This window comes from Ixodes scapularis, unplaced genomic scaffold (genome assembly GCF_016920785.2).
Source record: "Ixodes scapularis isolate PalLabHiFi unplaced genomic scaffold, ASM1692078v2 PGA_scaffold5__190_contigs__length_132052651, whole genome shotgun sequence".
In the NCBI taxonomy this organism is placed as follows: domain Eukaryota; kingdom Metazoa; phylum Arthropoda; class Arachnida; order Ixodida; family Ixodidae; genus Ixodes; species Ixodes scapularis.
This window is the reverse complement of record NW_024609880.1, coordinates 100,056,803-100,200,981: the sequence shown is the minus strand read 5'-3', so window position 1 is coordinate 100,200,981 and position 144,179 is coordinate 100,056,803. Positions and strand designations below refer to the sequence as shown.

The 144,179-nt window shown below is 46.5% G+C and overlaps 2 protein-coding genes across 2 annotated transcripts; both read right to left on the bottom strand.

Moving 5' to 3' along the window:
• Positions 1-19,470: 19,470 nt before the first annotated feature.
• Positions 19,471-22,552, bottom strand: LOC8036614 (mitochondrial sodium/calcium exchanger protein). Its single transcript, XM_002402986.5, has one exon. It carries the CDS (start codon positions 22,388-22,390, stop codon positions 20,486-20,488), a length of 1,905 nt encoding a protein of 634 aa, XP_002403030.4. The 5' UTR covers positions 22,391-22,552; the 3' UTR covers positions 19,471-20,485.
• A 20,787-nt stretch (positions 22,553-43,339) lies between these two features.
• On the bottom strand, positions 43,340-142,150 carry LOC121048457. The gene is made up of 9 exons (XM_042294286.1): positions 141,869-142,150; positions 122,058-122,193; positions 91,068-91,201; positions 84,547-84,754; positions 83,161-83,300; positions 79,960-80,197; positions 44,139-44,335; positions 43,552-44,003; positions 43,340-43,400 (listed from the first exon to the last, which is right to left on the bottom strand). The coding sequence occupies exons 1-9, from the start codon at positions 142,148-142,150 to the stop codon at positions 43,340-43,342; spliced, it is 1,848 nt and encodes a 615-aa protein (XP_042150220.1).
• Positions 142,151-144,179: the final 2,029 nt, after the last annotated feature.

Below are 144,179 nucleotides of genomic sequence, written 5' to 3'. Positions count from 1 at the left end.
ACCGTTCTTGACTGATCACGGCTAGGTTGTCGGTCATGAGAGCGGCTATGGTGAAGGCATTGGCCTGCAGCTGCTGATCGATGTCACTAAAATAAAGACTTTTGACTTTGACTTTGACTTTGACTCGAAATTCTTGCCTGTGCGTCGGCATCCAGGTCCAGCTGCCTCTCATCTGAAAGGCGTTGGTCTTTCACGGAGAAAAGTGCCCCAACCACGCGCTTCCACTGTCCAACATCGCGGATATCGCCCTCCAGCTCGTCCTCCACACACCATGATGTTTCATTGTGGCGAGCGGCGAGTGGCCAAGTGGGCTCGCGCACACCAGCTCGGAGCGCGCGGAGCGAAAGCTCGCGCTGCAGAACCCAGGAATCCTGGGTTCAATCCCTACTTCTGCTCGTTTCGATCTATAGACAATTGCAAGCATGGCGCCACAAGTGGTGCCCCATGCGTGCAAGCGCGTGCGACGCGCGGGTGAACGTAGCATTGGCAAGCTCGTAATCGCACGGGCGTGCCTGCTCGAGCAGAGACATGGCGGCGGTCAGTCGCCCAGCTTGCAATCGTCTATACTCCGTTTCACCTCATGTTGCACGGCAGACAAGGCTAGAAGCGCGAGCGCATAGCGTTGGGAGCTACTCTAAACGCACGAGAGCTTGTGCCACCGAGATGTACCCTAGAGCAAGGAGCTCGCGCTTGTAGCATTTCCTGCGGCACATCATAAGGTGAAACAGAGTATAGGAAGTATTCACTGGCGGCCATAGCTGTGTGCGCGACTGCTGAGCGCGTGCTGATGGCGAGCTTCCAGGGTTCTTTTGCGACGTGCATTCCACACCGCCAAAATGGCCGGTCTTAGCAGCCTATTAATGGGGGGCTCGTTCTGAGCATGCGCTATAGACAGCACCCACAAATATGGCGCCCAGTGAATACTCCTTATAGACGATTGCAAGCCGGGCGACTGGCCGCCGGCATGTCTCTGCTCGAGCAGGCACGCCCGTGCGATTACGAGCTTGCCAAAGCTACGTTCACCCGCGCGTTGCACGCGCTTGCACGCATGGGGCACCACTTGTGGCGCCATGCTTGCAATTGTCTATAGATGAGCATCGAACCGGCGTGCGGACGTGTATCACTGGCTTGTAATGGCTGATCGTAATGACCAAATTGGACTTAAAGCTCGTGACTTAGTGCAACAATGTCTGGTAACGTGTTTCTAATAAGACGACGAAGTTATTTATAAAAAAAAATGCGTACGCACTGTAATATGTTGCGTGCCCATTACTTACCCATCGTTATCGCCATCATTTTGGAGTGACACTAAGTTTTCCCGTGTAGCACCAACACACTTGGAGTGTGTTTCGACGGGTTGAAGTGCACTCGCTTGTAGTGACACTAAACTAGCTCGACTGCTCGCCTGACAGGGGTATTAGACTCTGCCACCTATAGGCGAGGGAGCAAGTGAAAGAGAGCGAATCAAAAGGCCCAAGTCGAGGGTCCATTCTTCCTAATCCGACGTTTTTCTCGTCGAGCTTTTAGTAACGCGGTCGCGACGCATGTGCCCGAACGTTTTGTCATTGGGCGGGTTGGCGGCGGCGCGCCCGAGTCTCCTTTTAACGACTCTGGAGCTGTCCAAGTCCAAGAGCTCGGAGAACCAGGTGGAGGAGCGGGGAAGGAGCGCTGGGAGCGTTAGGGACTCAAAATAAATGTTCTTGATTGGCTCTGTTCGCCGTTGGGCGGGGTTCGCGTCCGCCCAAGGAGATTATCAATAAGCGCGCGCTCTCAATGATTCATACCGCCGGGAAGGGCCCCCGGTGACCCCCCTCTCCACGCGCTCCATCGAGGACTTTTTGAATCGTATGGGAGTTACCCGTGCCATTTTCTTTTCGAACAAAAACCGAAGGCGATCGAAAATGGAGGGCGCTTCGTCCAGCTTGCTTTCCGCAGAGCGCGGTGTTTACGCAACTCAAGTAAAGCCACCTTGAAGACAAGGCCTACGCATGACGTCATTGTTAGTGGATTCCCGACCCGCCCCGACCGGCAAAAGTGCTGAAGCTCGACGACAGACGGCGCCACTAAGCGGCAGATGCCCGGCAGACGCATCCGTCGCGGCGTCGCCGCGCTCCTTGTGCGAGACGCGCTGGCAGCGATGGTGACGCAAGCTAGGTAACGCTGTGTCAATCCACAAGTGATGACGTTTTGGGGGAAAGGTCGTCGTCCAGGTGGCTGTTAACACAAGCGCAACCGAGGTGTGGGCAAACGCGTATATAGTTCCCTCACGAAGTGTAGGAACTGCGCGTGAAGTGGAGCGTCTTCTGCGCATGCGCCCTGCCAATAGCAGTGCCATTGCAGCTGCGTGACGTCATGGTTGCGTGTTAGTGTTATCTGACCTCGCGTGGCACTGGGAAGCAAATGGCGGCGCATCACTCGCTTGTGGCGCTTGTCTCGCATTCGTACAACGATGGTTTTGGTCTACTTGCAAGAAACGCGAAGCGTGAATTTTATCGAGGGACTTTATAAACACGAGGCCTGTGACCTGCATTCTTAACGTATACCTCGACCGTGTGCGGAGTACAAAATGAGCACGAGTGCTGCGTCAGGGTTTTGCATCGGATCGTTCGTAAGCAACCCTATATGCGCCGCATCCCCATAGCGCACGCGCGCCACCAATAAACAGCCTTTTTGTTGATCCGGACATCGAGCTGTGCAGTCGCATCTTCAGCCCGATATATATGGTGTCAAGAAGTGAGCCTGTCCTCGTCGCAGGCACAAATATGACAAACCTTCCAAAGCCGGAGCCACTGCAGTCAGGAAACAGCGCAACCTCGCCCTAGCAGAAGTTTAAGCAACGAATCGAACTTTTTCTCCGTGCTACGTAACACACAGGGGCGGATGCAGGAATTTCCTGAGGGAGGGGTCATCTGTTAGTCAGCGTACCATACGCTTAGGAACCCCTCCCCCTCTCTTTCGGTTCACGCCCCAAATTTTACACATGCAGAAATCAAGAGGTGGGTCAGGACATCCGGACCCCCCCTCTAAATCCGCCCCTGGACTAACACAGGAAGCCACGCAGCAAGGAACAGAAGGCCGCCATCTTCTTGCACATCTCAGATCAGGAAGCCATCGACATGTTCAACGCGTTAAATTTGTCTACTGAGCAGCAGGACGAATATGCCGTTCTATCAAGATATTTGAAGACTACTGGCTGCTCAAGTATAACGAGACCTATGAGCGTTACGTATTTCGTACGCGTCGCCAAACCTCGGGTGAGCCGTTCAAGCAGTCTTTCCGGGACCTGCAACTTAAAGCCAGAAAGTGTAATTTTGCAGGACTAAAGGAATCTATGCTCCGTGATCACATTGTTTATGGAAGTTAGAGCATGTCGCTACGTCAGAAGCTGCTAAGAGAACCTGACTTTAGAAGTGGCCGTCGAGTACTGCGACTGCACGGTCGAGTAGCATCATGCCGAAGCGCAGAACAAAGTGTGGAACGAAGACTCCGCAAAGATTGAACATCAGTTCAAAAGGGTCAAGCCAAACAGCGTGAATGCAGCAAGTGCCGTTCTTGCAGCTTGTCTCACGAGCCAAGGAAATGCCCCTCGTATAAGGAAACGTGCTTCAAGTGCAAGAAGCCGAATCATTTCGCAGGCCGTTGTAAAACCAAAGCAACCGGCCGAAGGCAATGAGAGCGACACCGACTTTGATATTCTCGAAATCTTGACCCCCGAGAGCAGCCGCGGAGCAGCCGCGACTGGGTCGTCACAAAGCTCGCCGAAGGGGCCGAAGGACCGAAGTGCAACTGAAAGTCGACACAGTCGATCGACTCCATTGGCCCATAGGGCCAATGGAGTCGACTTTTGTACAGCAGCGCAAAATTCCTCTTCCGTGCACGTGGGGCTCTCTCATTACTTGAACCAGTTGCCAATTTATTTTCAATTTAATAGATCAGGAATTCAAATTAACAACTAACCGCGTTATTAAATAAATACATTGATAACTCTGAAATAGGTTTCTTTTGACAAAAGTTGATTGGAGTAGCCTACTTCGAGGCCATTTCCAAGCGAAGCCATAAAAAATCCAACATGGCGTCTCTCAGTGGAGTATAGGGTTAACGGTAGGGTGGACACTTGCGTTTGAGTGCGTTTGACTGCGTTGCGTCGAGAACCGAAAGCGAGTCACCGGCACATCTGTGCTTAAAATGAAGCGTGGAATCCAATTCAAGAAATCATCTTGGCACGCGATATAAGAGCAGCATGGATGTCCTGGTTTCTCGCAGCCGCAACGGAGTCAAACGCAGTCGAACGCAACTGTCTGAACCAGGCTTTAGTCGTGCTGGAGCGAGGCTTCTTTACAGCACGCACGGCGCTGTGCGATTTCGTTTTCAGCGGTATAAGGTGCGATCATTAGAGAGTTTTAGTAGATGCCACGCTAATCGTAGCGGGAGCTCGCGCTGCCACTTCGATGCATGCATTGAAGTGCGCGCTCGTGGCGGTAGCGGGCCTTTGAAAACGATCTACTAAAACTCCCTATTTTAGGTACCTTTAGCGGCCCGTCACAGTGTTCTGCGTACCGCACTACCGGAGCCTTTGAAGCATGCTTTTAAGCGCGCGCCCCGCGGTCACGGCACCACCCGGGCGCGCTCTTGAAAGCATGCTTCGAAGGCACCGGTAGTGCGGTACGCGGAGCACGGCAGCGGTTTGCTAAAGGTCCCTAATAGAGAGTTTTAGTAGGTCGTTCCGATATCTCCGATAGCCCCGATAACGATACTAGGCATGCACAAGGGAGGCGGTGGCGGAGTATCGGGTATCGTTATCGGAGTCATGGGAACGATCTACTAAAACTCTCTAATATCATGCTTCAAATGCTCCGGTAGTGCGGTACGTGGAACACGATAACGGTTTGCTAAAAGTCCTTTTTATTTTATTTGGTGGTCGTGTTTCCTTGTTATTCTGTTTCGAGCGGTTTCGAGACGTCCAACCTATAGAGCTGCGTATGGTCATAGTCCAGCCGCCCCATAAGGAATCGAGTGGTGCGTCCGAAATTTGCGAGGCCCATTTATTTCACATTAACAGCTCACAAACAAGTCAAGTACAGCACTACATGCATACACGATAACACAGAACGCTGACACCCTTTATTCTCTGGAAGGCCTTTGGGGGTAATCTCAATAAATGAATAAATATTTCCAGTACGGATAAAACGTCAGAAATATTTACGTATTTTTAGAAATGCACGGACGAATATTTATCCAACTTTTACACAGTCAATGTACAAAGTCGGATCAGTTAGTTGTTTGTCCAGCTCACTAAAATGAAATAAGTTGTTCCCTCATTTAAGAACTAGGTCGGTTTAGGTAGCCCTCAACAATAGCTTTTTTTATACTTATTGAAAACTTAGCAAACAATCAAGATGGAAAGGTGGTTAAATGATCGATGCTGATCTTTATCCTGAATGGCTGTTATCATCTGCAAGTTTCGAAAATGTTGTCACTCAACGGGCTGTACACTGGTGGGAACCACGAAGTGTACGTCCTGAGCACCGTGGTCCGCGGGGACATGAAGAAACGTTCATGCTCGATGGCTTTATGTCCCCAGCATCTGTGATGGCAGTGTGGTCATGATATCTAGAATTTCAATCCTCAGGAGGCCGAACACAACAAAACTACCACACTCGTGGCCATGATTAAATGACATTTATATCAAACCAATATATAAAGCCGACATTTGCCTTTTTTATTTGTTTGTTTGAGAACCGCGCGAGAACGTCTCAAGATGAAACCTTATTTTAACCTTTTAAGTATGGAGTTGTGCATTAAGCGAAGTGGGGCTGTACCAGCTCTACAACTATTGGCCTCGAGATCGACCTAGAGGTGGCGCTGCGGTCGCGCTATTATCGTCATCAAAGCGGGGATAGGAGAACGGCCGCCCCACCATATACCACAGGCTTTCCACGTTCGCGCGCGAGACGGCATAGATTCTTGCGTTTATTTTGTCGCATACTATCGGTGGGAAAATAATTCTAGCGGAAAAGAATGCGGTACTGTTCGGTGCTGCAGTGAAGATCGAATTCTGTTGCCAGCGTGCGGCCTAAATTTATATAATCGCTTCTGTGTGTGCATCGTCTGCTCTAGGCAGACATTGGAAAGCGTGGATCACCGTGACTGACGCCTGTCTCCGGCTGAACTGAAATATTTATGTTAAATATTTGTTTCGTTTAAAATGGATGTATCAGTTCATCAACGTGGGAATTAAAAAAAAAACAATAAATTCCAACCCAGATAACATAATACTGCTACTGTGGGTTGTGAAATCGCAGCTTCTATGTTTTTTTTTTTTTGTTTTTTTTTTAACGTCTAGCTTTTGTGGTAATATAAATATTTAGAATGAAAATAAGTTGGCGCTGTATTGGAAATTACCATGCTATTGAGTTCCTCTGCCCTTTTACTGGGCCATAGTGTGGGTAAGATTTTTGGAGTCTACTGCGTTGCGATGAGGAGAGTGTGTCTTTCTAGTTAGGATCTGCAAACTGCACGGTTGGCAGCACAACTGAAACAAGTGAAACAAACTGTTCTAATATATCAGCCGTGACTGTAATAAACGAGTGTAACCGAGCAACGCAGCAATGTTCCTATTATTAAATGCTTTTCTCGGTAGTGTGGGTTCACCCGCTTCAATTTTCCTGATGAGGGCCGCGGATGTCAAGAGGCTCATACTACTATACATTTCTGGCTGAATGATCTTGTATTCAAACACGGTAGACTTTGCAACCCAAACAAATGACGCGCACTACGACACAGACAGCATCGGCCGCCGTGATACTCTTTTACTGATGAGGGCTAGCGACCTTCGCGAGACTTTCCGATCACCCTCCGCCCTCACCTAACGTATATCGGGACTGGGCAGTTCATCGATTAATTTTAAGATGATTAAAGTAATTATTTAATTGCAATTTGTTTGATGGTTAATTGGAGTCTTGTGATGGAGAAAGTCAACGAGTAAAAAATGCCTGCTTTAATATTTTTGACATCTTTATTTCTTTTGTGACACAGGCTTGCACGGTAAACCACTTCAGCGTGCTTGTCATTTCACCGAGGGTGATTATGCTGTTTAAATAATAACTTTAAAAATACTTCATTTTAAAAGGCTTCCCGTGTTGATATGTATGTAGGACTCTCAACGTGAGGTTTAGAATGGGAATGCAATATGCCATTTATGACATAGTAAAATTAGTAAAAAATGTATAGTTTTAACGTCTTTCACGCAATATGACCGGCAAAAAATCAGCGTACGGATTTATTGATTGATTAGTCTATTAAAGGATAACGGTCAGTCGGGTTAATTTTCTAATCAAACCACAGACCCACTCAACATTAATGCTTTATGAAAACCACGGTTTGTGCGAGATAACAAAAATACGTGGGATTTTTTTATGGAAGCTTCAGACTTAATAATAATCGCTTTGCTGAATTTCTACGCATGGGAAACGATACAACACAACCTTTAGTAAGAAGAAACGGCAACAAAAACATAAAACATTTAATAAGGAATGTCAAGCTCAGCCTGAAATGGGCTTACGTCGCCAAGATCCATGCTTCTGAGCGTGCGCCCGTAGCAGACGACGCACGGCGGTATCCCCGCTTTCGCGCGTTTCCAATTTCGACCGTATGGTGGCGACACAGTTCGATCTCGAGGCGAATACATCGCACATCATCAGAACTTCATTTCGTAAAGAAAAAAAAAGAAAAGAAAAGAAACTGTTACCAGGCATTAAAAAAAAATATATTACTGCGTTATTAAAAACAAGTTAGGTCAACCCGCAGACTAACAGACATGAACAACGAAAATTCAATGGCAACATTTCAGGGGAAACAAAACAGTAAATACAAGGGAGGCGCGAGCTCACCCGTCGTTTGTTGGGATGAAAAAAAAAAAAAAAATCTCGTAGGGCTTGTTTTTTGCTTTTGGGAATGGCCACTTTTCGGAATGGCCATGCGTTTGACCACGGAATGGTCAAACGCAATCCTCAACAAACTATAGTAAGTTACAGCTCAAGAAGGTAGGGCGAGGGGAAAGGAAGGCGGGGGAGGAAGAAGCAGACGGAACGCTGGAGAGGAGAGGGGGAATTCTCCTCTCCAGCGTTTTGTCTGCTTCCTTCTCCACTGCCTTCCTTTCCCTCGCCCTATCTTCTTGAGCTGTAACTTACTATAGTTTATACCAAAAACTTATCCAGCGAATTTGACAGGGACGCAGAATGCCAAAAAACCAAGACCACGCTCGCACGATTCTCGCGTAAACAAAACCACGCTGACCACGCGAAGAGATGCAACCGTTACAATAGTTACATGGTTACAGTATTAGGAGATGGAAGCAACGGCGCCAAGGCCCGGAGCGCCGGTGGGTCGGGCGACTTGACAGCTCATGCAACCGCTATCCGGTCGTTTGAATGTTTTGTGTTCAGACCAAAAGAGAAACAAACAGAAATGAGGATATAAAATAAATTGCATTTTATTTTCATGTCGCGCCGAACACGATTCTTAGAAATTAGTGTTACATGAAAAAGTTTTATATCTTGGTTTTTACTTTAATTAAAGCGCCTTACCACCTGCCAATAGCGTCGCCACCTGCTGCCGGTGGCGACGCTCTGACAGCGCTGCCGATGGTGGCGACGCTAATGTCAACGCCGCGAAACACGTGGACTGTGACCGGGGGTTGCCCGGGCGCTGTTGGCAAAACTGAACATTAAGCAGCAGCTTCGTGGCCTCGTCCCACGAAGAGCGTTCTTCGCCGCTACGGGGACGGCGAAGTTCCACATAGCCGGACAGTTCTTTTCTCTGTGCAGTTCGGCAAACAGCGTGCGCAGCTCGACTTCTTCGTGGTAAAAAAGAAGCGAGCCATCCTGGGCCTCAGAGCGACTGAGCAGATAAGACCCGTGAAGAGAGTGGACTCGCTGGACCCAGCCGATGCATCGAGCAGCAAATTTCCCAGTCTATTTGTCGGTATTGGCAAAACGCGACGCGAGTACAAATTGGTGCTCCGAGAGAATGCCGTAACGGTGGCACAGTCAGCCCTGCGAGTAATACCGCACGCGTTCACAGAGCTTCTCAAGGAGGAATTGGACCGCATGGAGGCAGCAGGCATCGTCGCTAAAACCGAAAAAAACCATCCGTTTGGGTGAATCCGTTGGCCATTGTTCGGGAAAAAGAATGGCAAGCTTGGCATATGCATGAACACTCCGAACGAGAACCAGGCGTTAAAGAGCGAACATTTTCAACCACACGCAGTTAACAAGAAGCAAAGGAATCGGATTTTGCGTCAACCAGTATATATTTTTTATAATACAGATGTTTTAGTTAAAGATATCCAGTTCCCTTCGCTTCATGGATAAAAAAAAAATATACCCGAGTTCGCTAGGAAATACAGTATCAGTGCGCTCGTTCAAGGAAGAGGTTCAAACTTCGGACGGCACGCACACTTACACGATACCTGTCTATCTGCTCGTAAAGTGACATGAATTTGAGCGCCAGCTTTTTGTAATCACTTCGCACAGATAGCGCCTTGTCTTAGCAGGCTGTGCAAAACCCAAAGTTCAAGTCCCGCTCTCCTATCTCACAGCGTGCACCCGGAAAACTTATGGATGAGAACGCGTAGGCGCCCATTTCGTACGAAAGGCATTGCAGTGGGACGCTTCCACCTCCAGCATGTATCTCAAAGGAGCCATGAAAGGATCTTTCTAGTTTCGCTAAATAGTATTTAAAGTCACTCTCCAACGTTAATAACTAATAAACTTGCCTTAGGTTTTCCTTCTAGGCAATGGCAGCCGCCCCAAAAAATGCGAAAAATATGAGCATCGTTCATCCCCTCATCTCGGAGCCATGAACAAGCGGCCACGTGGCCTGATGCCTATCCTATGCCGCTAACGTTAATCATAGCCGCGCGCTGAAGTCGGCAAAGGAAAAAAAACGCGTGCCGAGCTCCAGGCATTGTTAGAGTTTGATCATTCTCATAACCGCAGTGGTTGGACACGAGTCACTACCCGAGTGTCCGCCGAGGCATTGATTGTTACGAGCCGAAGTAGAGTGCTCACGCAGTTCTCGCGTCCAATTCATGAGCCGCGCTCGACTGTCGTCAGGCGGGTGGTTTCGATCCCACAATTAGGTCATCGAGCTTCGCGAAGGCAAGACTGAACGAAATGGTCCCCTTTTATCTTCGCAATTTCACCGCGACAAAGAAGCTTCTGAATCAGTGGCGGTACGTGCGAGATACTTGGGTTGCAGACTAGGACCAATGCGAAGAGCAAGTCGTCTGCTTCTTGCGGTGACGTCAGAACGACGCCGAGCTCTTATTGGCGGATTGAAAAAAATAGTGAGTTGACCTCAATGCACCTAGCATTGAGGTCTACCCACTAATTCCTCCAATCATAGCTCGGCGTTCTGACGCTCCCGCGCGATGTGGTTTGCTCCTTTTTCTCAGTTTCTCGGTGCCTAGCCCGCGGACTGTTAAAAAAGTTGATGTTGTCTACGGTGTGCGCGAACAGTCTAAAGGTTCGTACTGTACAGATCATTCCAATAACCACCTTGTGCTCGCTGCGACCTTTTTCTACTGGTTTGTGCAACGTGTTCTGAACATGCGCAGTAGCCCTCTTCAGCGGAATACCAGATGCATCACATGCGTCGTTACAGACCACCGACCCGGCATTTTTCGTCTGGCCGATAATTGCTGGACGGGTCTTTGCGATGACTCGTTTTTTTTTTTTTTCTTGTTTTTTTTCTTTCAAATTGTTCGTTATCGGTGAGCGGTTTTTGCCCGGGGCAATCGACGAGATAACGTTCTTTCACGCTAATCATTAGTGATCAAGAAATGCTGAGACCGTCAGTGTGTCGTTGCTTTCGCCCTCGATACCCTCGTGGGTGACGCGTAAGGCAGCTGCTGTCCCAGCGGACAATGCGGATCAAGCTGGATCTTGATGACGCAAACAGCCACTGCTCGTAATCGTGAAAAAAAACAAACAAAAAAAACATTTCTATTTTGTTTTGCTTTTAAGACCGATCTCCGCCGTCAATCTGATGGAGACATTGTCAGAGCCGGCGCTGATATCGTCCTCGTGCATTTGCATATCATCGACTAAACCAATCACGCGCAATGAATGCACCGCGACTCTGCCTCCCCCCCGCCCCCTTCATTTTTTTTTTCGGTGCGTGATTGGATTAGCCCCGCTAGTAGTAAACCCGACAAAGACAACGAGCGCCGTTGTCTTTAGTGATTTAGTGTCTTTAGGCTAGGTGGCGCAAGCTACCGCCCGTTACAAAGGGCCGCAAACATCCATCCGTCCATGCGTGACGATGCAATTTTTGGCGCTACTTGATTGGTTCCGTCCGGCCGTGGCGCCGGCTGCGATCGGAAATGAAGTGAAACGGAACATATACTGTATACACCAACAATGTCGTTTCCAAACAAGCCCGCGTTTGCCCCCCCCCCCCCCCTCCCCCCCCAACCCGTGTGTGGGCAGTGCGCGTGCGTAGAAACCAGATTCGCGTGATGTCATCATAGAGTCGAGTGCGTTTATTATTGCCCCTGACAACAGCTCAAGAATTTGGGGGCGGGTTGGAGGGACAGGGGGGGGGGGGGGGGGGGGGGGCTGAGCATTTCATTGTCGTTTCGCAGGCAATAATATTGCGGTGTCGGCGGATATGCACGCCGAAGAACCCAATCGCGAGACGCGAAGGGAAGAGGCCGTATACGTGGATATACGTATAGACCGACACGCGGAGCGGCTCTGTTTACCAACACGGAGAAAAGGCCGCGCTTGCGCGGTAGGTATGTGGGCAAAAGCGACCCGGCTCTCCGTGTTTTCGCCATCGCGTTGTGTGGCGTGCGCTCGTTGTTGACGTCGTATGGACGCTTCTAGCTTTATTTGTGAGCCGTATTTCCTGGCAACGCGTGTAGTATGCTATGCCCGACTATTTGAGCTCGCTACTCGAGCCTGAACGGCGGCAGTATCGAAACAAACTGTGCGTGGACGGCGTTGCCTACGAGGATACGTACGCCGTAAACAAGGCCTGCTGGACTTCCGACGTGAAGTTGCTGCCGCCGAAGTCGACGGCTCAGGTCGTCGTTTGTTTAGCTTTTTCGCCAAGCCAGTTCACGGCCGACACGGAGCAGGCGTACAAGTCTGCCGAGGCCTACGACTACTTCCAGTCGGTTTCCGCACTGCAGCCGGGATCAGCAGACTGTGAATCTGCCGAAGTGTATTTATTATTTAAATAAATACACACAACGTCTTGAAGTCAAGGTATGCTATTTTTCCTACTCTCATGACCACAAAGCATGACAAGCAGTAACGCTTTGTCCGTTCTGCAGTCTTGGCGGTAACACGTTACAAGTAATGGCGTTACCAGGAACGCGTTACTTTCTGCAGTAACGTAGTAACCTACTCATTACTTTTTCGACACACTTACGACGTACTTACGTTACTATCTCAAGTAACGTAGTTACGTTACTCGTTACTACAATTACACTTCAATTTTTTCCGTGTTTTTAGGCGTCAAGCCATGTTTTGTTCGCGTTTTTTCTCGTGAGTATTTAGGTGAAGCCGTAAAAAGAGATAAAGTAAATCAGTTTTTGCATGAACTTAATGTTTCTTGATATATGAGCTTATGCATACCTGTATCGTCAAAACCGTAAAAACTGTTAAATCATAATTTAAAAAGTAACGTAACGAGCGTTACTTTTTATCGGTAGTGGTAACGCGTTCTTTTTATTTTTAGGCAACGCAGCTCAATAATGCGTACCTTTGATTTGCAAGTAACGAGTAACGTATCTCGTTACTTTTTTTCGGTAACGCTTACAACACTGCCGTTCTGTCGCCGATCGCCTTCTGCTGGGTCGCACTGGCGTAGCGAGCCTCCGACGAGCGCTTGGCCGATGCTTTGTGCACGAACACCATGGGGACAAAATCCGGGTGGTCTCGATCAGACGACGGTTTCTCTGCACATACGCAAGCCTCGGGACGGAGATTGAAATGGAAGCCGCACCTGCCTCCAAGAAAGTGCTTGCCACAGAAACGGTCGTTCACGCGAGGTGACCATAATTTTTGATCCGTAGATATTATCCACCTTCTATGCCCTTCAGAGTCTGCCGGGAACTTGTAAAAGCTGACTCCGCTACTTTTCTTGTACATTTCGGTAAGATTAACGGCAATACAGCTTCGCGGAATGCTGAAATGCTATGACGCCCATGCGAAACGTGCGCCTTTTTGCCCACACCTCCCGGCTCCGGCGCGATCGCAGCGCCGCCGCAGCGCCGTGACGTCAAGCCCGCGTGTCGGTCTATACGTGACCGTGGAGTCTTTCGGGTACTATATATGGTTGCAATACATTTGAAACGAAACGAAAAAAAGGCGTTTAGGCTCAATTTTGTTCCCTTTAAGACAATGCGTGATATATAAAAAAAAGTCATTAGCTTACAAAAAAATAAAGACGAATGTGTTCTACTTGTCGGGTGTTTAGTAGTTTAACGGGACTGAGATATGGATGAAGTAACCACCAGGTGCGGACAGTGATGCGGGCTACCTAAGAAAAAAAACTTAGACGCTTTTTTTTTTTTAAGTTAAGATTTGCTTTTACACACTACACCCCAGGTACTGACTTTAGTTCAAGGAAATACGGTACTTTTCTTAGGAAGACGGTATATTGAGGGGACCCATTGCACGTTGTAGTGGTGAGAAACGAATTCTGCTCCCGTGCGCGTCACACAACCTGGTTCGCAGCCTTTCTTTCTTTTTTTGTACACTTGGTTGTTACAGGCTGACCTTGAAAGAGCATCTTTCTGAACCATTGCTGTATTGCGTATGATTGCCATGGTCGTCCGCGAGTTGCTTAGTTTCATCGGCAGATGAAATCATGCGTTTGTTGCGTTGCTTGCGGGATGAGGTTACCGAGAGAAATAACCGTGATAAATGATCGTGTTTAGAGAACCAAGCAGACAAGCGTATGAGCTAAATCATCGTTTTGGGAAGCACACATGGCACATCTCGAAGAGATGAACGTTGAAAAAATATCGCGCAACTTCTAAACTTTCGCACACTGCATGTACGTCACTATACACTGTGAAGAGAAAAGACACTTGTACACATTTTAACAAAACAAAAAGGGCTACTTTTTTTATGATGGTTTCTGCGGTGAAGGCGAGCGCAGTAGCCCAGTAAACGTTTTAACGCAGCTACCAGTGGGCATCCGTCCTTTTCCGTGTTGTGACAAACCCACGCTTGGGAGCGGACAAAAAGCTAACCGATACAACGCAACTAAATCGACAAGCGTTTGTCACGTCGTCGTTTTGTTCCGCTCTGGCTAAAGTACTGCTCCAGGAATGTATTCGCAATTCCAGAGGATCGGCAACGCCACCCAGCGGAAAAGACGCGAAGTAGAGAAGCGGGGAGCTATCTGCATGCTTAAGTGTTCGGCCAAAACTGGCGCGGCTTCGCGGCCGAAATGTGAAACGGAATAAAAGGTATCCAATGCACGCCATTGCAGTAGCGAATCGCACGACGAAAATGGGCCCTAAACGTTGCCAAAGTCGTTTCTTGAAAAACGTTGAGTCTAACCGCAAACTGCGATCGCACGTGCTCATAAGCAGGCTCGTACAACGCTTTCCTTGAGATTAGACAAAAAGACACGCATAGAGACAATGAGCGAGGCCAGGACCGAGATTGCAAACGAAGGAAAATAGGAAATATGATAAAAGCCACGTGATATAGACCCTGGAAGCGCCAAGAAGCATTTAGAACAATGCAAATCAGTCGGGCGGTCACGGATATTATCTTTCTTTTGGGGCTGTATAGATAATGACGAGACCATATACCGTCTGTTTCATGAAACGTCGAACAAATTTCTCCTGCGAAACTGCGCATCACACAGAAAAGAAAGTTAACATCTTGACCTCTACCAAAGGACCTGTACAGGAAAATTAATGGCGGTAGTGAAAACTTTCAGTATTTAATAATGCCACGCCCCTAGTCACATATTCTTTCAAAGGCCACCCCTCCCCTCCCTCTCCTCCCCCCTAGACAAATATTATTCCAAATTATAACATGCAGAGGGGAAAGAACATTCTCCTAACTCATTCCAGGTTTTTGCAAGTGGCAAATGAACTATTTTAACGGCTCCTCTTACATATTTATGACGTACGCTGAAAAACTAAAATTATTTTTAGAATCTTACAGACCCTGGTATGGTTCGCACAATTTGTTGTTGACGCTGAAACCTTGGAAATAATTTAGCAATTTCCGATAAGTTTTTTTTTTTCACTTCAGAAGTTCCTAGCTTGTACAAAGGATTCGAATCGAGTTTGCCTTTCCGCGCTATGCTCTGCCCTTCCTTATGTAACTCCTGAACCGGGAATGTAAGGCGGAAACGAATAAAATCAGACCGATAGCGCGATATTCGTAGTTATCAACGCGGTACTATTGACAAAACTAGAAAAATAGGTGAGAACGGCGTTCTCAGTTGTATCATTGTGCTAAAGGGAGATAAAATAGGTAGAAGTACAATCGAGCGAGATAAAAGGCAATCTATGCTTCCGCATAGCCGAGCGACGCAGTAGGCCTAATTGAACATATTCCATTTGTACTCTGATTTCCGATATTGTTTACATCGAACATCGGTCCCTCGCACATCTTATCCGAGGTGCTACAGGTTTTGCTTGTCATTATCGAAAGGGTGTAAAAAAGAAAAGAAAAAAAAAAAGAAAAGAACGAAGCCTGTTAAGCAGTTTTGTCCTTGTTTCAACAGTTTGCTTGAGACCGTTGTGGCAGTTGCGTTCAGAACGACCGTAACAACAGCAACGACAAAGTGACCGGGAGAAATGTTCGCCGTACATAACGGAGCGAGCAACGCAAGAAGTAGCTTAGTGTAGCAACCATTGCGTCAGTGTTGTACCGATGTTCCGGTCGTTGGTGTCCTTGTGCTTGCTGGAAATGCAGTCAATTAATACTAATGTGTAAATCAGCCTTTACCGCTACAGCGGGTACGGTATACGGTCCGTACCGCGCGCTTGAGGACATGCTTCGAAGTGGTAGCGCGAGCTTCCGGTAACAGTATTTAGGGAACCATTTTTGCCCATCCGATGCGGTACAATGGTACCTCCGGTCCGCACCGCGCATATGGGAGGATTCTCTGGTAGCGCAGTTTGTACCGGACGGCCCATCGTACCATATCGGACGTGCAAAAACGTTTCCCTAAAATTCCCTAATGCCGATTCGTACGGTAGCCTGTGGTAACGCTATGTTAAAACTGCCCATTGAAAAATCTAAGAAAAGCATCTCCTTCCACGGTTATGGTCAGGTTCTTGGCGTGACGATTGTCCTTTCGTTGTTCCTGGTTTGATAAAGCTTTGATCTCTTTAGCTGCTTGGCCATGATAAGTATTGGCTGCAGGGCTCCTTCATTTCTGGCTACAAGTGCAGACAATCACAACAGACCCGTTGGATTTGCGTCGAGTGTTTATAATTCACTGTTAGCAAATAGGACAAAACTAAAAAAAAAAGGAGGCACTCATGACGTGAAAAGCGCTACAAACATTTGTCAACAGTAACTTTCGTCTCGATAGGAAACATTTTTTGAGCGTTTTGTTGGCACGAAGACGTTATATTCGCATTTTATTCCAGTTAAATAAAAATTATAATAGAGCACGAACCCCAAATTTATAGCATATTACGCTCTAAGTGGTATACTCTCGCGTCCCAACGCAGAAAAAACAACCAAAATACTCGCTTCGAGAACCAGGATATGGGTCGTATAGAATGCGCTTGACTGCAGCGCAAGAAGAAGTAGAAACGAAATTATACGATCACCGTGTGGTTTCAGCTAGAGCCACCCAATAACGCTTAGAGTATCGACACTTCATTCCCCGACTTTCCTGTGGGTGCGGCCATTTTGGTGCTTAGAGCAGAGAGGATGCAATGTGGTGATCTTTACGACTCGAAAATGTGACTTCGCTAATTTTAAATAACTTGTCAGGAAGCTAAGGTAATATCGTTTTTCTTTGTCGCGGACCGTTTTAACACTTTTATAGAAGAAAAAAACCTTTTTTCGCGATTCAAAATGAAGCTTCAGATAACTGGAAACCATGATTCTAAGCACCTAGGTCGCTCAAGGGTCGCTACTCTCAAGTAGGGCTCGTTTTAGTGGCTCCATAGTTTCGAGCAAACACGTTGGCAACGCCTTACAAGTGACACACTTACTCGTAAATATTTCTTTCTTTCTATAGTGGAATCACAAAAAAGGCGAGCGAGAGTGTACAGCGATATGAATACGACAAAAACAAAAATTCTCCTTAAGCCGCAGTCAAACTGCTCGTACGCATCGCACAAAAGACACACGGTGTCCGCGCTGCAGGCACGATGACAAAAGAAACCCATCAAGTCATGTTCGAAGCATGTTTTCTTCATGAACAAGTCTGCAGACGGCTTTTGCACGAACCGTTTTTGCACATGCGATATGGTACGACGGGTCCTCCAGATACGCACTGCGCGTGAGCTACCGCACAAGACTCGCGCTTGCGCGGTGCGTACCGGAGGGCCTATCGTCAATTTCAAAGTCAATTATTGGAGCAGCAAAAAAGAACTTTTAAAGCGTATAGGCGCGCACTTCATTTCCGTTCCTTCCTCCGCGTGTATATTATGTTAAGATTCGTACGCTAGCCTGTCCATCACGAGGACACTGTCTTTACTTTGCCTTCCGATTTCTGTGCAAGTTTTTGTTGTTAGCACCCAATGCATGGCAGGTTGAATTCCCCTCGAGCAGAGAACTAAATTTTTGGCTGCGAATAGAAAAAACCGGGGACGGCGTCGAGATGTTGACCGATGGCTGACCATATGAACTGATGTGAATGATTGTTTTAAGTATGGAATCAAAGGTAAACCAAATATTAGATTCCAGGGAGATAATGAACTTGGATCAGAAAAATATTAAGCACCTAAATTAGTGTTTCATTGAAGTTCCAAAGGTGGTAATACAACTGCAATTTTTAATTAAGATAAAAACCAAGCTTTTTTTTTTTATTGAGTATGAACATCAATGACATTTTATATGTAGAAGTTTATGATAAAAAATTGGCATATGGCCGATAAATATGCCTCCTTAAATTATAGCCGAACTCATTAAAGCTGTTCGAAAGTTTTCACCCACTGCCCCAACTAGTTTAGTTCTATACTCTACTGATTGTGTCACCATGCGGATGGAACCTATATAAAGTGATAACTACACAAGGAAGTTGACGCACAAAGAAAACGTTGAAAATAGTCTACATAAATCTTGTCAGAATACCTAAGAATCCTTGCTAAATCTAAAAATTCAACACAAAATCGTTACAATATCGCTGCCTATCATATATACTAGTCGCTGTTTTATTCGGCATTCTTTTTTTTAATGAAAGGTAGAGCTATTACATCCACACTCACTGGCGTCATCTCTTTTTTTTTTTAAAATATATATATATATATATATATATATTTGACGCATAAGTGTGCAACATCGAAAAATCGCGATGCATACTTTGCAGTTCTCGCTTCACTGCTGTGCTCAATAATCACGATGAGAAGTTAACTAAACGAAACTAATAACCCGCCAGAAGTTGTGTGAAAGTTTTCTTTTTATGTGCTTGTTAACTGAGAGTATTATTCATGATTTACTGATTTTATAGTTGGAGATCATATATCATTCATACTGTACATTACTTGCAACTCATAAAAAAATAAGTACTGTCAGTACGCTTGACACAGATATCAAATCGAGAAGTAAGTTATTTGAGGCGATAATAAAATGTTATTAAAATTCGCACAAGCCTACTGTAACGATCCAGCCGTGTAGCGGTGCCTGGGCTATTATATTTTGAGTACGGGTAATAATAAAGTGAAACTACGCTTTGGCGCAGTGTTTGACACAAATTATATTTTGGTGAAATGTAGTAAGATGTAGCAGGATAAGCACCTTGGCGCAGTTTGGCACAAATGGTGCAGCAGCTGTATAAAAGTGATGCTCATAAACGGCCGGTGATAAAACATTATTTTTGGCGTCTATTTTATTTTCCTCCGAAATCAATAAGAAATTAATCGGCGTACATTAACCAGTAGTGATAGATAAATACCGAAAATCATAAATTCTGATTTTAGGGTATCTACACTCCAAAGCAGTCAGGAATGACACAACTCGAATGGTAGCGATGCCACCACTTGCGTCTTATAGTTATCAGTTTTTACTTAGTTTTTCACGTCCCTCTTGCACATTGATAAATAGCTCAATCAAGTAAATATTAAGATGAAAGAAGCGTTGTATATCGACCGCTTCATTGGGAACTTCCCTAGCTATACATGTACAATAAGAGTAGCGGCCCCTTGTTACAGGCTACTTAACCGCAAGTGTGAGTATATTAGCGCTCTCCTAATGAAAGCTACCATCTCAGAACACCCTGGTACCATGCCACTGTTACTTAGACTATTCGCTTCCATATGTAATTTATTTGATGAATGAATATCACAAGAATCCGTCGAACCACAGTGAAAAACTGTACAATGGAACTTTGTCTTTTGTTAAACACAACAATGGCTGCGACACGATGTGTAAAACGGGAGCATTGTGTTGAAACAAGACGAACAAGTACATACCAATATGTAATCGTCTGCATCGACGAGGATGCACAGCACTGGCTGTTAACTTTGAACTGACGTTCACTTTCCATTCAGGTCACACGAATGGCAAGAACTCACAGAGTCCACAAGAAACCAAGCAACCAAGCATACATGCTTGTCATTGGTGCACTGAAGTTTGGTACGTGCACACAACCCAGTGTTCAGGGCAGCTTTTTCGGTCCGCCTCCTTGTCGCTTTGAAATCTTGTGCACGTGTCCTTCTCTATGCAGGGACCCTACACTTTGGTGATGCTTGGCACTTACATTGTTCTCTATCAGTCCACTATTCTTTTTTGTTTTTGAAGAAAACTGCCTGCCACTTGTCGCAGATGCATGTTCTGCCGATGTTTCTTGAGACCCTACGAAGTTTGTCGTAGTTTCTAGGCTGTTTATTTATGTTTGTAAAACTAAGAAAACAGGCGTTGTTCATATGACATACGCGATATATTTTTTCCCGCGATGGCATCACTTGCGTGTTGTCAAGAGAATACCCAGGGCAATGTAGCCCTTAGCTTAAAATATTACTTCAGTACTTCTGGAGCTTATCACCTTTCGAAGCTGATAACCTTCAGTTAAGCGGCCAAAAGGAAAACTGGATAATACGGTATCACATAGCTTCGCGTTTCTGAAAGACGTGACAATATCAACGAACTCACATCATTCCAAAACAGGACGACTCTCATAGTAGCATTAACATTTCTTAGCATGTACATAGATGTCAAGCATCAGTCACCTCTTACTCATAAAATCCACAGTCCTCACAAGCAGTCCTGACATCTCAATGAAATTTCTATGGTAGTGTACAAATCAGTACAGGCCACTACGGAACCGGGGCAGGCAGTATCACGTTCGGAAACTTAAACTCAACGAATAAGGCGATACTCAAGAAGGTAGCATAGAGTAACAGCAAAGCGCCGCCGTGCCACTTGCTGGATTGAAATCGCGAGGCGACCGAAGACACCAACGACAGCGACAGGCTGGCGGCCAATCCGGCATACAGAGCGGTCAACACCGGCGTCAGGCGGAAGGGCAGCGGCTTTGCACCTGCCGCCAGCTGCAGAGTGTACGGGATGCCCAGCCCTAGCAGCAAGTTGAGCAGCGGTCCACCGAAACACGCCGCGATGGCCATTGTGGGGTATCCCTGGCGGGCCACCGCGACGTTGGTGACCAGGTCGCCGAGACTGTTACCCCAGGCGAGCACCGTAAGTCCAAGGACCGCGTCGCTGATGTCCGCCAATATACCGACGGCCCTGAGAAGGCCGAGAAGCTCTCGCGCCGTCGCGTAAATCCACAGCACCGCAAGAGCGAAACCAGCGTAACCGAAGAGGAAATGGTACTTGGGCTCGCGCTCGAAGCTCGACGCCATCCAGACGACTAGGGCTAGCGTCGCACCGATCGCCAGAGCCAAACCCCAGGCGGGTAGTTTGTCCGCGATGAGTACTTGGCTCTGACCGAAGATTAGAGTGAGCAGTAATGGCGCCAACAGGCAGTGGGATGTGTTCAGGGGGCGACACCAGTTGTTCTTAGGGTTCTCATAGTCTACCACCGGCACCGTCACCACCAGAACGAAGCGAAGTGGGAATGTGACTACGTCGTACACTTTTCCGAAAGCACTACGTTCGCTCCAGTCGGCGGGATCCCATGACACTAGCTGCGTCAGAAGCTCGGCCCACGGTCCCGTCGGTTGGGTCTCGGGCTCGTCCTGGCTCGTTGGCACCGCAGCTAAGAGCGGGGTAGTCTCGGAGACAATGTGTTCCTCGGGCGCCTCGGGCAAAGAGCTTCGAGAGACGCGTCGCTCAACGGGTCCCTCGTGGGACACTTGCAGGATGGAGGCTATGACATGTTCTTTGTGCCGATGCGCTGAGCTTCTCCGGCGTCGCCTGACCTGCGGAGCTTCGACTCCGTCTTCGCCGAAGACATCGCTCGCCATACTTCCCATCGAAGGGCTCCTCTCACCGGGCCACGTCGGCGAAGGCGGAGGTCGCAGAAGCCCATCCGCCGACTTGGCCGGAGGCAGATCGGAGGCCAGCGTCAGGAGTCTACTCACTGGCTCCGTCCGCTCTTCCTGCACCGGCTCTTCCTGCACCGGCTCCTCCACCGCGAACACTTGCACTTGTGGGCGCGTCTTCCAGAAATGAACGGCGACCACGATCAATATGTAGATGACGTACAGGGACAAGAATCCCACGGCGTGGCCCAAGGTCATGCTTCCCACGTACAAGAGGTCGAAGGCCCAGAACGAGGCTGCCAGGTAGAAGATCACGTCACGTAAGAAAGGGCCGGCGTCGAAGGGAAAGCGGCACAGAAGGAGCACGAGTCCAGCAACCACGCTGCTTACGAAGGTGCCAGCGCCCAGGAGCTCACCAAGCACCAGGGACGGACGTTCCTGCTGCACTCCGGCCAACGACGAGATGATGTCCGGCGCGCCGTTGCCGAACGCCAGGAGCGTCACTCCGGCCATGCTGTCCGAGAGCCGCAGCGTCCGCGACATCACCACGAGCGCGGGACAGAGGAAGTCGTCGGCGGTGATGCCGAGCACCAGAAAGAGGAGCACCACCCAGAAGACGGCGGCGACGAGGGGGAGCGCCGGCGCGCCGGGCCAGCAGTACGAGTACGTGGTGTACGCCAGCCACGCCTCGTCCACATGGCAGTCGACGGTACGCTTCACGAAGGCGCATTGCTCGGCGGTGTCGTTGAGCGAGTGCACGAACTCGCAGTCATCCATAGTTCGCGTCGAAGCGGGCAGAGCACCGCATCTCGGGGGCGTCTGCCGTCGACGTTGTTGTCGGTCGCTGCGCAGATACGAGTCTGATTGCCGCCGTTGTGCCGCCGCACTTCGGCGAAGCGAACGAGGCGACGAGGCGGCGAGAAGAATCTACGGAACCTACCGACCGACGACGCTTTGTCCGGAAGGCGAGGGTATGCGTTTCCGGGGCGTTGCACGACCTCCGGCAATGCTTTCGCGGCGGGGAAGGCCAGCTGTTATTTCTCGTCTGCCTCGCGGGTGCTCCCGGCGAGAACGTCGTGGGCACGTCCTAGAATAGCGGCGGATATGCCCCGTGAATGTGGCTAAATGACCAGCTTTAATCTGCGGCAGTAGCCCTAAATGCGTACCAAGTGTTGCACGTTTATCTCGCATACTGAAGAGGTCTATCATCTTCGACAACTTAGCCCAGCCGTTTGACGCAATGCCTGTATACTCGGCGTAAGTTGCGCGTGAACGTCACTATAGTCGTATAAGGTTAGCGCAACTTGCGCTTGAACGTCTGCTGCGATGTACAGTGTGTCCCTCCCCCCCCCCCCAAAAAAAAAAAAAATCTTTTTTTTTTACCGCAGAAATAAATTACTTATCGCCGAACGCTCATTTTCTGCCCAAACGTAACGCTAGCCATCAGAACGAGATGCCAATGTGCATAATTAACCATTATCTCTATCAAAAGGCACGAATGATTTTCTTAAAGAAAAGTTTAATTTGGAAAATGGGACCCATTTCGCCCGTTTCCGGTAACTGGCACCATTCAGGTACATATATTTCGAGAACTCCGTCGGCCGCCGGTTTCCCATTGAAAGTTTCAGAAAATCACTCAGAACTATTGATTAAGATAAGTGTTAGTTCTGAAACTTCGGCATTTGGTTTGAACCGTTAGCGCTACATTTAGACGCGGAAAATTAGTGTGCGGCAATAAACAAACAAAGCAATTTTTTTTTTATTGCGGGAGAGGGGGGGGGGGGGGGGGGCGCACCCTGTAGCAGCGCCATACGAGTAACCGAAGAAGTCACTCTCTATAGGGAGTATTCACTGGACGCCATATTTGTCGGTATCGTTAGAGCGCATGCTCTGAACGAGCTCACATCAATAAGGAGTATTTACTAGGCGCCATATCTGTGGGTGCTGTCTAGAGCGCATGCTCAGAACGAGCCCACATTAATAGGCTGCTAAGACCGGCAATCACATGCCGGTCTTAGCAGGGTGCGGAATGTGCATTCCGCAGGGTGCCGAATGCACGTTACAAAAGAACTGTGGAAGCTCGCCAGCAGAAAGCGCTCAGCAGTCGCGCACACAGCTATGGCCGCCAGTGAATACTCCCTATACACCGTTTCACCTTATGTTTTTACCGCAGGGAAGGCTAGAAGCCCGAGCTCATAGCGTTGGCAGCTGCACTTAATGCGCGAGAGCCTGTGCCGCCGAGATGTGCCCTAGAGCAAGGAGCTCGCGCTTGTAGCCTTTCTTGCGGTACATCACAAGGTGGAATACAGTATAGCTAGGGTGTGTATTTTCCGGTTTTAACCGAAAAACACCGATAAACATCCGTCGGTGACAACAATATAAAATCGGTTAAAATCGAAAAACACCGGTGGTTGGATATTTTCGCCCTGGTTAAAACCGAAAAACACCGGTCGTTGCATGTTTTCGTCCTAGCAAAACCCTTTCCCCGTAGAGGTTCGTCAAACGTGTTATCTCGTGGATCCTGCCACGGCCACTCGATTAAGACTCCCCTGGGGGGATGGAGTGGCCGTGATCCTGCATTCTTCCAGTGTTTATACATGGCTTGCACGTGGCGTCAGTCCGCCCTCCTTTCTGGCGGTCAAAAGCGTCTAGTGAACGCATTGGAAGCTAAGCTCTCACACGCCTTTCCCCTATTGTGTCTACCATGGCCCCCTTTTGTGGAAAAGTTAACCCAGTGGAGGGTAGGCTCTCACGTGCCCTTTCCCCATTGTGTCTGGTCAAGTGATGTCGGTGCAAGCCATGTATTCAGAGGTTGCCGTGGTTCCTGGAAGACACTGCCAACGTCCGTGTCGTACAGGAGCGTGCGTTTTCATAATTGCGGGTTGTGAACCGCAAGCAACGTGCTGCCATGACGGATGCAAGCCTCTCGAAGTAGGCTTGCATCTACTATACTATAATAACCAAGTGTGAAAATAGATGCTCCCTAGAGAAGTGTATGAAATATCTGAATAAAATTGGAACTCTCTGTCTGTGATCCATCGCATTTTTTTCCACCGATAATGACCGATTTTAGCCTAGTCGTGAGACGTTCCACCGAAATACACCGGTGCTTTGAAAATAAATAAACACCGGAAAACATCCGCCGATTTTCCTCAGAAATAAACACCGGAAAGTACACACCCTAAGTATAGCTCGGGGCGTGTCACGTGACCTTTTGATTGGGCGGAATGTCGCGCGGACCGTGAATTCGTGCGACGCCTTCGGAGCGCTGGATTGGTTTACAAGACACGCGCTGAGTTCCAGACAGTGATAGGGTTCGGCTATTGTCGTCATCGCAGCGATTGAGCACGAGACACTACCCCAATGCTTATCAAGCGCGCGAGATGAAAGGAAGTGTTATGAAACTTCTTATACCCTATACATACACGGGCAACCTTAACCGCAGTTAAATGTGACTGCCATCAGATTAAAGGGGCGATGCAACGATATTCAATTGGAAGTTTTTCACTTTACACGAGCTTACTAACACTAGGGGGGCCCAACTATACTCGCACGCAACGTCATTGACCAAGAAACCTCTCTGTTGCGGTGTAATTTCAAGAATAAAAGTGAGCGTTTTCTTTCAATTTCTCCTTCGCAGAACTTGATGACGTAGCGAGCTCGCGCTGAAGCCCTTGGAGCTCCTATTCTCTACTTAAAAGTAAAGAGTTCTTTTTTCTTTTATAGCAGCGTTTTGGGTCGTGTTTACACACTGCCCGTAGTTGTGTTATATAGGGTGGCATCAACTCTGAGGATGGTTCTATTATCGGCCGGAGAAATGTATTCCTTTACGTGGCGATGTCAAAATTTTGTCAAAGATGTATTTTAGCTGCGGATTTTACCCCGAGAAAACGGAAAGCGAGGCCTCCTTCCTGTGCGAAATAAGACGTAACAAACTTGCCAGGCTCAACGGCATACGTCGACGCAAACGACCAAGTTAGCGGCAGTTGTGCTTATGGCGCCATCTCCCGATAGGCGCGGCGAGCAGACGTCTGGGTCGTCTGCTTTCGACCGAGTGCATCTTCCGCTCGCTGCTCCTATCGGGAGAATGGCGCCACGAGCACAGCCGTCTTTAACTCGGTCGATTTGAAGACTGCGACCCTCAAACGAGAACTGAAAAAAAAAACAGAAAAAAAACGAGAACAGATCATGGACTCGCTCTTTGACTACGTTAGGTCAGCGAACCTGACAACACAGATCTAATCTCACCCCTCAACAACACCAGCTTCCAACTCCCATCCTCGTCAGATAAGATAACTCTAGTCAAACCATCTTAGCTTGTCTTTCCTCTTAATAAACCTATTTTACTTAATAAACGTATTCTACATAAAATACGCATTCTAATTTTGTTTCGCACTGTTCTTCTGTTAACTCGGTCGTCTGTGTAGACATCCTTCGTTGACTTGATAAAGTTTTGTTGGTCTCATATTTTTTTTTTTACAGGAAAAGAGCTACAGCTTGAACCTTCTCAAGGCGAAATCCTCCACTAATATTCACAGATTATTAACATTTGAGATTACGATGTACGAGCGCCGACTTTTCTGGTCGGTTTTAGACACAATCTTGGTATTTCAGCCATCCTTATATATCTGACGAAACCAAAATCGTTCAGGTTAAGATATACTTGTTTGATCACCAATAATTACAGAAATCAGATCCCCGTTTGGCCAAATGTCCGTTGATACAAACGGGGATTCTACCCCATTTGTACTGAAGAAATAACTAAAAAACGAAGAAAAGAAATGAACCTGAAAAATATGGAGCTGTTAATTCAGTTTCGAGTGTACGTAGATTTTTTTTTTTTTATCGGTAAGTTTAAATAAGAATTACCGAATAATCTGCGCTTAGTGTATCCTCGATTATCTCCTCGGCGCCGCCATTTTGTTACCTAGTGCAGAGTGGCTCCAATCGTACAAAGTTACGAATTAAAAAAATGCGACTGCATACGTTTTATTATGGTGCCTAAAAGGCGTCATCTCCAAATAAGGTAATTACGGCGTCAAAAAAAAAAAAAAAAGTATCTCAATTTTTGCCTGATGACGTCACAGAAGTGTCACGCTGTCGCCGGCCGCGATCCTGGCGGTGTCACAGCGGCAGTGGTGGATGTGGCAGACACCTGTTCCGCTGCAGGATCGCTCTTCCAGCTTGACAGTCCACGGAAGCTTCGGCAGCCAGGAGTTGGGAGGCTTAGACGACGGCGGCGCTAGCATTCACTCGTGCGTTTCTTAGTTTATTTATTTCTGCTGGGATTTGTAGCACTAACCGCCAGGATCGCGACATCCGACAGCACGACACTCCGACTTTTGTGACGTCATATTATGCGGAGCGCAAGTTCGTCTGCTTCTTTTGCGGGGGGGTCGCGGTGACGTCAGGACGCCAAGCTATGATGGGCTCTGATTGAGGGACAGCCGATAGACCTCGAAGAAGCTTGCATTGAGGTCTACCCGCTAGCCTTCCATCGGAGCCAATCAGAGCTCGGCGTCCTTGTGACGTCACCACAACCCCTGCAAAAGAAGCAGACGAACTTGCGCTGCGCGTATGCAGTGTCGGGAAGATCAGGCGCCGATGTTTTGCTTTGCTGCGGAGTGTTTTAGGCATTTCCGGGAAACGGAAAACAGTTTTCCGCGATTTCACATAAGGTTTCGGATAACTGACAACGATGATTTGGGGCACCAACATGGCGGAAGAAGCATAGCTTACTTATAGGAAGCGTGTGACAAGACAGTGGCGCCGCGGTGCGGCACCCAGCAGAGTCGTTTGGTGGGAACATTAGTTGGATCGGCGCAGCCCCTGCAGGTGTCGCACGCTCCCTATTATCACTCCGCAGCCAATCGGATTGCGACGTTACTAATTATGAAGTCCAAAGAAGGAATCGGGCAGCGCATGAATGCATAATATGCCCTGCCATTCTCACTGACAAAGAACGGCAGGTCTTATTTTGTTCATGGGCTGCCTGATTCCTTCTTCGGCCTTCAGAATGAGTAACGCAGCAATCTGATTGGCTGCGAAGTGATAATGCTACAATGCAGTGAGAATGTGACAGTCACAGTGGCTCCGCGGTGCGGCTGACAACAGAGTCGTTTGGCGGGAACATCAGTTAGATCGGCACGCCCCCTTTAGGTGTCGCACGCTGCCTATAGCGACTCTATCGGTGTCGTTCCAGGAAGCTACGTTGATTCCATGAGCGCTTTTGGCACGAGTCGGCTCTCTCCGTTCACAGCTGCGGGATGTTTTTGTTCCGCTACTGTGTAACATGCTAGCAGCACGTGCCGGGATACGGCATTTGCGCCGTCGTGTGTAGAACTCGAAACACTCTTTTTGTGCCGTGCGTTTGCGGATATGTCGCAGTGAAGGTAATTTTTTGTGCGCCTACTTCGTCCAACGTTTCGTGGAATTGTGCAAAGCATATTGGGCGTACATTTACAGGTGTTTTTCGCTAAATACCGAAACACAGAAACCGGGAGCCTCAGAGGGGCAACCGTTAAAGTTGAGGCCGTTAAAATTATTCCCATATTTGCATTGGCTGGTACGACGTTTCGCGTGAAACACGCAATAATAAGATCGAATTCTCGTTGGGGAGAGTTACTAGATCGGTACCATAACTCCGACTTCGATACCCGATGTTCCACAGGAGGCTTTGTGCAGGCGTCGTATTGTTTTCGGATATACTGAATCGGAGCGAAAGCAAGAGCTCTAAGAGCACATTGCGGAACACTCGAGCTCGTACAGAAAAAGCGCCGTTCAGGGTGACATGCCCGCGCTCGTGTCCTTGGCTTCACTCGCGCTATTGGCGACGAGCGCGACCGAAAGCGTCGCTGTGGTCGGCCTTCCACGATTGGCCGAACGCTGACTTATGACGTCGGAAAGGGTATATCATCGACAGAAATAAGAGGAATGAAAGAACTTTAATCTTGACGGTGTTGGAAGTGTTCCTTTGAGAGCTCAATGATTTTCATCGAACTTGTTGTTCGCAAGGTAATGACGTCACAAGGGGGAACCGTAGGAGGGCGCCACCATAACTTCTCGCCGCTAACACTTCACTCGCGCTACACTGCCCTTGTCAGATCCCAACTTGAGCATGCATCAGTCACCTGGCACCCTCATAAAACATATCTGGCAGATAATTTATTCAAAACAAAGCTGCTAGATTTATAGTTTGCGATTGCTCCCAATTCGCAAGTGTAAGCAGTTTAAAATTTCGACTTGTCATTTCTTCATAGAAGAAGGCACCTCGCACGCTTATCATTTACTCATATATTTTATTACAGTCATAACCTTTTTGGGACTCTTTCCTACTACCGGCTCACCATATATTGTCCCGCTTAGATCACCCTTTCAAAATTAAATACATATTTGCACGAACCAACATGTTTAAAAACTCTCCACTACTCGTTATATCGGACTAGAACATTCTCCCCAGAAAAATTGCCTCCATCAGTGACCATCAGTCCTTTGTCTCCGCTCTAAACATGTTAAACTTGAATAGTCTTGTATCCCTGCAATAGTTGTTGTTGTCAGTCTTGTTTCTGTTGTACATGTTTTTATTGTGTGCCATCTTTTTATATCTTATGTTTGAAGGCCAAAATTACGCCAAATGTTTTGTACCTCCGATTTGTGCTTTGCACCTTTATTTGTTTGATCTTAGTATCTTTCTGTTGCCACTTGGTTCAGTTCTACCAGTCTTTGTATCACGTTCCCCTTATGTAATGCCCGAAAGGGCCTCTAGTGTTAGAATAAAAAAAATAAAAAATAAAAATAAAAACGGAATATAACACTCTCTACTGACTTCCTTCCAACGCCGTCTTAATAGCGTAAACATTTACGGCATAATTACTTTGCTTTAGTTACGAAACCACCGAGAATAAGGGACCATCCACCTATTCTCGGAGGCCGTCTATCGAGCTTAGTACAAAACTACAGTGTCTCCTAGCGGACCTCGAAGAACCCGTCCGTACAAAGCAGTTCTCCTGTTCGGCTGCAAGAAAGACACACTCATCGCTGAGGTGTAACCGATTCTGAAGCAGTGATACCGTCCCCCGAATGTCTGTACTTCATTTCATGTTACGAAGACCCGCAGCGGATGCCACGAGCCATCCCAACCAATCCAACGCTGTGAACGCACCACGTGACTGCTCGTCTCGCGTTCCGCAGCGCCCCTCTAGAAGGTCGCGCGACACTTACCCGACCTCGCAATGGTTTCGATGGCTCGTAGGGTCCGTCGCGTCCCATCGTAACGGGGAACGGATTATAACCCTCTTAGCAATGCGACTCCGAAACGACCTTCTTTTGTCTCGCAATCGTTACACTGAAAGCCTCCAACGGGATTGCGAAGCGCCTATGGGGAGCTCGCCCTGAAGACATGCAGTGTCGATGGGACGCCGCGGACGACGCAATTGGAGCCGTTTGCCAGCCTCGGTTTACGTAAGCGACAATACCGCCCCAACTTGGGTCACCGGTGATCCGGGCCGCAAATTCTCCTTTGATGGCCGCTTGCGCAAGCGAGGCTCCGGGGCTGGGTGCTGCTGTGGGACCCCGAGGGCGACGACGAGATAAACTCATTCCACTTCAGTCTCTGTCGCTTGCTGCTGATAGCAAAAGGGCTAAGGCCACTGATGAGAAAGAAACGCATTATGCGCGAAAAGCTTATTTTCGCCGTCTGCACTTTGTGGGGACAAGGGTTCGCCACCGCGCCCAGGGGCCGCTACCGATCGCCCAAAGTCCGAAGCTCTCGACAGCGTATGAAGAATAAGCGCGAGAGACTATAAAAAGGGGGACACGCCCACGGAACCGGGAAGACGGACCGGGAGCACGTAGACGTGTATACGTGAACGCCATGGCTGCGTTGTACATTACTACTAACAAACCATTCCTGTTATACTAATAAATGTATTTTTTTTTTGTTTTGTTTTGGAAACCCCCAACTTCGCGTTGTTCCTCCGGGACGGGCATGCACCGAGGCAACCCTTCCATAACTTGACATTCTTCGGTATAGCTTTCTATGTAAGCTCGCTCTTGTGGCTGTGTGTGTGCTTGTGCACGCGCGAAAGCGTGTGCATATGCGCGTACGAGGGCGTGCGTGGGCCCGCGCGAGTGCACGTCTATGTGCGTGAGTATGTGTGCGCGCGCATAAGTGTGCGTGCGCATGTGCGTAGGAGTGTCCGTGTATGCGTGCGTATCCGTGCTTGTGAATGTGTGTAGTGCGTGTATGTGTGTACGTGCGGGGACATATATGTCCACGCACGTACACACACTCACGCACTACTCACACGCACAAACATGGATACGCACGCAATACTTTTATGCTAGTTACAAAGTTGTATGTAAGGCGTTACGAGCGACGCGTTACTTTTATCTAGTTACTTTTGTGCTAAAATTATTGCCCTGGTGCATGCAACCGTCTTTCGTCTGGACGGTCGTGGTTTAGATTGGACTGGCTTCGCGAGGCCGCGGTGCGGTTTATGCTGTGCTCTTTCGCTCCGTTCGTTCGCTCGTTACTTCCACTTTCCGTCTTACGAGAGGGAAAGAGTCTTCTATCGCGCTTCCAATGGCGCGCCGCGGGAGTGGGAGAGGAGGGGATCGAGCGGCCGTGTCGGTGGCACGAAGTACGCGACAATGCAAAACCTGGTGCAGCGACGACGCCGTTTGCACGAAATCTCCGACACCCGGGAGGAAAGATTAACTCTTCGAATGCGACAGTATCCGGACCGTAGGCGGCCATCGACGGAAGCGCTGGTGGCTGCATACGAAACCGCCGACGCCCGGAAGAACAGGCTGTCTCTCCGAACACTACAGCACGTGAACCGTTGCGAGGCTGGAATTCCCACCCTTCTCCGAGTCGAAACCCCTGCGCTAAATTCTAACGCATTTCGTCGACAATCAGAGTAGCGACAGCAGCGATTTCGGCATCATATTTCTTCGATAATGAAGTAACTACCAAGTTACTTCATAAACGAAGGAACATCTAACGTATGTTCGTTACTTTTTAGTGAAGAAACGTGTAACGGTATTTAGTTACTCTTGGAGGCAATGGAGGGGAACGTGTACAACAGAAGTACCAAGCCGACTTCTCACTTGGGCTTTTGCCTGTGATTTGCACGACTAGAAAACGCTATGGATAGCCCACACAAAGATGTGCATAAGGTAGGTCAGTACAGCCAAAGTTATTAATGCGAAAGAATTAACTGTCCCATGGAGCGAGCCGACGTCATCAGCTTTGAAGCCGCCTCCAAACGGCACCTAAACTCCTTTCTCCAAGTGAGGCCGGCTCCCAGCATTGAAACGACGCGAAAAGCCTCGCCAAACGGCACCAGCTTTCCTCGATCCCAAAGGAGCAGAGTGAGGCTGATGGATTTCGACTTCGTCCCCATTGTCTGGCGCGCGTCAAAGTTTCAAGAAACGAGGCTCCCATTGGCCGCTGCGCGTCAGTTTCAACAACCGCCACCTCATGGCGCTGCGTGTCCGCGAGGCAGCGGCTCCACCGCTCCACGCCCAAGATCACCGCGCCGAGGAGAGCTAGGGCGCGCGCTCGACCGTCGACGCCAGTACGCCGGAGACGGAATAAGGGGGCGGAAGAGCGGCATGCATGCCTTCGTATTCACAACTCATAAGAAGTGCTTAGGTGTACCTCGAGCCTTTTTTTCCTGAACGAATGCTTTAAAAAGCAAGGAACTATTAACGACAATTATTGGAAGGCGCCACTGCTTCATATAAACGACAGGTTCACAGTAACGGGAAATTAACGCGTCACTTTCAGTCTGAGGTAACGCGTTCCTTTTTAGTCGCAGTAACGTGTAACGTACTTAGTTTTTCATTGAGTAACGAATAACGGCATTTAGTTAGTCTACTTCAGTAACGTACGTACGTACATGCCCGGCCCGTTCGCACTGACTACAAGAGTGTCTGCACGCACTGGCACATGCGCATGCACATGCACGAGCATATTCCTGTTGGTGTAGTAAATTTCAGTACCTAGCTACATGCTATCAAGCTCCCCAACACTACTTTTTTTTTCTTCCAAGGGACGACTTCGATTCGACGAAGGTTCCTTTCGTATAGTCCCCCCCTGGGGTCACCGACTGGAGACAGGGTCGGTCGATTTACAGGAATAAAGCAAACAAGAATCGAGACAATCGGCAAACGAAAGAAATAATAACAATAAAAAAAAATGTTTTACGAGCAGCACCGCCTTATAGCGACCAGTCGTAAAAAAGTAGTCCGCGAAACAAAGGAAATCCTCCGCGCTGCAGGCCCAGAAACGCGAGTGAGAGCTCGCGCTGGTGTTCTCTAAGTCGACCCCCGCGTCGCCCCCCTCCGGGTCGTAAAGGTATAAAAGCCGACCTAAAGAAATAAGTAAATAATGTCGAACGCTCCTCCGGCCGCGTTTCTACACACTCAGTTTCCTCTTACAATGGACCGCAGAGGACGCTACTGGCCGCCCAAGTCTATCCAACGCCGCGCGAGTGTCCTGTCATGTGACTTTCGAGAGGGGCGCCGAAACGCTCGCGGCTGGTCGTCACGTGACAGGTTAGCAGCGGTGGATATGCTGGGATGGCTCGTAACTTCCGCTGCGATTCGTCGTAGGCTAAGACGGAGTATGGATCGCAGCCCGTTTTTTTCTTCTATATTTTTTGAGTATATATATATATATGAATATACCGTGTTGCCCGCGTTTTATCCGATATTTGGGGCACAATTTGATCATGTTTTGACGGACTATGGTTGACGAAGGCGAGCGGAGACCCTGGGAGAGATTAAGACTTCTATCTGGTGACGTCGTTTTAAGTCTTTACCTACGTTTCTTTTTTATTTCTTTCTTCAGTTTTTAGGCTCGTCCGGAATTTTTACGGTGACTCGCTGTCAGACCCTTTAGGCTCCCTACGCTCCGTTCCGCCTTAAGATGGACCGCACGGAACGCTATGAACCACGCTAACCTATCGTGCCCTCGCGAAAGTATCACGTGATCTTCCGGAGTGGCGCGGCGTCGTATGGGAGGTTGAGTCACGTGGTGCCCTCACAGCGCTCACTGGTTGAGATGACTGGTGGCAGCGTCTGCTGCGATCCAGGTGAAACGGAGTGGAGCGTTGATCTCCGAGGAAGAGAAAGAGGAAACCTCCGGTGTTTGCTTAGTGTGCTTACCTCTTTTTTAAATGTGCGATGAAATGTCACTTTTGTCGTTCGGTTGATTGTGTGCGGGGACGTCGGAGAAGGGAATTGCGTTTTACGGGTTCCGCTGGAAAGCCGTTAAAAAAGGAGCTTGGGACTCGCCGTCATAGCCGCTCCTGACAAGTGGCAGAGCCGGATACGACGCGATTTAGGCTTTTGGGCAGGGTCGTATATATGCCGGAGGTAAGAAGGCAGATCAAGGATAAGCAGGCCGTAAAGGAGGTGTAAGTTGGGTAACTCGGTCGTCTGCCGGCTCGTGGGTACCGGAGCCGTCCTTTTAGGAAGGCACCTATAAGAATGAAGAAAACGCATCGTTTTCGAGCAGGCAAATGCGCGAATGCGCGTACCGTGCAGTATACTGCCGAAAGAAAGGCTAATGTGTCGAATCGCGCTTTGTGAAATAAAAGTCCCTCGTTGAACTATCAAGTTCCTTCTTGACAGCGATTGTTGCGAAACTGTGTGGGAGCGTTTGGCCGGGTCGTTTTTAGAATACGAGCTCGCGACCTTGGAATCGGTGCTCAGAACCATCAACACAAAGTAGTCGCTCGCTTGGTGAAGACAATGTCGTCATGATTTTTGATTTAAGGGGGGAGCGTGTCAAGCTAAAGTATGTGTTTCTTTTGTGTAGCGCATGCGCAGTTCGTACCGGAGGGCCTATTGTACCGTATCGGATGTACGAAAGCGGTTCCAAAGCTCCCTGGAGACGCCATGCTGGAAGTCGTACGGCACGGGGCTAAATTTCCCACCTGGAGCGGAGCCACCGGACGCCACAGATTCTTTTGTCGATTTATTAGGGAGTTTTAGAATAGCGCACGCTAAAGCTTTGCGTGCGCAAAGAATAGCGTCGTCGCCACTGCGCATGCTCCGAACGCAAACCAGATTTTGCGCTTTGCGTGCGCAATTTTAGCGTGCGCTATTTCTCGGAAATAGCGTGCGTACGCAAAGATTCTTTGCGCTTCTCCAAGGAGGATTCGTGATGAGAAGTTGGCTAAAGCCAAGACGAGCAGAGTTGAAAGAAGATGGCGGCTTCCAGGATTATGTCAGCGGCTGCTTTGGCGACGTCGTGAGTGCGACGTCGGCGGCATCCTCGCGGCTGCGATTTTCAATACGGGACGGCATTGTACTCGGTTTGCCAACGATCACCGACAGCTTGATGCTTGTGACGCGCGAACATTTCTCGGCGAAGGTACGATATGCGAAGGTCAGTACTCGAGACCTCTCTTGCCGAGGCGACGCAAGCGGACACGACCGGTCAACCGCTCGCGTCGCATTCTCACGTTTAAGTAAATCTAAAATAATACTCTGGACCAGAAAACTTTTTTTTTTCTCTTAAGTTACAGCATTTCGTGTGTGAAATAAAAATTGTGACTGTGTCTTGGTGGCGTCGCAAGCGCGAGATGCTTGGGCTTTTGCGTCGCGACCGGATAAACGCTATTCTAAAACTTTCGCGTCGCGTGCGCTAATACAAGCGCTAAATTTAGCGCTAGCGTGCGCTAAAATTGCGTACGTTATTCTAAAACTCCCTATTATATCGGTACACCACCGGATTTAAATGATGACGTCGTATCGCTGTATTGACGAGCGCCGTCGTAGTACCGCTTAGTACCGCGGCTGTGGACAAAGTTTCGAAGCTGAGCATAACTCTCGTATCTTGTAGAACGCAGAAGACGCGAAAAGAGGTAATCCGACAAGTGCCCGAAGTTTGGTTACTTTTCCATTCTATGTATCTGCATCCTTTGAGGGGCGGCGCCTGAATGCCGTGCGACGCGAAACAATTCTTCCGCGTAACGTCTCAGCTACGGCACTCGGATCTCTTCATTTCCTCCGCGATCCAAAGACCCATACAGCCGCAATTCATTTAAACTTGTTTGCCTTTTTTGCGACGCCGCCGTTGGAGAAAGGAATCGCTAGATTCGCGCGGCAGAAGAAGGGGTGCCGCTCTCGTTGCGCGACTTCAACGCAAAGACAGCTTATCTGTTTCGCGCACTAGGAAAAAAAAAAAAAAGAAAGAGAAAAAGATGCGGGCTCGAATCTGTGGAATGAGCTCACATTCTTCCCTTTCCTTCTACTGTTCCTCTTGTCATTCTTTTCCTCGGACAAAGCGGGTCCGAATGGTCCGAGTTAAAAGAAACCCGACGCAGCCGGCGAGAAGAGGACGAGCGAGAGAAGAAAAAAGGAACGCTATAGGACGACGTACGACGGCGTCTCCGATAGCGATCGGCACTGCAGCCCGGGTCGCCTTCGCCGATCGCCAACCTTCCTCAGCCGGCTTCGAGCCTTCAGTCCGACAACTCAGGGACTGTACCTCGAGGAACGAGCATCAACGGGGCAGCTTTGCGGCACGGGCCACGAAGGGGGAAGAGGGCAAAGACACACGATGAGGGCGAGAAACAAGCGGCGGGGAAATGGAGTAAAGACGGGCCCAAGAACACGGGAGAGGAAGCGATGGACGGACAGGCTGAGGAAGGATGCGTCGGAGATTTGGACCCACTGATACATTAGTGCCCGTTTTCTTGCGAGAAAGAAAAGAGAAAGGGGGTGTGGGGGGGGGGGGGGGGGGGGGAATCTGGGTTTGTGTGTGTATGCCGGTGAATGAGCCGTGTGTCTATGTGTGTGTCTTCTCCCTCCCGTGGAGTGGCCGATATTGCCTGTGGCGTTTGAACTCTCTTTGGCTTCTCTTCTTCCCTGCGTCTGTCTGTCCTGTGTCTCTGTTTACCTTTTTTTATTTTCTCTAGTTAGGCTTTGTGGAACCTTTTTTTTATTGGATCTTTAGGAGAAGCTGCTTGAGCTTCTTGCGAGGACGGCGTTTCATCGGGGCAATCAATTATGGAGGGAGAGGGAAAAAGGGAGCCAAATAGTTTGGGCGGTTTTAGGAAGATCTCTCCTCGTTTATTTTCGACAGAGATTTCGTCAGAGTGCTCGAAGAAATGGAAGGATTTGGATGTGTCGTGCAAGCAGTGTTGTAGAGTGCTTTTTTTTTTATTAACTTAATTCTTTTAGTTCCTGTTTTTATACGCGAAACAGTTTGGGAGTCGGTTCGTACACGTTTGCGCAGGCGTTAATTTAGTGTAATTAAGTTTGCGCGAATAGTCACCCTTTTTTACCGCAGGACAAACCGCCCCCCCCCTCTCCCTTTCCAAACGTAATGACGTAATGACGCCGAGGAGAGTAGTCTCGCGCTGCTTCTATCCCGCCTTTACTTCGTAACAGGTTCAATTTAATTTAACTCGTTGGAACATCGCTGGTTCCTTCGAAAAGTCCTCGTTTGACGAACATGAGCTGAGTAGATTATATCAGCCGCCGCTGTGGAAATCGTCTTACATGTCCACACGGTGTAGTCACCGACATCTTAAGTAACGCAGAGCGTGGCGAGATCCCAGCCAACAAGATGGCGGCTGGCTATCTGATTGGCTGCCAATCCGATAGCGCAGCCGATCAGACATCGGCATTATCCCATAAGGTGGACAACGTGTTTCTTTCTTGCGATGACGTTCCGGTCACGTGTGAATTTCTCCGCTAATTTGGCGGGTAAACTGGAATTGTGCGTAGGTCACGTGATATCAAGCCACGAGACGTCATATTTTCCCCGCTAAATTTAGCCGGGGGAAGCTAAATTGGTATTCAGGCCACGTGAAGTCAATTTTCCCGCTGAATATAGCGGGGAAACTGAATTTGTGTGTAGGTCCTGCGCTTTCCTGTCATGGGACGTCATTTTCCACGCTATATTTAGAGAGGGAAAAAAAAACCGGCCAGACGCGTACCTCAAAGAGGCGCGAAGGCGCGAAGATCCAGAGAAAGACACTCGCTTTAGAATTGTGTGCAGCCATGTTCCAAGCTTATACATGTGTTTGCACTAAACATGCTCGAGTATACCTGTCCGCGCATAATTCTGTGCGAACACGGCGAACACAGTTTTCCTTTGTACGATGTACAAGCAATGCGCCTCGGTGACTATTGTGGAGGTCAGAGTGTTGCGACGCTTCGCTCCGCTGCGCTTAAAATACGCTCTATACGCGGCTTTCAACGTAATAGCACCCTCGTTGTCATTCTTAGGACGATATTGGCCCAACGTTCGCCCATAACGAATTAGTTTATTTATCGACCAACGGACTCGCCTCGCTGACCCGAAACATTTCAGATCCTCTGCGAAAATAGAGCGACGTCACACCGTACAAATACAACTCATCTCTCACGACCGCAGCGGCACCCACGCACGCGGCCGGGCAGAACTATATATTCGATAATCCGAGCCGCCAGACGCCGTATATATATTCCCCCACGCTAACGGACGCAGCATAAACGAGCGGCTGCTATCAACTGCATGCCTTAGGGCGTCGACGATCGGGCGTCATAAATAGGCCTGACCAATGTCGCAACGCATCTTCGGCTGCCTGGTGTGTGATCGAGCGGCCCATTTAGGCTCAACTTCACGCCTGCCGTCCAGGCTGCGGCCGTAAGCAATGGGGGAGGAAGGGCGGCCGAGCATCACACGGTGACAGCGATCTTATATAGTCTCATTATTTTGCCCGCACGGCTCTTTTCAACTCCCTCGTTGTCTGCCAGCCTACCTCGGTGATTAGCAAATTAGCCTCTGCGCCGAAGCTTGGCCAACTTACGGCCGGAAGTCTCTCACTAACAGCGGCGAGATTGTATACCTTTTGTGCTTTCTGTTTTAGGCGTGGGACGTCCTCGGTGTTAGGGTGTCGGGACTGGAACGCCCGCTTCGGGCGGTCATCAGGGTTCGTGTGAGCGAAAAACAGTAATCCAGCTGTGTTTTTTCTCTCTCCTTAATTTGGGTTTTAGGTTTTAAAGGGAGCGGGGAAAACAAACGTCGCCTTTGGCTTTAATGACGCCGTAATTTATATCAACCGAATAATTTTTGTTTTCTTCTCGGATGCTCGTTTAGCCTCTAATGCGATAGTCGCTGTCAGCTTGAGAAAGGCGGGGCGTGGCGAGTCCCAAGCGTCTCATTATCTCTTCCTCAGCCAATGAGATTGCGGCATTCGCCGATAAGAACGTCCAGGGACCAATCGCGAAGCAAGGAGCGCCAACCTGAAAGCGCCTCGCTCTGCTCTTCCTGACTTGCCAGTGACTATTAGACGTTTCCAGGGCTTATCCCCCCCCCCCCCCCCCCCCCCGGTGAAAAACGCTGCGTCACTGAGCTTTCGACCCACGAACGATATACCGCACAACAGACCTACAGCGCATGCTCAGAAGGCCTTCCAGAGTCAAAACAGACAAAGATGGCAGCTCGCAGAAAGCGAAATTTGGAAAGGTTTATATAGTAGAAGGCAAACCGTGTTCTGAACTACTCGTTTTTAACAACCGGGTGTTTACGGGCACTCACAACCACGAAAGAGTAACCCAATAGGGGGTAGTTGAAGTGGTAAAATTGAACGTTTGAAATGTTTATACAGCGAGAGGTTATTTTACCTATTTAATCGTACTGTTAGTTCTTTCGGCGCTGTTACAGGACTACACATAAATACATAAAGAAAAAACAAAACAAAGAAAAAACAAAAACAAGAAATACTGAACGACTATTGTTCAGAAGTTTCATAGTAAATTAAATAATATTGATTCTACTAAATTGAATATTTTACACTGCCTAAAACCCTTCTCACGGGTATTTGATAATTTTATCGACCGAAGGCTTCAAAGGGGTAAGGAAACGAAATGACGTAAGCGCAAACTCTAAACCCCTCGCTGCAATGTCGGCCTGCGAGAAGCGCAATGCACATCGCGTTCGCGACGTCAATATCTCCTGCATGGTCAAGGGTACTGTAGTTGCGAGCCTTGTCGCTTGGCGGCGGCAATGCGTGATAATCTCGCCTAGATATCCGAGGACTGCACGCCCTACGGCCTACACATAGCTTGCCCGTAACATCATTTGCAGCCATGCCGGTATTTTATGTACCACGAGCGTTCGCTTCATCATGTTAATTTCACACCGCAGAAGTAATGGCTTGGGGGAACCAGTAAGGAAAAAACACTCAGTACCCGGCAATGGCGTATGGTTGGCTTGACTTAGGTCCCCGCACCCTCAGATCAAGCTCCTACCTTACGTCTGCAAAGAACGGCGATCTTGATAGTGTGGAAAGGACGTTGCAGAAGCAATGTGTTGCTGGAGACTGTAGTCAATGCCACAACCATGAGAGCTCGAGGTCGCTGCTTTGAAGCGTTGTTCCGCAGAACGATCGAGCGCTCGCGCTAGAAATGCATGTCTCAAAGCCATGGAGCGCGAGCTAGCTGCGCTTGTAGCTTGGGCTGCAGTCTCAGCTTATGAGCGTTTTCAGCCAAGTCACATTCAGAACAAAGTCACTCCACGAGAGAGCCGTACTGTCGGGAACTGACGCTCCTTCTTAGGAACTCATAACGTGACGGCATTCCACCGGAGCTTCACAGACCGCCACCAGTTGAGTTGAGAAAACCTCTTTCTTCAATGCCACGCATGGCTGCTCTTGCTCTAAAACATCCGGAACAGAAAAAAAAACAAGTAAAAAACATTACATACACACAGTTGCGTTTGGAGCGGCCGACGAACGCTGCCAAACGTCGTCAAACGCTCCACACCGCAACCGTGCGATGAAGTTCGCACTCGCTGTCACCGATGGTCCTGTCGTCCGCCGTCAGCGTATAGAAGAAGCTGCAGAGCTGGTTCCACAGGAACAGTAATGTAGGCGGCGGCTTGTCCTGTGGGGTCGCCCAGTCCTCAAAGGTGCTAGGTTGGTCTGATAAACCGGAATGTCAGCCAAGGCGTCGACGCGAGCCGCAGTGTGCTCGGGACACTCCCAGATAACGTGCTGCGTCGTTGCAAGGGCGTTGCATGCTGTACAGTATCCCTGGTGTGGCTCATCTTGAAATATGTGGTCGCGCAGGGTTGGCAGCATGAGGGTCTTACACCGCCACCAGACTCGATATTGAAATCTGTTCATTCGTTTTAAAACTTAGTTTTCTTGGCTTCTCTGCCTGAAGACCAGAAACACCAGTCTAGGCTAGTGTTTCTGGGCTGCCGGCACAACATGGACCACATCTAAACAAAGAAATAGAAGTGGAAACATTTCGTTTCCGTACCAATTCAGCTCACAATTCTGACGCAGTGCGTGATTCATGTAGGATGTGCTGGGTCACTGATTTCACAAATACCCTCAATCTGAATGTCTTTGAAATTCCTGTAAAAAACAACGTAAAAAAAAAACTATTTTTGTAATCTTAGTGTTTCGAGCTGCCTTTGGGATTTTACAATACTAGTTTATCGATGTTGGGAGCAATTTTCACAGTGGAGCACGACTCGCTGGGTTGGGGTATACTATAGTGTATGTATACAGTTATGATTGCACTACGCCTTACGGATGCAGCACCTGTTGATGACGGATAAAGGCCGGTTCACACATGCAGCGAAGCGCTAATGTAGCGCTTCTCACGTGTCGTCTGCTACTTATTGTCTGCCATGAACAACAGTATTGATGGTGCGACACAAAGCTGGTGAACGCTCCCGTCAGCACGCGCTTAGCGCGAGGTCAGCGCTACGCTTGTAGCGCTCCGCTACATGTGTGAACAGGCCTTAAGAGTGGGTACCAGGCGCAGATTCTCCGGGTTCTGCAACTCGAGTTTGAGCTCTGCGTACTCTGAGCTGCTCTACGATTCTTCAATGGTCCCGGACATTGAGCTCAAGTGCCAGCTTATGACATTAGGCTCTCATCTGTTCCTATATCCAAAGCTTGCTGCCAGTCAGATGTCTTGTCTTGACTTACCTCAACTAAAAAAGAGAGCCTTTACATGCGTTAATTCATCTAGGTATTCCTGGAACTTTGTCCAAAATTCTGAAGGGAAATCTCCGTCTTTTCACCAACGAGGGTAACGAGAGATATAAATAATTGTTTTGGACCTTTTGTAAAAAGGGCGTTTTTCTAAGCTGGGCAGTGAAAGCCAAGTGATTTCATTAGAATTTGGTGACATCCTTTGATATTCTACAACCAGAACAGTGCGGTTAGAAATATTGTGTAATCAAACTTTGAATAGGGATCGAGGTTCTAGATATACATATTAGTTTGCGTGAGCGTCCGAAATTGGCCGAATGAGATTGTTTGAATTCAAAGCGTCGTATTCACGGGGTCTATTTTAGTACCGGCAATAAGTTTTACCATATTGAAATGTCCTAGGCTCTTTTGTCACCCCTACCTGTGTTATGTGTCTGAGGTTTAACTGTTAAAACCTCGCTCCGACAGTGAATCCGACAAACACGCATGCGCGAATGGACTCTGTATCTAGTATGCTTGCACGAACGTTTTACATTTTGAATTTCTCTAACATGTTCCAAAACACTGCTACGGGAAATGTTTGCAGAAGTAATGAAAGTGAGAAGACGCAAAGTATGCTTATGTCTGCTATTCTTCGTTTTAGCTTAAGTCCAGACGCAGCCGGCAATACGAGGTAATGGGACCAATCAAGGAGCGTCAAAAGCGCAAGTCACTAGGCCTTTTGTTGTTTATAATTGATTCAGCGATGATAGAACACGTACAGATTAACATGACGAACACCATGAGGGTGCGCCTTTGATGCTGTCTGATTGGTTCCATCAGCTCTTAACGTCTAGTGCGTCTGGACCTAAAGTGAAACGAGGCATAGGACAGAGGTGAATATGATATTCAAGTCGTAATTAAGGGAGGAGGATATTTACGACGTATCATTTTGATTGGCTGCATGTCCCTGTGACCGGTGTGTCTCTTGTATCCTAAAGAATATGTGTGTTCTGTGGAAAATAGGTAGAATAAAATAATGCGTACAATTCGATATAAGAAAGCAGTGGAAAATGTAAGGATAGAGGTGAAAAAATGAGCACGCACACGCAGTGCCAAAGATTTTCTTTACGAAAGTACACAACGATATAAAACTGAGAGGAAAAAGAAATGAAGCGTAGCAGCCTTACAAAACAAGCCATGACGACTTAAACAAAATGAGACCTTCACCCCCATTTCTCTCTTTGTCTCTCTCCGTGTAAACTCAACTCCTTCCTGTAAGATTGACGCTGCTCACGTCCCTAGATAAACCGAATGTCGTTATATTGTGAACCTTATACATATCCCTTTCGAATATCGTATACTGTGTTTAGTCAATACATCGATAACAATAAAGTGAAGTGCTTTCAAATTGATCACCATATACCCTACTAAAGGCATTATACTGAGCTCTTGGCCAAGCTAAACTTTAGGTCAATCGTGGAACACCGAGCAGTCAACACCGACCAAGGGACCTTATGGAGCCTATCACAAGGGGGAATGTTATGTTGCCCTTACATTACGCCGTTTATAATCGCCGTTTACAACCTTTCATTTAGTTCTAATTCATGCCTTGGTATATATTGCATGAACAATAAATTGAGTACCCTCTTAATCTCCCTAAAAAAAGCGCGTATTTCCGTATTTTTTGAATTCTGTACCCTGCCAAAGTTAGTCGGTAATAACTTCCCAGCATCGCGAAATTTCTTATCAAGCTCACCCCTAGCCGCGCCTGCTTTATTATAGTCTAGTGTTTGCTGGCTTTGTTTTTCTCGTTCATTTTCGTGTTGCTGAGAACTTGGGTTGTTCTTAAACATCGATTTCATAACAATGGCATAATCCCTGCGTTGAATGGGTGGAAGCGTGCTAGACAGGTTACGTGGCTCGGTATCATCCTCGTCAGAACGTGTGCCGACTGTCCCATTTGTCCTGTCCGTCACGGTCACTGGTGTCACAAACTCGTCGTCGACAGTAACAAGAGAGCTCTTCACAAAAGGAGCGCGGGTCCCATTCGAGTCCAGGCTGAGGTCCTCTACGTCCACGACAAGACTAGTCACGGTCGTGGTCGTGAATTCAGCGTTGACTTTGGTCGACGTCTTGAGGCTCAGGTTGTCTTCTTGGGCCCCACCATCTCCCACAACGACCAGCAGCTCGGGATCCGGTTCTTCGCGAATTCCAGTCGGCCCGGTGTCCACGTCGTGATCCCGGCTTTGCAAATCACGGATCAGGAGGGTAAGTGGGTTTTCGAGACTCAGCTTTTCCTCGTCTACCTTCGCTTCACTTTCCCCATCAACCAGCTCTTTGAAGGCCACGGTTTCATCGAGGGCTTCGACGAGGTGCCGGGACAGGTCTTCATCCGTTATTTCCGGTGCAGGCAGGAACTTTGTTCTAATAGGCCCTGTTGGCTTCGGCTTGAAGCCAATCCTTGGATGTAATGTTGACTCGGGGATTTTGTGTGGGTATACGAGGTTGGGGTCCGGGCGTATCCTTCGTGTTCTCGTCGTTGATGTTTTTTCAGTTTCTGTTCCTTCCTCTCTTTCCCGAACGTGTATGGTGAGTCGGTCTTCTGGGTTCGTATCAACAGGCTCCCCGAAAGGCGCACTTTGAGTCGTGAACTGTGCTTCGAGGTACGTGCCCATGTCGACGGGAGTGTGGTCCATCAGCGGAAGCGTGTCCGAAGAATCCCGCAGCGATCCGGCGTCAGACTGATGATCAGAAGTGGAGGTCAAAGGAGCCTTCTGAGCTACGTCGATCGGACTTGCTTCAAAAATGTGCGTCAGTGACGCGGCTTCATGAAAAAAAAAGTAAGAAGAAAATAAGATAAATTATTTAGAAAAGCGATAACGGTAACTTATCAATTAATGTGATTACTTGATTTACATACTGCCCACCCTTCGTAGCGCACGAGAGGAGTTGAAGACACGCAAAACACACTCTTCATTTGCAGGCAACATGAAGTTACTTTGGTAACAAAATAAAGCACGTTATTTCCATGTACTTTGAGTCACAGTTTCGTTGTCGCAAAACTAAAAGGTAACATCGTGCAAAAAAAAACAAAAAAACCTTGTACAAAAAAAAAAAAAAAATGTCACAACACACTTGTATGTTTGCGCGGTTTTTGACTTCGATCCTAGCTGGATGCGATCTTTTAATTTTTCTTATGGCATTTGCTACGACCACGCTTTATCGTTTTTTTTTTCTTCTAAGAATCTGTAAAGAAAGTTTGTTTATTTTTTCTTTTTAGCAAAATCGAGTCGACGCTCTGAAGGATCTGCAAACGGTAAAATTAAAGAAAAATTCAAGTACCATACTTGAATTATTAACTTTACAAAACATGCACTCGTTCTACTCACGGCGTCGAAGGCAGTTCTTAGTTTTTTTTCGCAAGTATTATTCCGAGTCCGACAAAGTGGCTTGAGTCGTAGTCTTGGAATGCTTAAAGGCCAGTGTGTAAGGTAAGTGAACGCAGTAACTCACCAAAAAAACACAAGAGGGGCGCACGAAGTATTGCCATAGTCGTTCGGGACCTGCATTTTGAACGAGCAAGAAAAGGCATTAAGTCCGCGGGATGTTTTACGCAGCGATTTACACCTCAGAAGGCACTGAGAATAAACGATTCGTTAAAATTGCTCCCAGGACAATGCACGATGCTTGCATGTGCGGGATGCCTTATAGGTGGTAGATATTTTGATTTTGCCATGAAAGAATAAAATTAGAGTGTTCTATATCTCGTTGGTCATTTGCTCATATGAGGTTTAGTACTGGATTGTTCAAAAACAGAATTAAGGTCAATCTTAATAGACTACTAAATGTGATGTTTGACTGTGTTGTAAGGTATTCCTGCTGGGTTTTACTTCGTAATATATGTCTGTCCGGACATTTTTTTGAAACGCAGAAAAAGGAAGAAATGTGTGTGAAAGCTGAATATATTACGCAAGGTGTATTTGCTTCTTGCGCGATCAACTTAGGAACTTGAACCATTGTCGTCTGCCACGAGGTAACCTGTGTAGCCATGTTTTTATTGTCGATTTTATTTTTTGTAATAATAATTTCATTCTAATTTTTATACGAGTTTCCTGTCAATATCAACACGATATGACCGCGCATGTAATCAAGAAGTTTCCAAAAGAAAATATGACAAGCGTTCCGTAATAACAAAAGTTCACAACAGGGCTAGCTTGTGAATAAAACTAGGAAGCTCCAAGTCGATCACTAGATGGGGCGAGATACCGACTGATACAGGCGATGCGAAAGTTATAGGGTTATCAAAAGCGAAGGTAATAAGTTTATCACTTACATGCTTTTGTCTGCGGTTTCAAGCCATGCAGCACGACGTCTTTGGCTTTTTGTTTGTTTTTAAAGCAGGTCTTGTTACCAATAAATTTAACTAAATGCTCGTATGAACGCAAAAGCAAACTGATGGTAAGAATTTTATTTTATCTCGGTTTGTTTTGGTGTCTTGTATTGCGGCTGACTTCATTCCATTGAACATTTTTATGATACTTATGATTTAATATTTGATGCTTATAATATATTTCTCCTGTCTCTCTCACTCTTTATTATTGTATCCATACAGCTATCTTATAATGTACGCTGCATGAAAAAAAAAAAAAAAAAAATTCGGGACTCCCAAGAAGGCGGGCGTAATAGGGAGAACTCGAAGCCTGGGGAAGGAGAAAAGAACTCGAGAGAGGGAAAAATAGGGAGGAAGGGGAAAGGGGGCCACGGGAAAATGGGGACGGGGGACACTGGGGAATCCGGTCGTCGCTGTTCGCACCCCTCAAGGAGTCGTAATTAGCTCGAAGAGTGGAAATTTCGAGCGCGACGACCGAACCGCACGTAACAAAAAACGAAATAATAAAAAGACGTTAAAGAAAAAATACAAACGGGAAAACGATGCGAATACAGTAAGGTTGCATCGTCGCATCGAGAGGCGAATGCCTAATTATTATTAACGCGTCCCCATGTACATCGAAGTGCGTTTGCCTGGTTGGAATGGGGAACAGGAAAGAAAGAAAGAATCTAAGTGAAGGTAAGGGAAGGCTGGGGAAAAAAGGAAGATGGATGAGAACCGATCGTTTTCGGGAGGTACGTGTTTCCTATTTTTTTGTCTTTACGGCATGTGAGTTTATTTTCTTTTTATTTTTCCTTGAAGGCAGTGTAGTGGGGAGGGGAAGGCTTTAAATTGTGGTCGGAGAAGGAAAATAATGTTTTTGCGGTTAGGGCTATAAAGAGAGCGAAGGAGCTGTTTGAGTGTGCGGCGCTAATGTGGTGTCGTTCGATGCGTTTCTTGAGAGAGACCGTGGTTTGGTGCCCCTCCAAGGGAGGGTTTGTGGAGGTCGATGCCGCGGTCGGTGAAGCAGTTTGAAAAACAATAATATCGAGTAAAAAAACAGGAGAAAAGGTAAGGGTCGGTAGGAGTAAGAGGAGAGGCGGAAGCGCGTTTAGGAAAACTAATGTATACGTACTACTTGTCTTCGTGATTTTGCCCAGGTTTTTATTGTGTTCTCTACAGCAGTTTTCGGAGCATTGTGGCGTGCAATGGTTCCGGGAATAATTTAGTTCTTTGTTTTGTTTTGTTAAAGAACGATATATAGAAAGCGACTTTTTTTTTTGTCCGGCGGATCTATGCCTCGCTGTACAATACAAAGTGAGGTTGATACGCAAACGAGTTGATAGTTATTTAATTGTCATCAAGTCGTAAAAATAACGATCAGAAAACGATGAAAAAGATGAGTACTTGTCTCCGATTTATGTTTCCATTGATTCCGTTTGAAAAAGGATGATTTTTACGATAATAAAGTTCTCATGCCTTTCTTGACTTATCAGTCATTTTGTGAACGTTTGTTGTGATGATTAAATTTTACACAATATGTTCATAATATGTTCCCGTTTATATCGACAGTGTGCATTAATTGTGCCAACTATGTTCACTGACGGCTGATTCGGAAGCGCGGGACATGGCTTGTTGTGTGCGCTTTTCTTTACTCGCGATTGGTTTATTGAACTTTTTTTATCCGCAGCAATATGATTGGCTGCGGATCGATAATGAGATTCACGAGCCTCTCCGCAACCCCTGCGTTCCTTAAGCTGTCAGGAACCGCGGTATCCTGGCCCGGTCTTCTGTACTCTCCAACGTACATTTCGCAGACGCCGGATCGGCGGTACCCGTTAAGACTAATCGCACCGTCCATTTTTTTCTTCTCTTTACCGTACGAGATTAATGCAACCGGATCGATAAACTCCGGAGAGGGCGTTTTTAGCGACGCCGGAGAACCCCAGTATTTTTTTACATCCGCACGCTTTACTAGCGAACATCACTCGCGAGGCCATTCATCAAGCGCGTACGAAAGCTACTCCAAACTTGCACGCACGCTCTTTCTCTCTCTCTCATTCACCAGCGCACGATCGTCTGATGCAGTAAACATGCACGCGCGGCGGCTCTTGCACGCGACGAAACCCCGAGCAATTCGCGGCCTTAAAACCGCGATCACGCGTTCTCCCTCGTCAAAGGAGACTCGGACGCGAGTCGTCGAGGCGGGAGGCGAGCGCTGGCCGTCAAACTACCAAACTACGTCCGTACGACAACTTTTTTTACGAGGAAACCATCTCTTCCAGGCGCCAGACTCTCGTGCGAACCTCCCCATTTCAGCTGAGAAGGTTTTTTTGGCAGTTAGACTTCCGATGTATTGCCTTCGCGGATTTATTAACGAACACCGTCGGCGGCTTGGCGCGAAAAACCCTGTTTATAACTGGTTCGCGCGCGGAAATCTCGCGGGCTTTTCTGGCTGCGCATGTACGAATGCTTCGCCTTACGATGGAGCGCGTAAAAATGCTACGAGTCAACGGAGCCAATTACATTGCCGCGTAAACGTCGCGTGACTATGGGAAGGGGTGTAGCGCGATGCACGCGCTCAGGTAGTCGCGCTCGCGAAACGTTTGCGGGGATGCATTGGCGGCTGTGCGATCTCGTAACGTTCGCCGAGGTCCAACATAAGGTGAAAAGGAGGAGAAGTAAAGGGTAGAGGAGGAATATTTTGGGGTGTCTGGCACGCTCGTAAAAAGTGGTCTACCTTAATCCCGCCAACGGTTTCACCGCTGCGGCGGCGTGTTGCGACGACGGCGCCGACGTGTTTTGTGTAGCGCCGTGGATTGAATTGGCCGGGGCCTGCAACGCGTCGACTGGGGCTGCGACTCGGCGGTGGGAAGAATCGTAGAATGCGTATTTAATGGGGGCTAGAGTTGTGTCTTGCTTGATTTGAATTTGTGGCAGAATGTGTGTGAGGTAGCCTGTCTTGGCGTCTTGCGACGTTTTTTGGATTGCATTATCGAGAAAATTGCACGCTTCTTTTCTGAATTTATTTATGGATGAATAAGATATATTCTTATCGTAGTTTACTCACTAGCACTTCGTTATCTTGTACGATTGACACGGTAAAGTAATTTTATGTTACATATGGTTACCTAAAGTGGAGTCTACAAATTTAAGACGCTGTATTATCTCTCCAAACTAAAGCATTTATTCACTGTAGGTGATATGGCCAACCTAATATAGCTGCTACCAAGCTGAAATATGTGACTACAAGTCCTCCAAGCCTATTGAGCTTTTCCGATGTGTCATACGACGTGTCGGTCTATTTTATACGCACGTGTGTCGTTAAACACGCCCGAGGTGCTTCTTACAATGCGGCTTCGGCACTCGGCTTGTTCGTGAGAGAGAGAGAGAAGGAAAGAGAGAAATCTGGAGTAAATTGGGTAAGCAGAGCCATTAAACACGCGCATCATTCTTTTTTCTCCCTCACTTGAGACATTTCCTCTTGCCGACCAGATTTACTGAAGTACACGACGCATATCGCGCATAAACACACTACAAAAACGGCTTATACAAAGCGCGGACCCAACAACACAAAACAGTCGAGTAAAAAAAAAAAAAAGGATAAGGAAGATATGGCTACATACGTATAAACAAATAAAACAAAATCATAGAAGAAACAAATCGGTTCCTTTCTCCTCGTCCTGCCTTCTTTCTGGGGTTCTTTTAAATCGAGCTGACGCATCCTCCCGCCTCGTCCCGTCGCCGCGGCGAACACGGGGTGGCGTAGCGGATGGAGTTCCCACACGGCGTCCTCGCAGGGGAGCCGTTTGTTTTGATCAACGCTGATTCGGCGATTCATAAATATGGGTTTTCGCTCGACGACGTTCCCGCCTCCCATCCCTTCTATATGCTTCCCTGCTTCTTCTCCCTCTTTTCTCCACCCGATCAGCTTTTACATTCTCACTCTTTTGTTTTAAGAGTAACCCTCTTCGAAGTCTTTACCGTTTTGCATTCCTCGTTTCTTCATCAGATGGACCGAAGATAACGCTACGAACAAGCTGAACCAATCATGTCGCACAAAAAATGACTCTCACCGAACAAAACAACCTGTTAGCCGTTCAGAATTCCACTGGTCCATACCCTTCTGCGGTGAAGTCTACCGAGATCGAGCAAAAACGTCACGAGCGTCGAGGGCCTGGGGCGATACCACCTTAGCCTGTCTCTCGCTACTATGGACTAGGGCCCGAAGGCTGGTGGGCGGAGCACCGCCTCAGAAAAGCTCGCATCCACATTGCAAAAGAGTGCCCGAGAGAAATTCCGACACGCAGAGTACGAAGAGCACTAATCACATGCATAGGGTTCTTTGTTGTGCAAGCGCGCTATTTTATATTGGTGGAGCAAAGGTGCATGGTATTTAGTTTCATGAACATTCGTGGCCATATTTTGTAAAAACGTCAATTCTTTGGAGAAGTTGGAGGGTGCGCAGGCAACACTGCCATAAAGTAGTTTCGCCTTAGCGATAACAATACAATCCAGTGTTCGTCTACGTACGCGGACCCGTATCTTTTTGCAAACGTGGTCCGTACATACGCTTTCGTGTCGAACACTCGATCCGACTCAACTTAATTTCTTAATGACCACTGGTCCTGATGCCAGGTTCTCTTCCCCACAGCGCTTTTAGACGGTATTAATTTCCTTTAGTAGTAGTAGCCAGCAGACGGAGTCGCTGCGAGGGCTCGATAAGCAGACGAAAAACTCGCCTCCACATGACGCTTATTGGCGCACTGATGCGCATACGACGAAGCAAATATACCACGTGGTTTCTAACCTACTCGTGATTGGACCTCGCGGCCTGTAGCATTGGACTTTAGTCCATCGTAGGGCATGAGGAGGAGTACAAAAGACTGCCTTTCTCCCCGCGAACGTACTATCGGGGAAAAATGAAATGCGAACAGAGGAGCGCGTGGCTCGCGCTACAGGCTGCGCCACCTGGAAGTAAGCCTAGGAGCGAGGGTGCGTGGCCTGCTCCGACGTGTTCACGCCCCTCCCCCTGCGCTTCCCAAGCTTCAGCAGTGCGCCTCTTAGTGCGCTGAAAGCTATCAGGCCTAGGGTGCCTACATGTTTCCGCTCCGAACATGTAGGCACCCTAATCAGGCCTATCTTTGCTGGCTCAGCGCGTGCGGTGCAAAGAAGCTCGCCGCACTCGCCGGGCAGGCAAAGATAGCGGTGACAGCTTTCAGCGCACTAAGAGGCGCACTGCGGAAGCTTGGGGAGCGCCAATCGAGGGGAGTGAACACATCGAAGTAGGCCACGCACCCTCTCCCCTAGGCTCACTTCCAGGCGGCGAAGCCTGTACCGCGAGCCACGCGCTCCTCTGTTCGCATTTCATTTTTCCCCGATAGTACTCTGGATCCGCGCAGTGCCGCCTGTACCTCGCATCAGCGCTGCCACCAGCGCTGACGTCTTGGAGCGTCTCACAGCGCGGACGCCGCAACGCTGCAGACGCTGCGACGCCAGAGGCACGCGCCTGCCGCCTTGCGGCGTACTCCAGTCGAGCTTCAGCGTTTCTGCCACTTGGGGCGGACCGGCGGTCCACTAACGATGACGTCTTGCACGGGCGCTGTCTTCCTGTAGGTGGTATGCGGAGCGCAGAGTTCGTCTGCTTCCTTTACAGGGATTGCGGTGACGTCAGAATGCAAAAGACGCATTATGACGTCACCACAATCGCATTATGACGTCACCACAATCGCATTATGACGTCACCACAATTGAAGGACAGTGGGTTGACCTCAAAGCAGCTAGCATTGAGGTCTACCCACTACCCTTCTTTCAGATCCAATCGGAGCTCGGCGTTCTGACGTCACCACAACCCCAAAAGAAGCAGACGAACTTGTCGCTCCGCATAGAGACCAACACGGCGTGTACAAGCAAGCTCACTTTTGCCCACCGGCAGCAGCGCTCACCGCAGAGGCCTGACGTCGAAGTCGCCTGTTGGCGTAGAAATGCACGCAAACTCGGCTTTGGTTCGTCCCAACACGAAGCGAATTGAGTCCCGCTCTGACGACACGCATAACACGGCGGTCGCGTTGAACGGAACCTATAAGATAAGGACACTGCCTTGCTTCTAAAAAATGCAAAAAAGAAAGGAAAATCACTGCTGCACCGTTGCTTCACGTCCACCGGTTCGTAACTGTTGCTTCTCTGCAGGCGAGGGCTTTGAGGGAAAAGGGGGGAGGGGGGCATTGATATTGATGCGGTGTCTGGCTGCCTTTTGTTCTGGGCGATTGGCGATTCCCACGGGGGACGGCGGTGGCGGCCCGGCGAGGTTCGAAGGACGGCGAGGAGAAGACGTGGCGCGCTCCGCGGCCATGTTTCCTCGTTAGTCGAGGCAGCCTTGACGCGGACGTCGGCGACGTCGCCGTTGTGCACCGTCGCCGCAACGCGCGCTGCGACGTCGGATGAGTCGACGGTCTCGGGTTGTACCGCGTCGGGGATGTCAAAGTTCGGAAGAAAAAGAAAAGTTTTTTTTATTGTCTTGTTTATTTTTATCTGTTAATTTTATTTTATTTTACTTGCATCGGTTTTGTCGTAGTCTCTATTGAGGGATTTTGATTTTTGTTACTTCGCTTTTCCGCTGCCTTCAGGTTTACTTTCGTTTTGTTCGTATCCATTTTGGTGGGCATTATATTATGGTTGATTTATGTAGTGTAGAAGTATTCCTTTTTGTTAGTATAAGTGTCAAAGCTGCTTCGTATCTTTTTTTCTATTATTAGCCTTGGCGTTAAATATTTATTTTTGTCTTCAGCGTACGAGGAACGTACAAAAGAAATGTCACAATATTTCTTGCTAAAGAAAATCGGTAATTTTGATTCAACCTAATGCAAATTTGTAAATATTTTGGTCAGTTTCAATTTTGTTATTGTGTATGACTTTTTGTGTTTGATTTTATTTTTATACTGGAGTTGCTCGACATAAGGTACAGCATAGAAGGATATACTCTAATAGAATAGATTGCGATGTCCTTCATAGAGTGCTGCTATCTATGAGGCTTGACCTCTATTTTATGGGCTATAGATTGAACGTTTCTTTATGTCCAGGTATATGTCACGCAAACTGATTTTAAACAATGGGTAAAAAAGATGCCCCTGTGAAAAGCTGCGTAGCATTGTCATAAACTAAAATAAAACAAAACAGTGCTCATTAACAAACGTTAAAAACTGTGTATAATGGTAATAAAACATCTCTCTTGATGTCAAAAATTACAAAAAGTGGAGAAACAAGGCAAGGGTTTGTTTGAGTCGAGAAGAGTTTTATGTGCATGACTAAATGCAGAGAACACTTAATCTTACTTCAGGACAAATTTCGGTGACAGTGTGCTAGAAATTGACATCACATTATTTTTTCTTTAGCTTTAGGACGAAATGAGGAGCAGAATCCCAACTTCTCAGTATTACATACCTATTGCCGTGAGCGCGGTTTTGTGAGCAGAAAGCTACTAGCCCAAAAAATTCTGTAAACTCTCACAAATTCAGATAACATATTTACCATGGAAAGTTTTGAAAATATGCCCTGAAATTTGCGACAGGCTTATCTGTCCCCAAGTGGCGTATTCACTTTTAACATTTACACCATGTGCAAATTCCCACCAAAGCAGAGTGTGTGTCGAGTGAAGAAACACTAACGTCAAAGATAAAAAAAATGAGATAATGAGTGTGTTGCGGTTGTAACATACTGATAACTTTATCATTCTTCCTTACCATTTCATGGCGATACTGTGATCTAAGGTATTTCACAAGAGTCACCGCACGCATTTTTATAGTTCTTATAGTTGACGCTGAATGGGATGTATATGTGCCTTCAGAGATAATTGTGTTTTGATTTTTGTGAGTGAAGATAAGGCATAAAACGTATGCTATGTTTAGTGGTTCGTTCTGTTCATGATGTATCTAAGGGTGGATTGCCAGCTTAGGCATTTCAGGCACACATTTGTTTACCCGTTGATTCATATCCCCTTCCCGACTGCTGCAATGTTGTCTCTGACCTTTATGACTATTTGCTAGATCGCGTTTGCCCGCTCCGCGAATGTGGCCACGGTCGGGCATCTTTTTGATAGAACTATATTATCTCTAGACACTCTATAGTAGTATGGTGACGCAATCTACCGCCCGTTAGATATGGTACAGCTGGTACAGTCACTATCATCCATCCATGGCAGACAGCGCTGTGGCAGTTGTTGTGGTCTTGGTGGCAGGCTTTCATAAAAATAGCCATGGGTGATATTTCGTGCTTGATTGAAGTTGTTTGACGAAACTGATTGTTGAAACCCAGCGTGTACGGTAGCCAGATCTTTGAGTACCCGGCAAAAGTTTCACGAAAGCGCAGCACCGGGGGAAAGCAGACGCCGTGCCGCGAATGAACAAAAAATTGGGTTATGGGGATATTTATACAGCGTGTAGTTGGTCAGCCATTAGTTGTCACGAGTCACACGCTGTAGATGAACAATTTAGCCAGTGCAGTACAACCGCTAGCCTGGGGTCTTTAACGTGCACCACGCAGTAGTGATACACGACCGCACGCCGGTACGATGCTCATCCAGATCGAAACGGGCAGGGGTGGGGCTCGAACCCAGGATCTTTGGGTTCTGCAGCGCGAGCTTTCGCTACATGGTCGTCGAGCTGGGTGTGCGCTTTAGCCCACTCGGCCACCGATCCTTTTTTTTTCTTTATTGCCGAATTTTTTTACATTGTCAAATAGGCAGGCATATCGCTCAAACCATAGGGAGCAGGGCAAGGCTAAACTAAACCAGTCCGAAGTGACTGGCGTCGGAGGCTAAAATTGTTTCATGGACAAAAGTGCCTCAATGCGCGGAAGCCACTCAGGCTCGCACTTCTGTGCTCTGTTGACTTCAACTAACAGTGATACACTTTCACGAAAATATTCCCGCGCCTCCCGTACATTATTGTCAGCGTTGTGTACAGCCATTCGGGACTTCCAAATACTGTGCAGACCCAGCAGCATAACCAGGTCAAAGGGAAAACCTTCCTCGTTTTTAACCGATAGATAACGGATTCCATGCGCATCCAGGGGGAGGTCCTTTTTCAGGGTACGTTGGAGGACGTCCCAGAAGAAGACCCCATCCCAGCACTCAAGAAACACGTGTTCGACCGTCTCTGGCTTCTTGCATAAAAAGCAGTGATCCCCCCACGGTACAAAAAGTCCCCTCCCGTTTAGCCATGTCTTGACCGGCAGTGTACCTGAATGTAATGTAAAGAAGAAAGTCTTGGTGCCTGCGGGCACCACCATACGCTTAACGCGCTTCAAGACATCTTGCCCTGGGCCTGCACAGTATAAGGCTCTGTATAGAGGTACAGGAAACACAGTATCGCACACAGCCTTATACAATCTTTTCCGAGTAACCTCACTCAAATACTCAACTGAAAAACGAGATAACAGAAATTTACATGAGGCAACGACTTCCTTTAAATATCCATGAATACCACCCGACATCGAAGACGTGGAAACAATCAACTCAGGCAACCTGCTTGCAATTCTCACTTGACAAACGGTGCGCAAAAAGGGGTCACTTATGTCCCAAAAATACATGAACCGATTAACAACCTGACGTAAAAACAAATGCGTCAGACTAAGGGCTCATTCAAACTGAAAGCGGATCCGCGTTCGCAAAGCGGTTGCGAACGCGGTTGTATAAGGATTCAGTACAATTGCACGCGCATTTGATGTCATCAAATGCGCGTGCAATTGTACTGAATCCTTACACAACCGCGTTCGCAACCGCTTCGCGAACGCGGATCCGCTTCCAGTGTGAATGGGGGTTAAGCCCCCCATTGCGTACGCGCCGGAAAACATTCGTCCTACTTGATCGCTCTCACGTGGAACCCCAAATAAACACTGCAAATACCCGGTGCAATTTCTGCACATTTACACGCGAACAATGCAAAACTTGTAGAACGTACCACAGTTTGCCGACAAAAAACAAATTGCAAACTGTGGCCCGTGCAAAAATAGACAGATCATACCTCCGACTTTTTTGTACTCTTCCGCGAAGCTCCACCACCTGCCGTCGCCAATAGGGTTCGCTATCGCGATAATTTTCTAGAGGCACTCCCAAATATTTTACCGGGGTGGTCACCCACTGCATGTTGGCAAACGACAAGGAGTAGAGCTCCACTCTCCATGCCGAAATCCCAGGCACTTGGCCCAGTGAACAGAGCTGCCACTGACTTCGCAGTAACGTTTAAGCGTGTGAACGACTTGAACAATACTCTCGCGGTTGGAACAAAACACTGCAATATCATCAGCATACGCTAACACTTTAACTTCTGTTGCATGAAGCTGAAAACCACTGATAGTACTGTTTTTAAAAATACTAATGCAAAGGGATTCTATGTAAATGCAAAATAAGTGGTGACAAAGGACACCCTTGGCGGACGGATCGATTCACTTTTATACGTTTTCCGACCGACTTGTTCACCATAAGTCTCGTCGAGCAACCGTTGTACGCCATGCTGACAGCTTCCCGGATAACAGCGCCGACGTTTACATGATCGAGAATGGTTAAAAACAGGTCGTGAGGCACGCGATCAAAAGCCTTTTCCAAATCTACCTGGAGCATCGCAACGCAAGTACGCATTGAGTCGCAACACTTCAGAACACTGCGTGCTTTATGGATGTTGGTGCAAATATTCCTTCCTTTAATGCCGCAAGTTTGATGGGGCCCCACTATTTCTGATATTACAGATTGCAATCTCCTTGCTAAGATCTTCATTAACATTTTGTAGTCGACATTAGTCACACTGATCGGCTGATACGCTGTGACGTGCTGCAACTTAACTGCGTCATCTGTTTTGGGAATTAACACTGTGTGCAACGACATAAAAGATGGAGGCAACATATTCAAATCATATGCTTCATTGAATACCTTGGCAAGGACTGCGGCAATTTCGTGCTTCTGAGTCTTATAAAAAACTGCACTTAGGCCGTCTGGGCCAGGGGACTTTCCCGTTTTTAGGGCTTCTATTGCAAAGACCACTTCCTCTACGCTGATGGTCGATTCTAGTAATTCTTTCGTTTCGTCATCTATGCGCGGCATAAAAACCAAAAATTCATCTTTAAAAAGCTGGACATCTACTGGACAGGACGCAAATAATCTACTGTAATATTAAAAAAATGCGAGTTCGATTTCTTCGTTATCGGTTGTAACTGATCCGTTCCTTTCTACCCCCGTTATCTCGTTACGCCGAGCATATCTTTTCTCAAGGCTCAGCGCACGCTTAGTTGGCGCTTCGCCTGTTGACCATCTTTCGGCTCTGGCTCTAACAATCGCCCCACAATATCGTTCCCGATCTAGAATCTCGAGTTTATTTTTCACACAAGAAATATCGTCTTTGTATGCCCCAGGCATTTTAGACTCTTCCTTGAGCAGTATCCGCAAATTAGTACGTAATAACATTTCGTTGCTTCTTTCAGTGCTTTTAAGTACGCCTGCTTGCTCTAACGCTTTCATTTTTATTTCCTGCTTAAAAAGCTCCCATCTCACATTATACCCTAATTTTTTCTGGCTCTCCAGTGTTTCAACCGCGGCCTGCACTTGGGCAGTGAAAATGTCATCCTCCAACAGTTTCGCGTTCAATTTCCATAATTCTCAGCTGAAGACTTTCCTGGCTTGGGATTTACTACGCATACAAAAGAAAACTAGACAGTGGTCACTAAAGGAAACAGGGTGCACGCGATATTCAAAACATAATGGTATCAAATCTAAAGAAACGTACGCTCGATCTAGACGGGCGTGACTCGACCCTTGGAAATGGGTGTACTGGATTTCGCGGCCATTCCTCAAACATTCCCCGACGTCATCAAAGCCGGACTCGTTGATTAACCTCAGAAGGCTCTCGGTGCTTAAATCGCGATAGGGCGTTGAGCTGGACTTGTTCCCAGCAGAGCAGACGCAATTGAAATCGCCAAGAAAAATAATAAGGCGATCACTTTTGCAATACTGATGCATGCAAAATCACATACAACAAAACGCCCTGAATCACACGCCGTCACCGCCTCGACTGTTGCACCCAAACTCTGGCGCACTAACAACAAACAGCCCGCCGACGACCCAACCGCGTGACTAACACACACTTCGTAACGCGCCGAAAAAGGTCTAACCATGAAGTTGGTCTGGTCCTCACTCTCGACCTTGGTCTCCTGCACAGCGATGATGTCGAGGTCCTGTTCGACTGCTAGACGGCAGAGTTGCCTCTGCCTCCTGCGATCTGAGAGGCCTCGGACATTAAGGGTCGCTATTCGGACAGGACTTGGTAAGGAGACCATGGGTTAATGAGGGCCAACCCGCCTACACTGCCGTTCACTGCGACAGTTTGTCGCGTGGTCCTCCGCGGTCTGCGCCGGACCGCTGGTGGCCATCCATTCCGCTCCCGCCCGACACCATTCTCCACCTGCGCTCGAGCTGACGCAGCCGAAGTTCCTGAACAGTCGTGTCCGTGACGTCTTCGAACCTACGCTTCGCAGTGCCCAGCTCGACGTCCATTTCTGGTGTGATGGAGACCTCGTCTGGCAATGGTGAAGCACCAGCTGCGCCGCCGGCGCTCCCTGTTGGAGGTACCGTCGAGCGCTCGACTGCAGGTGGATCTGCAGGAGCCGTAGTCGACGGCTTGTTCGGCAGCACGGGGTTGCTCACTTCAGAGGAAGTGCCGGAAGCGTCGTCGCTCTTGGCTTGTTCGGCCTGGGTTTTCACGGGCGCGGCCGCTCTCTCCGCCTCTTCCTCGTCCATCATGTCGTCAACGTGGTCTTCGTTGACTCCTCGTCCCACGGCTCGGGCGTAGGAGCGGACACAGTCGTCACGCTCGTGGCCATAGGCGCGGCACTCGGAGCACCTGGGAGCCCGGCAGTCTCGACGAATATGCCCCGTCCTACGGCACCGGAGGCATACTGGGGCCCTCCCAGGCACGACGACCAATACCAAGCCGCCTCCTAAGCGCAGCTGATGGGGGAGGCGGTCAAGGTTGACACCCTCCCGGAGTACCAGCCGCACTATCCGGGTGGTAGACTCGGCTCCCTCGAAGCCCGGCACCTTCCAGCGATCGGACGCAACGTCCTTCACCTCGCCGTACTCCGAGAAAGCCTTGCGGATGGTGTCGTTCGACACGTCGAACGCCACCCAGTGCAACTTGATGCGCACCTCTTGCCTGGAGGGGTCCACGACGATGCAGGTGCGTCCTTTGACAGCGAGCCGCCCTGCGTTCACCAGCTTGAGTTTGGCCGCGTCGGTCCTCAGGTCAAGCAGCCAGACATGGGACATCTGGTACGCCCCAATTCCGGCCACCTCCCTGAGGACCCCTAGTTCGTCGAGCGGTTGCCGGGAATCCTCGATCCTGTATGGCCTTCCGGCCATGTCGCAGTGAAGGACGACCTCTCTCTTCATTGAATCACCTGATGGAAGCTGGGGCAGGAAAAACTTGTACTCACTTGAGCCGGGAAAAACAGTATCACCGCGGCCGGCGAGGGCCGTTATCGCCGCTCCTTCGGAGCTCATGATTACACTTCCTTGCGCTCGTGCGTTCGAAAATGGAATACTCGGCCACCGATCCCCCCGCGAATGAACACCTCCGCGGTGCGATATCTGTTGACAGGTGGTGGGGAAGTTTTGTTCCCCCGAACGCTTCAATACGCTTGCAATTGTGTAGAGGTATGTTTCACATGACGTCGATCCGCCATTTGGTTGGAAGATCCCATTATGGTGGGACTTATAAACTTCTGTGCAATACGCATATGATGGTGTTGAGAGAATCCTTCAAGTGCTCGCCTTTAGCATACACCAGATTGCCGATAACAAAAAATGATGGACAAAATTTTAATAAATAAAAGGGCACAGTTCGGGCCCCATGGGAGGAAAAACTAATTTTTTCTACTCTCATGTTTTAACTGATGACACTTCCATGTGAAACCTGACAAAATAAAATTTATATCCTGCCAAACAGGACGTACCTCCGTAAACGCCGAAATACATCGGATCCGTCCGCTTCCGCAAAGCCCGAGTGGTAGAGGGGTGGTGGCATCACCAAGTCCAATATAAACGCTTTTTTTTCCACCTTGCTTAGGTACTCTTTAGAAATATTCATTCAAAAAACCTTCACCGCTTCCGGTTTTTTTTCTGTTAGAACGCAAGACTGGTTGGTGCTTTCTTAGCCGCGTAGTCCACGTAGTTGGCGTTAAACCACGAGGAAAGGAACCTTTTCCCCACCGTGCTTTTCCCTAAGGCCTGCAATGCCGGACAGGACAGAATTTTGACTATCTCGAAAAAGCATAAACCAATGCACTTTCAGCTTAATGTTCACATTAACCAGCTCTAAACCTCGTTTATGCGAAATAAAAAAAATATAGCAACAAAAGGTGCGCAAATACGTTTCACATTTTGCATTTCGCTACTTTGGTAGGGCACAGTTTGTGTACCGTGCACAGGAGAAGGACGCCACGTTACAAGCATAGCTTCGGTTTAAAAGAGATGCCTTTCTTTCTTGCCACTCGGCAGGTTTGCCTCTAACAACTTGTAACCTCACACCGCCTTTCCCACTACACAGTTTCGTTAGATCCAAGCCGATTCCTAAGTAGTTTGACAGTGATGCAGTTCATTAGACACCGATGTACAAGTCAGGCTTGGACGGCCATAGCCATAGCGAGAAACCTGCTGACTTTTTATGCTCATTTCAGCACCTGACACGCTGCAGAACCCTTCTGTGTACCTTGGAGCAGGTCGCAGTTTCGACCTTGACGCACACATGATGCCCACATCATTCGCATAAGGTTGTACCTTGACGGGTGAGTTCAGGGTGACACAGCTAGCTTGGCTCCTCGAATATTTTGGTCTTTAAGAATTGCCTTACAAAGAGGCTCGAAATACAATGCGAATAGAACGGGTGACAACAACCATGCTTAACCGAAGAAGGCAGTGATATGAAGGAAGATTTGCATCTGTTAACTAAAAGGCGAGTTGTTATATATTTGTAGCATATTTTAACATAGCCCAGATGTCGCTAGCCCACTTCGCAATCTCCCAGGATTGGAAACAAAAGAAATAGCACGATACCTTATCGAACGCATTCTTTAGATCGGCCTGCATAACAGCTCTGGGTGTTTGCATTGCGTTCGCGTTTCAAGTGTCATTCGCATATTTTATAGATTTCCCGTCCTTTAAATGCGTACGTTTGATGTTCTCCGACTATTGTTCGCAGCGCACTATTAAAGCGCTTAGGCAGTATTCTTGCAAAGATTTTATGACCTACCGTCGGTAAACTAATAAGCCCATTGTCACCAGCCGATCGCGTACTTTCATGGGTAATTTGTTTTCGGTATTATACCTGTCACCGATTGTCTCATGGACGTTGCCAACTCCGCTGCGCACGCGGCAATATCGTCTATACTTCGTCTCACCTTTAGTTCAGACTCAGCCGACGCTACGAGATGAGGGGTCCAATCAGACTGCGTACAAAGCGCACCATCATGGTGTATCGTCATGTTTTTGTACGTGGAGAAGCCCAGTGACTTTCCCTTTTGACGCTGCTTTATTAATGCCATTAGCTCGTATACGTCGGCTGCGTGTGCACTTGAACTGAAACCATGTGTTGAAACTATCGCTTACGCGTCATTTACACCACGTTCAAATGTACCACAATATTACATTTCTTACATTTATGAGGTGTATACAAGGTGTATATTTTAGGCTTTTCACATCGCTTTTAAAGAATTGTAAGGCTGCTCTAATGTAGTATTACTACGTAAGTTATACGGCCAGGGGAACATTATATGGGCGGGCTAATAGTCACGAAAAGGTAAATAATTACATAAAACTTTCCCAATAACTTTTTAATTAGTAAACGTAAAGGTATTGTTCAAATTAAAAACTTGCTGAGCATCATGGAAAAGCACAAAAGCCGGTCTCAAAATGAGGATGGTTCGGCTGTTTCTACGCATTCGTTAATCTCTTGAAACTTGGGCACCTGCGCCTTGCCAGGGAACGTTTTGAAGACTACTTAGTTTACAGCTAAAGGCGGAAAATGAAATGCAGAGCCCTCGAGCCCATCCTGGTACTATGGCAAATACTCCAAAATATATCCTTTTGGAGAAATCCGGTCTCAAAGTGGGTATGGCTCGGCTATTTACCTATTCGTTCATATTTTAAAATGTAGGCACCCGCTCAGAACTTTTGGAAGACAGCGCAGTTTCCTATTAAAGGCGGAATGAAGAATGCTAAGTCATCGAGCACGTCCTGGTAAAAGGACAAATATAAAAATAAGTCTTTTTTGCGAAAGACCGGTCTCAAAGTGGGGATGGTTTGGCCGTTTCGACGCATTCGCACGTCTTTTGAAATTCGGGCACCCGCGCCTCATCCCGGAGCTTTTTGAGGTTGGCCGAGTTCTTAACTGATGATGAAATAGACAATTTAGGGCTCTTGACTACAAGCTGCTGCACTGGCAAATCCTCTAAAATGGGCCATCTTAGAGAGAGCATGTCTCGAAGTGGACATGGTTCGAGTGTTGTTGTGTTTCTGGGAGAGCTGAAGGAGAGACCACCCGAGAACACGCTACTCTACCCGACGCGCAAAGCCCTTGAGACATCAGGCGAGTGAGGGTCTTGGCTAAGGGCTCTAAACCAGTGGCGTAGCCAGGAATTGTCGGGGGGGGGGGGGGGGGGGGTTGCTGAGGTGACCGTGATGTCCATGACTTGGGGTGCGGAAGGGGGGAGGCGTCAAAATGCACGTGTATATTATAGGGTCGGCTGGATTTCGGGGGAGGGGGGGGGGGGGCGGCTGAAGCCCCATAAGCCTCCCCCCTGGCTACGTTACTGATACGTCTTCCGGAAGCCACGAGACGATCTGGAACCGCGAGCCCCCGCCCGCAAGGAAAAACACCGGCTTGCGCGCGTGTGTGCGCGTGCGTCTGTCGGTGTTGTGTTTCAGTTCGAGCGGCAAGAGTGTCGACACTTTACATCAGCTGCTCTTGCCATGCTTTACAGCATGGCAAGAGCAGCTACGGGTTGCATCATCTGCACCTCGCTGAAAGAACACATGGCAATTGCATCAGCCGGCCCCGCATCTCGGGGACATTCGAACTCCCGAAAAGGCTCTCAGAGGGCCTTCTCGCCCTCGGAGGGCTTTATGATATGGGCTCACAGAGCCCGAAGACGTCAATTGAGCTGTCGGCCAACTAGATACCTGTATATTCACTGTACATAAATGTTCTACTCCGGTGATCCCACTCGAGGTTTGTTTCCTCGGGGCTATGCGATCAGCAAACCATAGACCTGTTTCCGGGTTCCGCACCCGAGATCGTCCCCTCCCAGCCGCAACACTTTTTTCAGGCATTTGTTCAGTATTTAAAATTTGGGCACCCGGACCTTGTCCGGGGACGTTTGGCATCAATAAGATTCTTAGCTTGCGACGAAAAAAAAAATTAGGGTGGGCGATTACAAGTCGGTGATATTGCAAAATCTTGGACTCTGCCCTTCTTGAGGATTGTGATATCAAGTCGGATATTTCCAGACGCTCTTCTCCCGATTGTTTTTTTGTTTGTTTTTGTTTTGCTGCATCTGTGCAGGGCGATTGGGACAATTGAATTAGTGTAAACATTTAGTACCTTTCTAAATATTACTTTTGTCATATGAATGTTACGTTCACAAGAACAATCATCCCCTCATAAATCGTTTATTCATTCGCAGTACTTTGATACCTTACAAATGAAATCTCTTTATTAAAATCACATAATGTCAATACTTAGCGAGAATATTTTGAAAACTTTTTTGAATAGTTGTAGATATTTTTAATATAAAGCAGCTGCTTTTTGTTTGCTAGTTTGTTGATGTAAGTAGCAGAATACTGGAAATGATCGTAAACGTCCAATCGAGGGCGAATCCACCTTATTTGGAAAATCAATCTCAGAAACCCCAAAATATATTTTTTTAGAAAAACTAACAAACAAATTGTACACAGCACATTATCGATTCTTGTAGTTTACTGCAGTCATATCGCAAGTCTTGTATCTTGTTGTATTTATAAATAGAGCTCGTTTGAACTTCTCTGTTTCTCAAAAATTTGCGTGAGGAGCCTCTGAAATATATTTTTCTCCAGATGCACACAGACACATAAACTGACTAGAAAATTTGCCATAACATTGGTAAGGGATTCTATTTAATTTATAAAATCATAAGGAGTTTTGTATTCCAAAGAATAAACTGTACACTACGGTTAACTTGGATACTATTCGTAGTGTGCAATACGTCGAAAAGTTTATTCGACTGAGGAACCTGTAGTTTACACGTCATCATCTTGAACATTCGGCACAAAAATAGCGGTATATGGTAGAAAGGAGTGGTAGCATGGCAAATCGTTCAAAACGTAACGTTTCGGTGTTATAGCCATATTTGTGTATTACATACACAAGATTCTATGGGAGCGCTGCCGCAAACCACTAAGGAATGGAGCGAACACACGATGGCACACATTTCTGGGAATGCATTGTTGAGCGTTCGTTCGCTGCTTGGTTCTACCGTAGCCTCCTATATACTGACAGAGCCTGGCAGATCGCCACGAGAAGCGGCCGTCGAAACGGAAAAGGTGGAGCGGCAGACAACGAATAGGAGGAGTGCCACGTGACTGGCGCCCCGCTGCGGCGAGACGCCGAAACACACTTCTCCCGAGCGAACAATTGTGTCTCGGGTCCTAGCCGCGGCAGAAGCTGTGCGCTGACGTCCAGGTTCCCCGAGAAATGACTCTTTGATGCTCTGTGCTACCAGATCATCGCGCTCCAAATCTGCGACCGGGCACTCTATATGGTTCCGTCGCCGAACTGCCAGGCTTCGTGAGCATAGAGGAGGCTACGGTTTTACTCCAATAAAAGCGGACAGACACGCTACGGGTAGGAATTGAGAGAGAGGAGGAGACTGGAGCGCGTGGGGTTGTCAGAACACCGAGCTCTGTCTGGAATGAGTGGTGGGGTAGACGCAAGCCTTTGACTCTACTCTGCCTTTGAACGCGTTCGAACGCGAACGCCAAACGCTGAATTTCGGCATTCGAACGAGTTGGAACTCTAATCCTTCCAACCGGAGTTCGGTGTTTTGACGTCCCTGCGCGCTTTCGTCTCCTCCTCCTCTCTCTCTCTCTCTCTCTCTCTCTCAGTTTCTACCAGGCAGTCAAGGAGACCGCTGCATTAGACGATGAGTAGGCCTAACCAAAAATCACAATGCAAGAATAAAAAAAATAAAAAAAAAGGCGTGAACCTACAAGCCACAAACTGCGTTTTTTTTAGTTGCCAGTGAGTTTAGTGGCATCTCTATGCGTTTGACTTTAACGCATACCTTTTAACGGTTAGAAAGTAGAAACGGCAGTCACAAACAGGAATCAGTTTCATCAACGAAGACAAACTTACGTTGTATCAGCATAGGTGAATCCGACTTTAACAAAACCTCGTCTCCACGTAAACTCGCGCGGCTATAGACGAACAGTCACGGAGAACTGTAGCTTAGCGTAGTGTTTGTGCGTGCAGCAGAGGAAGCCATTATGGCGGAAGAGTGAGAAACAAAGGGGAAAGACGACGCTCCTGCTCTCGGCATGTGATCGTGTTACGCGGTGAAGGTGGAAGAAATGTTAGGCATCTCAGTTTCCCCTGCCGGATGTCCATATGAATCTTTTTTTTTTTTTTTTAGTGGCGAAGCTTCTTAGGGTCTAGCCTTGTGCGGCGTCCGTGCTCACATCGATTGCCATCTCATCTGTCTTAAAAAAAGAAAAAATGTTTGCGCAGTCGACAGGATTCGAACCTGTGCGGGGAGACCTCAATGGATTTCTAGTCCATCGCCTTAACCACTCAGCCACGACTGCGGGACGAGCACGGGGCTCTGAGATGTGGTAGTAACTCAAGAGCTGGGGATGTCATGGATGAAACGTTGCATGTAGCCGCTCAGCGTTTATACAGGAGAGGGCGCTGCGGTCAAATGCGTTGATAATCGCGTTAAACTTTGCATGCATTGGCTCAACGTTTATAGACGAGAGGGCGCTGCGGTCAAATACTCAAATGCGTATATAACCACGATCCATACCATACATTCTCTTTCTGACATGGAGCGCTGACCTAAGCGGTGGAGATGCGTTCCCACGGCTTCTAGCGGGTCCAAGCTGATCCGCTGGAAGAACTACTGGCTCTGCATTTCACCGACCATAAAGCAGTAATAATGAAATCGAAACAAAACCCTGAACTCAGCACTACCTATGAGCAATAAAAAAAATCAGCACCATCAGCACTACCTATGAACAATATCAGTATCATCAGAACCACCAGAGCTTCGTCCCAATCAACATCATTCACCACGTGGAGGTGCGGTCATTTTTTTATATTATAGTCTAAGCATTGTCGAGCTTTTCGTAAGAAACTGATATACGTACGTCGATACTTCATTTACACGTGTGAGCGCCACACGTTTTGCGGACTTAACAGGATCATATATGTATTCTTGCCAGAAAATTTAAATTATAAAGCGAGGCCATAATGAGACATTAAAAACATAGACGACTTTACTACTCCTTCTACGGCTACTACTATTTAAACGAACACATGGTGCGCTCTTACTCTCAGGTAAAACAATAAAACGTCCTTACAGAAGCATTCCAAGGAGTCATAAGGTAGGAATAACATTCAATACCAAAAATGAAAAGAATATAAATTCTTGCCAATGTCCTTGTCCCATCCAGCATGCGATGTCTTTTTAACTGCTTAAATGACTCCTAAAACCTATTTACCGCTCTTAAATTGCTTGAATTGATTCAAATTGAATTGAACAGCTTAAATTGACGTTACTTGAGCGGTCATTTCAGTGGCCTTACAGGTTGTTTCTGCAGCAGACGATTCGCTCAATCGAATGCGGGGAGCAAGTCGTCTGCTTCTTGAGCAGGAGTTGCGGTGACGTCAGAACGACGTGGAACTTTCATTGGCTTCGTTTAAAAATCCAGTGGGTAGACCTCAATGCTAGATGCCTTGAGGTCTACTTACTATTTGTTTTAATCATCCAATAAGAGCTCGGCGTTCAGACATTATTAGCGCCTGTCCTGTTTACTTCTTGTCCTTGTTTCTGTTGCGCTATTTTATATTATCGCAACCCCTCTGCAAAAAGCAGACGAACTTGCGCTCCTAGCCATATACTTTCTAGGATGCCTTCAGGTGCGCTTTGCTTAAGGTGATGATATCTGGCCATTTTTTTCCGAACGTTTAGTTGTTACTTTTTTGTTCTAAAGCGCGTGAAAGGGTGTGTCTCTGCACGCACTCGTGGCGCTGACTATGCTACAGTGACATTTCGTGCTCGTCGATTTCTTTGTATTTTCCCGGTGTGCGCGTGCAGTGGGCATGGGGTACTACTAGAGTCACTGTATACACGTTTGCAAGAAAGGCTCCTGTGCGCTGCCATTTTGAGCGGTGCTGGCGCCCCGTACCGTTTCCGCCATGCTGGGGTGCGCCAGGGGCACGTCACTGGGGTGCGCGATTGACAAGATGGTGCCGTTTGCTGCATCGCCGATGGCTTAGGTTAGCGGCCCACTTGCTGTCTCGGAACGCAGGAGGAGGTATCCACACAGAATCGTAGCGTCACATATTGTAGGACGGGGCATCTTTCAGGGTTGGAGCTGACTTTATAACGATCGCAGCCTCTGTTCCTGCATGTTGTGGAAGCCAGAGCTGCCGCGAGCGCAGCCATCGTTGATGCAAAGGCCATGCGACTTTTGGGGCATTCTAAAAAGAGCGTCTTGAGACTTTAGATCTTTTTTGAAAATTTTGGATTTGTTACCGCTTTAGGCATTTTTTTTAATTGTCCTTGCTGTTTCGCTGTCGAAGACGACACGTGTACGTTTTATAATTATTTTTTAAAAATTCTTTCTGCGCTCAGTGGTGTACGCTTCGGCGAGAGACGCTTGGCAACATTGTACGACAACCAGCGAACGTCCTGGCTGGAGAGTAGGTCCGCCTCACCTTGGCGCGCGGTTCGAGGTTAAGCCGGGATCCCACTTGCAAAGGTGTATAGGCCTCTTGCTAAATTACCCAGTCATCAAGGAGAATGCAGATATCCACGCGCCACACGCGCACGCATTCTCCGTGTAAAAGATTCGAAGTAAATAGTCAAAATAAAGAGTTGAACGCGCGTGCAAGATGCAATTTGTTTTAGGAATTTGCTTTAGAAAAGTGTTACTACTGCTGAGGCCAGCACGTGCGGCGCGTGGAACACCAATCCCTATATTCTCCTTGATGCTGGGTATTTTAGCAACAGGTCTAGACTGTGGCTACGTTTCCATGAATCCGATCGTAACGCATCAAATCGAGCAGGGACCAATCACACGGAGCCTGTCTTCTTACTTCTTCCTCTTCTACCCAACTGCTACCAATCAAAATCGTGAAATCTCGACTCGATGCGCCACGGTCGCATCCATGTAAATGCAGCCTGGGTCAAAGTACCGAATTCCTATAGACGCTTTACACACGCGCCAAATTACAGCCGCCATTGCTGACCTTCTCTTGTGTTACCGAGATGCCGAGCAACTGAAACGGTAGTTGACGATCCTCTACAAAAGCCAATGGTTTAGAAAAGGACACAGCTGAATCTAATGTGGCAATAACCTGTCCCGCTATGGTTATGATGAAGTGAAATAAACGAAATGAGAGGAAACAAAAACTGAAGGTCAATTATGGCGGCGTCCATGCACAGCTGCTGCAAAGCGTCTATTCTTCAATGTTTTGCCGACAACAGTCCCACTCTGGCCGTGTATTTTTTTATTTCCTGCGGCATCACTGGACGGCAGGAGGCACGTGAGACGTGCGCCGTCACCATCCAACACCCCTTTATATAAGACGGGATCGGGTCCTTTCTGACCCGATCTCGACCTTTGCGGTTGCGCTGACCCCATTGGCTGCCCATTGCCCCGTGGCCGGGTAGTCTTGCGCACACCAGCTCAGAGCACGTTAAGCGAAAGCTCTCGCTACAGAACCCAGGGTTCCTGGAACACTGTAGTTTCTGGGTTCAATCCAGACCCCTGCCCGTTTCGATCTGGATGAACATCGTACCGGCGTGCAGTCGTGTATCACTACTGCGTGGTGCACGTTAAAGACCCCAGGCTAGTGGTTGTACCGCACTAGGGGCTCAATTGCTCATCTACAGCTGAGACACCAGACGCCCACTGAGGCAGACTAACTTCCGGCTGTATAAATATACACACAACCCAATTTTGGACCATTTCCGCTCGGGCCGCTACCCGGCGTACTGAAATGAAAGCCCTTCTATTACCTCTTTCTAGAACCACTGAATGAGCTGCGCTCAGACTATCGGCACTCCGTTCCCCGACATTGTTGTGGGCGCCGCCATTTTGGCTCGTATGCAGAGCAGACGCAACTGCCGATCGTCATGATTCAAAAGTGGGACTTCTTCAGCATTAGATTCGGTGTTAGGAAGCTCATGGAATAATGCTCTGCCCTGTCACGAACTGGTAAAACATTTCTGGAGAGCGGAAAAGTGTTTCCTGTGATTTCAGATAAAGCTTCAGATAACTGGCAACCATGATTTTAAGACACAAAATGGTTAAATGTCGTTACTCTGAAGCGTAGCTTATTTAGTGGCACTACACCTATCCTGGGAAAAGTGGCGCCATTAATTGTTGTTGAGCAGAGAAGACGACGTACATGTTAAACTTATGAGCGATTTTATTGATGCCATGCGAGAAAACCTGTGTATGTAGGGAAGAACGACTGGTCTCGTGATTCTATCTGTGGCTCTTGGTGTGACAGATGTTCCTTTATTTTTGGCTTTCAGGATGCTCTCCGGAATCGATGTTAATAAAGAGATTGGATATCCGGCAGTTGTTAATCTTGAAATCTGCGCATCAAAGCTTACTGAAGTGGAGTGCTCGCAAGATTTCTGAAGAGAGTTGTTATTTAAACATAATTTTACGATCCCTATTTTTACCAGCTTAGAATGTGCCGAATTGAAAGGAAGAATTGGTTTTTTACTCTTTGTCTCATATGTTCAGCATATATGATTGTGTCGGAAATGGAGCCTGAGATCTAAAAATTTCTTATTAGGAGCAGAGTCTTCCCTGCTCCTAATAAGCTTTCCAACCTGTGCAAACAAGTGAACTCACCATATTCACACCGAACAGTAAGCTGTACCAAGAAACATCTGAACAGCTTCGTTGAGTGCGCGGAGGAAGTGGGGTATTCAATTCCCCTTTCGTACGGGAAAATGTAGATAGGGGAGACTGGACGATGCCTTAAAGACAGGCTCCCTGAACAGAAAAACCATAGCACCAGAACTAACTCTGGCCACCTGGGCATACACTGCCTTGATTGTGGGTTCGAGGTTCACCTGCCATCCTGTACAGTTTTAGGTAGGCACAGTAATCAATTAACGAGAAAAATTATTGAAGCCAGACACATCGTCAGGAATTATGAAAACTGTGTCAGTACACCCTCTTTGAACCTGAAAGAAGAAGAAAAAAAATGCTAGGCGTCTATACTCCGTTTCACCTTACGTTGTACCGCAGAGAAGTCTAGAAGCGCGAGCTCATAGCGTTGGGAGCTGCTCTTGACGCACAAGAGCTTGTGCCTCCGAGATGTGCCCTAAAGCAAGGAGCTCGCTCTTGTAGCCTATCCTGCGGTACATCATAAGGTGAAACAGAGTATAGGAGACTGGTGCGCGTGATTCGAGAAATTCGGTAGTTCCAGACGTAGAAGAAGACAAAGTATATAAAAACGAGTTGTTATACCCTATTCACACGACCAGCATAAAGGTACCTTTAACATAGGTCCCTTTCCAATCGGCGAATCAACCCGCACTGATGGATCGCGAGCTGATTCGCCGCTGTCCATAAAGGTTATTTAGCTAAAGGTACCTTTATGATCGTGTGAATGGGGTATTAGTCAGCGCCGTTCGCTTAAATTTTTCCTTTCTTTTTGTGTGTAAGGAGTGAGTGTACGGTGTCAGTGTACGTTTGCGGTGTGCGCTATAGTGTGTGTTAATATGAGTAACCAACTCGTCCAAGCTGCTAAGTTAACAATTTAAGAAAATAGTCTCGTGTGAATAAGCACTCTGGCGAAATTCATGTGAGTTTTTTTTTTAAAATCTTTTATTACATTGGCTGTTTCCTTTTTTCTGGTAAAAAACATGAATGAAGCCTTGAAAGCACGGTCTTAGGTATGTCACTTGATGCCCCGAGTGAATGAGACGCATCTTGTTGTTAAGATAGAATGAATGATGACACAAACATCCTAGGTGTTTGCCGTTTCGAGAGTCATTGATTTCGTATCAAGCCATTCTTGTACCTCACCGTCAGTTCCATTTGTCCGCATTAACCATTTGCAGAGATAGCGTCGACGGCCTACTGCCTCGACAATCGTCATTGAGAAATCATAGCTGAGCTTCGCTGCAAGCTTCATGTGCCCACCAAAGAAATTGTCAAGCTATCATAAAGGATCGATACTATGGTTCAATCAACCTCGTTCCGGTCCAGTCCTGACCATCTTGTATGCAGTTGTAATTAAATCGATGAAATGCTTCTGCATTTATACAACAGTATTTCGATTGCTCAAAAAACGTAAACAAAAACAAAAGGCCAGCGGCTTAGTGCGATGACAGAAATTAACGGCTAAGCTCTAAGCAATAATGTTCGCCTCTGCAATAGTAACACGGCACAGATTACCCTCGTCGAGTAAATTATTGGTAGTCTGGATATTTAGACAGTAATGGGTGGCTCATCTCAAAGTTAGATATTTTACCAGTGAGGTATGACTAATAACGTGGGGACTTTAAAGAGAACCACGGAGTAATGATTACACGAGTGTAGCTAGACTGCATTGTAGATGATGACGCAAATGATTGAAAGCGGCTATCCACAGCACCACACACTTACCTCAAAGACCTTTCGACAACGCCAGAGAACCGGTATGCGTACAGTGCAGGTATTGCATAGTGTACTATGCAAGGATCCAAAATGGCGACACGGATATGAATGAATTTGAGCACCACGGCGCAAGGCTTGGGAGTTTCGGTACTCTGCGAAAGGTTTCAGTAACTCTAGGTACTACAAAACATGACCTACTGTAATGGGCTGTGCTACAAAAGATGGCATCACTCTAAACAGAGGGACGTCGATGCACACTGGCATTGTCAGACGCTGCATGTTGGAGGCGGAGCGAAGATGTGCGCTTGTTTCGCCGGTGTGTGTGGATAGTAAAATCTCGGTAATCAGGAAGCGTCTTTACATAGCGACCTGTCACTGGGAATTTGGATCGGCTCACCGAGAATAAAGAGTTCAAAGAAGAACTGCTGATTCCATGAATCAAAAGGACGACCATACGGTAGCTTGGCGCACTTTCCCAGGATCAAGGAACTTTAGTCATAGCGTCTTATTTGCATGGGAGCGCGTTCAAATGAACCGCGATACCAAGCCACACGCTCGAGCCAGCAACTGACAGCATCGCAAACTGAGTGTAAAACGCGGACAAAGCATAGTAGAAGTAGGCAACTGCAATACCACCTAGAAGAAAAGACCTGCGCATCGTCAGACTATCCCCGCCCCGCCCCAAGCGACAAGCACGCTGGCATGTCCATGACTTGGGGTGCCAAAGGGGGGGGGGGGGGGGGGGGGTTAAAAATACCTGTGTACATTATTCGTGGCGAGGTGACGAGAAGTTGTATTTTTGGCCTGGTGGAATTTTTTCACAACCCAAAGTAAGGATACTTTAACTTCTCCTGTTCCTCATCCTCGCCGTTCTCCTCTTACCAGTAACTACAAAAAAAAAGGAAAAAAAAAAAAAAAAAGGTTGATATGTATATATATATATATATTTTTTTTTTTCGAAGTTGCAGTAAAGCTTACAGAGTGGTGGAGGAAGCACAAATGAGCTTATGTAAGCGTCGCTCTGCGCCGAATTTTGTCGGCAAATATTCTCAGGCGCTTTTATTTGCTATTTTTGCTTTTCAGAGTTGATCCGTTCTTTTTTTTTTTTTTTTGTACTTATCTGCTCGAAGGTGGGTGGCACAATGTTGTCGCGTTTTTATGCGCAACGGATCACGTAAAGACGTTGGGATATGCCAAGGACCAAGAAGTATGCTGCGCGGGTAGTTACAGGTGCTGACGTCAACAGTCTTCTAAAACCACTGCTCCTACATCGTACCAAAGACACGGTCTGCATACATGATGACTGTCTGTAGGCGCGCCTCAAGCATGTTGGAATCATGTTTGCCTCATGTATGCTTTCGAACATGTCTGCAGGCAGTGTTTGTATGATCCATGTGACCTTCATACAAGAAAGACGTCGAACAGGGTCTGCGGGCTGTGTTTTGTTTGATTATAAGCAGTATGACCACGGATTTCGAAGGGTCACGAAACGGGGTCGGGTTGGAATGTTCGTGGCTCGGAGCGGCACTGATGCAGAAGCTTCTTTGATCACGGTGAAATCGCCAGGATAAAAAGGGACCGTTTTTTTCAGTCTTGCTTTCGCGAAGCTCGATGACGTAATTGCGGGATCGAAACCACTCTCCTGACGACTGTCGAGCGCAGCTCGTAGATTCGACGCGAGAACAGCGTGAGCATTTGACTGCGGCTCGTAAGAGTCAGTGCCTCGGCGGATGCTCGTGTAGTGGATCGTGTCCAACCACTGCGGTGATGAGAAGAGCCGAACTCTTAGTGATGTCTGGAGCTCGGCGCGCGTTTTCTACTTTGTCGACTTCAGCGCGTGGCTATGATTAATGTTGGCGCCATAGGATAGGCACCAGGCCACGTCGCCGCTTGTTCTGGCTCCGAGTTTAGGTGGTGAACGATGCTCATAATTCTCGAACTTATTTGCCGACAGCCATTGCTTAGAAAGAAAAACTGAGGTAAGTTTATGCAGTTATTAACGTTAAGGAGTGGTTCTAAGTAGTATTTAGCGAGAGTAAAATAATCGCTTCATGGCTGCTTTAAAGGAAATCGAAAGCAAACCTCACTTTGTACGTGCATTTTTTACTACTTTTTTTAGTAACCTTTGAAACAGCCAAGGCTAGCGCGTACATCACGCATACCAACGCTGCCAGCATTCTCCTTGATGCTCGGATAATTTAGAAAAAAAAAGGCCTATTTAACGAGAGCTTTTAGGTCCATCCCTCCTTTTGTTTATTGTTTAGTGGGAAAGCGTTTCAAACTTTAAACCCGAGCGATATATTAAACTACGACTAGGCTGGGTACACGCACCGACAGACACACTCCGGAAGACACAAGCCAAAATGTACGCGGTATGGCTATCGATCAGATTTTTAAAAATATGAGACGCGCGACGCTTTAGTGAATTAAAAAATAAAAGGAATATGGCGACCTCGTTATCAAAGTGATGTTAACCGCGGCCGCTCTTCGCCTTCATTTTGTCCCCGCGTCACCGTACGTTCGGTGCCGTCTACTACACTCCGTTCGCCATTAAAAGCTGAATGTGGGGTGGAAGCCAGGCGCACGCCGGACCAATCAGCCCCCTCCCTTTCATCTGGCAACCTCTCTCTCTCTGGGCGTATATATGTGGCGGGAGCGCGATCACGTGGTGAAAGTTAGGCGTATGATTGGTCCGACGGGACCGTAGCCTCCACCGCGCTCGTGGCTTAACGGTGAAAGAAAGTATGGAAAGTTGGGTCGCGTAGGACCGCGGTTCATGAATATTGTCCAGCACGTGATTAGAATGTGGGCGGTTCGTGGCCACGCCCCAAATTGAGGCCACACATTTTTCGCTTCCCTGAGCCTGCGTGCGAATGAAACTCATTCGCGGCAATTTTCAGGAAGCCAACGAAAAAAAAAAAAAAAAGTCAAGCTACTTTTTTATTATATATATAAACATAATTAAACTACAACTACCTTCGATGTGACGAGGCATCAAATTAGGCCGAATAATGAGGGAGTCGCTTTGAAAGAAAGTCCGCTGCTGCGTTGTTTGTTTAAAAAGAAAACTTCAGGTTGGGCAAGATAGATAGATTTTTCACGAACGCTCTTGACTGCCTCATCGGGGTTGGGACTTTTGTGTTAAGCGAGAACGGCACTGTAACTACATTCATTGAAAGGGACACTGAAAGGAATATAACAATTTTGAAGTTTTATTTGATTAGTGAAATATGCGCCAGGGCGTACCCCAGACAATGTTGACCATGTTTTAAGTCGAACTGAGGCTCGCCTGCCATTCAAGTAACTTAAACCGTTGCAATAATAATTAGGAATGTTGCGAGCCCACTCAGGTTCAAGATTGACTAGGTTTAGATTTTTGTTTTCAAACTTTTAACCACAAAAGTTTGACAATTAGTATGCGCGCGTGAAAACATTTAAAACGAGCTCACTCTACTTGGCAGAGGAAAAGTGCAATATTTGTCGGATAACTTGTTTAATTGTTTCAAATGAATAAACTGACTAAAGCATTACCAATACACATGTTTCACTTTATAGAATGTAAGCATGCGTAATAAATGTAAAAAAAAGTGAATAAAGTAACCTACTTTAAAAAGTTATGTTTGTTTTCCAAAATTCGAAATTTCGGTTTAGATAGTCGGGCAAGAACTTCGTGGAATTTTAACTAAAAATGTGAAGATTCTTTGAAGCACTCAATCCAGTTTCAAGGCAAGTTCGCGACATCCCTGATGATAATAACACCCTTGGCGATACCCGGAGTCTGTGGGAGAAATGGATTTGGCGTGACGCACAACCGTGACGTCATTTGCGGCTCGTCTGAAGCCCGGAAGAGGCGACCGTCGCTCTATCGATTTCTTGTTGTTGATTGTGAGTTTTTGAAGAACATTGTACTTAAAAGTTCTGCAACAATGAAAGGGTATATTCCGAGTAAGAAATAAATGTTCTATGAAACGGAAATAAAAGAACATAATTAAAAGCGATCCTTTTGATAGTCTTTCGCTAGTAGCTCCCCGTGTTTTCTTACTAAAGGTTAATTAGACGCTAGATGTTTAGGCAGCGTTTGTTTAGTTAGTTTGCCAGAGTATGGCGACGATGTTAGTGAATTAACTAGACGATACTTGTTTAGATTGCTTTAGTTCAGTCTGCCGGAGTATGTGGTCACGGTTGCACGTTGGCAATAAAATATTTATGACCGTTAGTCTGGGGCGGTTTACTGATCTCTGCGGGCTTCTCAACCGGCGGATAAAATAGCCGCAACAGAGGTCTTCTTTCCTACATAGCCCGCTACGCAGGGACAAGAAACAAGGGGTTCCTAGTTTTTCAGCCAGATGACCGCCGTGATTGTGTGGTCGCTTCGAATATTAAAGTCCGATTCCGCGGGCAGAGAGAGGAAGAAGAGGCTTCAAACGAAAGTGAAAGGAACCAGCTTCGTGTATTTTTAGAAGTGCCGTGTACAGCTCATGTCTAAGGAAGGTCGTGTTAAGCGAGAATTCAAGAAAACGACAGACAGGCGAGGCTTGCTCCTATTGAGTGGAATCGGTTAGAGAGCTATACAGTGATATCTCGTCAATATAAACGCATATCTTCTAAAGAAAAAAAAATATGCGGGTTGTTTATAATAACAAAACGAAGATGCATGAATTTATCAAGGTGTTCCCCAGCCCATAATTTTCATATAGCGGTGTATTTTTATTAACGATTTCCTCCATAGAAATCTTTTTTTCCGGCTATTTCACTCGCCGGTTCAGATACCGGCATTGGTCAGCAAAACCGGCCCAGAGTCAGATTGGTGATTGTCGCGGAATTGTGATGCTCATCCAGACTGAAACGGGGGGGGGGGGGGGGGGGGGGGGGGGAGTTTGAACCCAATATATCCGAGCTCTGCAGCGCTAGCATTCGTTCCCCAAGCTCCGAGCTACGGTGCTTTAACGGCACTCGGCGACCAATACGCCAAAATAAAGGCATTTCTCTTTGGCCGATCCTCCCGGGCTGCGATGCGAAAGAACGAAGCGTAAAGTTGAAGACGAACAAACACGGCACTGGAACCAACTCCTCCGCATTTGTTTTAATAATGTATATGTACAGCGGCAAACAGCGGCAGCACTTCCAATGCCGCGAGAGACAGGGACGAAACCGAAGGAGTCCTCATCACCTCCAGGGCGCGAACAGTTTTTGAAACAACAAGCAGGCTTCACTTTTCCGCGGTCTTGTCTCAAACGAAGGAGTCCAGAGCACGGTAAGGACACAGCAATCACGTTGTTGCCCGGAAGTGACGTGGAGGGAGAGTTGTAGAAATCTCCTTACGTTAGCTTTTTTTTTACAGTTTTAATGATGTTTGAGCAGGCTGAGTGCATCTGCATGCTCTATCGAAGCTTGAAGCAAGAAGAAAAGAGCGTTGCTATTACTTGTAGGTACGATGATGGGTGGCTTTTTTCTTTTCTGTTTGTTTTGTTGGTTGTACACATTTGGAGCCGATCATTTTCACAAAGTTTTACTTCAACGTTTTTTTTTTGTTTTTTTTTTTTTGCGACGGAGGGAGAAGCATCCAACAATACAGGCGACACCCACGGGGAAGTGTTAAGCACAAGTGTTAAAGGCGTGCCTGTGGTCCTCCGAAACGAGACTTAGGGTCTAGCTTCGAACAGAATCATCCTTAAATTTTCAGTACAGGCAATGAAAGTAAGGGTAGTTGATCTTTGCTGTTTTATTGTCTAAATTTTACTTTTTGTTTTAATTCGTCATGAGATGTGCGGACATCACCAATTTGAAAATAGACACTAAATTTTGCAGACGTGGAGAAAAAGGATAACACACATACACCTTAGGCGTTTCGTTCGATATTACGTATGGGAAAAAGCTGCATCACGATGCTGGGAATTTTGTAAAGAAAATATATCTAGTTTTATATGATCTGGCTGAGTTAGAACGATTTTCTCTGTATTGAATTCGCGACATAATAATAAATTGCGTTTGCTTACTCATATCTACTAACAATTGATTGAGTAAAAGTTTGTAGAGTCATGGTAGCCCGATGTATGAGAGTGCCTCAATCATGTAACGCTAGAAAGCATATTGACTCTAATTATTCGCGCTTTGACAAGTCTAGTACAAGCATAGGTCAACTCTTCAGCACTGCTTCGTTCTCTCAAAGCGACAAGGCGGTAGTTAGGTACACTGTTTAACTCAGTTTGCGCGAACACGGCATTTGCAAGGTCACTGACGAGCATTCAATTTTATTGTCTAAATGTGTGCCCGGAATGAGAACTTTTTTTGCTTTACTTGTGTTTCTTTGTGACTTACTTTCAATTTTAAAAGAAAAAAAGCAAGCAAAATTGATAATCGCGTGTTCGGGCCAACTATGTCTCACACTGTACATTCACGCGGCCCCGACACACAGCTGGGTCGCTCAAGGATTGCCGTCGCATTTACAAGTCTTATTTGTTTTCGCAAAAGCAGATTTTCGTCATCTCCACCTTTCGCGAAGGTTCGATGGAGAGACTCAAGGAAAAGTGCGTCCTCGACTTCAGGCATCAGATGTCGATATTGGACTAAGAAGCCGTGAAACGTGGCTTTTGAAGAATATAAAACTATACAAATTTTGATTTGACCAATTTTGAGTTATATCTACTTCGTCATTGAAAATATAAGTACAATAAGATGCAGGAAAAAACAACAACAACCAATGTTTCGAATAACATTTGACGCCATAATATACCTAATTTCAAAATCAACACCGGTACTCGCGACAATCTAGAGATGTTAAAACAGATTGTGCTGTTTTGTGTACAAAAAGAAAAAAAAAAGTTTACATGCCAAGAACCAGGGAAGGCAAACGGATGTACATTGGCAACAATTCAACCTAACCAACTGATTTAAAACCACTTAGTTTAACATAGCATACCTTTCTGTTTTGAGCAGTCACTAATATTCTCTTCTTGCTGCAGTTTCTCAAAAAGTTTAAACGTTTTCTACAAGACACAAAAGCCAATTTTCACGGCAAGCACGCCAAAAGACAGATACCACCGTTGTTGTCACACTTTCTCTTTCCATTGTGTGAAGTTCTGGAACGTCCGTTGCGTTCAGTCGCGTGTTTCCTCGTTACAGGTGCTGACCACGTCACATCGCACTTCCCGCGCCACACCCGCCACTTGAGCGCGGGGAGTGGTATCTTCACGCAAGGTCTTTCTTCCCTTCAAGTTTCTCTCACATTTTAGAAATACGTCGAGCTTGAGATGCGATGAACGTTGGAGGCACAGATCTTTCTTGCCGTCTACTTTCGGAGTTCCGGTTGTTTCGTGGCTTTATTTACTCGGCTGTGCCTTGTCGCTGCTTTTGGACTCGCGCCGGAGGTTCAGCCTGGCCTTCCCGAAGCCGGACTAGTGAAAGGCGATGACGACGAGAACAACTTCGAAGATCCACCGCCATTGAAGGAGACGGGAGACGCCCTGGTTGTGCACTGCGTGGTACACACAAAAAAAAAAAAAAAGAAAAGCTTTGTTAGGGTTTGACCAAGTGGCAAGTAATTAGGTCTAAAAATTGTTACTGAATCACGTCTGCGGAGCACAGATAATGTTCCTCTAAAAAAGAAGTGGTTTGGGACAAGAGAGTTTTGTAATGATTATAAATTCATAATCCATAGTGTAATATCTAGAGCCCAGCAGGCCTGTGTTGGTCTATTTTGTAACTAATAAATTGCGCGCCTTATACATAAAGAGAAGAAAGTGGCCCCAAATAAAAGGGCGTTATTATATTCGGGGACAAATTTTTGTGACGTTTTAAAACAAAGGAGATATGCGCGTTCACAGTTTTCAGTGGCGCCGAAGCACGCGACCTCGTACCTTTGACTGCATAGTTACAGAGGGTTGCCCCCGGAGAATGGTACGGTCTTGAGCTCTTAAGTATACTCACAGAACGTCTTGGGACATTTAGAACACTTTGAACATAACTTCGTACACCCGTGCTTCATCAGGCGTGCTTTGCTTGCCGAAGTAGCTAGCACGCGCCGCTGTCCCAGTTTTAGCTCACAAATGCTTCTAATATTTTTTTTTTTTGTTTTGAAAACAACGGAATGTTTTTGTGTTGGGGTGCTCACGTGAGCTGGCGTCGTCAGCCGCGACGTGGAAGCCGGAAGAGCGCTGGTGCGCGCCCTGCACCACCTCTTCGGAGCTGAGCTGCACCACCCGGGTCTGCGTGGCGGTGCACTTGAGCCGGAGGCCGTCGCTGTCGCTGAAGTGGCGCGCCTCGACCCGGAACCGGAGCCCCAGCACCACGGCCTTGGTGCCGTCCGGGTACTCGACGTTGGAGAACCGCACCACGTCCGCTTTCTGCGCCTGCAAAACGGGGCACCGCGAACGTGGACACTCGCACCAGAACCACGCTGTACATCGCGTCACACCTGCGGTTACACACTACAGCATGCATTTTGCACTAGGGAGTTTGTTTTTCTCGACAAAAAACAAAACAAGTAGGAACTATTAATACGATACGATGACGTCACGTGCAAGCCATGTAAGTTACTGGCAGAATGAGGAGGGGAGAGAGGGTCTATCGAATTCCCGGCCTTCGGCAAGCACTCAAGACTTGTGCCGTGCTTTCTTTGCGCGAGAAAACTCGAAGCTCACGGCGAGACGCCGATACAATAGGGAATTTTAGGGAACCGTTTCTGCTCGTCCGATACGGTACGATGGGCTGTCCGGTACAAACTCCGCATATGAGGGACTTCTGCGGTAGCGCATGCGCAGTTTGTACCGGAGAGCCTATCGTACCGAATCGGATGTGCAGAAACGGTTCCCTAAAACTCTCTAATAGGGAATTTTAGGGAACCGTTTTTGCAAGTCCGATACAGTACGATGGGCCATCCGGTGCGAACTGCGCATGCTCTGCCGCAGAAGACCATCACATGCGCAGTTTGTACCGGACGGCCCATCGTACCGTATCGGACGTGCAAAAACGGTTCCCTACAATTCCCTATTATCGAAGTATCGATAGGGTACGGTACCCAGAACCCGTCTTCGGTTACAGTTTTTACCGTACGATCTCGCCCGTGCATCAAACGTACTTGGGCAGCTTGGTGCCGACGCGGCACCAAGCTGCATCGCAGGAGCCGACCTGTCGTGCTCTTGGATGTCGCGATGCTAGCGGCTGGGTGAAAAAATGCCGGCAAAAAATGTGAGCAGACGCGAGGGTCGATGTCGTCGCGGCTTCCCACCATCGATTACCGACTCACTGTCCGCAGAGCGACCTACAACGGAACAAGCGTCTGCTGCGGCGACCTCAGCTACTGTGACACCGCAAGAATTGCGGCTGGCAAGGGCGTGATGCTTTCATGACGTCATCCAGCAGAAATCGAGTACCATTTTCGAAAACATGGTGGGACACCAGTCGGAAACGCGCTTTGGGCACCATAGCAGGAAGCTCGCTCGCTGGAAACGGGACACCTGAAGGACCTCACGGCCGTTTTAAAGCGACAGTTTTAAGGAGCTCGTGTCGCGAAAAAGTTGGCGTCGGTGTCGGACGGGAAAATCCTGATTGGTCGATAGGTTCATGACGCCATAGCCACATCACCTCGCGCGAGAATTTCAAACAACCCACAACGTTCGTGTGGAACATGACGTCACGTGTGGAATGAGAGTGATTAAAACGTGACGTGTAACGCGAATAAAGGTCGCCGCATGCCTCACACTATTTCACTTTTAAAAAATAACTAATTCACTTACAAAAAAAATCTAAAAAAAAGCTGAAAAAGTTTAGGCGGAGGGGGAATTCGAACTAACGACCCTCGGGTTGCGAGCCATACACGCTACCCACTAAGCTTTTTTTTTTTTTTTTTTTTTCGCTACCCACTAAGCCACGCAGAGACTTTTTGTTTCAGACGTTTATTAACAGCATGTTTAAAACAACTGTAATTTACATTATTCTATGCAAGTAATGCGTTACACTATATACAGGTGGAGCGCATCATTTCCGTTTGATTATATACAAGTAATGCGGTACATTATATACATGCAACACAGACGCTTGCACGGGTTGGGAACGAGCGAAATTTATATTTAGCTACCGCGTTCCACTCTAAGAGGCGAAGCTTCAGCGTCCTGTAATTTTGACTCGCCTTTCTGATTTTGATTGACTCAACTTCGCGTGTTTCATCCTACCAGTGACTATGAAAGCCAAGACCTACCATTATATTACGGTTGGTGGGTCTCTGACCTTCCCTAAGCGGAACGTACGCTGAAGTGCCACGAGAGTACGCGGCAAAGTGGCAGTCGCGTGTGTCTTGGCGTCGCTGTGTATGATAGCATAGCGCCCGTCGTGAAACGCTCTGAAGACGCGCTCACGGCGACGCGGAGGTGAGCTAGGCGCAGCTGCGTGGATTCGCTAGTAACGTCGTTGGAGAAGGAAGGGTGCAGGCCCTACGCTTTAAGGTGGTACTGCCCACGCAAGAACGCACCCGTACGCGCACATAGAAACAAACGTACGCGCACTAAAAGCAGGGTGACTTCACCTCAGGAACACCACTAGTGCGGCAGAGCACGCTTTACAGGAAGTTCCGTAGGTTCGTACGAGGCTCGTTGGTGAGGTTGTGAAAGCGTTTAGATAACTTTTCGCGGCGCATTAGGGAACGGCGAACTGTAGACTACTCACACTTCACTCGAAGATTGTTCCGGCGGTAAGAAAGGTTTAAATTGAACGTGGGTGGCTCAACCAAAAGTTCGAGGCCGCTCTACAGTATCTAGAGATTCTAAGTTTGACCCACCCCGGCCCTTTTCGACCTGTACGGCCATCGTATTGGCGTGCGTTCCTGCAACCTCTGCTGCGTGATGCATGTTGGAGACTCCAATTTATCAGCTGGACTGCATTGCGCAATGTGCTCACCCACAGAGAAGATAGAATTCGTCACATTTAGATGACTTTCTAGCGCCCCTCACTTTAAACATTCACATATCACGCCTATTTTTTCTTCAAAAGTAATCGTTCGTATTTGGCAGAAAACATTTAATGGCTACTTGATACCCCAATTTATAGAAGGCGCATGCTTTCATTCATTTACGGGCCAACGCCAAAGTGGCTTTCTCGTAGAGAGGTATACCTGTATCCCCATTTTATGGCTTTATTATTGGTTTAACGACGATAGAACACGCTCAGAAACATGACGAACACCCCAAGATTGCGCTTTTGTACGCTGATTAATTGGTTTCATTGGCTCGTAGATTCGGATGCGTCCGGACTTAAGGTAAAACAATGTACAGCAAAGTCTTGAGTGCAGAAGAAGAAGCGGAATGTAGGTGCCACATACCTCGTGATCATTGACGAACCAGCGAAGTTCCACGGGATTTTCTTTTAAGAGAACGGAAGTGCAGTTGACATCAACGTTGTCACCGACCTCGTAGCGGGACTTCTCGCTCAGTATCCTTGGACTGTTGGATTCTTGAAGGGCTGCGCATCAATGTGGAATATTGGAACGGTGAGAAAACAAAATAAATATTTAGTTATGTTGAAGCTGTGGGAAAAACGTATACGACATATACATATATATACGAGGCAAAAAAAAAAAGAGGTTTAATTACAGTCGTCGTTTTAAAAAATTTGAACTACAGCAGTCGGCTCGCTAAAAAACTAAGATATCCCCCGTCAGTTTTGTGTCCTTCATTACTGTTGGGCCCGTAAGGTTTGCTCCATTTTAACGTTTGAAAGATATATTCCCAGAGGTGTCCAAAAAGTCGAAAAAGCTATTCCTCATTAATAAGATGCGCATACTTTAACTTGCATCTAACCTTACAACTGGATCCTTCAAGCAGTTTCCCCCGAATATTTCGGGACTTCCGCCGACGGCTGCTAGCAGCTATAGCAAATTTTGTTTTTGTGCTAACGTATACAGCTTTGATTTTTTAACTCTTGTTTGAGTAAAAAATTAGGATGTCAGCTCTAAAGCATATAAATGCTTCCTTTTGCAAGTAACCAGCATCAACGTGCATGACGACGAAACACTTTTTTTACACATGACGACGAAGCAGGTGTTTCCCCAGGAATTGAAATTAGGGGGGCGGGGTGTCTAAATTTTTAGGGGAGGGGGGGGGGGGGGTTTAGGGGAGGGCATTGAGAATAGAGGTGTTGTTGCGAATTAATGGTGTGCTTTCCAAAGAAACAATGAGGCGGTGTACACCTTCCCCCCCCCCACCCCCCCCCCCCCCCCCCCCCCCCCCCCTCCCCCTTGGGGTGTGTAGGGAAATCACTTCGACGAAAGACTTTTTTTGCACAACAACAATGGTGTCGTCTAGATCAATCCGCTGCTGCTGTGTGGCGCGCCCGAAGACGACGAGCGCCGTGACGGTGCACTTTTGGCGCTGCCGTCCGCGCTCGAACTCCGTGTGAAATGGAGCGTACAAACTTAAATCCGCAGGTCGCCCCGCTCGCGTGTCGTAGAAAAGACTCACGGCGTTCGCCTCAGACACGATGACACGACAATCTGCGGTCCCCGCGTCAAGCGTGTTCGAAGCACGCCCACTACATCATGCACGTGAATGTTTCAAACACGTCTGAAGATAGTTATTTTGCACGACTGATGTGACAGGGAAGAAGCGCGCCTTCAGACAGTGTCTGCATATGGTTGTCTTCTTATTGTACGACGTATCGGCGGCGTGACCGCGGTTTTTAGTGAAAGGCAAGCTGGTGGCGCGTATACCCCTTCCACTGGGCGGTCCTTTGTCGCCGATGACGAGCTCCTCGCTGCTCCTCGAATGGGCCTGGGTCACGGACGAGGTGCACTTGAAGCGTATGCTGCCCCGGGCCACGTGGTCGGGCCGCACGTCGAAGTGCAGCGTCACCGACGTACTCTGCAGTCCGTTCTCGTGCCGGGTGGTGCCGGCCCGTGTTTCGTACTTTGGAGGAACCTGAACCAGTGGAGGTAATGTAAAAAAAAAAAGTTAAGAAAAAGAGGTTAGGTATGGCGCAGACCTGAACCGTGCCTAACTTCACTTTTTTTTTTACTTTTCACCTAAAATTTTTATATTAAAACCACAGTCTAACTTTATTTTGTAAATTTATATATTTATGACCACCCCGTGCATTTTTACGACCCGCAAATATAATAATTTGGTAAGAGTCCTCACTTTGAACTTCAAACACCCAAACATAATGCAACATTTTTTTTTGCAGATTCTGTTAGTACATATAATTAAGCTCAAATTAGAAGCTTTTAAAAGAAATCGAAGAGGGCCTTCTTTTTTATTTCCAAAATAATGCTTATTTCGTAAATACGGATGATTTGAGAGTATTTGAGAGTATTTAGTGTTTGAGCGTTTCTCGTAAATTTGACCCACTAACACGGACACAATCTTCAGCGCAAACAGTAACAAAATGTAAGGAAACACGGTGGCAAAGATTGAAAATTTTAGCATAGATGCGAAGAAAAAAATATTAAGCAATGTTGCTTTATGTGCCGTTTTTGCGATTTCTTTAATTATTTTGTTGCCAACTAACACCGTTAATGCGCCGTGGTAAATAAATTGGGTCAATTCTTCCTATACGTAACTTGTCAGTAAATATTTCTCGACCCGTAGCCACAGCAGGTAGTTTGGAGGGGCCCAAAACACCAACTTTGCGCAATCAGCAGAAAAAGATTCGAATTGAAAAAAAAAAAAAAAACATTCCTAGAATTTATTGAAAAAAAGACGATTTTGTTTTGCTCTTTATTGAGTCAACAAATTATACTTTTTTCATCAAAATTAAAAATAGTCACCGAACATTGTCGGCTGAAGTTATCTGAAAGCCCAGGGAATCTTTGCTTTATAACAGGACAGTTGAAACTAGACTACCAATAAAGTGAGACATAGCACGACAGACGAAGTGAAGCTAAAATAAGAGAAATAAACATGTAGAAGTCCCTCTGTAACGTGGAAACGTCACTGAACTCGAGTTTGGTTTATTAAAGTGCATTAAAGGGATACTGAAACAAGAAATTTAGTGTCCATAATAAGTGGCGCACGTTCTTTCCACGAGCCAGCAGCCGCCGGTGTGCGCGAGCACACGCAACGAAAATGACGTCATAGTCCTCCATTCACGTGAAAGAGGACAGTGAAATGCATGGGCTTCGGACCAAAGGAAAATAAAGTCCAGCTTTTCATCTCTACAAGTGAAATCTACGTGCTTGTTAGACCAATTAATCGTTTACCTTTAGGCCAGACACCACTGTGTAGATCAAAAACTTGTCTTTATTCTCCTTTGTCCCGAAGCCCATACATTTCACTGTCATCTTAACCGCGAATGAAGGTCTTCGACGTCATTTTTGTTCCAGCGCACACCGGCGGCTGCTGGCTCGTGGAAAGAACGTGTGCCACTTATTATGGACCCTAAATTCCTTGTTTCAGTATCCCTTTAAACTCCATTGCATTTCTGCGTCAAAATCACTTACATACGAACAAAAAGTACATTCTATTTTTTTTTTCTTATCGATGGATGATCACCGAATTGAAATTGAATATTTACTTTGATTTCATACACGTCATGAATGGTTGGCACGTAGCCCTCTTTTTTGTCGTTTCAGTTGTAAAAATTTTTGTTTTTATGGAAAAACGTTTCAGCAGATGCCATGCGCCCCTACTTCTTTATCTTAGAATATGAAGTACTGTCATATTCGAACACGATAGTATTGATCGATGTGAAGGAAATTTTATTGTAAAATAAAAGGCCGAAAACAGTTCTCGAGCAGAAAATGAGCAGGGTAATGTTTTTTTTTTTATGCTACACTTCTTGTTGTTCTTTTTTTTTTTTTGTGATTTTGAGGGAAACTGCATAACAAAACTGACCCTCGCCGAAGTTACCGTAATCTGAAAAAATGATTACTGCTGTGTTTGTCGCGTCAGTGCCTGCGCGCTTTCTACACACGAGCGTTGCAGCCTGTAGCGCCACCACGCCAAGGGTCTTTTTCATCGAAGCTTCTTCCGTCACGGCCGGTCGTCCTTGCTCGTTTCTCCTCCCTGGGGCTTACCCGGACATTGCCTTATGTCTAGCGTTTAGGCGTAGATATGACAGCACAGTGTCGGCACCAAGTAACAACGATTTCTTATACCGTTGGAGACAATCATATTGTCTAAATTAATCTTGGGCCCTTCTCTGAGACGTGCCAGATTCCCTTGCTTTGTTGGGCAGTTAAACAAAGTTTGATATAGTTTGTTTAGAATATTATGCTTCTAGAGTTAATATATGAGCGACTATAGTTTAGCTTTTGCATATCGTCTCGATTAGTTGTCAGTTTAATTCCTTAGAACTAAAATGCATTTTAGAACAAGGATCCAATACTCTCCCCGGATCCAGTGCTTTATCTAACAATCTTAAATTTCCGAAAATTCTCCATGGGGTCTTCATATCAAGATAGAAAAAGGTAGGTTACGAAAATATTTTAAGGTAGGACATCATCGAGCGAAAAGAAAAGTGACAAATTTCGACCCGCGGCATTAGTACTGCCCTGTCAGCAAAACAGCGGCTGTTGCAACGCGCCGAATAGGAGCTCCCTGCCGTGCGAAGTTCGTCGATTGTTCGCCGCATCTTCTCTGCATAAACTTAAGCCCCAAGACTTCCCCGACTCTGTCATGCTTCCAGTCGCACGCGATGCAACCTCGATCCAACGACACCGTGGTCTCGAATGCCGTCAACGATGACGCATTGCGGGGCGGCATCATTCGGCCACAGCTTGTGCATACACGGGGGCCGCGGTGCCGTGTCGGCGGCGCCTCGCGCTCCGTACAAGAGCGGCGGAAGAGCCGTCACCGGACTAAGCCCCTCTCTCGGGAGGACGCCGACGTTGTCGACGCTGTCCATTAGCAGGGGCTGGCGTGTGCCGCGCGCCGTCGGACCACGCCCAGCGCCGCGGGCCGCTCTCGTGAACCGCACCTGCCGACGGCTTAGCCCTGTCGCTCGTAACTCAAGGTAGCTAGCGCGCGCAGGAACGCAGAAGAAGACGCGAGGGCCACACACGCTCGAAAAACGGACGGCTTCTACGGAGCGGCCGGCCGGCTGGCACGGACGACGATCTAGTGTGCCCTAATTAGAGAGTGTTTACAACCGCTTCTGGAATGGGGGGGTCACGTGGTTTACGGGCCGAGTTTGCAACACGAGCTGCGAGGTGGTGACGAAAGCGGCGATTGTCCGCAAGTGCAACACCTAGTGCTGAATCGTCTGCGTCAGCTAAAAAAGCAAGCGCGAGGCACGGATGGGAGGCGAGTGCCGGGTCTGAATTCGACCGAGAATCGTGTTCGGAATAAATCGAAGACGAATATCGGCCTGGACGCTGGCGCATCTCTCTTATCGTGCCCTCGCACGTTTTGCCTCTTTGGGTGACGTCCAGGATAACTACGGCCTTATGTTCGAAGAGGTGTTTGGCAAGCGTTGGCAAGCTTCTCCCAGCATCTCCGATCGCTTTCCTCCTCGCCACGCGACAACGCGACGCGTGCGCATTCGCGTCCGCCATTAAACTGCTATCCGCTCTCCGTGGTTCGATGTTGCTCCCTCTCTTCAATCTAGGCTCTTTACGAAGAACTAGGTCGAAACTTTTTCGCGTCCCATCTTGACGAGACGGTGCCCACGTCGAAGTCGGCTGTCTTGGAGAGATTAGCGAGGCAGCTGCGCAGGCCGGCCGTGCTGATGCTCCTCCGTCTAAAGTGCAAGGGCTGTAATCCGCCGTAATCTCCGGCGAAGATGACGAGGAGAGCTGAGGGAAAGGGATAAGCTGGTGGCGTGATCTTCTTTTGTGCCTTGTGTGGCAAATGGCACATGGCCGAACTGGATGTTATCTGAGTGGGCCACTTTTGAGGGACGTCGATGACGTCTACGCTTTTTTGTTTAACATATAATCATGTTACAGACATAGAAGTGAAGTTAGCAGTAGGACTTTTCAAGGAACGCAAGGCTGAAGTTTTATCTCACATGTCGTCATCTACTGACCTAAAGAAACATGTACAGTGGCGTCCAAAATTAAGGCCGCCACGGGACGGTTAGATTTGTTCACCTTTTGAGCAATTTCGGGTTCTACCGGTCGAACGACGCAATTAAATTACGACTCCTGACCCCAACTCAGGTTGGGACAGACATTCCAGCTGCTGCAGTTGCGAATGTATATTTGAATTGCCGGTAATATATTTATATTCGGGTAACTGATAGGTGGTGTTAAGTTTGAGAAGCATTGCACTTATTAAGAGCATTTTCACTACAAGCTTCAACTGCGACCTTCCTGGCATCGGCTACTCACGTTGCTGAGACACTGCGACTCTCGAGTCAGAAGGAAGTACTATGATTAATATCATATAATTCCATTAATTGATGTCCACTAAAGATCTCATTTCTACATGTATTACATGACTTTGGGTAGCAAAAAGGCTTTTCCGACGTAATAAAAAAATCATGTTTTTAAAGTGTTAATATAAAAAGTAGAATTATTAAAAAAGTCTCTAATGGTGAATTCCACTCGCAGATCTGGAGCGCTTTCCGAAATCCGCGAGGGAGGCAAAATTCCGCTCCGTGGGACCCGCTCCGAATCGACGAGGGGAAGATAAACTTGCATTTTTGGAGCGTCCTCCCCCACACCCCTTCCCACCTTTTCTCCCTCCGCCGTACAAAATGGCCGCTGCCTCGAACTTGACCAATCCCACCAACGCCTCAGCCGGCTAATCTTTACGACGACCAGTGACGACTGTCACTGTCTAACTTCTGAAATGACACGCGACACAAACCGGGCGAAATTATACGTACCACGGCGCCCATGTCACAAATAACGAAGACGTCCGCGTTCGGCACCGTCACATACCTTTCGGCCGCCTCGAAGCGGCGGGGCACGGACAGCGATTGCCAGCGGTGGAGTTCAGATTTCTAGTACGACTTTAATAAACACAGAGGTAACAAACCATCACTTGCGCGGTCGTTGCCTAACCACTTCTTGCTTTATTTCACGGGAAAACGCCGACGGAATGCAGTGCAAAAAGGTAAACAATCACTGGCTGCAGAATGAATAGGCCTAACCTTGCGGCTGCCTGCGGCTTTTCTGTCGTTCCTTTTCTCGTTCTTCCTCTCGCGATCACAGAATCAGCGCTTACGATTTGCCACGCTCCACATTCCCGGCTTTTTATCCCTGATCTACGCGAGGTAGAAGCGTTCGAGCCGTCACAATCCAGAGTAAACAACCGACGCACCCGAACAGATCCAACTCCACGACCCGACCCCCGACCGGCCCGCCGATCTCTCCAACCTCGCCGCGCATGGGCACCGCCGATTTAGACGGAAATCACGTGGGCCGCTCTGTCAACTTCCGGAGAGATCTGTGAAACCCCGCAGAGCAAGTTCGGCGGAGTTTGGGGCGCTCCGTGGAGCGGGCGCTGCCAGATATCTACGAGCGGAAGATGACCAACTTGAGCCAGATCTGCGAGCGGAATATGCGCGCTCCAAATGGAGCGCTTTTGGAGCGCTCGAGATCTGCCAGTGGAATTCACCATAAGATATCATATTGGGCGTTCCTCTGAAAATTGTCTTCGCGACTACAGTCTGTTGGAAGTCAAGAAGGTAGGGCGAGGGTAAGACGGGCCGGGGAGGAGGAAAAACGGAACGCTGAAGAAGAGAAGGGGTAGCATCCTTCTCTCTTTAGCGTCGTCTGCGCTTTCCTCTCCGCCCCGTCTTACCCTCGCCTTACCTTCCTGATGTCTACAGACTATAGACTTTCTGTTTTCCTTTCGCAATTTTCTAAAACTTTCCAACAGGAGCACAATACCTCATTTCTGTTCAACAGGCAATATGACAGATCAGAGCCAATAAATAGGGAACGCTTTAAAGTGACGGCGCTTCACCCATTCTGGTTTTTAAAATTATCATTGGCAGTTATGTGACGCGTTCTCTGGAATCGCAGGAAACGGGTTCTTCTTTCGCGATTTCACTCCAGGACACCAACAGTTTTAATCGTCCGAAGACCCCAGAACCGTTAAAACATCCCACGACCACTCAAAACAATATCGGCACAGCTTCCTGACACATTACCTAAAGCTCGCAAAGTCGTTTTTTTTTTTTTATCGTAACAATCGCCAATAGCTCTCGCTTTGAATTACGCACAAAAAATGGCGGCGTTCACAAGATAATCGGGGAGCGAAGTCTCCATACTCTAAGCGCAGATTAGTTAGTAGGTCTATAGGACACGATAGGAATTAAATTCACGGAGTACACACGTACTTCCTTGTTGTTGACAGTCCACTTGAGGGAGGCCATGGGCTTTGAGGGCCTGGAGTAACAGGTCACGTTGACGGGGTCGCCCACTTGGTAGCGCAGCTGAAATCCTTCCATGACCGGACCTTCCTCGGGCAGCACTGGGCCACGGAAACAGTCGAACACACGACGGGAAAAATGAATGGCCGGAGGACATAATAGGTCACCTCCCCGCGTTCCTCAAGCTGTTAGTGAGAATAAAATTGATCAAATAAGCGTACTTTACTGAGATGCCAGAAAAAGCGCATACATGCCGTCACTAGACATGAGGTTTGTGACTTGTGAGCTTAATATCTCCCAAGGTAGAGGCTTCGCTGGGAAACTCTACAAACGCTTGACAGAGCTTTCAGACAGTTCATGTGTAACGAATACGTTAGTTAATTTAATTTACACTGGAGACATGTATGAATAAGAGTCCGCGAATATTTTTCTCGCTCTCTCAGTACGCACCTTACGAGCAAGAAACGTTATGGAGAACCCTCTAAGCATGCTTCTCACCGACAGCTTAAGGGCGTAGCCTATTATGTTTACACTTGTTGCCTCGTAATTCGTTCTTCGACGTTTTTATCAGAAAATACCGCAATTTAATTGACTGGAGGAGTAGTAATGACGTGATCGAGACTTGCCACGTCTTGTGTTTCTTTAAACTTCCTTGACTTTAGCAGTTTTTAAATCCTTCGGGGGCTCATTAACACGCAAGGAAGAATTACGAAGGACGTAAAGCTAAAAGGGGGGTGGAAAACTAGGACCAGAGCCCTCTGCTATGAAAATCGAGGGTCATTCCATCTCAAACGTTCCAGGCGCTGCGCTCGACCATTTCTGATTTTTAAAGGGAAATTCCTGGCTTTTTATCCTAAGGTCCTTGACGTTTTCCTAAAATATTTTCGCCGAAAAAATGTTTTTTTTTTTTTTTTTTATGGCGTGAGCGTTGTTTGAATTTCTGAAATGTGCGTAAAACGAGGCATCAGTCAATAATTTTATAAAAATCAAAATGTTTTCGACACGCTTCACAATTTATTTTATGAAATTCAAACTGCTTTTGGCTTGCTATGTTGTGATGATTATTGTTGCTGATTGATGATTTATTGTTAAAATATATTTTCTTTAATTCAGCGAAATGCACGAACACTACCACTTTTCTCAAATTTTATTTAATTATAGCTTTACGCCTGGTAATTAAAACTTTTTTGTTTGGAAGCCCTGTAGTTGTATTGCAAACGAAAAACATTCGAAGCTGTAAAACAAAATACTTAATAAACAAAACAATTCTAAATGTGTAAAAACAAAAATTTTTTGCGGCCTAAACAGGCGTCCATTTTACCCTCAGGTAGTCCAAGTAAAAATACGAAAAAAAGGGCTTTATAAGAAGAGTTTACTGTCTTTCATTTTTGAAACTTTAATTCGAAATATTTTTTGTCTAAATCGAGGAAAAAAACATACTGAAGTCGAGCTCCGGCTTCGAAACTTGGGATTGCTTGTTAGCGCCTCTTCACCGCATAGCCCGCCAACTGACACGAGAGCTCTGCGCGCACGCAAGACAATTTCTGGTCGGGAATGTGATTTCCGCAGAGGGTTCTGCGCAAGCGCATTCTTGACTCGCATTTGCCTTCCGTATACAGTCACTGTTTACAGCTAAATACGAACCACGACCGGCACCGGACGAACCGAAAGCGTGAAGTCATGTGACGCCTCGCTTCGGATGACGAAACTTCCGGTTCAAACACCGGTCACCTATTGCAGGGATTTGAAAGCCACGGAAGCAGAGGCAAACATTTTCCCATGAATATCTGTACGACAACGGAACTTTTCAGCATCTACCTGGTCTATAGAGTGTAGACACTCTGCACGCCGGTCACCTAATGTAGCTATTGGAAAGCCACGGAAGCAGAAGCAAACCTTTTCTCTATAAATATCTATGCGACAACGCAGCTTTTCTGCGACTGCCTGCGGTACACACTCTGCTAAGACTAACACTCGTGCGTTTCGTCCGGCTACAATGTTGACAGTGGCGTACTGTGCGGTGAGGAGGAGCTAAGAAACCGGTCCAATTGCGACGCGGGAGCTGACTTCAGTATTTTTTTTCCCCGCTTAAAAAAAACAAAAAAACTATTTTGATTTAACTATTAGATACGAAGAACAATAAATTGTTCTCCTAAAGTCGTTACGTTTCGCGTTTTTCCTTCGGCCACCTCATGGTAGAATAAACGTTTATTTTTGCAGCAAAACAAACTTTTTTTTACGAATTTAGATTTTTTTTTTGGTTTTGTTAAGTTTTTGGTTATACGGTTTCCGACATTTTTCATATGTAATACCTCTACAGAACTTCCAGCATCAAAAAGTTACAATTACCAGCGGCAAAGCGACAGTTAAAAAAAATAATAAGGTGCTAATTTTAGTGAATATTGTTGAATTAAAAAAAAAAAAAAAAAACTATTTTAACAATAAAGTTTGCATCATTATCACAACATAGTAAGCTAAAGTTGTTCGAATATTTATAAAACACATTGTAAAGCGTTTGAAAAAAAAATTTTTTACTTAGTTTTTGATTGGTGCTTAGTATTACTCCCATTTTAAAAGCTAAAGAGGCCCTCCGGAGCTTTCTGCGATCGTCTGTTTATGTTGTTATATGGCGTAGCAGGTGCAAGTTAATATGTATACAAATTTTAAGGTTACAAAACCGTTTATTAAGCAGATGGCAGAAGAAATATATCGGGACTATTTCCTCTTGGAAGACGATCCCCCATTCCCTGCCCATCGCTAAAACTTGACCAATGGAAATGCTACATCTCGCGGTGAATGCGAACGTTATTATTGCAACAGTTTTAAAGCTTGTTGTAAATTAAAGTTAATAAAAAAAAAAAAAAAAAAAAAAAAAAAACGTAAACTGATTGTGGTGCGGGAAACATAGTCCGCAATTATCGCTTCTAAACCAGCGAACTACGTATTCTTGCCGGATGCTTGTTGCTAGGGGGTGATGCGTCGGCGCGTCAGCTCGTCTGCTTCCCGGGGCGTCTGCAGGCGTGCGTTTGCGGGACACGTGTTCCTTCTTCCCGTGGATCCCGACTCCGAAGCCAGCTTTGCGATCCTTCCACGTCAACGACTCAAACTTGTCCTTGCCATGTGGGGAATGCGACTGCGTATTGCAGTAGCAGCGCGACGGTGCGATGCGACGAACGACGACTGCCGAGCACAAAGTCCGGGCTCCTTGACGATGGTCCGCGCGTGTTCGAGAGAATCCTCCGCGGGTCGGCGGTCGGCCGCGTTGGTGGCGCGCAGTGACGCCGGACTCCTTCGCTTGCTATTGGCTGACGCGTAAAGAGATGCCCCTCCCGTTTTCCGGGGTCATCTCAAAAAGGGGGCGTGCCGGGGACTTTGATAGCAATTTTAGTAGGGAAATCCGCCGTGCATGACCGTAATTTTATGACTTTTAGGATCCCTAGGGCCTGTAGATTAAGTTGCCGCCATAAATAGACCATCGCAGAACGCTCCGGAGGGCCCCTTTAAAACCACGTTCACGCAATAACAATGTTTCTTTTGTCGAAAATATTTGAGGAAAAAAGTTAAAAACCACGGAGTAAAAAAAAGCATGAATTTTCTTTTAAATTCTTTAAAAAAATCAGAAATGGTTCAACGCAACGTCTGTGCCGTCTGAGATAGATTGAGCCAACTTTATTTCAGCTCAAGTGCTGACGCAGACGATCCGCTACCAAGTAAAGGAACCGATCGAGTATCGTCAAAAGCGCGTCCCACTAGGCCTTCGTTTGTTTATAATTGGATCGGCGACAATAGAACAGGAGCAAAGACACGACCAAACCATGATGGTGGGCGTTTGACACTGCTATTGTAAGTTACAGGTTAAGAAGATAGCGGCAAATTCCCCTCAACGAGAATCATATGTCCCTCCGCCACCTCCGCATCTAATAGCGTCTCGTCGTTTCCGTGACGTCGCGGCCAACGCCCGAGGAGGGTCTTGCCTTTGTGTACATATTTGCTCTATTTTTCGACCTTGACTTAGCATTGTGGAAGCCACGAGAGGGAGATTAGAGTTTTCCCTCTCCGACGGAAACAAATACGACTCTCGGGGATGAGCTCCCCCATCCGATGGATACAAGGGCTGCTTTCAGGGGCTCGGTTTTCTCTCCGATGAATACAAAGGTCGCTTTCTTGAAAAGTGGGGGTCGAAGACAAGTTGGCACCACTCTGTGGCTATTATCTATCCATTGAAGCGGAACAAGGAGCGTTTCCAGTGAACTCTTTTTCGACTGCGGAGGGATTCGAAACGGGCGCATCACGCTTGTGGGAGGAGCTTCTCCTACCTTCTTCACTTGTAACCCACTATAATACGTTATACAGACAGTGTTTAGGCGTGTTCCATGCACACACGCACACGCACAAAAAAAAATTCTGCAGACACGTTTGAAAGATGCGTGAGGCGTACGAAGCAAACGGGCTGCGAACAGTGAGTGAGGCGCAGATAATTCCGCCATCTTGTCTGCACGAAGCACCGTGTCTTTTGTGTAGGATGTGTACCAGCGGCGCGGCTCGGGCGCGTTCTGATAGATTACTCGTATTAATTGAGACGAAATGAATACGTTGTACCCGATAGTTGACACCTGTAACTCCACGTCTATTTCCTTTCAGCTTTGTGGTCCTTGGCGCGTTAGCCTTCTTTGTGCCTTTAAACTGTATATAATGAAACTAAATAAAAGAATTACGATGTGCGCAAAAAAAAAAAAAAAAAGCGTCTTCGTTAATTAACGTTGGAAATGACGGTGGTGCTCGTTTAGCCGTCGCTTAGCTTCTTTTTTTTTTGCTCATGCGGTATACCCCCGTGAGGCTGCTGCTCTCTGTTCGGAACACCTGCCCCAAAGACAAATAAGACGAGAAGAAGAAAAGATACGCGGAGAAATACAAATATATTAATATTCTTTTGTCTTTAAGATCAAATAAAAACGCAGTAAGTTTAAACGACAAATGCGAACAAACTGCCTCCCCCCCTCCCCTTTTCGTCCCCTTCCCCGAAGCGACACGAAACAGGACCGCGGTTCCTCCCCTTACAACCTGTTTTTTTTTTTTGTTATACTGAATACTTATATATAATTTTTTTTTATTTATCAGGCGAGTGTTTTTGGCCTGCCTGTCGGAGCGTGATGTTCTTGAATGGCAGAACCCCCGGGGTATATCTTGGAGACCAGCGGGGTTTTAATAACGCTCTCAGAAAAAAACGGTACGTCCATTATCTTTCTTTGTTCAAAACTTTCTTTCTCTCTCTTTCGCTCTTTCGCTCTTTTTTTTTTTCACCTCGATTTCTTAAAAAATACTCTTTTTTCATATTCTTATTTTTTTATTGTTTTGCTCGAGTTCCTGCGCCTCTTGCCATCGCTTTGATCTTACTCATCTACATTTTTTTTTTGTCAGTGCTGAACGCCGTGAAGTTTGTTCCGTCCAATGATGGCTAATGTTTTTCTTTCTAAGGATAACATTTGGAAGAAGGTCGGGACCAGGGTGGCGAGGGTGGTGAAAATACGATAAACATTAATTAAAAAGAGGGGGAGGAGGAGACACCGGACGTGGGAACAGAATTGACGAGTGGGACCGAGGGATCCCTCGCAATTAGACACGGCACTGTATTCGGGTTTTCCGACTCTTTAGGCCGATAATAGTTCAAAACTTTTGGTTTTATTTCATTTTTTTTACGTAGCATTATCTGTAACCAAGGAATCGCTCGGGCTACGACTGAAGGTAAGTAGAGAGAGGGTACAATAGTACCAATTTTTTTCCTGCTTATCTATACCGTTTTGATGTTTGAAAAAGCAAAGTAGCCTCAGAGCAAACCCCCCCTCCCTCCCCCCCCCCCTCCCTCCCCCCCCCCCCCCCCCCCCCCCCAAGCACGCGCAGGGTCCTCATTTCAAAACGCGAAGAAAGCACGCGCCATACGCACGGCCGCTAAACTTTGCATCGGTCAAAAGCCCGTTTGTGGAGTGGTCTATATACGTATTGATGACTCCAGCGAAATCAGCTGCACCTAGCGGCTCGAAGAAAAAACTGTGGCGGAAAGTTTGCTCGGCAGCCTTCTCGAGCGAATAAGATATTCACAGCGCCTGGTAGTTCGAAAACAAAGCCTTGAAAGTAGATTCAAAAACACGCACTGAAAATTGCCTAGACGCAAAGTGTCAAATATCGAAGTGGTAGAAGTTAATAAGATGAAGGCAGATTATGTCAAGACGTTTAGATTTGTCTTACTTCAGTGTAAATTTTGCGTCAGCTACGAGATCTTACTATCGACCCCGCAAGAATGATCTTTAACAGACATACAAAGCATTGTATTAAAAAAAAAAAAAAAAAAAAAAAAAAAAAAAAACTTGCCGACCACCCTTTATTTGGCTTCAAGTTTACCGGGCAATGTTTGTCAATGATTGCGTACTTTCCACAGTGTTCCGAAGCTGCGAAAGTTGCTCGAACGAGCTGACACGTCTGTAGGGTACAAGACCGTACCGTTGTTGAATTTTCTACGTTGCCTAAAAAGGCGAACGCGGGGAGTAGATTGGAGACGAATGCTGCGTCTTCGTTTGGCTGAGACTCGTGTTCCATTGGTGAGAACTCAATCTCAGCCGAACGCTGACGCGGCTCGAGACCAATCCGTGCGTCTCGTTGAACTCCCGTGGTTGACGCCGAACAAATTCAGAACTATGGCCTCTGCACCTAAACGCTGCTTACCAGGTGCGTATCCGCTGGACAGCGTAAACCTAACCCGATCCGGGTTAAAACGAAACGAATTTAAATGAACAGCATACGCCTATAGGGACGTTTAGCAAACCGTTACCGTGTCCCGTGTACCGCACTATCGGAGCCTTTGAATCATGCTTTTAAGCGCGCGCCTGGGTTCCGGTAGTGCGGTACGCGGAACGCGGTAACGGTTTGCTAAACGTCCCCAATATTTTAGGCTTCGATCCGGCACTCTCGGGACATCATTCTCGAAGCTGAATGAGAAGAGACTCAGGAAGCGCTACGATCGTTTTGAAATTCGGGAAATGTGTTCCCGTTTGTACGCTTAAAACGTTGCTGAGAATCCCGACGGAGACTGTGTACACACTCCCGAAATTCCCGGCTACTGCGGTTCATCCCCGAAGGGCTGGCGCGTGTGCGTGGGAGTGTTTCCCGTTTCGGAGAAAGCGCTTAGCCGCACGGAACCGTTCTCTCGCGTCGTCCACGGCCGGTGGCCGGTAGGACAGCTGGCCTTTTCCTAATGGCCAAAGCCAATCGGCACAAGCTGACACACACAGACACACGCCCGTCGAAACACGCACACATTATCGGTAGGGAGTAGATTTCGTCGCTTGGTGCGATCTCGTCTCGCACGGATGGAGTAACACGACCGCTCGCAATGTTTGTGCAAGCCTAGACGCCGCCATACTTGAGGGAAAGGAGGGGAGGGGGTTCTGTCCTGGTCGAAGTGTATGCGCAAACAAGCGCGGATAGCGAGAGATACCCTGTCCCTTCTCACCGCAGGACGAAAGATATCGCGTTTCAAGGGAACTGCGTTTGTTGTCGGCGGGTGGATGAGCCCTCGTGATGCCGTACGAGGCGGAAGAGGATGGGGAGGAAGGATCGGAAGCTAAAAGAAACGCGAACATTAAAAAAAAAAGGCAGGTAAAAGAGGAGGAAAAGAAAAAAAGGAAAAAGAAAAACGAACAGATAAAGAAATAAACAAAGATAGAGAGAGAGAGAAAGAGACAGAGAAATAGAGAGAGAGAGAGATAGTGTGCAACTGTAATTCTAAGTGTATTGTGGAAAGACATCATGCTTCTGCCTCTGGACTGTGCATTTGTAGTGACGGTTTTTACGTTGTTACTGAGCTTCTCGTGCGTGACACCATATGCCACCGCACGTGTATTAAAACTTTTTTTCGTTTAGAAAAAAAAAACATTAAAAAACTGTTAACCGTTTTATTCTAGAAGTAGATATAAAAGACAGCGCGGAAACAACAACGGCAGAGAATAAATAACTACACAGAACAAGTGCAGACTCTCGACTGAGCCTTTGATGTTCACTGGACATATTTTTTTTTCTCAAAGCAGACCCGTTGACGTTTACTTATTACGTATAATTTGAACATGAGAGCATATTAGTTATTATTAATATTATTATTATTATTTACTATTATTTATTATTATATTGCACGAGGGCAAGTAAGAGTTAATAAAAACGGTTATGCCGCCGTACCTGGCAGCGCTAGGGCAACCCAGAAAAAAGCTAATCCAAGTTCCAGATGCCCGGCGGCCAGCCTCCGAAACACCAAGAGGGTGATCGGTTTTGCCTGTGTTGACTCGCAGCACGTTGGCAACGCTCACGAACTTCGACAGAGGTGATATTACGTGGTGCTATATTTAAGAATGCGCCAGAAGTTTTTCCTACGGTGTCATTTCCGCCAGCCAGTGTAGTCCGCAAAGCGGAAATAGTACGGTACGTAGGCGCACCACGCATTGACGTCAAGTAACTCGTCACGGCTGTTACCTTTCTTGGTGAAGTGAATCAGTGCCGTGGCTGGAATGCGGAGGTGTCTATTTAACACATTCTCAGCTTGTATCGGACTTTGGTATAATAAGCAGAAGCAACGTGATGCGCAACGCCCTCCTCTCCCCCTCCCTTTCTCCTGCTCAACAACGCTGAAGGGACCATAGTATGGGCACCCTGCGTCCGCTAGGAGGCCTACTGATCACCTAGAGAACAGCGCCGCGTGCGGCCACTTTTAAATCTGCGTAGGGAGAGCGGTAGAGCTCCACCGCCGGTCAAGCTGCTCCCGCACTTTGGCCAATGTGGTAGACCAAGCAGGCATGTCTACCTTGAAACGCCCACCGGTTTACCACTGCAGTCGAGCTGCGACTGCCGAGGTCGCTTCCCGATGAGTACGCGCGACGCCGCCGCGAGAGGCGCGCGTATCGGCCACTCACTTAGATCTGCAGGGTCGCTAAACTCGTGAAACTCAAAGTTGGGGCCGAAGTTGACGGAGCGCACCGATTGGCCTATCGCGATGATGACTTCGCGCTTTTTTCGCCGACGTCGAATCGGCGCGCTTCGCGAAATATCGGCTCAAACTTTGTGTTTCACGAGTTTAGGGCCCCAGGGCGCCCATAACTTTTTCCTTAGCAACCGGCGTTGCTTTCCTTGTACGTTCAATTAGGGGTTGACAGTTTCATTTGGTTCAGGTTTTTTAAAAATATATATTGTGTATGACGATTGCAGAAACGTAATGGTCAAAGCGGTTACTGACCGTTATAGCTTCTGCATACAGATGTTTTAAGTCCACTCGGTACGGCCCACAAAGTATAAAGGACTTAACGACTTGAAATTATGCTACTGGACGTATGAAAAAGTGTTATAAGTTGGGACGGATTATCATGCTCAGTCGGTTTCGAATCAGTGCAAACGGACGGAATATTAGCGCGACGTTTGAACGTACTGCCCGCGCGCAAAGCAAACAGTGATAGCGGCCCCACGATCAGCCACCATTTATGTGCATGATCTCGAACTTATTTAGAGCTATTCATAGTTACATGATGGCATTGCAATGATCAATGGTTGGTCGTATGTATTTACCGATAATATGTAAATAAATGAAATTAAACAAATTAGTGGACAATAATCACAAGCCATCAGATATTTCATTACGGGGATGAGTTGAGCTAGTTGGTTATTATTACGGTGTGCATTTTCCGGTTTTAACCGAAAAACAACGATAAACATCCGTCGGTGACTAAAATATAAAATTGGTTAAAACCGAAAAACACCGGTGGTTGAATATTTTCGCCCTGGTTAAAACCGAAAAACACCGGTCGTTGCTAGTTTCCGGCCTAGCGAAACCCATTCCCCGTAGAGGTTCGTCAAACGTGTTATCTCGTGGATCCTGCATTCTTCCAGTGTTTATACATGGCTTGCAGGTGGCGTCAGTCCGCCCTCCTTTCTGGGGGTCAAAAGCGTCTAGTGAACGCAGTGGAAGCTAAGCTCTCATACGCCTTTCCCCTATTGTGTCTCCCATGGCCCCCTTTTGTGGAAAAATTAACACAGTGGAGGGTAGGCTCTCACGTGCCTTTTCCTCATTGTGTCTGGCCAAGTGATGTTGGTGCAAGCCATGTATTCAGAGGTTGCTGTGGTTCCTGGAAGACACTGCCCACGTCCGTGTCGTACAGGAGCGTGCGTTTTCATAATTGCGGGTTGCGAACCGCAAGGAACGTGCTGCCATGACGGCAGCACGTTCCTTGCGTGTAGATGCAAGCATGAAAGTATGCTTGCATCTACTATAATAACAAAGTGTTAGAAATAGTTGCTTCCTAGAGAAGAAGTGTATGAACTATGTGAATAAAATTGGAACTCTCTGTCTCTGATCAATCGCTTTTTTTTCACCGATAATCGCCGATTTTAGCCTCGTCGTGAGACGTTCCACCGAAATACACCGGTGTTTTGAAAATGAATAAACACCGAAAAACATTCGCCGATTTTTCTCACAAATAAACACCGGAAAGTACACACCCTAATTATTATACATCACGGGTGCAACCACCTGAACAAGGAAGGAAGGAGAAACAGAAAAGACAGTCGACCGCTGGACTACCTGCTATTTTAATAAATCGTCCTCCTCTTCTAGTTCTTATGCGTAACCCTTTGCTTTTACTTTTTTTTTTTCTGTTTATCCTGAATCGTGTTGCTCCTTCCTTCTATTTCTAGTCGGCGGGAAGGGCGCCCTGCGGAAGGAGCTTATCTTTAGAATGCAGGGTTATTGAGGCGGAGCTCACACAGTTTATTTCTTCCTCTATAGTCAAGGCCCCCAAATATCTCTCGCAAGCTGGTTTTTATAATGCCCTATGATGCGTGCTTCCTTAAGCTGTGACACCAGGCACACAACAAACGTAGTTTGTTCTGTGCCTGGTGTCACACTGATGTTTCTTGTCTGTTTGGGACTGAGCGAGTTAGCGGCATAAGGAATAAGCCTTATTGGGTGCCGGGCACAAAACTTGAACGTTCTGACGGTTCGCTATATTTTTTTTTATTTTGTGCGTGACCCCATGAATATAGGGAACCACTGCAAAGCGATTCTTGGGTTTCCATGCTGGTTCTTCACTATGGACATTGTTTCTCTTGAGAGTGCGGCATATTTTCTCACAAATGGAGGCCAATAAGGGTCTTGGATACCCAGCATTGTAAAGTCGAGAATTCAGGGTATCAAAGCTTCGTTGGACTTGATGTGGGCGGGTCTTCTTTAGGCTTGCGGAGAGGGCTGCGATGGCCACTCCTTGCTTAATATTTGTTTTAATGTCGGGATTTAGAGGGAAAAAAACTCTCGGATACATAGTGAAGAAAACAGACATGCCCTTCTTGGAATTGCAACGCCAAATCAAGAAACCAGATTGATTTATCCACTGGAGTCTCATAAGTGAAGGTGAGGCCCATGCAGCTTTTTTGGGGGGCATTGTCTCAAGGTGATTAAGGCGTCCATTGGCTTGGTCATTGACTTCTGTGGTGCCCAAAATAAGAAAGTCGTCTACGTAACTAAAGATAACCCCTATGCGTGCATCTTTTATGGTGTCCTGGGTGGCTTTTCCACACTTCGCAAAAAAGGGTTTGCATAGATGTGCAGCCACTTGGGAGCCAATGCAAACGCTACTCTTCTGCACATACTGGTGATCTTGATGGGCCACTACCGTCGACAGGTAGAATCTTAAGATTCCCTAGAAGGTGCCTAACGTTACGCTTAGGCACTGTGGAACTTGCAAATGCAAAGCAAAGCTTAAGTAAAGACATATTATAGGGCCCCATAAAAAACCAGCTTGGAAGGGAGATCTTGGAGGCCTTGGCTATTGACGAAGAAAAAAAAAGTATGTAAGTTCCGCCTCAATAACCCCGCACCCTCAAGAAAAGCTCTTTCTGCAGGGCGCCCTTCCTGCTGAGCAGAAATAGAAAAAAGGGGGCAACACGATTCATGATAAAGTAAATAAAAAGTGAAAGCCGTTTACAACTCCCTGTAACGCCGAATTGGAGCGCAGCTCTTGAGGAGGAGGAGGGGAGGGTACTGAGGGACACGTGTTCTCGGGGGGGGGGGGGTCACGTGACCCCCCCTCCCGAGGGCACGTGACCTTGGTGGGGTCACGTGAAGGCAAACACGTGCCCCCTCAGAGGTCACGTGACCTCGGGAGGGGGTCACGTGACCTCGGGGTGTCACGTGACTCCCCAGGTCACGTGACCCCCCGGGTCACGTGATAAAAATTTTTCCGCTAGATTTAGCGGGGAAATGTTTTCCGCTAGATTTAGCGGGGAAAGTTTTCCGCTAAATTTAGCGGGGAAATTTTTTCCGCTAGATTTAGCGGGGAAATTTTTCCGCTAGATTTAGCGGGGAAATTTTTTCCGCTAGATTTAGCGGGGAAATTTTTTCCGCTAGATTTAGCGGGGAAAGTTTTCCGCTAGATTTAGCGGGGAAATTTTTTCCGCTAGATTTAGCGGGGAAATTTTTTCCGCTAGATTTAGCGGGGAAATTTTTCCGCTAGATTTAGCGGGGAACTTTTCCGCTAGATTTAGCGGGGAAATTTACCCATAATGCACCGCGCGGTTACGCCGACGGCGACGCCAACGGCGACGGCGACGGCGACGCCGCTCAAGCCGGAAACGGGCGCCTAAGAGCTGCGCTCTAAAACACGAAAGCAATGGTATACGCATGAGAACTAGTACAATAGAAGGACGATTTATTCAAATAGTTGGTAGTCCAGTGGTCGGCTGTCTTTTCTATTTCTCCTTCTTTCCATGTTTAACTGGTTTCACCCGTGACATGAGATACCGTTGAACCACGCCCGGTTTGTTCGTTCGACTCATGAGATGTTTCGTACCGCTCAAAGGGTTGCTATGGCGACTCTTACGACGAGCCAATCAGGAGGCGCGGTATACTGCACGACGTAACGCAGCGCCAAGGTATCGACGCAAATGTGTGAACCGGCCTTAAGGCTGGCTCACACTCGTGCGTCGAGTCCGACCGAGTGGGAGGGTTGCTATGGCAACAGCTGCTTCGGCTCTAACCAACGTTACTAAAACACTCAGTTGGGAAACTCGCCGTCGAAACCTGGGCCGCTGGCGTCCACCGAGACCGAGCTAAATGCGACAACAGCGCCACTCTTTTTCGTTTGTCTGTACTGTGGTCACCTCAAGCTTTTTGAAAGCCTGTTTTTGCGTAAAAACAAACGGAAAAGACTCTTTTTGTATGAAATTTATTGGAGTTTAGTACCAAACGATGGGCGCGTGATGTTTTTATCATCTTTAGTTCGCAAGGTTTTGCGGAACAATTAATATTGTTTTCATACAACCATGCCTCAGCGGGCCTTTCAGGTAGCACGTCCTGACCTAGGTGCATTTTAACGTCGGTAGTTGAACGCGGCGCATCTGCCGGGGAGACCCCTGTAACTGCTACCGCTGTATCTGTTCCTTAAGCCAAACGTGAAGTCACGTGCAGTTCTTCGAGTGACCGCTGCGGGAGAAATGGTGATTGGGGCCACTTTTCAAAGCTGTCTCTATGGGAGTTTCCCAAGTGAGTGTTTTAGTAACGTTGGCACTAACAAAACGGGGTAAAAACCGGTTTTGTGGGAGACGATGCAGCTGTTGCCATGGCAACCCTCGCACTGGGTCGGCCTCGGCGCAAGTGTGTGGATCGCCCTTTATCGTCATTTATTGGACGGTTTGTTGACGATCAACGCCCACGACATCGAATAAATAATGAAACTCAGCGGTGCCTTGTTTAGTATATATCGATGGATTACGTACTGCTAGCTGCATATTGATGTGGTCTCGGTAATGGTTATATTTTATTTTAATGTTGCGTGACCAGGCAGCCAATTGGTGTTCTTAAATATTAAATTGCCACGCGTGCATTGTAAAAAAAAAAAACAGTTTATTAATTTTTTTTTTTTTTTTTGTGTTGGAAGACTGGTCGATTTTGCTGAACCGCAGTGCCCAGGGTGAAATATCACCATTTCTACCACATTGGTGCTCTTTTTTTTTAATCTTCACGTTGGGCGATTTGAAGCCATTTGAAGTTTTCAGATGCTTGATTGGTTTCCCGTGTTTTTTTTTTGTTTCTTTTTACACAAAAACAGCAAAAAACAAACGGGATCGTTATTTGAAGTTTGAAGTCGATGCCTAAGTTATTTTGTGCAGCAAAGGTGTCGATCGATCTCGCTGAACTACAATGGCCACGGTGAAAACAATCACACATTCGACCGCCATATTTAGTTTTTGTAGCGCCCTTTAGATTCGCTGGAGCTTGCCAATAGGGTGACTTCCAACACACACGTGATTTGTTTGCTACACGCTAACCAGGGGGGGATAAAGGTGGGAGCCGAACGCTGCCTATCCCGAGCGTTGACATTGGTGGTCCAGAGAGAACGAACGAGCAAGAAGAACGACAGAAAAGCAGATTAAGAAAGCAGTTGAAAGGTTAGACGTGTTTGTTTCACCGCAACGAGTTGAAGATGATCGAGCGCTTTTTTACCTTTAATATTTTTTATACAATGCGCGATTCCTGTGTTTCTTTTTTTTTTTTTTTTTGTAAAGTAAGCTAGAAAAGAGCTCGATACACGCCTTACAGGTTATGTTTTTCTACTTCTTTGCGTGTATCATAGCGTGACCAGCGATCTTGGTTCATCGCGGGACCACCGATGGAACCACCGAAGTGCGCATCTATGCCTCGCCGTTCCGAAACGGCCGCAAAGCATGGAACAGTTTTGTCGAACAACAAAACGTCTGCGAATGCCCAATCCTACACTCTATATAAACAAAAATCCGTTCTTGAAAATTTTTTTTGACGCCCGAAGAACTCTTTTAGCTCGTGAAAAATGGCTTCGCCTGCGACCCTTGGCGCTCTAGAAAGGCAATGAAGAATTCATTCGTTAGAGAAGGTTAATTCTTCGTAATCTTATCTCTCGGTTGCTCGGAGCAACCGAGCCACAAAGAGAGAAGCGAGCAGGGTGACAGGTGTCGTTCGCAAGCTAGGCAGTTTCGCGACGTTCGCAAGATGTGACCCAGTGACAGCGGACACCATTGACACTCCAGTTACTTGATTTGACTCGACCGAAGACTCGACCCAAGGCTCGAACAAGAATCGTTGTCAGAAATATGGTTACGTCTTCTTTTTACAGCGGAGCTGTTCAGGGCTAGTTTCCCCAGGAGCGTGTACCCCGCAAAGAAATGAATACACCGAACTCTGGACACCTACCGCCATCTTGGAGCGACGGCTGCAAGCCACGTATCTGATTGCCGCTATTGCTCATAGATGGCGGCAGCCTTTCCACTCTGGCTTGCCGACTTGCGGCCGGCCATTACTTTCCACTGTACAGCTCCCCTGGTCTTTCTTCTTCCCCAGAGTGGAAAGGCTGGAAGTCTTTTGTTATTAAGTTTTATTTGTAACCTATAGACCGACACGGCGGAATGGCTCTGTTGACCAACACGGCCGGAAGGCCGCGCATGCGCGGAAGCTATGTGGGCAAGAGCGGCCCGGCTCTCCGTGTTTTCGCCATTGCGTTGTGTGGCGTGCGCTCGTTGTTGACGTTGTAGGAACTCTTCTAGCTTTATTTGTGCGTCGTATGTTTTGACAACGTATGTTGTATGCTATGCCTAGGTCTCCGTGTTTTCGGATAACTCCGTAAAACTCCGAAAAACATCCCCCGGTAAAATGTTGGTCAATTCGGTCATTAATGTCAGGGATCCGTTCTAAGCGGTATTTGCGCAAAGTACAAAAATTGTTGCATCGCCCCTTTGACCACTCCACCTCGCGCGGCCGCGGGATAGATTGATTGGATAGGATGGGATGACTACGAGCTTCGCAGCAACTACCCCCGGGAGTTTATTGATTTTAAGGTATCGACGTTTATCGAAGCAACACTTGTGTGCGACTTTTGTCGTGGGACAAATAATATTGCCAATGGCAATGACACGAACGTCAAAGTCAACTGAAGAAATTTTAATCGATACAAGCGCGTTTTATTCTTTTATTGGGCACACGTTTACATCCGGTTATTATTTACATCTTTATTTTCAATAGGAAACACTGCGAAATTAAACTCCAAATTTTGGAGAATTGGGAATCAAACAAATATAAACTGCAATCAACTCCGAATCTTCGGCAAAAAATAAACTCCGAAAAACAGCCTCCGAATCTGACGAAAAATAAGCTCCGAAAACACGGAGCCCTAGCTATGCCCCACTATTTCAGCTCGCTACCCGAGCTTGAATGGCAGCGGTATCGAAACGAACTGTGCGTGGACGGTGCTACCTTCGAGGATCCGTTCGCCGCAAACAAGGCCTGCTGGACGTCCAACGTGAAGTTGCTACCACCGAAGTCGACGGCTCACTTCGTCGTTTATCTAGTTTTTTTCGCCAAGCCAGTTGACGGCCGACACGGTGCAGGCGTTCAAGTCTCTCGAGGCCTACAATTATTTTGAGTTGGCTTCTGCACTGCCGGCGGGATCAGCAGACTGTGGGTGTGCGGAAGTGTATTTATTAATTGATTAAATGCACACAGCGTCTTCAAGTCAAGGTATGATACTTTCCCTACCGTCATGACCACAAGGCATGACAAACGGTAACGCTTTGTCCGTTCTGCAGTCTTGGCGGTAACACGTTACAAGTAACGGCGCTACCAGGAACGCGTTACTTTTTTCGGTAACGTATAGTAGCCTGCTCGTTACTTTTTCGACAGAGTAATGGGTAACATACTTACGTTACTATTTCCAGTAACGTAGTCACGTTACTTGTTACTACTTCTTCCCAAGTCTTAAAGAAATTACACTTCAATATTTTCCGTGCTTTTAGGCGTGAAGCCACGTGAATTTCTCAGTTTTCTTCGTTTTTCTTTGCGTTTTTTCTCGTGAGTATTTTGGTAAAACCTTAAAAAGACATGAAGCAATTATGTTCAGTTTCTCTATGAACATAATGTTTCTTGGTATATGAGCTTATGCATGCCTGTATTGTCAAAACAGTAAAAAGTGTTAAATCATAATTTAAAAAGTAACGCAGAAGTTACGTGCGTTTTTTTTTATCGGTAACCCGTTCCTTTTATTTTTAAGCAGCGTATCTCGGTAACGCGTACCCTTTATTTGCAAGTAAAGAGTAACGTATTTCGTTACTTTTTTTCGGTAACGCCTACAACACTGCCGTTCTGTCGCCGATCCCCTTCTGCCTGGTAGCACGGGCGTAGCGAGCCTCCGAAGAGCGTGTAGAGACACAAGAATTGGCCGACCGACCGTTACGATAAGAAAAGCATTTATAGAATCGCCCGTGGTCTCGCAGTCGGTCCTCGTAGCTCGAGCTCTGCGAGCCCAAGCTCTTGCGCCGGCATGGTTGTCCCGGCATGTGAATCATAGAATGCACGCTACAAGCGCTTGGCCGGTGCTTTGTGCTCGAACACCGTGGGAACAAAATCCGGGTGCTCTCGATCAGACGACGGTTCCCCTGCACATAAGCAAGCCTCGGGACGGAAATTGAAATGGAATCCGCACTTGCCTTCGAGAAAGTGCTTGCCGCACAAACGGTCGTTCACGCGAAGCGACCATTCTTTTCGATCAATGGATATTATCCACCTTCTGTGCCTTTCAGAGCCTGCCGGGAACGTGCGAAAACTCACCCCGCTACTTTTTTTGTACCTTTTTGTGCAATTAACGGCAACACAACTTCGCGGCATGCTGACATGCTATGACGCCCCTGCAAAACGCGCTCCCTTTTGCCTACACCACCCGACTCCGGCGCGATCGCGGCGCCGCCGCAGCACCGTGACGTCAAGCCCGCGTGTCGTCAAGCCCGCCTGTCGGTTTATAACTAACTACCGGTAGAGAATCAAATGCTTCTCAAACAAAAAGGATGACGTCACTGAGAAGCGCTTTTGAATTGAGGCAGTTAAAGAATTTGAAACGGTTGAAGTTTGAAACGTAGAAGTATTTGAAAAAAGTATCTTCTTCGGTGCGTTCGAAATGGAAGCAGTGTAAGCGGTTCGAACGGTGAAACCACTGGAGTTGATCGCTTGATGGCTCGAAACGTGTCAGATTGGCTGACCGAAGATAACTTTGGAGACTTCTCTCAGAGATTCCAAGTCTGAAGGTAAGCAAAGCCCCTACTATTGCTCTTATGGTTTTAGTTGTGTGAGGTGGTTTCAGCTGCAAAGGGGAGTGAGTGCAAGTATCGGCGCCTCTGCGTATCGGTGGCCACGGCTGTACTGGGTGCAAGGCGGCAAGCAAAGCTGTTTTGATTTGTGGTGTTATCCAACCTTATAAGTGCAAGTGAATTTTTAACAAAACGTTTTTGTGCAATGCGGAAATTTGCACATGTTTCGTGGCGCAGGAGTACAACCGGAGTTTTCGGAATTTGAGGAGACTTGTCATGGTCCTGTGAGACCCCAGCATTAGCGAACGCTAGTGAAGTGTTTCCGTTGTTACCTCATAGTCATCTCAAAAGCAAGTGGAGATAGCCCACAGTGAGACTTAAGTTACGTTTGTGGATAATTCAGGTATTGTCACAACTCTGTGCTCTCGTACCAAGAAAACATGTGTCCTGCTATCCCCAAAAGTTTAAGACCAGTTCTTTTTTTAGAAAAAAAGACTTCTATTTCTATGGTTTTCTAAGAATTAACGCATTTTCCAGTGTATAAGTCGCGTTCATTTTCCCCCAAATTTCTTTCAGTAAGCTTTAAAAAACGATATGACCTTTACGCGTTTTCCCCCCTTCAAGCATAAGACATTAAAAGGCCCTGAAAAGAAAAAAAAAAGTTTTTTTTAAGCAGTCTGGTTGGGACACGCGTGTCAAAAAATAAATTTTACGGGAAAAAATTTTTTAGAGCAATATGGACGGCGAGTGATTTATTTGAAATTCCGCGCGCAAAGTCCATGACGTCACGGAATGGTCATTCGCATAACGAGATGGTCATTCGATCTTTCCACCTCAACGTGAAGGCGAAGCCGATCCACCTCTTCTCCACGCGCCTGAAATGCCGCGAGAGAAAACAAGTGGAAAGGAGGTGTCTACCAACTAAATCGCGTCTCGCGCCGTCATTATTGCTCTAAAAAAATTAATTTTTTCGCAAAAAAAAAAAAAAAAATTTGTTGGGCATATTTGAACCAGACTGTTTAAAAACAACATTTTTTCTTCTTTTCTGGGGCCCTTTATTTTTTGCAAATTTGCCGCGGAGGGTATATTTCTCGTTTGATTCGTTAACAAGAATGAATGTTGAAACTGGCTCCCTCTTGTTCAAATATCGCGACCACAATGCACATATGCGGGTTTATCAATCAGTTTTGCCGCTCCGTCCATATAAATATATAAAGGCGACGTATATACCAACATTTGTTTTTAGTGTGTGAAAGGACCAGCATATAGGGACTCATAGAAAGTGTGACTCATACAGCAGAAAATGATATCATTATCATTGTATCGAGCCGAAGGTAGATTGATTGTTTTTTCAGTGTGAATATGGAATCAGTAACACAATGTTTTCCTGACTTCCAACGTTGTACGCATAATACCAAGAAGCTGCGGAACGCCCGATCTCCAGAAGCAGTGCAGCATTGACTAAAATAGTTGTGGGACTGGGGTTCCCGATTGACGAGGGTCTGAAACATTTTGGACGCTGCTGATGCATCTGTGGATTTATTCGGGCATTCCATAGCTTAGTGGTATTATGATTATTGCAAGCTTCTCTCGTATATCCCCATTGTTTCACTTCGTGTGTGAATATGTATGTTATGATGATGATAGAACGCAGTGTGGTTTTCTGGCGGCCAGGTCACTGTTGTAACCTGACTGTGACTAGGGTGCATGCAACTGCCTCATCATTGTCTTCACCCTTCTCCCAAATTACATGTTATGATATGTGGTATACGTTATGTATACCATGTTTTATGTTTTTTCAGAGATGAAGAGGTTGATGGAGACATCTTTCTAAACTTGGCAGAGAGAATAGTTGAGGAATTGCTCTTTATTATAAAATTTTGAGTAAAGCTGAAGAATCTAATTGAACAGCTAAAAAAAATACAGGTAAGGCAATGAACCGAATTTTAAATTGGAATTTTATATTTTTAAATTCACGAATATCTCAGATTCCTTGGCCTGTCAAATTTGGCTTATCTTTGTGACAAAAGCTCCAACTTTGTGTTTGGAAGTTGCAAGGTATTTATAGCCAGAAAGATATCGGCTTCTAGAATTTTACTTGCTGTTTACAAAGGCCCGATGGAATGAGTAAACTGCTCCATTAACCTCAGTAAAATGGGGACCGAACAAAGTTTGTAGCAGCCGTGGCGGACGACATTCTGAGAAAAATGTTATAGGCATTGGGCATTGGGGATCCTTCCACCAGTGCTGCCAACCTTAAAATGTATTCCCTGGATCTAGGGATTTCCGTCATCGTTTAGGGGCAAAGGGGAACCTATTCAAATCTAGGGATTGACTTTTAATAGGTTTCAGAGGGTTTTGGTTTCCTTTTTCCTCCTCGTGCCGGCCGAGTGCAGTGGGAAAAAGGCCTCTTTGTATATTGTCAGGAACAGAGATGATTTCGAGAGATAACAACAGCGATTTTGGTGGGTCACACAAGGCCGAAGTAACAAAGATTAATTATGTAAAAAGGTAATAACGAAGAAAATTTAACCTTTAAATGGCCACCCAACTACAGGAGGAATCTATTCTGGAGCTACTCCATAACGATGATCTTCCCATTGACGCACATTAACAGATTTGCTGAAGATCTAGGGAAATCTAAGGAATTTTTTAAATAAAATTCGGAAAAGAAACGACCGCGGAGATTGGCAACTCTGCTTTCTACTCATATTGCAAACGGTAAGCGATCTTTTCTTCTTTAGTTTTTTTCCAGAACATCAAATCGTTCACAACTAGACGATGCCATGTGTGCTTTCCAATCGGGCTACTCCTTCCTGGTCGACTAAACTAAACGCCAAGGTTAAGAAGACGCTTTGCTTTTTTTCTGGCATTGGTATTGCTTGTATCCTAGCTCAGTATAAGTATTGCAGCAGACTCACTGTAGCCCTAGTCAGTGGTAACACCCATTGTAGTATTTCCTGTGGCACACCTTATCTACGAGGTGAAAAAGAGGGGTCACTGCTTACACGTCTTCAGGACGTTGAGCGAAACAATGCGAAATAAGGTAGTGAGAAAGAGGGAAGTAAAACCCCCCCCCCCCCCCCCCGTTATTTTATCTAAAAGTGTAAGTCTGAGGTAAGTTTTTTGCAACCCGACTCAGTGATATAATGAGAAAATGTAAAACTAACCTGGAAGAACCCATGGGGCTGTTCTCAAAAATAGTTTTTCAGCTAAATGTACCTTGGAAATGTGTTACTTCCTACCTTTAAATATATATATCAGATACTTTAGTGGTCCACTCGGTCTATTGCTATACGTGGAGACACACAATGTATTTAGTTCTACTGCAGAACCTTATTTATTACTACAGTATTGTGAGCATATAACTTATCTATTTATCACTAGCATCAAGGGTTTACATTACAATTTCTTGCATAACATAAAATAGAGTTCATAAGATTTCATATTGAACAAACTTTAAACATTGAATTTTATTAGATATGTTTGGTGCTGTATATTTTAGGTTCCACATCATAGCCAAAGATAATGACAATGACATCGCAGTTCATGGAAGGCTGTGGTTGTTGAGTGCTCCAAGGTTGCGCCAAATGTGGAGCTTCTGCTTAACAAAAGATGAAACGTCCCGGGCAAGGAAGGTTTTCATCACTGGAAAGACCATAACTGAAGAGATTGAGCTGTACCTAGCCCTCTGTATTTCAATAATGAATAATTTTAACATCTTTTACCTCTAGATCTTAAGAACAATGTTTTTAATAATGCACAAAACAGTTAAATAAAGCTAATTATTTTATAGCTTCAGGTTCATCTCTGACTGGGGTCAGTGTAGTTGCAACACTACACTGCACTCAAGAAAAGGGGGGGAGGAGGCTTAAAGGTGATTCAATTTAATTGCATATTACAGAAACCAGCGAGGGTACAAACCAGACTAATAACACTGCTTAAATTCAGCTAACAAGCAGGTTATCTGTGTTTGAAACTGTTTACTTGCGACACCTTTTTGCCCTTCGCCTGGGTTCGAGATGGGGTTATGCCAGGAATATATGCATACGAGTTTGAAAATTGCGTCATAAGGAGGGTTGTGGAACCGACGAAGAGTATTCTGTTTTGCTGGCCTCCCTATTTTTCTGCCTCAAAACATGGGTATTTATCTCGCCCCACCCCATCCCCAAGATAAAATTGCGGACGGACTATAAAGTATACCTCAACGAGAAAGTAATCAGAACTTTTTTTAATGTTGATTTTTGTATTCACCTGTTAGGCGTAATTGAAGCATGGTCACAAAAAAGACAATTTTTTTGTTTTGTGTGCCACATTTGTGCCACATATAAAATTAAAAGTAAAAACAAAATTGGACACTATTTTCTCAAAGTCGAAATGGCCAATGATTTAAAGCGTCGGATAATACTACTGAAAGGGTTTTTATAAGCAGTTGTTTATCACTAAGGTCATCGAAGCTTGAACTTAATGAGATTTTCAGCCTCACAGTGTTGTTTAGTTTGTTTACAATATAGTACAATTTCATAACTGGTAACTGTAAACGAAATAATATTACATTGTTCTGATAATCAGACCAGCAATAATTTACCTTCCAGCTGCAGCAAAAGCTCAATCTCATAAAACGTAGCAGTTGTATTTTAATTGGAGAATGTGTGACAATTTTTACTCTCATAATGCTTTTACTTCTCTCGAATCTAGCATGTTAAGTGTTAAGACTATCATATTTTTACTGGAATACTAACAGATAAAAATATTAGCTTAGTAAAGCCACGCATGCGCATTTAATTTTCAGCTTCTGGCAAAAATTAAATATTAAGCTGCGGCTGTGCAAGGTGGCTTGATTTTTTTTATAAACGTTCCAACCTCAGTGCACAAGAGTTCTCCTTTTCGTCATGAACATTTTTTTTAGACGTTACACTTTTAGGGACACTATGTAATATTTGCGGAGTTTGAAAGTCCTTGGTGTTACATAGAAATAGGTCAAAGTTGCATGGACAAAAGTCAACGCTTATGAGTCCTTCAAGTGTGTCATTTCAGAAAAACAGAATTTTTACATTTTAAGCAGACGAACATATTACTTGTGCATCCAGTTTTGTTCTAATAATATCCAAGAAACGTCACTATGCTTCCCGGTAACTGTATCTTCTCTTTTCATTTCACCTGTGGTCAGTGACAAGTTGAATATTCTAGGGCACCTCTTGTTTTCCTTACATATATTGCCCTATACCTCTATACCTGATCTTGACATAAGCAGCAATTATAAATGCGCTCCTGAAGCACCATCAAAGCCAGCAATTTTTCAATAGGGGTAGAGAACCAGAACAGAAGCCCTATTGTTCCGAACCTGTTTTTTGTCGTATATGAGATATTAAAAATGCTAAGGCGTTTTATTGGGTTTCTGAAGCGTCAAATTATGAAGGGAAATTTGTTAAAGGGTTTTTAAGCTATTTTTTAATAAGTGAAACTTTATGAGACACCTTTGGCAGAGTTTTGAAACGGGGGACAACATAATAAAAGACTAACCCAGAACACACCTCTAATTTAGACGTTTTGTGTACTGCCCCTTTTTTATCCGTCGTCTCTAGTTCCAAATCTCTTCAAGTGTGCCTCAGAAAGAACTGAATTATTGGAAAAGGTACTTGAAATAACTCCTTAGGGTTTCTTTATAAAGAAGAGTTTTTCATAAAAATATTTTCAAAGAACTCATAAGGGTTCTTTATGGTGAACTGAACTGAATATTCGAAAAACGAGCGGATAAGAACTTCTCTAAGAATCTTGATGAAAAACAGTTTCATTAAAAGGGCTTAAAATATATCTTGGATGGTTGTCCATAATGAACTGTTTTCATAATGAACCATTTTCGGAAATCACCGGTTCAGGAGATTTGGGTATGAAAATGTGCGAGCACGTTTTCAAGTGAGCGTTTCGGCCAAGGAAGCTAGATCCTGCTACCTTTATTGAGCTGCAGCTACCTAGATTGAGCTTCGGCAAAGCTCCTTGTGTGCCTATTGTGGCTTACCGTTTGACTCTTAAGCTGGTTCAAAAGTGTAATGCGCCCATTGTTTCATTCTCAGAATCCTCCAACCAAGCTTTCCGCCAGATGAAGCGAGGATTGAAAGCAATTTCGTGAACAGTCTCATGTTACTCGAGTTGCCTTCCTGACTTTTTAAATATTTTTTTGACGGTTCCTGCCTGCGGATCGAAGGAAATGTTTGACAGTTTACCCTTGGCTGTGGAGACAAAATACTGGCTCTCAAATGTTGATCAGCGACAGAGGCTGCTGTCAGCCGATGTTTCTCCTGTGCGTTGCACGTTTGTCATTCACTCGCGTACTTATCATCACGTTTGGCTGCCTGATCAGCTTCTATAGTTCGGCTGTTAGGGATAGGCAATGCCGGGCTATGTGTCACATCTACCGAATTGTGTCAAGGCATATTACGAACTTATTGCGCAATGCGTCATGAGCCGAGCCTGGCACCAAACGAAAGCACGCCAGTTGCCATGCCTACAATACGTGAGTCCTCCTCGTTCCTAAAATCCTTCGGAACCCATTATGTAGCATATCCCGAATTATTTCAAAGTAAACTTCGATTGCAGCAGCAAAGTCGCTTCTTGAAAGTCTCAAAGATCACACCAAAACGTGATTTTCAGCGAAATCATTACAATACAGCGCCACCTCCTGAGTTTTTACCCTTAGATTACCAGCTTGCAATCTGCTAGCCGAGTATCTTCGAATGTAATTCAATTACTTTTTCAAAGTATTTGTACTCTACCCAAGACAATTAGTAGGAAAAGTAACTTAAATATTATTCTTAATACATTTTCAAATGGGTATTTAGTATCTTAGATACTTTTGTTTTGTATTTGGCACAAACCTTGCTGCCGTAACTTGTTACCCACACAGAAAACCCCGAGGCTGGGGAAGGACAGGACACAGGGCATACATGCAGGGTGACTAGAATAGCAGTTTAGTATTTCTTTTTCACTGCAAAACTATGCATCGCTGAACGCACAGGTTGCGCCCAAATATAGCACTAGCGGTCAGGACTATATGCCAAAGTTTCTAGAGTTTGCCATTATCTGATTCAAGAATTGTTAAACGACTTTTGCGAAATTTGAATAAGAAAAAAAAATGATGAGGCCCTTTTCCGTGGCAGCCTACGCCCTGCGTCTCCACATACTCGGGGGCTTCGTTGTTTGCCATGTTCTCGTGGACTATTTCTGAAAATCCCTCCTAACTTTGAAATCGGACAACGGTAAGCTAATCTGTTTACCGCGTCCAAAAAAGTGGTTTCTCGATTTCCGCCAGATGACGTGATACACTGTCTCTCTGTCGCGGGGGTGTCGGTGGTCGTTCGGATACCTCCGATAGCCCCACTAACGATACCCGATAACGGTACGATGCATGGGCAAAGGCGGCGGCGTAGTACATGGGGTATCGTTATTGGAGTCATCGTAACGACCTACTAAAATCGTCTAGTAAGAAACTTTCGTCACCGTAAGTGTTTCTTCAGACACCAGTATACTTGGGTAGTAATTCAATTACAGTAATTAAATTACTGTAATTTAATTACTTTTCCTGGTAATTTGTAATTGTAATAATTACTTTTGGCTAAAAGGAATTGTAATTGTAATTTAATTACTTTCTAGCGTCAGTAATTGCTAAATTTCACGCACAATTATAATTACTTTTGCAAGATTTTGTTCGGCGGCGCTTTTCCCCCCTGGCCACGGAGACGACAACACAGCCAAAGCGACAGGGGAGAGAGCGTCTCCCAACCTGCTAAAACAAATGGAAAAGAGGGATGGGAAAGAGAGGCTGGGATAGAACGGAATGAAGGATTTTGTAGGCTGTAAAACGATTTAATGAAGAATTTGAAAAATAATTTGATAAAAGAGGGCTACATTCGTGTCCGTTTTCGTTCCTGTCGTAGTTGAATCTGACTCTTTGTCTCGTTTGCTTCCTGTTGCTCCTGCTTCTAGGGGTCTTTCTTATTTCTCATTCCCACATGGGGGCATCGGAGGTCGAAGTCGAGCTGGTTGGCTCCGATCATATCATCCGGTCGAGGCGGGGAGGTTCGATGTTCTCCTTACGCGTCTTCGCCGCTAGCATATTCGCTTACATATTTCAGTCAAGTTTGGAACTTTTTTGTTCATGAAATTATTCTCTTTTCTTCATGAGTTTTTCACGTCCTTCTCCTCTATCTCGTATGTTGATACCACTAACAGTAAGTCGTGCTACTCTAATATCGAGGCGAAGAAGCAAAAAAGCAGCAGGTCTCATTAACACGACTCACCCTGCCTTACTTCCAACTGTTGTTGCTACACTGCTCTTCCTTCTCCCAATCCTCGTCTACCTTTTTGTATAAATCTTCGTTATTTAGTGTTCGCTCTTCCTAACCCTTTCAACCGTTTGTCAGCCTGATTGGACGAGATTCCAAAACTTACAAACCGCGGCTTTAGCTGTAGGGAGCTTGTTTTTGCATTTGTTGTTCGTTGAAGGCTTCTTTTTTTATAGAGGGCTTGGCTTGCACTTTGCTTTTACACCTCTATCGTGACCCTCCACGCGTTGTCCTCTCGCCTTGGCCTGTGGAACCGTCCCGGGCGCGCAGTGCTGCTTTGCATTGAGAAGCTGCAACAGGTTTATCTACAATGGAAAAGGAAAGGCTGCCGGGGCCTTGTTGCGAAAAATTCTCTAAACAGATTAGCACCAATGTAAAAAACTATAATCGTGAGGAGCGAACTCTCCGCACCGTTTCTGAAAACAAATTCAATAAACCGAAAGGCGACCTCCAATTTGCGGAAACACTTGCAGGTAGGCAACTTTCTTGTTACTTTGAATAATACTTACAGTTATAAAAAAATAATAATAATAGCTCGTCTTGTCCAGCTGAAACACGCTCAAGTAAATCGTGAAATCGAGGCGTTCAAGAGGCCGCTATTTTGGAATAATTCGCGGATTCTAATTTTTGCGACGCGGTGCGGTCGCGATATAGATTCCAATGTGTTTACATTTTTTCGTGAATTGTGGGCGATTCGCGAAATTCGCGAAAATAAAGTCGTTTGCAGTGTATAATTAATTTTTCGAGGTTGTTCTTGCCATGCTAAATTCAAATCGGTCTTCTTTATGAGACGCATAACATCGATACAATCATTGCAATCTAATGATTAGCTACATAACGATCCTAAATTTATTATTTGTCTCAGGAGCTTTTTGGATGTTACCGTGCACTGAATTAACCCAGAATCCCTGGCAATAGAGTTGCTGCTATTGTGACACTAGTTTTGTGGAAGCGACCACAGTTCGTGTGCTACGGTTACCCACATCCGGCATGTTACAAGTCCACAGAGAGGGAGAGGCAGCGAATCATCGTGGCTGAAATGTTTTCGTAAGTTGTTGTATCCTTTAAATGTTTGACGTTGTTTACAAGTTTCTCTTATTAGCCATTTTTACGTGAATTTTATGATACCAGTACTGTCGCATATTTGTTTCCTTGCATTATTTTTAAGTTAATTTTTTCTTGGTTTGGCTTGGATACCATTTGCATAAGCTCTAAGGAGATTCACCTCGCACCTGTGAATTTTGTCGCCATTTTTTATGTTTTGAGAATATATGAACGCAGGAGTTCATTACTCCAAACTATTAAGTTCTATAATTCATTTAACAAATTTCATAAAAGGAAAGTACAATGCGTGACATTTATACAGCGGCCATATAACTCGTTTACAGTTATGTGGCCCAATGTGGGGGGTAACTCTCAGAAATAAGTAATTGTAAAGTAATTGCATTACTTTTAAAAAGTAATTTGTAATTGCAATGAACTACTTTTGCGTAGTAGTAATTGTAGTTAAACTACTTTTGGAGCAAAGTAATTGTAATTGTAATTAAATTACATTTTGAAAGTAATTTACCCATGTATGGACACCAGGCATACGTCGTGGTCCGCCTTCCGTTTGCACCTTTTCTTTTTTTCAGACTCAAGTCTCTATAACATGCGCCCAAGTTCCGCGCATGAGCAGAACGCGCCACCAAGGGCCCAAAGACGCGCGTTGGGCCGCTTTCCACGTCGCGCGGTGGAAAGAGGGCAGCAACGAAGAGGGGGATAGCGCTGCTCGCACCTCAGCTCCTTTTTCTTTTCGGCCCTGATGCGTATTCGGCCGTGGTCGCCAACGACTGCGCGCGTCGACACCGGCAGGAGAGGGAACGTGCACGGCGAGGCGCCTCCGGCGTTTATCAAGAATAATGGCGCAACCCCTGCGCGAGCCCTGGGGGACCCAATGACCCCCAGTTAGGCCTAATCGACCAGGTCGCCTCCCTTGGCCCACCACTCCTCTTTTTTTTTCTTTCTTCTGAACCACGCGCGCGCCTTGTTGTTTGCAACAGTGGGCCCACAGGAGCGTCGCGGCTGTTTCCTTCGCTACTACACTCTCGCTTTCCTGAGCCTTGTTTGTTCGAGGGAAAGGACATTGAGTTAGAAGGGGAAGTAGCTTTAGGGAGTGGTAAGGGTGTAATTCGCTGGCTTTATCTTAGAGAGGGAAAGAAAGGAGTGGGAAAGGAGAGGGGAAAAAGGAGGTGGCTGTACGGAGTAGAGAGGGTGTGACTCGCTGGCTTTTTTTAGAGTGAGAGAGAAAGGGTATTATGGGGGGGAAAAGGGTGAAAAGGGAAGCGGCATTAGGGAGAAGAAAAGGTGTAAGTCGCTGCCTTTTTCGTAGAGAAGAGGAGGAAAAGGAGAGCGGAAAAAGGGAAGCAGGCATAGGGAGAGGAAAACCCTAACTTGCTAGCTTTTCTTTATGAAGAGAGAAATTGAGTGAAGGAATAGAAAAAAAACAAGGGGAAGAAGGAGGATTGTATAGAAAGAAAAAAGGGTGTAAATTGCTATCTCTTCTTAGAGAAAAAGAGATAGAGAAGGGAGAAAAGAAAAGCGGGAAAGGGAAGTAGGTATACGGAGGGGAAAGCATGTAACTCGCTAGCTTTTGTTTAGAGAAAGAGAAAGAGAGAGAAGGAATGAAAACGGAAGAGGAAAGGGTGTTGTTCCGATCCAACTTGTTTCTATGGGGGAGAGGGTGGTAGAACATAAAACTGAAAGAAAAGGAAGCTCGTTGGTTTTAGGCGAAGGAGGTCAGAAAATGGGGAGATGGTAGAGGAGAAAAGGGAAGGGAGTCTCCCAACGTAGTACGCGGCGGAGGAGGTGTCTGGCTGCAAACGGTGATGCCGGCTGGTAATCCGACTGTTGACGTTGATGATGCTACGAGAGTTAACTAGCCAAACGAGCTTCGCGTGTTGCCCGTTGTTTCGAAGGGAGGGAGGGGAGGGGGAGGAAAAGACCAGTTCCGCCTGTGTGTAGTGCTGCTGTTTAAAAATGGACGAGGCTCCGAGTATTTCTCGCTGTTTGTCTGGGTCGGTCGGTCTCGGCGTCTCGTGTGGGACGCTTTAGGTACGTGTGCGCGCGCGCACGCGTTCGCTCTTTACGGCGTTTTCCCAACTTGGAGGGGAGCTAGGCGGGCGGGCGACAAGTGCTCCCACGTGCATAGAGAGTGCCGGTGTGTACGCGATCGGACCTTGCGGGGCTTCTAGCGTAAGTTATAGCGCTGTTGCTCCATGGCGGCCGCCGCACGTGACCCTGGGCTCGCGCTTCGCTCGCGTTTTCACGTCCCAGACGGGAGTTGGGCTCTTTCTTTTCTAGCGTTGGCCTTTTATTTTGGGGAGGGGGGAGAAGGGAGTGACCGGGATGGTCTCTGGGGACGCTGCTTGGGCGCGGTCGGTTTGGCCTTTCGCAGTCGACGATGGAACGTTGCTGTCCTGCTGGCTTATGTTCGGGAGCAGCTGCTGCGTGACGCTGTTTGCAAGAGCCCAGTGGTACGGCCAGGTTTGGGGCAGGGGTGCCTGGGTCGGTGGATTTGGTTAAGGCTTGTTCATAGCCACCGGAAAAAAGGTTGTATTATGTAGAAAGCGTATTTTATTGGAGTGCTCAGTGTGTTGTTTTGATATTTTGTACGAGGCTGACCATGTGAAAGACATACGTGTGTGCACGTGGTAAATGCCAGGTGCAATAAAGGCGAATTACTTTGTGTCAAGTTTGTTTATATTTCTGCGCAAACGAATGGAAGTAAAAGAATAGAGTGTGTGTTCCTAATTTATGTAGCTAATTTTCGCACGTTTGTTTGGTAAGTTAGTTCACCAACGTTCCGGGATCCTCTGTTTTGTGTTTGTTTCTCTCGATTATTATGCGTTAGTTAAGAGAACTGTTGCACGCGACTGTCCGTCATGGGGACTGACTGAAAGGTACCAGCCAATGAAGAGGCGTACCTCGCGCTGTTTCTTGCTCTCTGCGTCCCGGGAATTCGGACCCAAAGCAGCGAGTTGCAATGACATTTTAATTAAGCACGGCTTTTACGCTCTCGGAATTCCGTCTGTAAAGCGGACAAGAAACGACACATAGAGATTCCTTGAATCAAAAAAGAAGGGGCGCTGTTATGCCATTTCGGCCCTTAGAGAGAAAAAAAAAGAGAGAAAGAGAAATAAAAGGACACAAACACCACTTCTCAGATAACAAATCCGCGGCACCGAATTTTTGGGCGCCACACATAAAGAAAACTGACCCGGGCCTCACATTACACACGAATGCCGCGTCATCATTCGGCTGAGACTCTCGTTTTAACTCGCTGACCACGAGTCCGAGTCGAACGCTCACGCAGCGCTCGTACCCGGTTTCGTGCCCCGCGTTGGTCTTCATTCTAGGTGGCGTCGCTGCTTCGGCAATACGGCTTTGTTACCTTGGAAGCCGTGAGACATACAGGGTGTATTTCGGCGGAATGCCACGAGAAACTCACCGTAGATACGCAGTTCCCTCTCCCCTTTGACGGTCTTGAAGCCCGGACCCTCGGTGGACACCTCGCAGCCGTACATGCCTTCCGTGTTCAGATCGGTCTTCTCGAGGAAGACGTTGTTCTTGTCCGACCTCGAGTGCTGCGAGCAAGGGAGAGACAGTGCATCAGGTCGCTTAATATGCACACCAACGCAACGTTGACAAACGAGTCCGCGTTTGGCAGATTCGTGTCAAGTGATACGTCTGCGCATGCGTCGCGCCGACAGTAGTTCCACCGCGGTGGCATGGCGCCAGAGGGTTGAGTTGGAAGCAGGCTGTATGGTACGTCATCCAAGAAAACAAATTAAACGGGTTGCAGAACATCTAAAATTATCTTTCAAAAAGTTAATAAGAGACTAATCAAGGAAGGAAATAGCCACCAAATTCAGAACTCGTTTAAAAAAACACGTATGTTCATTTCTTGTGTTTAATATTTAGTACTTCAAATCAAATCTGTTTATATTCCATCTTCTAACAATACAAATGAAGCAAATGTCGATAGAAAGCTGTCCCAAGACAAGTTGACGGGTTCACACTCCATCCTACACCAAACCCTACGAATAACGCATAAACAATACCCGATGGTTCGCCTACAGTAGATCACCTGGAATAAATCGTATGTTACTTAAACTGGCATGTGTTCGCCCAATAATGTAAAAGGCTGATTGCGTAAAATGGGGGGTGCGATGTTTGTTTGTGCTAGAACTTTTAGCATGTATTAACAGCTAATGCGCAAAACCGGAGAGCACCCCTAGCGGTTGAGGCGCATTCTGGAAAATGACTCAACAAAAAGCTTAGTGTCGGTTTACTCTAGCGCACCGTGGTCAGACACAGACACCGGGAACCCATACCGTGCATATCACCGCAGCGGATTTCATCGTATCTTTGTTGATTGATTCACGTGTGCTTGTGATGAAATAAGTACACTTTTCTTGATTCTAATCGGATGATAAATGATCCGAGGCGAATGCATAGTGGCCAAATGAACCATGGCGATAAAAATGAATGAAGATAACGTAAGAATGATGGATGGAACACGGCTTAATGATATTGAGAAAGCCCGATACTAATCTTGATGCTGGCACTCCGCAAAGTAAGTTGAAATAGACAAGAAACCCACACAACGCGTCGAAGCGGAGGACAGCGTACGTGGATCGGCGGTGAATAGCTTCGTTGTTGCTGCGTGGTCTGCTTTCGCCTTGAGCCGTTTACCTTCTGTCAAAGACACGCTAAAAGCAGTGTACTTTCTGCATCACGTGCACACTCGAATCAACCCCTAAGGATTACGGCAAGGTACGCGGCCGGCAGGGTTGGGCAGAAATACTCAAACATGTATTTGAAAATACAAATACTGGGATACATTAATATAGTAGCTAAAATGCTGATACTACGATATATCTGTAAAAATGTATCGCGATACGTATCGGAAATACATTTTAAATAGAGGCAAAAATATTTGGAGATACAAATACAGGAATACATTTTAGGGAGGGCAGAAATACAAATACAGAAACACTGATACTGCAATAATTTTTCAAATTTGTTTGAGACGCCAACTGAGATGAAGCTTGAAGTTTAAAGTGGAAGTTTAAAGTAGAAGTTTTTGATCCCGAAGTTACTTTCCCGTAGGCTTGGCACTTTTCCTTGAAGGTACTGGTTTCGGATGACGAGGAGTCTTCAATGGGCTCAAAAAAACGTTCCATCAAGGATTCACCGCGGTCCCTTCCCTGACATCCTGTCTGTCTGACGAGGGATGCGAAAAGACTTCGACCGCTAAATAAATTCTATGTTACCCTAAATCTCATCAAAACGTCACCACGTCCCTGTCCAATAAGGATGCTCCTGTCAACATAGGTCACATGACGTCATGGTGGAATGAACTGGTATTCTTTATTTGTAGGTGTGACCTTCAACATGAAACTTCATCACGCTGCTGTATGAATAGACAATACGTACTTTTGTTGTAGGTTACCTCGTTGAAGGCCGTGCAGGCAGTGTCATTTGGAATGTTCGAGAATAGTGGACCACCTGAAGCATCCTGGGACACATGTCTTATCTTCTGTTACGGTTGAAAAAACGATACGGTGGCGTCCCTGTTGTGAAGGTCCTTCCTTGCCGACCCTGCGCCACCGACGCATGGATTGCAGTCCTCAAGTTTCGTCTTGCGTACTCCAAATAGAGACCTCGTGGATTGCGACCTGATATTTCCGGCACAGAAGCGAGCTGTCCGAGAAACAGCGCGATCGAGACGAGTCGCAGGTGTACGAAGTCTGAGTCGGCAGAGCGAGGCCATGTCTGGCCTCCTTTCTGGGTTGTGGATCACCAAAGCAGCGGGTCACGTTCACGTCGGCTGATGACGCACCCTTGAGCCGTGCAATATCACGGGCGCAGCTGCAGACGCATTCGAATATGTGTTGAACTTTACTGCGTGAGTCATCCTACTATTTCAAGTCAACCCCCGCCAGGCTCGTGCTGCAACGGACTGTGACACAGCTTTGCTGGCTGGGTGTACTGTGTACGGTAAGGTAAGAGAGACGGTTAGCAGTGGGCATTGGATTCCAGCAGACGATGACTCAAGAAATATCTACCTAAGGACCTGCGGCAGAAGATGCTCTGACTCCACTCCTGGCACGCCAACTGGTTCGAGTCCCCGACTACGCAACCCTTCTCAGAAGAGAGAAGAGGACACACAGAAAAATAGTTTGGAGAATCGGAAAGAAGCTTGGTCAGCATAGCAGTGGCCCAGCATCTGCTTAACCCTAGTGCCCTCAAAAGTAGAAAAAAAAAAATGCGTTCAGACTTGTATTTTTTTTTCGGGGAGGGGGGGGGGGGACTATTTCTCAAGAGATGCAACGAAATACTTTTCATCCTGATTGTATCGCGATACAAAGAAACATTTCAAATGTATTTCGATACAGGAATACAAATACTGGTGAAAAAAAATGTATCGCGATACAAAAATACAGATACGAAATGTATTTCTGAAATACTATCGCGATACAAAGGTATCGCGATACTGCCCAACCCTGCGCGGCGGCGATGTACGAATTCTGCGGTTTCCGCGGCTGGCCGCGGTACGATGAGGGATACAGAAACTCAGATTTTTGTTGGCAGTTGTTTCCCTGAATACTCCTCAGTGACTAAAGGTGCTCCGGTTTGGCACATTATTTAACTGATATTTAATTACCATTAATTGAATAATAATTGATTAATCGGTTCAACGTGGAGACTGATGGGGAAAGTATAAATATATCGTTAGACTGTTGAGAAATAGAAGCGCTGGGATACTAAGAGCTTTAACGATGCAGGGACAGTGCGACATTTGATTTCATTCATTGGTTTCCTTGACATACATTGAAATGATCGGGGCTTATAATATACGTAAAGGGGAAGCTGGAAAAGAACACCATACATCTTTTACTGAAGTGAACATGTCAGTTATCAATTACGAAGGGATAATTTTAAAAGCGTTATATATAATTTGAAGGCCGTGAACCTGTGGCTTAATGATACATAATATTGGCAGCCGATGGTACTTATATTTTTGTGTATATTCAGCGGTTCAATAAAAGCTTCTGATTGGTACTATTTTGAATGCTTGCGGGCATGGCGCGTGCTTTGCTTGCTTTGCAAAGCAAAGCACACGCGCGTGTTTGGCTGCTTACTCTGCACGCTGGGTCGTTGAGTCGTAAGATGTAGAAAAAAGAGTGATTTAAATGTTAGCATACGGCAGCTAAGCCAACAACTTAAAGAAATGATAAAAAAAGTCAAAACATATTTACCATTCCCAGTAACTCTTCATAACTTCCTAAGTAACAACCCCCAAAATTTCTGGCCATAACTGAACCCGGAAAACAAAAATGTTGAACAAATCACCCTGGACGGAAAGGTAGTAACAGATACCAGCGTTCTTGCAGATAGTTTTAACCTGTTTTTTCAGTCAGTATTCACACGCAAGACACCACACGATAATCTGGAATACATGACTAAAAGAAAGGCAGGACAGAATGTCGGTGATATAGAAAGAAGGCCAGAGATAGATCGAGTAAGTGATACCGTATCCCCCATGCCCCAACTGACAATAACAAAAGAAGGAATTCTGTCAAAACTGTTAGACCTCGACACAAAGAAAGCATGTGGTCCAGATAAGATACTGCGACTACTTCTTTCAAGAGGTACGCGGAATAGATTTAGTTTTATTTACATTGCTTATTTGTAAGTTCTTTAGAGTCATCGCAGCTTCCCTCTGATTGGCGGTGTGCACGTGTTGTCTCGATCTTTAAAACGGGCGATAGACTGGCCATGAGCAACTACAGGGCAATTTCTTTAACAGCTTTAGCATGTAAATTCATAGAGTATGTAATAGCAAAGCACATAGTTCATTACATTGAAACTAACAAGTTGCTTTATTCTCATCAGCGTGGGTTCCGGTCTGGACTTTCAACAATAACACAACTGGTTGAGGTAACCCATGACATAGGTTCCACACATAATGATAAACAACAGGTTGATGTTATTTGTATAGACTTTTCTAAAGATTTTAATCGCGTGCCTTACAGGAAACTATTATTAAAACTTGAAACAATCGAAATTCACTCAACGATTACCGGCTGGATAGAGTCATATCTAACTAATAGAAGCCAGCATGTAAACATTAACGGCCACGTCTCAAACCTCCTTCCAGTTTACTCGGGCGTGCCCCAGGGCTCAGTCTTGGGGCCATTGCTGTTCTTAATATATACAAAGGACATAGTACATGAAACTCCAACAGACATTCATATAAGGCTCTTCGCCGATGACTGTATTATTTATTCAGCTGGTAATTCAACCGATCGACAAACTTCACTAAATAAATATCTTAAACACATTAAAGGATGGTGTGACAAATGGGATATGAAAATAAACTATACAAAGTCCGTGTTTTGCCATATCACTAAGAAACGAAGCCTTCTGCCATTTAAGTACTGCATTGGAGACATAAGAGTGAGCAATAAAGAGCACTTTAAGTACCTTGGTGTCACGTTTTCTAAAGACCTAACCTGGACCCAGCATATTGACACCGTCTGCAGATCGGCATATAAAAAGCTTTGTTTTTTGAGACACAAATTAAAACATACAACGAAAGAGATCAGAACGGTTGCTTATAAAACATACGTTAGGCCCATCTTGGAATATGTTCGTGTCGTCTAGGATCCTTATATAAAAAAAGACATCGATAGGCTAGAAAAGGTCCAGCGACAAGCTTCGCGCTTTATTCACTTTAAAAGCCCTTTCACACTTTTGCAACCGAGTGCGACCGAGAGAGACAATACTTGTTGAATCCTCTTAACATTTCTTCGGACGAGAGAACACACTGGCACGCTGGCGCCATCTCTGCGGTGACCCTGGAACTGGACTTCACAAGAGCGAAGGTTTAGCGGGATTTACGAGGTCAAATGTGCGTAATACCTATAAGAAAAGCTCGTTTACAACGTTGACAAAAGTTTTTAGAGCCAAGAAAAAAAAAGGATAATGCGCGAGAGAAATAGAAAATATGCCGGACCTCCAAGTTTACACTGCTACCCAATAGATGGCGCCAGTGTGTCCTCTCGTTGTAAGAGGTTTCAAGGCTCCCAGTTCTAAGAGGTCGCAAGAGTGTGAACGGGCCTTAACTAGAGAAAGACAGCATCCCCAAGGAAAATGCTCAGAGCCAGTAATACAGAACCCCTGCACATAAGGCGAGAAGTCGCACGTCTGAAATTGCTTTATATAAGGAGCAACGACAAACTAAATTTAAGCCCGAATAAATACGTTCTCCCATCAACCTCAAAACGATCAAGAACACTGAATCATACAAAAACATGTCAAACTTATAAAAGCCGAATACATACCTTTAAACAGTTTTTCTTTGTAAAAACTATTGAGGCATGTAAACCATTGCCCAATAATGATGAAAATTTGGAAACCGTGTCCTCCTTTGAAGATTCTATTGCAAAGCGTTTAACATAATGAGAGCTTAGAGTGATGCCCTTTCAGTCTGCAATTTGTAATAATTATGTGGGTTAATTTGTTCAATTTGTTTATTTGTTTAGAGGGCCAAGGTTGTGCCTTGTTGTCATTGCTTGTTCGAACAGCAGTGTCAGCTACATTGTTCATTTCTTATGCTTGCGTTTTTTATGTGTCATCACAACGATGAATATTCTCCCTGTAATAGCCCTCAAGAAAGGGCTGACAGTATTTTCAAATAAATAAATAAATAAATAAATGAATATTGGTAGAATTTAGTATACACATATATGGGCATATAAACAAAGTTCTAGCGTAACGTGGTATGTTAATTGCTGCTTAAAAGGGCTGGCGATAATCATCTACGCGACCGGTGCGGACACGAACCCTGTCGTGAACAACTTGAAGCATTCGGTTCCGGTTGTCCAACACGAAACTAGGGTATCGCGTGACGCCCTGTTAATGCAAATAACACGCAATATATAAATAAAAGAGCAACCACCTTATTTTTATGTATAAAGTCGGAATTACACAGAGGGCGAACTTGAATGGCTCTTCTTGCACGGCATCTAACACCTTCCCGCTAAATGGGCCGGACAGTGGTTGCGTGGCAACAACCCCGCGTCACGTGACGTTACCTGGCTTACGTCGCGATATCACGTGACACTGGACGTCGACTTACGTGGACACGTGACACGGTGACATCCGGGAGTCAGTCCCAATGTAGCGTAAAGTTACACACTCACGTGACACTGTGACTTCAAGTTACGTGGTCACGTAACCAAGTACATTATACGCATAGTGACACTGATCACGTGACCAGCTGTCCGATAGTGGCACCAACCACCTGATCATCGTACGCCCGTGTTATCGTGTTTTCCTTACAACTCTTCAAAAACTTTAAAAAAAAAGAATAGATTTTTAACTTCATTCGAAATCTATTGTGTCTGAAATACGCTCTCAATGCGACCATCACGACGCCTAATCTAACAAGTGCTTTGTTTGGAGGCACCCTGTCTTTTTGCTCGCGCGGATCTCTCGTGCCTTTTATTCATTCATCGTTCTCAGTCATTGATTTCACAATGGCGGGGATACCAAAAATAAAAAGGGCGAAGGTGAAAAGGACGAGCCGGCACATGTACGTAATGGCAGAAGGATAGAGACGAATTTCACTTGCTAATCGGGATCAATTTGTTGTTGCCCCTCACCCCTCCCCCTCCCTCACTTAATTCCGCTTTATCTTATACGAAAAACACTATAAGGTAGCAAGCAATAAGCGAGTGCAAACAAAAAAAGCAATAATATAAAAAAATGAAGGGCAAAAAAAGAAGAAAAAAAAAGAAGAGGAAAACGGGAAAGCGGTACATTAGATCGTAAATGACGCTGCGAGTTGCATATATTCATGAGGAGTACACTCGCGATCTGCTGCCTTTTTGTCTCGCGTCGGTTTCCTCGCTCGCTCGGCTTGGTTATCGCGGCAGAGAACATCGAGGATGTGGTCGGCGACACAGGCTGTGTGCTTTGTCAGGTTTGCTGCGAGCACGACTGCGACACACGGCTATCAATTGGACCCTCATCCGAGTGCCTTTTGTAAACGAGTATAACGAGGCGTGTTGCTCGTTCCGTGTTGTCGGAGAGCGATACCGCGACGTCCGAGGTGCTTGGCAGCCGTAAAGCCGCAGCTGCGCTGCTTATACGTCATTAAAAATAAAATAGAAAATGAAAGCATGGTCCTCGCTGCAAGCATGATGACGTAATTAGATGCGGACATGCCTCCAGCATCTTCGAAGCATGTTTTCTTCATACATGTTTAGAACATGTCTGCTGAGCATTTTGGCATGACCAATCTGAGAGGATCGTCATTCATGGAAGAAACGCGCATCAGACAGTGTACCCAGACCGTTTTTTGTTTACGGTATTAGGGAGTTTTAGGGAACCGTTTCCGATCTTCCGATACAAATACGATAGGCCCTCTGGGACGAACTGCGCATGTGCGAGTGTTTTGCGGTAGCGCACGCGGAGTTGGTACAGGAGGGCCCGTCGTACCGTATCGGATATGCAAACACGGCCCCCTAAAACTCCCTATTAGCAGTGTGACCGCGGTTTTAATACTACTCTCGAAGTAATTGATTACATGACCCGTAATGCACACCCTGCACGTGCGATGTCGTCACAACGTTCGGGGTCGAAGCATTACGTTCGTGGAGGCGTTACCTCGCTGCCGCCTAGTTTTCGTCACCGCGCGCGGAGGCGTCCCCACCATCCGAGGCGCTAGGCCACGCAGGCACACGGGAAGGCTTAGAGCGCTCCGATCGACGCTTGGCCATCAATTAGTGAGGCAACTGGGCGGGGTGACCCCTCCAGCGACCCCCCCCCCCCCCCGCCCCCCTTCCTTCGGACTTTTATATTTGGTCCTAATTGCGGCTAACCTCGTAGCGATCTCACGCCATCGTCGAAGCCCTGCCACCGTCGACGGCAACGCCGCTGCGTGGTGCAGAAAAATCGCGAACTGAATGATAAGAGGGTTCACTCAATAATCGGCTCTCTCTTTTCATTTTTTTGTAGCCGTCAGTTTACTTTTGATTTTAATACTATTTTGTATTTTGTTCCGTCTTCCTGCGCGCTTAGAGGCGCGGAGGCACGACCGCTTATGTTGAGTGCACCGCTTCCTGCGCTTGCCTCGTTTTTTGTTTGTTTTATTTGTTTTTCTTTATTTCGACTAATTTTATTCGCGCCCTTTTACAATTAGTTTTAGGCAGCTCTGAGTTTTTTTCTCTCTTCTTTCAACAGCCGTTGGACCCTTCTATACTTTGTTTCAGCCTAGCCTATGTCCAGACCAACGAGGTAGAGGGGCTTAGAGCGATAAACCGGGGTTCCGGTCTGCACTCGAAAGTGACCCCCCTAAGGCGGCTGCCATTGTACGCAAATTTGACCACACGTCACATGACCAAACCAAATACGTGACGTCACAGGAAAGATGGCAGCGCCCATGCAGCGGCTGGCCCCAGCTGGGCCGGAGCTTGTCGGATGCTTTGTTGGTTGTCGTTCGTCTCGGCGAGTTGATTTCAGACGCGGAAGCCGTCATAAGAGGCCGGTCGAAAGCGAGTTCAGAGTTCAGCGTGGTGTTTGACGTAGGTATAACTTGAAAATACGGAGGAACGGTGTGCATTTCGCTGGTCACCGTGTGCATTTCGCTGGTGACCGACCGGGATATTGCCACGGAAGAGACAATCTGACCTACGTTGCTCGGACCTCGGATTGATTCGGATACCGCTAGGATAAAATTTAAGGCGACGTTTCTGTGCTCTCGTTGACCATCGGAATCTTCGAGGTTTGCAGTGAAGCGTGTGCAATATATTTGTATACACAGTTTAGCGACGGAAATTGCATGAGTCGTGCTTGGCGGTGTGCAATCGCGGTGCAGCTTCGACCAAATGACCGAGGGCTCACTTCGGTTGTGCGGCGCACCGGAAGGCTGCCTTGAAGCTGGTAGTTCCCGTGCCGCGCTGAATGATGCTGTGCTGCTTACAAATTTTTCTGGCGTAGAAGTGCACTTTCACGGAGCACAGGTGTGCGGCGCACCGAAGAGCTGCCTTCAAGCTGGTAGTTCCTGTGCCATGCTTTAGGTGATGCTGTGCTGCTTCCAAAATTGTTCCGGCGTAGACGTGCACTTTCACGGAGCACAGGTGTTGCAGTTGGTATTGATCCCGCTGGTCTGTCGCACGTTTCGTCAACACAAACGTTTCATCCACACTCGTTACGCGAATTGCAAGCTGCCCGGACATTTCATCGAGCGTGTTACGTACCCAGCTCACGCCGCTTTGTGGCAACAGTCTGCAGTGGCCCATTACAGAAAAGTGGTCCCACATCCATTTCAGTTCAGTTCGTCCACGGCAGTCGCCAAACCCCGAAGGAGAGGATTTATTCGGACAGAATGCCACTAAAGCAATGCAGCTTCTTCAGTGGTCAGGATAGATTCTCTTCTGCGAGTTTTGTCATACTGTCACGGGCCCTTGTTCCAGTCCTATCTTCTATCAATATTCACTATTCTGGGACACTGCAGGTCATGCTCAGCTGTAATTGTATGTTCAGGTGGAGGTGCTGGGCACTTTACCCATAGCCCTTCACTCTGTGTGAACCCGGCGGCTCTTCAACCGAGTTACCCGATAATGGGATACGGCTGGCGGACTATCCTGCGTCTTATACCCCTGTCGAGCCGTAATCAAAGTCCTGACCCGAGCCTGGCAGAACAACCGCAAGACGACCGAGTACCACAAGGAGTAAGCTCGGAAATACACCACGAAGCACCTGAAATCCGAGCCAGTTGCTGCTACCAGGAAAAACCACCGGAATTCGGTCTCCTGTCAGAAAATCCGAAGCTGACTAAGCCAACAATGACAAACCTGTAGCAGCAAACCGTGTCCCCTCCCACCATTGTTTGCATGCCCGTCGCAAATCACACTCCGACGCTTTTTCACGCAAGCTGTATGAAGACGTCAAGGACTGGATTGAACAATATGACAGTGTCGCCCGCCACATTGGGTGGACAGACAACCAGCTCCTGCAGAACCTATACTTCTCGTGGAAGAAACTGCCGGCGCTGGTCTGAGAACCATGGATCCTCCTTAACGTCATGGGAAGTATGCAAGATCGAGCTGAAGCGCGCATTCGTCAACCAACATCAACGAGAGAGAGCCGCATTCTTGATTCTGTCCAGGACACTGCCCCAATGAGAGCGCCACCGCACTCGTGGAGGATGTTTTGCGCTTGATCGAGCGCCCACGCCCACGCCGACTTTGATGCTACAGAAGACAAGAACCAAAGAATCCCATGCCCCTCACGTGAGGGACAACACCTTCGGCAGCCTTTTCCGCAACCCCCCCAACAACAGTCGGAGTGTTCATATCACTGAGGCTTCCAACATGGAATGTGCACTGCATGCCCAAGCCTGCCACTATGAACAACTTCCCGGCGTCTCGACACTCGAGTTGTCCAGCTACTACTTCGACGCCAGCCTCCCAGGCATCCACGACGTTGTCTGGGAGGAGATCAGGAAGCTACTTCCTGCCATCAGTTGCCTGGCTTTTATTTTGATTGCTGAGATTGTTTCGGAACGAGTTTGACAGGTATTTTAACCGAGACTTCTGCGAGCGAAGCGGCATCTGACAAACCGAGGGCAACTTACACCACAATGGCACGACGACCGCCACTGGCTGCCCCTTAGTATTCAATGCCAATTCAATGAGACACTCTAACGCCGAAGCATTCCCGACATCGTGTGTAGATCTGTGCTCAACAAAGTATACCGAGGAAAACGTAGGTGATGCGAATGTACGACCGAAAACCACTTTGCTACCACTGCATGAAGCCGACCATGTCTACCAAAGCAGCCCGTACCAATGAATTGGTCGGCGAGGGTTCGTGCCAAACGACCCTCGATTACGTCTCGAGGAGCGACCACGGGAGATTAAGGATTACCTTCGGCGACCTTTGTCCCTGACGCCGAAGGTGCTGAATCAAAGATTCTGAATCCCTGATTACCCCAAAGCTCCTCATGTCCATCACCTCAACAAGAGGTAAGCACGACAAAGCAGGTGAGCGGCGATGCAGTGACAGTGGATTTGGTGTCGGTTGTCGTCCAAGGACAATACCTAAAAATTTGCTGACACCAATTTTCTGTGTCCACTCCACCAAGCACACAATTTCCAACTTTGAGGGAGAATGCCCCTGAGTGACTTGAAGGAATAGAATGGCTGGTTGCTCTCAAAAGTGAACTGCAAGCATCACCAGACTTGGATAGCAAACAAAAATTTTTGCCAGCTTTCAAGTCAATGGTACAGCAAAAGGCACAGCCACGTAAGCAATACATGCCCGAGCTTGCTACATTGATGCCGAAAACTACCAGGAAAATTTTCGGATTAGAAGCCAGCCCTGCAGCTTCAGTGCATCGGACGTCAGTGGCCGCACATGACATATGATTACAAGACAGCATCAGTCGGTCAAAGTTGCCACTCAACCAAACTGAACACCGACGTGCCAGGAGCGTCATCCGACAACAAGGTCCACAGGTACTACGACTGAACGCCTGACACGAGACTGTCGCAGAAAGAACTCGTTATGGAACCATTTACTAAGAATCAATAATTATGTAATCAAGTGGAAATAAACATATTTGATACACTAACCAGATAAACATATTTCCGCTTGCCTTCATGCCTTGAGAGTCTACACACCGAGAATTGTGTCCACTGCACGCTCTGGACTTTACGAGGACACTTGCTTCTCTGACCCTTCAATATTAATTAAGGGGTCATACCAGACTGGCAGACTTCTTGCAAGGGGCTGCACCCGTTCAACCTTTCCTGAACATGTGGTGCATCCGAAAAGCAACTCCAGTGATGTGAAAATGTTATTTATTAATTTATTGCTTCCAGGGGCCTTCGTAGGCATTGCAGAGAGGATACTTAAAACTACACACATGATAATAGCATTAAAGCACACTGCTGTAACTTTTTAATTGGAAAAACAAACACACCTCTGAGCATATAGTTTAATAGTATGTGTTGATGCATTGTTATATAGCATGACACTTCCTATATGTATGACACAATAGACCCTTTGCAGAACCTTATCAAGCAACACAACCGTCACCATTTTTTTGGCGTAAAGCACACGAATGGGCCCCAGTTCACGTCGAACGCTAATGCAGCATTCGAGTCCAATAGGTGCTGAGCCGAATTCACAGGGATGGCGGACATAACATTCTTGTCGAACAAATACCCAAAGTATGAAAGCCTGAAGTAATTACAGTAGTAGCTACTGTAATTTGTTTCATCAGAATTTGGCAGACGGCAAAGACTACAGTCTCGGTGAGTCAATACACACATTGGAGAGAGGCAGATGACAGCATATCACCAGAGTGCTCGTCTGCACAGATTTGTCACACACCTTCGCTCCGTCTCTCTGATTGGCTCGAGGGGGCTGTGGCGGTTGGCCTTTTTCAAGTTACGGTGATGCGAAGTATAGAAAGCCCACACTTTTAAAAAGAGTCTATTGAAGAGACCAAAAGGAATGGTAGTCAACATTTTTCAACAAGACTGCTCTCCAGGCAAGGGATGAACACAAATATGAATCATCTTATCCAGGTAATTAGAAAAATTAAATAATTGACCGACTAATACAATGCACTCTTGATGGAAAAGAGTATAGCTGCAATAAATCCTACAAAACATAAAAAATACGCAGTTAATCTATGCATGCACCAAAACAGTTGTTCTTATAGCAAGTCGAATAGCTTTGAAGCAGGTGCCTGCAAGGATTTTTTCTTCCCCATACCCAATAAAACGCCATCCTCGTAGCTGAAAATAAGGGTGCACTTCGCACTCACAGACACAAAAAAAAAAGGAAGAAAAGCGATCGAACGTAGAATCGTGGATTAGCACAAAAGGTTAAAATCGCAGGAGCTTCCTCGCTAAAAGTTGCTATGGTTGTTCGGTGACGGAGGGACGGAGGGCTGAAACAACTTCCCTTAGGCCCAAAAGCGTAGATTCTCAGATATTTCAACGTTCAAACAAAGCTAAGAGAATGCGAAAATTTCATGTTAAAAGCACTCAAAGTTCTATCGATCCTCGGACACATCCCGGAATCCGAGCACCGGTACGGCGATGCAGAGCTGATCCTGTCTCACAGGCGTTAATATCCAGATGATCCACAGCGATCTTGCGCAAAAACGGTATAAAGTCTCATTCCTTCATATTTTCACATTACACCTGCGTCAGCGAGCACGAAGAAGCCCGAAGTCGTCGGAAAGCAGCTGCACATCACGGCTACCGCGCACCGAACAAACTCGCATCCGCCAGCTCTGGGCGCTGCCATCTTACCCGTGACGTCACGGCTCTTGCAAGGTCACGTGACGAGTGGTCACATTTGCGTGAAATATGGCGGCAACCGGGGGGGTGCCACTTCCGAACTTCCGGTTTATCACTCTAAGCCCCTCTACCTCGTTGGTCCAGACGCTGCCGACGCTACGAGCTGTTAGGACCAACCAAGCAATGTCGAAAGCGCAAGTCACTGGGCATTCGTTGTTTACGATGGATTTAGCGATAATAAAACACGCGCAGAAATGCGACGAACACTATGAGTATGCACTTTTTACGCTGTCTGTCGGATCGGTCTCATCAGCGGGTAGCGTCTGCTGCGTCTGGACTTCAGGGGGAAGAACGAAGTATAAATTCAGTTGAAGTGCGAACGAAGGCAGGGTAAGTCGACCTGTGCTCGTTGTAGCTACATTGAACAGAAAGTATCCCTTGGGTTTCTTACCGTTTTGCTAGAAACATTGTGGCGCGTGCGTTGAAAACAAACAAACAAAACACTGAATAAAGCGAAATGAATTATAGACTGGTGGATATCGCTATTCGCGGCGAGAAGTTTGGGTGTCGCCGCCTGGTTTAATTTTTTCACAACCCAGAGTGAGGATACCTCAACTTCCTCTGCTGATACAAGCAGCAGAGGAAGGAATGCCAAGCTTCTATGCACTACCAAATTTAAAACATAACCGCGTGGGTAGCACGTGCAGTACCCAAAGTGAGGAAAACAGAAGCGCACCTCGCGAGCTTCTCACCACGAATATAGTCGCTGGTATCTTCACATTTTGTGAAGGAATATAAAATCCCGCTGTCTAAACATAGATACAATGCTAACTTAGAAACAGTAGACAGTCTTAGTATTGCGTATAAAAATAAACGCAAGCACTGTGCGTTTCCTTTAGCGTTGCGTGCTCCACACTCCGCATGTTCTATACACACGCAACGCAACGTAGCTAGCTTTGCGTAAGTACGATTGCTGTCAATTGCTGTGTGCGTATGCAGCGGCCTTCTGAGTGCCCACCTCGTTGCGCTCTTCACGCGCAGTGCAGCGCGAGACTTCCCCCCACATTGATAAATGCGAAACATATAGTCAAACTGCTGGCCGTATTAGCGACGTCCGCGATCGAAAGCGTCGCTGTGGTCGGCCTCCCACGATTCACCGAATGCTGACTATGATGTCAGCAAAGGTTTTCTTATCGACAGAAATAAGAGTAATCTGAGAACTTCAATTTGACAGTGCTGGCTGTTTTGGTTTCAGAGTGCAATGATTTCAAGCTTCAACCGTGCTAATTAGAAACACCATCGAACTTGTTGTTCGCAAGGTAATGACGTCACAAACGGGAACCATAGGGGGGCGTTCACTGGCGGCCATAGCTGTGTGCGCGAATGCTGAGCGCGCGCTGATGGCGAGCTTCCACAGTTCTTTTGCAGCGTACATTCCACACCATCAAAAGTGCCGGTCTTAGCAGCCTATTGATGTGAGCTCGTTCTGAGCATGCGCTCTAAACAGCACCCACAAATATGGCGTCTAGTGAATACTCCCTATAGGAGGGCGAAACCAAAACATCTCGCCGCTAATAGACGATTGCAAGCTGGATGACTGGCCACCGCCATGTCTCAGCTCGAGCAGGCGCGGCCCTGTGATTACAAGCTTGCTAAAGTCACGTTCACGCGCACGTTGCACGTGCTTGCAAGCATGGGGCACCAGTCGTGGCACCATGATTGCAGATTGCATTTGTCGATAGACCGTTCTTTAAGGGCGCCGCCATCTTAAAAATTGCCGCGCCGAGAACGCCGTCTAGCGGCTTACTGCTAGAAGCTTGAAAAACCGGCGGGTTCTGGCAGCACAGCTATCTGGGCAGGCAATGGTGTGAGTATGGGACGAACTTGGCTAGACTTGGGCATGGTGGGCTACAATAACTTAGCCGGAACTTGGCCGATTGAATCGAGCCTCGGCTAATGACAGGTCATCACCATTCCTCCTCGAAAGGACGAGGACGACGATGACGGTGTGGTGCTTTGATTGAGTTTCAACAACGAAGGTATATAAGAGCACCTTCATGTACCCTAGTTTGTGCAGGCAAGCTTTCGGAATTTGATAGCTGAATCTTGAGTAAAAGCACGTAGACATTTTCATACCCTCCACATGTCATGGAGAAATAGCACACCTTGCAGTGATAACGTAATCGGAGCACCTGCACCGGGTTGGAGTCAGTCCTCTTGACGTAGATGAAGTAGTCGTGAGCATAAATGTGAAGATGAGTCTGATACAAAGCCCTCACGATTCACGCTGGCATCGCCTGACTCCATAAATAAGGATCCTTGTGGAACGTGTATAGCTCAATAACATTGCAGTTACACTCGCGCTGCAGTCTCTTGTGCTCATCGCACATTCTCCGTGATTGTTCTTATTTTTACTAAACTTGTTTTGGGCACACGACCACGGCGCAGTGATAGCCAGACAACCGTAGATATTTGGAAATTGTAACACAGTAAAAAATAGCTGAACTAACTCGCGGACGACGTCCGTTTCCAAGTCTTTTTTTCCATACCCATGGCGGGTTCATATTCCACGTGGCATATCCTGTGTCAGCGGACAATCCAAAAATGCACCGGGTCGAGGGTACGTCAGTTACGCACTGGTATGATGTTATGTGGAAAAAGTCTATAACCTTTCCATAAAACCGTTTGAGGGCGCGTTCATTGCTATGTTTGTGTGTTAAGCACGCGCACTATCTGGCTGGGCTGGCTGGAATGTGATTTAGCATGTGTGGACTGTGATTTTTATAAACAGTGGGAACGTTTATAGGGAGTATTCACCAGCGGTCATAGCTGTGCGCGAAACTGCTTAGCAGGGTGTGAGATAGGCAGGTGGAGAAACGGCCCATAGAAGCCTACCGCACCGCCGTGACGGGATTGTGTACTCGTCTGCTTGCGGGTACCCCCAATTTGCGATAGATGGCGCTGCGGCGAGAGGAAAAAAATCGGAATCGGATTTAGATGGAAATTTATGGGAGAGTGCGTAAATAAACTGAAAGCACGACAGTTCTCTATTGATAATCCACGAGAAACCATCTCCGTTAGTTTAGCCGGTCGCCACCGGTCGCCCACCTGGAGTGAGAGTTCGCGGTGCTCCGCACAGATGGCGCCACAGAAAAGGAGAAAACCGAGGGGGACACAATCTGGTCGCTCATTTGGCTCTCGTTTCCCCACCTGTCTATCTTACACCCTGCTGCTGAGCACGTGCTGACGGCGAGCTTCCACAGTTCCTTTGCAAAGTGCGTTCCACACCATCAAGGTTGCCGGTCTTAGTATCCTATTAATTTGAGCTCGTTATGAGCATGCGCGCTAAACAACGCCCTCAAATATGGCGTCCAGTGAGTACCCCTATAGTTGAATATAGGTATGGATCTGTGTTTTCGGAGTTTATTTTTCGTCAAATTCGGATGGTGTTGTTTGGATTCGGATTCTATCGGAGTTTATTTGGTTGGATTCCCTATTATTTGATACCCGGAGTTTAATTTCGTAGTGTTTCTTATAAAAATAATTAAATCAATATTAATCGAATACAAACCTACGCCAGATAAAAAATAAAGCGCGCTTGTATCAAATAAAATTTCCTTTGCTGAATTTGGCGTTGGTGGCATTGCCATTGGCAACACTAATATATCTCACAACAAAAGTTGCACACAAGAGCTGCTTCGATAAACGTCGATATCTTAGAATCAATGAACTACTCCCCGAGGTAGTCAATAGGATGGGATTTCCCGTAGCCATCCCATCCTATTCTATCAATCTAGCCCGCGGCCGCGCGAGATGGAGTGGTTAAGGATGTAATGGAGAAGTTTCAACTGCCCCTCTTCCCTATTTTATACAATCTGTATGGTTCAGAGCTTTCAATGTCACAAAAACATAACCTCTAATTTTTCTAAAGCACAAAATACATGGCCAAAACTGGAAACTAAAAGAGTGGCTTTTGCCGTGAGTGGTGACCCAACTGTACAATGACCTGTTGCCCTGAATCAACCTTGACAAGATAACCGCTAAGACCCCTTTGGACAGCGGTTCGATATTTGAAAGATAAGGTGGAATTTTCCCAAGAAAATTGACCCTGCGCGGATTAAATTGTAAAAAAAAAGTCTTTTACTTTCTTTTTTAGAAAAGGGGGGGGGAGGGCATTGGCACAAATAAATTCGAGGTTATCGGATAAATTTGAATTGACATAATTTTTCCCGGTGGGTGTATTTTTTGTGGAATTTTTCGGATTTATCTGAAAACATGAAACCCTATATATAGGGTGTCAAAAGTTACCAGGCTCGATCTAAAAAGGACCGTGAAAATCGACGCCTGCACTAGCAATCTAAACTTTTCGTCGAAGTTGTATTTCACAGGTCGGTTTTTTCTTGTAAAATTGCAAAGCATAGCTTTCTTTCTCTGAGGAATATTTCCAAAAACTTGCCAGGATCAACGGCGAACGGCGACGCAGACGACCGAGTCGAGTAGCGGAATGTGTTTTGCGCGTGAATTGATAGATGGCGTTGGGAGCAGCGTACGAAGGTGTAGCCGACCAACGAAAAAAAAGCAGACGACACGCAGACGAAATCCGTTGGCAGCAAAGCGCCATCGTTATGCAAACACGTTTTTTTTTACTCGAGTTTTGATTTTATTGTTCGCATTTATTTTTAAACCAAAGGTACATTACAAAAAGATCATGTTTATTTTAACAAACCACGGTGGTCGCGAGCAGTCTTAATTATAATCCCTGTATAGGCTCCCTACGGGTGCCAGAGTTGCGCGTTCATCCCCATAGCGCCGCCTTTCCTACATGGCATGTTGATCCAGCTCGTCACGTGACTGAATTCGGCGAATAGCAGCGCCGCGCGTTCGAGGCGCGCGGCGTGCTCAAAAGCAAGGGAACGTTCGGTGGGGCGCGCGCAACGTCTACTTTCCTGCACGGTTCTCGGCGAATAGCGGCGCGGCGGCACGTGGAAAACAGACGCGCAACTCTGGCTCCCGTAGGGAGCCTATACAGGAACTCTAGTCTTAATAAGAAGGTAGCGCCATCTATCGACACGAGCGCAAAACGCGCCTTGCCACTCGAATTAAACGTTTAACCAATCAAAGGGTTCGAGTTCTCAGACCTGTAGCCTGCCGAGCCGCTCATCCCGAATAGAAGGAAATGACCGAGCGATTCAAAGAGCTCGCACAGTCTGAACGGAAAAAAGAACTAGTAAAAATAAAGAAAAAGAATGATTCCTACGAATTACGTCGACAGACATAAAATGGACAGAATGTTTTAATTTGTGCTAAGTGCTTATTTTTGAATGTTTCTAAGCTTCTGAGTCACTCTGAGCCGTGTATATACGGCAGTTAATGTTTTGCCTCTAAATGTAGGGGGAACAAAGCCTTCGTGGTTCAATTTATGTGGACGCGTACGATATGTCCCCGCTCATTTTGGTAGGCAAAGGTTTCCCGCTAAATTGGGCGGGAAATACAAGCTCGTCCTATTTTACTTGTTAGAAATCTCCGTTACTATTATACGTTGCATTTTTTAAATATATTTAAAAATAATGAAAAGGTCATACGTTTTATGAAAAGAAAAGCGACGACTTTTTAGCGCACTCAAAACGTTTTCTTTAGGACCGCCATTTTGTCTCAAAATTATTTTCCAAAGTGAAAACACGTCTACGTGAAAATAAAGCTGTCTTCCTAAGTTACAAGTTTTCTTAAAGCTGCTGTCACACTTCTAATACTCAATAAAATAAAAAACATAAAAAACTGCTGGCAAACATTTTTGTATTACAGACAAGCTTCGAACATATATGCTTGAAACGTGCACCCGCACTGATACGTCTGTCATTATGTCAGCTGCTCGAGCACCGCGTCCTTCGTCAATATGACATCGGCTTTAGGCTCAAAGACTCACGTCGACGAAGGTCCCGAGGAGCTCGTAGGACTGCCCCGGCGGGACGTCGCTGGGGAGGTACCGGTAGAACTCGACGTTGTTCTTGTACCACTTGACGGAGTAGAGCTCGGCGCTCTCCAGGTCGTACTCGCAGCGCAGCTGGACGGGCTCGCCGCTGCGCACAGCTCCGGGCACGTGGAGATCCACCAGGCGCAGACAGTGACACCCTGCGAAAGTCGAGAGAACATACTTTTTAGTTACGTGCTCATAGATCGGCAAACTTAGACATTCCATCACATGCATTAAAAGATTAGAAAACTCTTGGTGTTTATCTTTTTAACGATCAGCATTTTGATTTGTTTTTGTGTTTGCGCAAATCCATCTACAGCTTTTAGTCAAAATGTGCAAGCGACAGTGACATAGATGTTATTGCGCGTGACGACACCCACCTTTTTATGCGTGTTCTCTCTTTGTTTACTTGACCTCACACTGCCGTGTGGTCACTTATACTTCGTCTCACCTTAGCATGAACTATTGATAGATGCGCATGCTAAAAGGGCGAGCCAGTTGCTTTGGATGAAGCCTCGGCGGCTGCATGAGGGCTCGTGCAGTGAGTCTCCAGGTAAAGCAATCAAGGCTACCCACTTCCGCTTGCACATCCTTCGCAGTTAGTCCATGCTAAGATGAGACGAAGCATAAGTACGCGTCAAAGGCTGATCCACCCGTTCAAAATATCCGCTACAGCATACAGTTTGATGTTTTGGTCACATTTCATCCGCGTTGTTGCTCATATTGTCTCTTCCCTGTCAGCGCAAAGATGTCACTTCAAGGGCGGGTCAAACGGACATCTTATTTTCACGCTGTACGGTTTGCTGCACAGACTTCTGCAGTTCCTTCTGGTGCTTCTGGGTCGAAACTGTGATCAGCTCGTGAAGATGTGTAAGTGCCACTTTTTTTTCTCTTTTTTTTTTTGTAGGGGGAGGGGGGCATGTTTTTTACAGCTGAGTCCATTTTTGTACGCACTTTGTTTGCAAAGGACCAGTGGTGTTTATTACATATTATCATGATTAGCGTAAAGACGCACAGAATTTCAGACATCATCCAAAATGGCGTCATCTTTCTTGTTATGGAAAGGACCGTGTAGCTCAGAACGTGTGCTTAAAATGAACCTTGTTTTGTTACTATATTTGTAAATACTTATAATACAAGTAAAAAATAAAACCCTCCTTCTTTTCTTTCGAATATTTTCACTTAAGTTCTTTAAATGTTTTCACTCTCTCCCACCTGCTTCAATTTGCAAAGTTTGAACGCAACTGCCGCTTTTAGTGTCTCTCCAAAGCACTCCGTCGTCTTGTTCTTTCGTTAAAGACAGCTATTGAAACAACGACCTCGTTTCGTAAAAACAACTGTTTTCAAATTCGATAAAATTTTCAAACCGAGTTGACGTTTACAGTCTCGACGTGCTCCAAGTGCAGCAGAGCACTACCTATCGACGTCAAGAATCCGCAAAAAAATAAAAATGAAATAAAAAGAGGCACCGAACCGTCGGACGTCTAATAGATTGATAGAATAAAGGGCCCCAAGTCGTCGCAATTTTTCTCTCGTTTCCTAATCGCTTTAGGGGTAATTGGCTGGCCCGAACCGAGGCTTATCGGGCTAAGAAAACTCGGCTATCGTTTTTCTGCTAGAATTTCTTTTCTTTTTGCGTTTCTGCATGTCATTTTATGGGTGATAGCATGCACGTGCATGGTGCTTGAAGATTGACATTTTTTTTCTTTTAAGTTTTCTTTAGGAAGAAAGTGAAACATTTGTGGCAGCGAGTTAAGCACTTTTTTGTTCTTGCGAGCAGGTATTTGTAGTAGAAATCCTTGGAGCTTTTTGCAGTGAGGGACAGGTTAAAATGAAGCTTCTGCCTTGAACGTTATTGAAGAAAACAAAATATACATACGTATCGGATTTGGTGTTCTTGCTGCCTTATAAACTTACTGACGAAAGTACAGGTAAACAGTGAACTTTTTACGGGGCGTATTAACCGTCCCAGTAAATGTTCAGTGCTGCATGCCGTGCATTGGAGTTCAAAGTGATCTCTCTCTCTCTTTCTCATTTCGTCTTCAGAGCTGAGACAAAATGAAAGTAATGAATAAAACCAGCACTCTCATTGGCCGCGGTTTTTCAAATTGTGCTAGCCTTTGAAACCTAGGGGTGCTAAAGCAAAATGCAAGGAATAAAAGCGAAACACTAAAGTCAAATGAAAAAAAAAGTAATTTGGCCTTGTGCCGTTTTTATCTCATTGGTTGCTGTTATAAACTGCAAGGGTTCACAAATGAAGAGC

Coding starts and splice junctions, on each gene's coding strand:
- LOC121048457 (XM_042294286.1), bottom strand. CDS start 142,150: ATGCATGTGATGGAATGTCTAAGTTTGCCGATCTATGAGCACGTAACT. Junction 84,755..91,067: donor GGACTGTCAACAACAAGGAA/GTACGTGTGTAC, acceptor CCACTGGTTCAG/GTTCCTCCAAAGTACGAAAC. Junction 44,004..44,138: donor AAGACCGACTCACCATACAC/GTTCGGGAAAGA, acceptor ATTGGCTTCAAG/CCGAAGCCAACAGGGCCTAT.
- LOC8036614 (XM_002402986.5), bottom strand. CDS start 22,390: ATGGATGACTGCGAGTTCGTGCACTCGCTCAACGACACCGCCGAGCAA.